General features: G+C 43.6%; 2 protein-coding genes, 1 long non-coding RNA gene, 2 other non-coding genes and 1 pseudogene across 6 annotated transcripts; 4 read left to right on the top strand and 2 right to left on the bottom strand.

The window, feature by feature from the left end:
• The first annotated feature begins 19,955 nt into the window (after nucleotides 1-19,955).
• Nucleotides 19,956-28,881, top strand: GGCT (gamma-glutamylcyclotransferase). The gene is made up of 4 exons (XM_044246314.1): nucleotides 19,956-20,220; nucleotides 24,648-24,793; nucleotides 26,065-26,200; nucleotides 28,047-28,881. The coding sequence occupies exons 1-4, from the start codon at nucleotides 20,080-20,082 to the stop codon at nucleotides 28,188-28,190; spliced, it is 567 nt and encodes a 188-aa protein (XP_044102249.1). The 5' UTR covers nucleotides 19,956-20,079; the 3' UTR covers nucleotides 28,191-28,881.
• A 2,505-nt stretch (nucleotides 28,882-31,386) lies between these two features.
• LOC122905630 lies at nucleotides 31,387-31,492 on the top strand (annotated as a pseudogene).
• Nucleotides 31,493-43,326: 11,834 nt separating this feature from the next.
• Nucleotides 43,327-111,163, top strand: NOD1 (nucleotide binding oligomerization domain containing 1). 2 transcript variants are annotated; one of them, XM_044246311.1, is made up of 13 exons: nucleotides 43,327-43,942; nucleotides 63,858-63,895; nucleotides 65,676-65,986; nucleotides 67,103-67,277; nucleotides 69,986-71,807; nucleotides 74,331-74,414; nucleotides 76,588-76,671; nucleotides 77,547-77,630; nucleotides 86,802-86,885; nucleotides 87,715-87,798; nucleotides 90,584-90,667; nucleotides 94,020-94,103; nucleotides 110,160-111,163. In XM_044246311.1, the coding sequence occupies exons 3-13, from the start codon at nucleotides 65,786-65,788 to the stop codon at nucleotides 110,230-110,232; spliced, it is 2,859 nt and encodes a 952-aa protein (XP_044102246.1). In that variant the 5' UTR covers nucleotides 43,327-43,942; nucleotides 63,858-63,895; nucleotides 65,676-65,785; the 3' UTR covers nucleotides 110,233-111,163. The 2 variants fall into 2 exon arrangements, with proteins under 2 accessions (XP_044102246.1, XP_044102247.1); XM_044246312.1 differs by lacking the exon at nucleotides 43,327-43,942 and adding an exon at nucleotides 63,312-63,330.
• Nucleotides 102,950-103,078, top strand: LOC122905790. Its single transcript, XR_006384463.1, has one exon. It is a non-coding gene; the product is annotated as a small nucleolar RNA SNORA24 (small nucleolar RNA).
• LOC122904954 lies at nucleotides 110,624-117,287 on the bottom strand. The gene is made up of 5 exons (XR_006384289.1): nucleotides 117,272-117,287; nucleotides 113,386-113,535; nucleotides 112,274-112,496; nucleotides 111,477-111,571; nucleotides 110,624-110,697 (listed from the first exon to the last, which is right to left on the bottom strand). It is a non-coding gene; the product is annotated as an uncharacterized LOC122904954 (long non-coding RNA).
• Nucleotides 117,288-121,582: 4,295 nt separating this feature from the next.
• Nucleotides 121,583-121,655, bottom strand: LOC122905811. The gene has a single exon (XR_006384483.1). It is a non-coding gene; the product is annotated as a small nucleolar RNA SNORD2 (small nucleolar RNA).
• Between the last annotated feature and the right edge of the window lie 17,092 nt (nucleotides 121,656-138,747).

The following is a 138,747-nucleotide window of genomic DNA, read 5'->3' as shown; positions in this document are numbered from 1 at the left end:
TTGCAGAATGAATGAATGTGGAATGTGTGTTTACAGTACATAGCCAGGTGTCCTTGTAGAGCGCGGGTCTGCTAAACTACTTGAGTATGGCACAGTGTGCCCAGTTACTTCCCTCCCAGTTTTCTCTGCATCTGAGAGGAACAGAAGTTAGTTTCTTTGGTTAAAAGCTCACAAAATGGGGTGCCTGGGTGGCTCAGGGGATTAAGCCTCTGCCTTTGGCTCAGGTCATGGTCCCAGGGTCCTGGGATCGAGCCCCGCATCAGGCTCTCTGCTTAGCGGGGAGCCTGCCTCCCCCTCTCTCTCTGCCTGCTGCTCTGTCTACTTGTGATCGCTCTCTGTCAAATAAATAAATAAAATCTTTCAAAAAATTTTTTAAAAATAAAACTCATAAAATAAGTACCTAGTATATACCATAGTATTTGCAAAGAGATACAAATATTTAAGGTGATGGGTGTGTTTTATTGGGTTTTCAAGGAAATTGCTATAGTTTTATTATGATGGTAAATTCAAGGAGGTGTATGTTTTATCTTGGAAAGCTATAAATTTATCACTTAACTATATGTGTATGTGTAAACATATATCTAAAGTCATGTGAATTTATAAACAAAGTTTGTGAAGGATAAAAAATAGTTCAGAAAAAGATAATCTGGGCGCCTGGGTGGCTCAGTGGGTTAAGCCACTGCCTTCGGCTCAGGTCATGATCTCAGGGTCCTGGGATCGAGTCCCCCATCGGGCTCTCTCTACTTCCTCCTCTCTCTCTCTCTGCCTGCCTGTCTGCCTACTTGTGATCTCTGTCTGTCAAATAAATAAAATCTTTAAAAAAAGAAAGAAAAAGAAAAAGATGATCTTTGAATATCCTTTATTTCACTTTTACCATGCTTTAGGATCTTTTTTTTTTAAACAAAAGTTCTTCACTTCTGAGAAAGTTAGGATTCTTAGGAATTATCGTTGCTTTTTCCTGTTTTAATTGTAAATTGTCCACCTGACAGAGATTGTTAAAATCTTCCTATTTTTAGATACCTATTATTTGTGCTCTTATCTTTAAGTATGTTCATATCTCATCTGATAACTCTTTTATTTCCCATATCCAAGCTCTAATTCAAGACAGTAAAGCTGTTAAGATATCTGCAATCTTGACACTCTTCGGGTGACTACTGAGTTGCACCATCTTTTGTCTCTTTACCTTTTCAAGGAGAGATACTAGAGAAAATTAGACATGTTTGACTTTTCTATATTTCTCTTAGCCAAGTCACTACAAGAGCTACCTAAAACACATGTTCTAGAGCCCTCCTTTGGGAACCAGATGTTACACAAGCCTTTTCCTTTCCTGAGCAGAACTGTAGCAACTTCTGACTTGAGGCAACCTGACCATGCTAAATCATTTGCATTATGGGTACAGAAAAGGCAAGTGCTACACAAAAGCTAAAAACACGTTGCAAGCCTATGGCCCACCTTGGATAGGTTTCTGTACCTTGTTTCTTGCTGTAGCTAAGACAGTTAAACCTCAGCAGGAATTGTCCTAGCTCTACTTCTCACCCACTGCCCTCATCAAATTTGCCCTTCAAACCTAATTGCTTCAAAATAATGTACAGCAGTTATCTGGATTTTTTTTTAATTATATACATTTTACCTGTGACATTTTTTCATTGCGCACTTCCCATGTAATTGTCAAGTACCGCTTCAACCTCAGTAATCCAGTCTAAGGAAACCCATCTAATAACTCCTCCTCTTAATAAAACTGAATCCCATGACTACTGAACCGCTCTTCAGACTCTTAGCATTCCACCTCCTGACTAATATTCCCTTGGCCAGTGCGGATGTATTATTTTTTCATGGTTCTGATTTTTAAAATGGTCAAAGTACATTCTGTGCTGTATAGATTGTAACTCTCTGCCTCTTAACAAGAACATGCCATCCATTTAAAGATTTAAGAATTCAAAACACCCTGATAGTAGATATGCCTTTGGATCATTCAAGATCTTGGCTTTTTTTTTTTTTTTAAAGATTTATTTATTTATTTGACAGATTGAGAGAGAGAGAGAGAGATCACAAGTAGGCAGAGAGGCAGGCAGAGAGAGAGGAAGGGAAGCAGGCTCCCTGCTAAGCAGAAAGCCCGATGTGGGACCCGATCCCAGGACCCTGAGATCATGACCTGAGCCGAAGGCAGCGGCTTAACCCACTGAGCCACCCAGGCGCCCCAAGATCTTGGCATGGTTTTTTTTTTGTTTTTTTTGTTTTTTTTTTTTAAAGATTTTATTTATTTATTTGACAGAGAGAAATCACAAGTAGACAGAGAGGCAGGCAGAGAGAGAGAGAGGGAAGCAGCCTCCCTGCTGAGCAGAGAGCCCGATGCGGGACTCGATCCCAGGACCCTGAGATCATGACCTGAGCCGAAGGCAGCGGCTTAACCCACTGAGCCACCCAGGCGCCCCGATCTTGGCATGTTTTGAAAGCAAATGGGTATTCTGACTTCCTTGGGCACCTGAATCAAAGATGGAAAATGAATTAATAACTAACTACAGACAAGGCAGCCCCTGAAAGAAATATTATTTTTAAGATCCTATTAAAACTACTGCTTAACTATGACTACAAATACATACTAATAACATATTTGTAGCTAAAGGAAGTGCCTTAGCCATCTTCTATGCAAAACAAACAGCCCTCACTGATTTTTCCCACAATTGTTATTATAGGGAGAGCTACTTCATATGATTTCATCAATCCAGAAGAATTTATTTGAATACAATGATCTGTCTCTAGAGAAGGAAAAAAGATCCTATCAAAACTCTGCTGCAGAGCTTTGGGTGTTGGACTTCCCATGATGGCCACCTGGTGGCTCCCAGGTACACCTGCAAACCTTTATTACATCGGTTACAGGGACACATCTGCAAGGCCAAAGATGAATTCATCTACAGTACAAAAATATGGTTGGGGAAGTTTTACCTGAGCCCCAATAGGTGACTGAAACTTCCTTTGTCTATAAGCATCAAAATCCAGGAAAAACTGTAAAGAAAGGGCAAAGTTCAGAATCCCACGCATGTACAGATTCACTTAAACATTTACAAGTGTATTCATTCTTTTTTTTTTTTCCAGATTTTATTTATGTATTTGAGAGAGAGAGAGAGAACAGGCTGGGGGTGCTGCAGAGGGAGAAGGAGAAGCAGGCTTCCACAGGGAGCCAGACATGGGGCCTGATCCTACAACCTTGGGATCATGACACGAGCCAAAGGCAGACTCCTAGCCAACTGAGCCACCTAGGTGCCCCACAAGTGGATTCATTCTATTCCCCAAGTGATAAAATTTTAAATATGTTTCAGTAATAGACTTTTCTTTCAATTTTTCTTATTGGGACAAACGCTTTATTCTGCTAAAAGGACAATACTATGATTTTAAAAAACACACAGGGTTTCGTTTTTTCTACCTGAAAGGAGGAGCTTACAATTTCTATACTTAAGGATCTATGTACAGTTTTCAAATAAAATCGAAACTTTATTGTCCATTTTATTCCCAAAGTTCTAGAAGGATAAAACTAACTAATGATATTTTAAAATCAAAACTTGAAATTCCTGGAAGAGTTTAACCTTTCTTGACCTTAAAGATTAAGAAATAATCCGATAGTAATGTGATGTACACTACAAAAAACCTGAAACTTTCATCATAGGAAATTCATTTAAGAAGACCCATAACAGGGGCACCTGGCTCAGTCAATAGAGTATGGGACTCTTTTTTTTTTTTTTTTTTTTTTATCTGAGAGAGATGAGAGAGAGAGAGAGAGCATGAGAAGGGGGAGGGTTAGAGGAAGAAGCAGACTCCCTGCTGAGCAGGGAGCCGGATGCAGGACTTGATCCTGGGATTCCAGGATCATAACCTGAGCCAAAGGAAGTTAGTTAACCACCTGAGCCACCCAGGCACCCAGCATATAACTCTTGGTCACAGGGGTTGTGAGTTCAAACCCCACACTGGTCATAGTTTACTTAAAAAGAAAAAGAAGATTGATAAGGCTCAGACTGACTCCTTCTCCAACAGACTTTGCCTTGTTAAAATCCAATCTTGTCAGCTATTGTCAAAACTAATACCATGTACTCAATCACATGCCCAGAAGGTATGAGCTGCACTTGGAAAATGACAACATCAAATACATTCCTACAGGATATAAAACCAGGAAACTGGGTATACTGAGAAGGCCACCAAGCCATCAGCCTTGGAGAGGTCATATCACAGACTTTGAACCGCCAGTTGCTCTTAAACTCTAGGGTATAAACTCATGGATTCATGATTCCCACTGTAAATGTGCTCAGGATTCTACAACCCGGACATCCAGTCCTACTGGAGATATATAGCCCTGAGGCTTGGTAAAAGGCTTTTAGAAGCACGCAGCTCTGGAAATAGATAGCTACTCCAAGATTTACCAATCAAAATGATGATATGAGGTGTAGACAGTTTCTACGCAAGGCTTTCAGATTAAGATCTGTGGTTAGGACTCATATTTTGTTATTTGTCTCCTCCTTTATCATTTATATGCTCTCCTTAGTAGGGGTCAAAGGGTGAGATTATAAAATAACTGCCATAGTCCTGTTTGCTTTTCCTTCAGATAACTTCTTTTCCATAAACTCTTTGAACACCCTAATTCATCTATCTCAAACAATTGCAGTGGCTGCCAATTTTAATAATGGATGGATTTGCCAATGGCTTTAGAGTCCTCTAATAGGACTCCCTAACATATCTCTATATCTTTTTTTTTTTTTAAAGATTTTATTTATTTATTTGACAGAGAGAGATCACAAGCAGGCAGAGAGGCAGGCAGAGAGAGAGGAGGAAGCAGGCTCCCTGCCGAGCAGAGAGCCCGATGCAGGCCTCGATCCCAGGACCCTGAGATCATGACCTGAGCCGAAGGCAGCGTCTCAACCCACTGAGCCACCCAGGCGCCCCCATATCTCTATATCTTAACTGAACCCTTGGCCTCGAACCACTAGCTGCTGTTACTGAAATCTACATAAGCCTCAAAGGAATTCAAGGAACATGAGGGATAATAATAATAATAATAATAGACAAGAGACTCATTTGACTGGTTTAGTCTAAGCCAATTAGGAAACTTGGTTACAAACTGGCTTTTAAATGCTTTTTATTTTATTTGTGATCGTTCTCATACTTCGTGAGCTCCTCCATGTCTGATATCCAGTTACTTAAATATTAGTCTGAACTATTACCTCAAGGCAACATCCAGCGGGTGATACTGCATCAGGAAGACACTGAAGTCTTCATGGTCAGCCATGGTCCTGGGTCTAAGTTTGACCACAAGAAGGGAGTGAGTAATTACAGTGAGAGAAGTGGGACAGTCCCAGCTTAACTATGGTATAGATACCAAAGGAAGGGTATCAGCAGCCAGTACCAAAAATGAATATTCTTCCTACCTAGTCCACAGCTGAACTCTCAGGATTTCTGGGGGTGAGAAAAATCACAAATAACAAATTGTCTATCCTGGTAATAATGCAGTCTGCTTGGGTGCAAACTGCCCCCTTGTTTTAGCCAATTAGCATGCTTAAGTTCAAAACAAAACAAAAAGCTTTCTCATTGTTCCACCAACTAAGGGTTCCTGTTTTGCCTCTTTGGTGACAATCTATATATGACTAGATCTCCCCTGTATGAGTAAAGGTCAGCTGTGCTTTAATCTACATGTCTGTTGGGGGGAAAAAAAGAAAAAGAAAAGAAATTAAACTGCATGTCTGTGAGATATTCTTTGGCAGTGATGATGTCAACATCCGAGATAGGCAATAAAAACAGGACAGATAGTCTGGAAAGGCATTAAGGATCAGCACATGCAGAGTTTGTGGTACTCGTAAAACACACAGGAGATAAGTAATTAATTAAAAGGGAAAATAAGGCTGGAGAAGAAATTAGGAGGGTTTTGTTTTTTTTTTAAGATTTTATTTATTTATTTGACAGACAGAGATCACAAGTAGACAGAGGGGGGCAGGAAGCAGGCTCCCTGCTGAGCAGAGAGCCCAACATGGGGCTTGATCCCAGACCTGAGATCATGACTTGAGCCGAAGGCAGAGGCTTAACCCACTGAGCCACCCAGGCGCCCCAAGAAATTATGAGTTATTAACACAAAAGTGGTATGGGAGATATTTTAAAGTAGATTACCTGCAATGCAGAAGGAAAAAGTTAATCACAACCAAATTATCTATACTGTCATCTAAGGGTTTGTCTGAGGAAGAAGAGTCAATGAAGAAGACTGCATAGAGCTATCAGAGGGGGAGGAGGGAAGCCTGATGTCTGTGGCACAGGAGCAGAGAGTTTCCAGAAGGGAATGGGCATCCTATTATTAGGTCCCCCAATAATGGGTCCATGATTAAAGGAGCAAGATTGATATAAAGCGAAGGTCAAACAAAGCTTTATTCCACGCCAAGCATCAAGAATCAGACCGAACGTTTGGGGCCGCACCTCTTACAGAGAGGGCAACCTCTCTCTGCTTCACAGACTAGCTTTTAAGGGCAAAGGCCATGTGGTTGGGCCTGGCCACGCACAGGTGGCCAATGAGATTGTAACTCACAGAGAAAGCTGCACAGTCATGTTAGGTCACGCATAAGTGACCAATTGAATTACAATTTACCATAGTAGATATTTGAACCAGCCTATCACCTTGGTCAGAATTGGCGCCCAAAAGGTGCCCAAAGGACAGGGCCCATACTCCTTGGCAACTAGGGAGATAGTGTGCACCACCCCCCACCCCCCCACTGATCGGATGTCTCCACCTGGCCTGACCCACCCTTGTATTTGGGCTTTGTTACCTGGGACTGGTTTCTGGGACTTGTTTTTAAGTAAGTCTCCTGGGGGAAGGGGGAGCAGGGACAGTTTAAGTTGTTTTTTTGTTTTGTTTTGTTTTGTTTTTTAATATTTCATTTATTTATTTGACAGAGATCACAAGTAGGCAGAGAGGCAGGCAGAGAGAGAGGTGGAAGCAGGCTCCCCCCGGAGCAGAGAGCCCAATGTGGGGCTCGATCCCAGGACCCCAGGATCATGACCTGAGCCGAAGGCAGAGGCTTTAACCCACTGAGCCACCCAGGCACCCCAACAGTTTAAGTTTTAAACAACAAAATTACTGTTTAACCGGATGGAAGCACTCTGGCTAAATAGGTCCTTACAGTATGAAATGTGAAGAAAGGTGAAGAAATTGAATTTACCAAATACAAAGTACAATTGATTTTAAGATAACCTATCCATAGTGTCATGTGTATTAGAATGAAGAAATATAGCAGAATTTTTTAAAAAGATTTTATTAATTTATTTGACAGACAGAGATCACAAGTAAGCAGAGAGGCAGTCAGAGAGAGAGGAGGAAGCAGGCTCCCCGCTGAGCAGAAAACCCGATTCGGGGCTCCATCCCAGGACCCTGAGATCATGACCTGAGCCGAAGACAGAGGCTTAACCCACTTAGCCACTCAGGCGTCCGAAATACAGCAGAATTTGAACTGAAAAGAAAGCACTGGATTTGGAAATTAGGAAGGCGTTGCTTGCCTTACTTAGAGAAATCCCTTTTGTGAAATTGGTAACTGCAGAACAATGACTGTGAGCTGGCGCAAAAGGGAGGTGTGGAAGTAGGGACAGCACGCTGACCGCTATTTTGAGAAATTTGTGATGGGAAGATGTGATGAAACTGGAGATAAGGCAGAGTTTAGAGGACAGTAATGTTTGTATAAGGAGGAATGGAGCCTGTTTGAAAGCAAAGGAGAAAAAGCTGATGGAGAGGTAGAAATGAAAGGTCCATGCAAGGCAGCGTAGAATAGATTAGTGGAGGGAAGCACGGCTATAGAGTCAGTCTGGGCTGGATTTAAATAGTAACTTCTCTGTTTACTAGCTATCTGACATTGGGCATCTCACTTAAGCCTTTTGAGCTGGGGTCTTCTCATTTGTAAAAATGGAGTAATCATTCCCCTACCTCATGTGGTTGTATGTACTAAGTGAGATTACCCACATACAGTGCTTAGCACAGTAGCCAGGAAATAGCAAATGCTCCATAAATGGGATCTACTATTAACAGATTAAAAGAGAGCATAACTGATTAGTCAAGTCCGGATGGGAAATGACAGAATCACACTTATAGGTGGATGAATTAGCCCTGAAAAGGAAGAGGGATCCCTCTGTGGTGGTTCTAAAAGATGGCCACAAATTCTTTGATACCCCTGCCCTCAAAATATAGAGGCTAATTCCCCTCCTCTTGAGTGTAAGTAGTACTTAGTGACTCTAATAGAATGAGGTGTAAGTGACAATGTGCAACTTTTGAAAGAAAGTATAAAAGGCACTGCCGTGTTTCCCATACTCGTTCTCTTAGATCATTCAGTCTGGTAGAAGCCAGCTGATATTTCATGAAAACATGCAAGCAGGCAACCCTGTGGAAAGGCTCACGTGGCCAGGAACCGAGGTTTCCTGCTAACAGCCACATGAAAGATTCATCTGGGAATTTGGTCCTCCAGACCCAGTCAAGCTTTCAGATGAATGCAGCCCTAGCTGATATTTTGACTGTATGAAAGACCTAAGCCAGACTGTCCCAGCTAAGCTGCTTCTAAATTCCTGGCTCATGGAAACTGAGATAATAAATGTTTATTCTTTTAAGCTATAAATTTTAAGATTGTTACACAGCAATTTGTTACTACCTTTTAGTCTCTGAGTCAGAAGGAAATTGAAGAATGACAAGTGAGGACATGCATGATATGGAAAAGGAGAGAAAGTAGATGCCCAACAGTCTCTCTTTTCTCTGTAAATTAAACTATGAGGGATGTTACTTGCTGAGCATACAGTGGCTTGACAAGACTGGCAGGAGGTTGAAAGGCATGCAGAAAACAGGAAAGGAAACCAACTAGGAACACATATAAGATTGATGGTTTTCTTTTGTGCTTGTCTTCCTTTATGCCAAACCCAAACACAGAATCACACTTGCTACTGGAACTAAATCAGACTCCACGTAATGACCCTTCATCTCAAGTGTGACATTCAGAGGCATTATAGCCTGTCTGGGCCAGCCACAGAGACTGCCGTGTGGGCAAACTGCTGACGAGCAAGTTCAAGGCTCAGAAGGGCTCAGGTTGATCTTGGAAAAATACTCCCTGCTGTCAAGAATTATTTGCAGCAGCTATGTAGGGCTGAGCACATTATTTATGGAGAGAGAGAGAGAGAGAATCAGAGGAAGTATTCTAAGAGAAAAATCAACAAGCGTTATATGTTCTGCAATAAGAATATTGCAGTGTGGGGAAACACAGTCTTTTAAAAAATGTCTCATTTGCATTATTCTTTCCTTCCCACTCCAGTGCCTCCACCTCCCTCTTTCTCTCAACCCTAATTATTAGCAAGGGAGCCCTGGGTATAATCCTCGTTTAGCCAGCCTTCAATCTTGTCTAAAGTTACACCATTTTATAGACCTGCTATCTTTAAAACTCTAAGGTCCACTAGGAATGGAGTCACTGGTCTCCTTGCAGAATGATAGGTCCTGCTCTCTTTGGGAACTTAACTTCTCTCTGCACTGATTCTGTTTGTAAATTGGGATGCTAAAATGTTCCTGCAGAACTGGTGCCTTTTCTATCATACACGATTGAGTCCATTCATTCATTCATTCATTCATCCTTTCACTCACTCGGTAATTTAGTTATTTAACAACTCATTGCTGCAAGCCTCCTCAATAATGGGACAGGCACTCACTACATGTTGGGAGTAAAAAGATGAATGTTGCGGTTTTAAGGAGGACCAAAATGGCCTACTGGCCAATACTAAGCACTCTATAAATAAGTGCTGAATGCGTAATGATTCTCTCGCTCTGTGGGCATCTAGTCTAGTAGGGGAAAGCATGTTGACAAATGATCGATTAAAATAAAATGGTCATAGTCCAAGAGTAAAGGAATCAACCAAATGTTATAAACACTGAAGACTGACTCTAGCTAGAAGTTAAGGATGGCTTGATACAGGAAACAACACTAGCTTGATCTTAAAGAACAAATCAGAGTTTTCCAGGAAAGCAGGAGAAGTCCTTGCAGGCAGACTGAAACTTCACACAGGGCTTATTTTGCAGGTTTCTTTCACTCCAGCCCAATCCTACTTTGCTAATGTAAATATTAACCCATATTTTGCTGGGTTTCAGTCTTTTGACTTTACTTTTGCTTTTGTTCCCTAGTCAGTGATCACTTAGCGAAGTAAGATTCAAAACAGTTCTACAAAAGACACTAATTTTGACAGAGTGAATGAAATTAATTGAAGAAAAGAAGGACGTATTCTAAGTTTCTTTATGAGAAATATTTTCATTTCTAAGCCAGATGGAAGATACTCTTCTTAAAAATGGTCTCCCTGTTATCTCCAAATCTTCCTCTCTGACATCTGGCTGAAGACTCCGAAAGCACCCCTGTTCCATGCCACACCGGTGTTCACTGCCATTTGTTCACTTTGGAGAACATCAGGTATTGTACACACTAAACCAGATTGGCAGATGGACTTGCAGCAGCCAAATGCATTAAATCTAATGTGTCATTATCAATTCATTAGTGATTTTATATATTGAAAAAATCCTTAATTGCATGACAGCTTAGAAAATCATATTACACCAGGGAGTAGAATTTGCTAAGCCAACGGTTTTCTCCAAATGGGAATTTAGAAAGAACTCTTATTTGCAAAAGGAAACATGAATCAGTACTGACACTTACTAAAATGTTTTAATGAGTAAGCTCAAGCATTTTGTTTCAAGTAGCTACTAGCCTAACAAGACCTGCCATTGTTATCAATGGTAATTAGGTACATTTCCATGAAGTTGTCTAACCTGTTTTATTAAGCCTATAAACTTCTTTGACAATCTTAAAGGAACTAAGAAGGAACAAAATAAGAAGGGTGGGAAAGAGAAAGAGCCAAGGAGCCAAATCTTTTTCCAGTCTGAGAATTTTGGACACATCAATTTTGCTTTCGGCCTTGCAATCAAATTCTTATTTTCACCGGCTTACAACCATTATTTGCATTTAACAGAAGTGAATAGTTGATGGGTATTTTTATACATGACTCTGAAGTTTCAGATTATCAGGTATCTTCAGTCTCTGGTTATCAGGTGTCAAGCCAGCTAAGAGATGGACCATTTCCATGAGTCAATCTGTGATAAGTTATCTATCACCCACCAAACCAGGCAGTGGCAAAACAGAACAGTATAAAGATTTAGAATCATCCCTTTCTAGCTCACACCATTGCTTATCTTCAATTTTCTGGATGACTTAGGGTTTTATTTAATATGATTCTTCAAAAACTTAATAGTCATCCTAAACAAATCAAGGTCAGCCTATCAACACAGAGCAGCATTTTCCATACTCTGAGTAATATGCTTTTCACATCCAGGGGGTTCTATGACTCAAGAGGTGTGGGAAAGTCAGGACAAACATGTCACCAGGTTTCTTCACTACAGGCACCGTCAGATTCCTTCATGTGGTAATAGACATCTTGAATCTCTAAGAGGACATACAGAGTATACTGTTCTCCAGCTCATTTGACTACAAAGCTGCTTTTGGACGGAGGGCCATCTAATGGGGCTGATGTCCCAAGCATCATTCTTTAGGAATTATTGCTGTTTAAGTATAACTGTTATTCTTGAACACCCCGTTATTGTTAATGGAGCACCAGACACTACAAGGAGACACCAGGAAAGGGGCAGCATATTAATAATGATTGATTTTCCCTTCCCACAACTTCCACCAAGCACCTACTGGAGGCAAAGTTTCTGCCATCATCCCTTGAAAATAGTAAGGGTATCACATTCCTTCCATGAATGTATATGGGAACAGGAATGACCTGTCAGGAGACACATCAAATCTGTTAAACTCCTCACCCTCACCTCAAATCAGAGGAACTTGATGTCCTAGTTACCCACCAACATTTTTCTTTTGCCCCCCCATCCCTATTCCTTTATCCACCAACATTCTACTGTCACTTCTCATAGTACTGATAAGAAATCCTGGAAAATAAAGGGTTTTTTGTGTTTTTTTTTTTTTTTTTTTGTATTAAGGTGAAATTGACATAACCTAGTATTAACCATCTCAAAGTGAACAACCCAGTGTCATGTAGTACATTCACAATGCTGTGCAACCACCACCTCCTTCCAGTTCCAAGCCATTTTCATCACCAAAATAATACCCTGTACCCATTAAGTAGTTACGCCTGTTCCCCCTAGCCCCTGGCAACCCCCAATCAAATTTCTGTTTCTCTGGGTTCACCAATTCTGGATATTTCATATAAATGGAGTCATACAGTCTGTGACCCTTTAGGTCAGGCTCCTTTCAGTTTCCATAATGGGTTTTTTAGGTTCATCCATGGTAGAGCACGGTATCAGTACTTCATTCCTTTTTTATGGCTGAATAATATTCCATTGTATGGATATACCACCTTTTATTTTTCCATTCATCAGCTGATAGACTTTGGGTTACTTCCATCTTTGGGCTGTCGCAAGTGCTGCTGTGAATATCAGTGCATAAGTATTTGTTTGGGTCCCTGTTTTCAATTTGTTTGGTTATATACCTAAGAGTGGAATTATTAGATCATGGAAATAAAATTCTAAAGCATATGGATTCTTTTTTTAAGATTTTATTTGTTTATATGACAGAGAGAGACACAGCAAGAGAGGGAACCTAAGGGGGGGAGTGAGAGAGAGTGAAGCAGGCTCCCCATTGAGTAGGGAGCTACTTGGGGCTCCATCCCAGGACCCTGGAATCATGTCCTGAGCTGAAGGCAGATGCTTAACAATTAAGCAACCCAGGCACCCTACATATGGATTCTAATAAAATTCATATGACTTAGCTAACTTGAGACAGCTTTTAATGCATCAAAAAAAACCATATAAAATGTACTGTCAGGAAGCTTAGAGGATGGCTTGCTGAAGCAAGTTTCTTGTCCACATAGAACATACCTATTTCTCCCATGAACAACTGTCATTTTCAGTGAGCCATCTGAGTTTCTGTTACTCAGCTATCTAGAGTTTCTGTTGTCTTCTCAGCCAGTAAGCCAGTAAGCATTTAACAAAGACAATAAATAGAGATGCCTTTTGGGACCTCTATTATTGGGATGTGTTGTATTCATGGGAAAGCAGAATATAATGAAGAAGAAAAAAGGTTGACACCAGCACTAGATCAGCTATTCTGGAAAGATTTCCAAACATCCAGAGTTGTTTTATAGTCAAGTAAAATGCTTCATTTGAGTATATGTCTCTGAGAAGGGTTCATTGTTGATTAAATATTGTTGAATAGACTGAAAACATGAAATCGAAGCACATTAATTAAACAGAGAATTCAAGTATAGTTCTCACTTTCCATAAATGTTTCCAAATGCTTAGACTAGGCCTCATTCCAAAGCCATTCTTCCTATGGGGACATGGAGAAAGCCTTGGCTCTCATCTAATTATTATACACAATATTAAGAATTTACTGAGTTTGAATTTCCAGGAAGAAAAGAATGAAGCCTATCACCAAGGGAAATATTAGGATTCTCACTTGAGTAAATCTACACTCTAAAGTGTTATTGCTTATATTACAACTATTATTGGCAGTAGAAACATGACAATATTCTTCCTTTATGTTTTAATTGTAGTTGAACTTAAGGTGTTATAAATAATATGGACATATAAACAGAAGAGATGAATATATTAATTATGATTCTGTTTGTCAGACTTTAACATTAATGGTAGTAAATCTTGAGATTGGTACATCTTGATCTAATAATGTAGCTATGGTAAATGACATAGAGATAGCTGAATTGCTATAGTTCCATAACCTCCTGGAAGGGACTTAGGGTTGGCAGTAGGATCTGGCAGGTCATTGTCCTTGAATATATGTGTGGCCTTCTCCTAAACCAGACTGGGAAAATATTCTGGGTCTTGTATCTACTGGTATCTCACAGGGCAAGGAGGGACTATCCAGATAGACACACTGAGATTCTGCCATTGCAGGCCTCTCAGAATGGGGTTGTACCCTTCCACGGAGCAAGCTGACTTACTCTGGCCTGATTATCTGACGTGTTGAGAGGCAGACCCACTTGGGAATGTGTTTGCCGGGACTGCTTTTATTTTGGACAATGTATTTAGTCATCACCCTCTTTTTACCCTTCTGACATTACATCTCCAGATATTGCTTAAAATTCCATCGGATATGAATTTAATAATATATGTATTTTTAAATACTAAAAGTAATACAAGAATGCATGCTCAAACATGGGGGGAAAACATGAAGAATACAGAATGAAGAAAATGAAAGTTCTTTGTCCAACCTGCTCCCCTATTCCCCACCCCTCCAATTCCCTTTCCCTTCCCATAGTTAGCAGTTTGGTGTCTGCTTTCCAAAGTGTATGGTTATAGATATAAATACATATAGATATAAAGACAAGCACTCTTTTTCTACTAAGCTCTAAAAAAAACTATTGGAACCGTTTCCAGGGTTAATCTCAAAACAAGAAGACAGATTATCTGTCAAATACACTGAGAAATTATTGCCTACCAGAATTTTACTCTCTTTTTTTCCCCCAGAACACATCTGATTTAATATATTCTGGCATACTTCTCAGTCATGCGGCCATGAGCTGGGAGAACATATAAATATAAATACCACTATGGCTAATAAAATGTATGCAGAATCCTGTATGTTAAAGCACTAGTATGAATTTTTAAATCCTAAATCAACGTTAAAGGACAAATGCCTCTCAGTAAGTCAAGGAAAGCTGGGGTGGGGGGTGGGAATCATAGAGAAAAAAAGGGTTTGGGAGTCTCTGTGAAGGGTAGGGGAGATTTTGACTCTGATTGGGTTAATCAGCAAATATTTATTATTCATATATGCTGTGGTAAGCACTGTAGGTGTAAAGAAAGATAAGGTATAGTCCCTGTTTCCAAAGGGCTTAGCATCAGTGGGAAATCAAGACGGGCCAAATAGAATGGAATCAAGTAAGAAAAAGCTTTCACAAGTGCTTGAACTTGATAAAGTAATAGAAACAGCCAGCCTCACTAGGTTTCTGCACAAAGGAGTGATATGATAAAAGGAAATTAAAAGAATATGTCTTTGGGGGCACCTGGGTGGCTTAGTCGGTTAAGTATCTGTCTTCACCTCGGGTCATGATCCTGGGATCCCAAGGTTCTAGGATTGAGCCCTGTTTCAGGCTCCATACTCAGCGGGGGGTCTGCTTCTCCCTCTCTCTCTGCCCCTTCCCCCCTGTTCACGTGTGTGCTCTTGCTCTCTCACTCTCTCTCAATAAATAAATAAATAGGAAAAAAAATGTCTTTGGGGTGCCTAGGTGACTCAGTCGGTTAGGTGTCCAACTCTTGGTTTTGGCTCCGGTCGTGATTTCAGGGTTGTGAGATTGAGCCATGCATCAGGCTCCACACTGAGGAGGAAGTCTGCTTTAGATTCTCTCTCTCTCTTCCCCTGTGACTCTCCCTGCCCCCCCACCACTTTCCATCCCTTCATTTCCATTCTGTAACTACTGCCTTAGCTCTGACTTTTAGGTCCTAGCCTATTGCAATGAACTTGTGTCAGCACTCAACCATCTCCCCATCCTACTTCCTCCCAGGCCATCCTACACACAGCCACAAGAATGTTTCTAAAGGTACAAGAGGGCCCCTTTCTGTTCAGAGGTCAAAAATGTCTCCCCTTTGACCACCAAATAGTCTGAGCTTTTTAGTGCGAAATTCAAGACCCTCCCATAAATTCTGCTGGTCTCCTTCCAGACTTGTCTCCCATTTCCTAATACGAACCTATTACTCCACTGAAATTGGACTACTTACTATTCCCCACACCCGTTTCTGTGCTGTCCTCATATGATCACCCACCCTTACCCCATCTCCAGAGAAAAGCAGAGTCAGAGAAAACAGCTAGGAGGCTGTTGCAATAATCCAGGTGTGGGCTGATGCCACCAGGGAGAGGGTAGTGAGTGTGAGAATGCACAGGAGAGCTGATGGCAGCAGATCTTCCTTGATTGGACATAGGGTTTGAAAGAAAAGAGATGAGTCAAAGGTAACTCATTTTAGGTTTGAGGCAGTAAACACAGTTCCTTCTCCATAACTGTTTATTCCTCACTGTTGCAGTTGTTGGAGGTTCATATTTATTTCATATTGCCTATGTAACCTGGGACCACATGTAATTAATGATTTCTCTATACTTTAGGTCTAATATATATTTATTTAAAATAATACAGGCAGAGGGGCACCTGGGTGGCTCAGTGGTTTAGGCCTCTGCCTTCGGCTCGGGTCATGATCTCAGGGTCCTGGGATCGAGCCCCACATCGGGCTCTCTGCTCAGCGGGGAGCCTGCTTCCCCCTCTCACTCTGCCTGCCTCTCTGCCTACTTGTGATCTCTCTCTGTCTATCAAATAAATAAATAAAAATCTTTTAAAAAATAAAATAAAATAATACAGGCAGAGCAAAGTACTTTGGGAGGTAGAAGTCTTCAAGACACACTCTGAAATACCGTTGTGGGACTAAATATGCCGCATTTCACATAACCTATGTGCATTGAATAGAATCTTTCATTTCGTTATCAGTGTGGTTTGGAATATAAGGCTTATGAGACTATCTCACGAAAACGAAAGTGAGAAATTCAGCCGAATCTGGGTAACGGCTGGAGCCAGGCTCCTCAATGAGCTCAGGCCTTGGATTTCTCTAGCTCCATTTTCTTCCTAGGTGGGGTCTGCTTTCTTCTCAGTCACTCATTCCCATTCCATCTGACACAGCTCTGAGACCACAAGGCTTTACAATTTGAGAAGTTTGGGAGTCAGTACACAGGAATGACTCTAGAATCAGAGGGCTTGACTGTTAAACTAGGTTATGTCATTGCTAGCTACATAACCTGGGGCAAGTGAGTAAACCTACTGCAACTCAAGTTTCTTCAACTGTAAAATGAGAATAATATTAGTACCTGTCTCCATAGGGCTATTTTCAGGATTAAATGAGTTAATATATATGAGTTTAGATTGGTGCCTGGCATTTGATTAAGTGCTCAGTGAATGTTAACTATTAACCAAGCTATGGTTAAATTTGGAAGAACAAAGACCCTTGTTGTCTACTGCCTTAGCCAACAGGGGTCAGTATGCAGCAAGCTACACAGCTAAATAAAATGCTTAATGGGCGTAAAAAGAGATTTTCAGTTGTTTGAGGAAACATCAGGGCTTCAGAAAATTTTTGTGAAATGGTGTTAAGAAAAATGAGTAACCATAAAATTGGGCAATTAGTGAGAAACATAGGAAGAGGAAAAAAAGTCAAAATAATAAAAATAAATATATTTACAATGTCTAAAAGCAATTTAAAATGCAGAAGGACTTTTAAGTGGGAATGCTCAAAAGCGGAGGCCTTGAGAATTCATGATACAAAAGAACACTATCTTGCCAACAAGAGCAGCTTGGTCACTGAAGTAACCAAGTACGTAGTTCAAGTTCTACCTTGATGTCTGAGGGATGGGAGAAGGTATGTAACATCCTATTTTCCGATTACATAACAACAGTGTTATTGCTTATTGAGTGCTCACTGTATGCCAAGTGCTCTACACACATTACCATATTTCTTTGACTTTTTAACTCGAAAATGTTGAAATATCTAGAAGAGGATAGAATAATAAAATGAATATCCATATACACATCAATCAATTGAGCATTGAACACTTTCCATATTTTAATTTTTCTAAATTAATTATCAGGGGCTCCTGGGTGGCTCAGTGGGTTAAAGCCTCTGCCTTCGGCTCAGGTCATGATCCCAGGGTCCTGGAATGGAGCCCTGCATTGGGCTCTCTGCTCAGCAGGGAGCCTGCTTCTCCCTCTCCCTCTCTACCTGCCTCTCTGCCTACTTGTGATCTGTCAAATAAATAAATAAAATCTTCAAGGAAAAAAAAAATCAAACATTTTACCCCAAAATACATTATTATGTACATCTAAAAAGAGACATTTTTCTACATCAGCACAATGCTATTATCATACCTAATAAAAAAGCAATTGTTTAATATTATCTCATGCCCTAGTTCCTATTCAGATTTAATTGTGCTCCAAATATCTTTTATATCTGGTTTACTGAACCAGAACCTAGGACAAGCCATTGCATGTAGTTACTATGTCTCTTCGGTATCTTTTAATCTGGAACAGCCTGCACAGTCCAGTTTTTTTGTTTGTTTCTTTTTGGGTTTTGTTGGTTTTTGTTTTTTGTTTTTTTGTGGTTTTTTTTTGTAACTACACTGACTTAATTTAAGAGACAGCCATTTGTTCTTCATGATGTCCCACCACTTGTTCAGAATTTTTCTGATTGTTTCCTCTTGGTGTCATTTTATTCTATCCTTGTAGTTCCTGCTGAGCTTGATGATACATAAGTGAAAGAGGGTGGGGAACAATACGTCACAGACAATACTGGGGCTTCCTCTTGTATCATATCAGGAGGCACATAATGTCCAATTGGTCCACTTTAGTGATTATAAGCTTGATCTAGTTTAAGATGGGAGGGACCAGATTCCTTCACTGTCATTATATTTTTCTTCTGACTACAGCTAGCAATCCCTGGGGGATAATTTGGCCCTTGGGGAGTCTTCTGTTCCCTGTCACCCTTTCACCACACGGTTTCATTGATGATCCTGGCATGAATCAGTTATTTAACTAGGGGCTACAAGATGGTGATATTTGAATTCTACCATTCATCTTACATTATTTAGCTGGCATACTTTTGTAAAGAGAACCATTTCCTCATCAACTGGGGCTATTTGGTTACCTTGAAATGCAGCTGTAAGTAGGAGGGCAGAATAAATGTTTAATTTATTTTCTTAAATTACAACTTTTCAGGGTAAAGAGTTGCTGTAACAGTCACCATAACAAATGAGGTTTTTAAAAATTGTTTTTTATATATGGTTTACTCTTTTGGTGGGACTTTTATGTTTGACATTTTCAGTCAATTGCAGTCATTATTTTTGGTACTCAAATTGTTCTAAATTTGGGCAGTGGGCATTTCTTCAAGCTGGCTCCCATATCCTTTTGAAAGGACCTCGTTTTTCTTGGATACTTCCAGACTTTACTGCCACAAGATGTTCCAAGCGCTCCTAGTCATTACCAGCTTCTGACCAGGCATAAACCATTTCTCCAAGGAGCCCTGGGACCTTTTAGTGGAGAGTGATATTTGGAGATCAAAATCTAGGTGCCAGGGATAACCACTCCCCTGAGTTCAAATTAATATTTTCATTTGAAAGTTAACAGTATAAGGTTTTATTTCTTGTTTTTATATTTTCATATCTTATTTTACATTGGGAGTTTTTTTTTACCTAATAATATTAACAAAATTATTTAAATACTCAAACCAAACCTATGAGCTAGGGGATCATAAGTTATATGACTGTGATCATAATTTATGTTAAAATCGCTATTTTACAAGGAGGAAAGCGATGAGAGGTGCCCGAACTTACGGGGCCAGTAAATGGCTGCGTCCGGATTTGAAGCCGGCACGCTACTTCCATCCAGAGAGTCCCAGTCATTTCGCAGGGTCGTCACCGAGGTGATCAGGGCTGAGGGTGAGAGAACCAGCATGAGGAGGGAATTGGCCCGTCGTGACCGACCGACTGCTTCAAACCGGGAGGGCAGAGCGGGGGAGCGCTCCCTAACGAGCACACAAACACCTGGAACCACACATGCACCACCCGAAGACGAGAAAACCTGGTCAGGACCCACGCGGCGCAACCCCCAAAACGAGCCCACCGGTCCTGACCCGCCTCCTATGCGTAAGAGCCCGCCCACCCGCCAATCATACGGAGCCTTGAGCATGGGGGCGGGACAACAGAGGAGCATGGCCAATGAGGAATCGACTCATCGTCGCCACACGACGGAGTATTTCCGAGTCCTAACTGGAGAGCGAAGAGGAGGTGGCGGGCTTGGCCAATCATAAGGGGAGACTCAACATTTGGGACCAGCAGCCAATCAGAAGACTGGTCGCAGCCGACTTGTCCGGCCCACGCTTCGCGCCTTTCCGCTAACTCCAGAGACACCCGCTCGTCAGCCACCGGAGTTCGGACGGTCGCAGTCTTCTCAGAGTCGTACGGCCGACCCCGGGGCCGCGCGGGTGTCGGGGGGAACATGGCGAACTCGGGCTGTGAGGACCTCCGAGGCCAGGAGGAGGAGAGTTTTCTGTACTTCGCCTACGGTAGCAATCTGCTGACGGAGCGGATCCACCTCCGAAACCCGTCGGCCGCGTTCTGCTGCGTGGCCCGCCTGCAGGTCAGTGCTGCCCGCGCGCGGCCCCTGCAGCGGCGGGTCCACCCCGCGGACGTGGGGACAGGATTTCGAGAAGTCGCTTTCTCGGGGCCGGGAATGCGCCTCTTGCTGATAGCGGCACGTCGGGACTGTCTTCTCTGTCTGGCTTCTGCCCTCCTGGTCAAGCCCGCCCGGCAGCTGTGCGCCCCCGGGCCGCCCTGAGCCCCCTGCGGACTTTCCCCCGGGAGGCCCGTTCTGCCCAGACCTGGCCACCACTCTTGCCCACCGACTCAGAAGGGAGTCCGTTGCGCTCTCCTCCCTAGCACACCTTCGCTGCAAGGCTTGTCAGCTGGAGTTCTGAAACTCCGTTTCACCTGTTTCTCGCTCCTGATGGGAGAGGTCCTGAAAGCCGGCCCCGTGTCCGAGTCCTAGTAAGGGCCGAGCGCAGTTAGGTCAGACCACTGGATGAACCATAACCCGCCTTGGTAAAAGTCATTGCTCTTCAGGGGCGCCTGGCCGGCTCGGTCGGAGGACCTTGTGACCCTTGGTCTCAGGCCCCGAGTTCGAGCCACACCTTGGGTATAGAGATTACTTAAATAAATAAAAACTACAAAGTAATTGCTCTTCGGTACAATCCATTCATTCCTTTGGTAGATTTTTTTCCCTTGTAGGTACAGAAGTGTTAGAGTTAAGTGGGCTGCCTTGAGGACCTGACCAGATCTATAGGCGGGACAGCCCCCCCCCCAAATGATGTAGAAAACCTTTTGACATTGCTGAATTAGACAGACATGGTCTCTGCTGTCCTTACAGGTTCTTAGTTGCAAGCAACAGAAAGTGGCTGATTTAAGCAGGAAATGAATGTGTTGAAAGGCTGTTAGAAGACTCACAGAATGACCACAGAACTGATAAACAGAGGCATAAGGGTGCCTGGCTGAGTCAGTGGGTGGAGCATCTCAGGGTTGTGAGTTCAAGCCCCACTTTGGATGTGGAACCTACTTCAAAAATAAAACAAAAAACAGGCAGTCATAAAGGGAAGTACAGCAACCACAGCAGCCAATATCACAGACAGAACCAGCCTAGGAGGCCACTGGGGCATCACTGCTGAATTTGGTAAATATGGACACTTAAGTTGTGCATTACTGACCCTCCCTTCTCTGGACCTTGCCTGCTACTGTCAGTACGCCCCTGCAGTTCCTGAAACCGGGATGTAGCCACCACCTACAGGGTAGAGTTTCTGCTCTTCTTGGGCACTAGCTTCTAATTCAGAGTCCCAGGTGGGTGTCCTGGTTGGCTAACTCTTGGTCACATGCCCATGCCCTCACTGCAAGCAAAACGGGGAGAACCAACTGCTGGCATTTGAAGCCTCAGAAATAGGAGTTGGGGTCTAGCACTTTCTACCCCCAGACTCCTAAGGTAGGGAATTGCCCAACTGTAGAAAAGAAGTTCAGATGCTTATAGTTGGGACAAGTGGAAGAGCTATCAAGCAAATGGTTACTGAGGTTCAGATATGGTGAGTTTAAAAAGGAGACATGTTGTTCCTTCCTCTCAGTTTTGCTGTGACCCTAAAACTGCTCTAAAAAAAAAAAGTGAAGTCTTGAGGTGCCTGGGTGACTTGGTTGTTAACCTTCTGCCTTCCGCCCAGGTCATTATCCCAGGATCCTGGGATGGAGCCTCATGTTGGGCTTCCTGCTCAGTGGGGGGCCTGCTTCTCCCTCTCCCACTCCCCCTGCTTGTGCTTGCTCACTGTCTCTCTCTCTCTCTCTCTCTCTCTCTCTGTGTCAGGTAAATAAATAAAATCTTAAAAAAAAAAATGAAGTCTTTACCCCCAAAAAAGAGGAGATCTACAAGGTACTATGGGAATGTATGATTTGGGGTCCCGACTTAAGAGCTTAGTAAAGCTCTTCCTGAAAATAATGACTTTTAAGCTGAGACCTGAATGATTGGGCAGGGGGAGACAAAGAAAAGAGAAAGAGCAGCATGTACAAATGACCTCAGGAAAGAAGCTGGATCATCCAGTTCAGTGTTGAGGAGGATATAGCTTGGCAACTAAAGAGGTAGTGAAGGACTGCATGCTACTGGACCACAGAAGCCAAAAAAGACTGGTCTTTATCTTGAGAGCAATGAAAAGATCCATTGCAGAATTTAAGCAAATGAAAAATTAGATTTACAACTTTGAAAGCTCATTCTGGTTACTATGGAAAATGGATTGGAAGGGAAGACAACAGTGGATGTGTGGAGCCCAGTTAGAAAGGTTTTGTAGTAATCCATGCTAAAGATAATGGCACCTTGAAATGGAGTGGTAGCAGTGGAGGGTAGACAGGTTGGGGAGGTATTTAGGAAATAATAAGGTTAGGCCTTGGTAACTGCTTGTGAAGGGATGATGAGGTAACAGGGGTAACTAAGGTTTTTGGTGCAATAAGGTGGATGATGGTGATATTTGTAAAGAGAAGAGGAGAATCAGTTTTGGAGGGAAAATCAAGCTCAGCTTAAACATACTGAGTTCAGATGCTTGTTACACATCCAAGTGAGCAGAAAAACATTCGTGAGCATTTATTAAGTACTCACTGTGTGGTAGGTCCTATTCTAAGCACTTTTGAAGTTTAGAAGAGAGATCTGGGTTGGATTAAAAGATGATTGGAATATTGGATGGTATTTGTAGTCATCGGAGGGAATAGATTGTCTTGAGCAAATTGCTGATGAACAAGAAAAGGGGCCTGAACTAAGCCCTTAGCAACTCTACCATTTAGACACCAGGTACGGTGGAGGAGTTATCAATGGGAATTGAGATCAGGGGACAGTCTGAAAGTCAGGAAGGCAGATCAAGACAGGGTGGTTAACTATGTCAGACCAGGGTCCTGGGATCAAGCCCCACATTGGGCTCTCTGCTCAACAGGGAGACTGCTTCCCTCACCCCTCCTCTTTCTGCCTGTCTCTCTGCCTACTTCTGATCTCTGTCTGTCGAATAAATAAATAAAATCTTAAAAAAAAAAAAAAAAAGACAGGGTGGTTAACTATGTCAAAAGTAGGTGAAAAGTGGAGCAAGAAGAGGAATGAAAATGGTCTATTGGATTTAGTAGTAGACAACCAGTACCTCATGTGGTTGTGACTTTTTAATCAGCTCTCATGATGTTCTGCCAGGGCTACGTGCTCCTAGAATATCCAATATACCAGTTGAATATACTGGTCACTCAGACCAACCTTTTTCCTGAAATGTCTGACATTTGAAGAAAATAAAGTGACAGGGATAAAATATAAACCTTAGATTTAGTATCTAGTCCAACCTTTTTTATTTTATTATTAAGGAAACTAAGCTCTAGAAAGATGGAAAGAAATTTTCTATACCAAATGGCCAAGTAAGGGTTTTTCATCTTCAGGATTCTCTCCTCTGATTACTCTATAGGGAAGAAGCTAAGCTAGAAATCTGGCTCTGTTACTTATTCATTGAGAGACCTTAGGCAAGTTGCTTAATCTTTATAAGCCACAGTTTTTCTTGTTATTAAATGCGTATAATAAGGTTGACAGGATAAAAATGAGAGTTCACATAAAGCTCATAGTGCAGTTATAGAACCTAGTCATGTACTGGTGTTAGCTGCTTTAATATTTATTGTAGATACAATAGCCTCTGCCTTTGGCTCAGGTCATTGTCCTGGCAGTCCTGGGATCAAGCCCTGCACTGGGCTCTCTGCTCAGCAGGGAGCCTGCTTCCTCTGACTCTCTGCCTACGTGCGATCTCTGTCAAATAAATAAATAAAATCTTAAAAAAAAAAAAAAGATCGTGGTTCCTTGAGGGCAAACATGGTGATATATGCTAGTAAGATACTCTTTACATACACAAAAGTAATTAGGAGTTCCTGGGTGGCTCAGTCGTTAAGAATCTGCCTTCGGCTCATGGGCTCAGGTCATGATCTCAGGACCCTGGGATTGAGCCTGGCATCGGGCTCCTTGCTCCACAGGAAGACTTCTTTTCCCCCTTCCACTCTCCCTGCTTGTGTTCCCTCTCTCACTGACTCTCTGTCAAATAAAATTAATAAAATCTTAAAAAAAAAAAAAAGTAGGTCATAACCCCCTATGAACCCCAGCTTCAACAATTATGTGTATATACTGTGGTTGCCTCTAAGTTAAAATCCATGTGTGTGTAGGTAGACTGCAAAGCAATTTTTAAAAATGAAAATACTTACATTAAGGCATTGGGATTACGGGCTTTTTAAAAACCTGTTTATGGATGCATATTATATATTCAATATACATTTCATTTTTAAAAATATGAAAAAATATAGTCCTTGAGATTTGGGTCAGTGTTTATCTTTGTATTTTTTACAGCTTCTTATTCAGAGAAGGAACTTAAAGTTTATGTCTTAACTGTATGGAGTTCAAGGTAAATTTTTTTATTTTGAAGAGGGAAATTTTGGTTCAAGTAGATATTGATCATATTATTTTGGTTTCCTTTGTAGGATTATAAGCTTGACTTTGGCAATTCCCAAGGCAAAACAAGTGAAACTTGGCATGGAGGTATAGCCACCATTTTTCAAAGTCCTGGCGATGAAGTATGGGGAGTAGTATGGAAAATGAACAAAAGCAATTTGAGTTCTCTGGATAAGTAGGTGGCTTCTAATTACAAGTTAAACAATAACTGATTCAGAAAATGGATCATATTCAAAGATGTGTATATATATGTCTTTCAAAACCATATACTATATTCTTTACACTTCAGAGTTAACATAAAAGGTGCAATGTGCATATCCTGAGGAAAAAAAAAAACCTAGGGGTGCCTGACTGACTCAGTCTGTAGAGCATGCAACTCTTGATCTCAGGGTTGTGAGTTCAAGCCCCACACTGGGCATAGAGCCTACATTAAAAAAAAAAAAAAAAAATGCCTAGCAGGGTCCTATATTCCAGTTGAGATTTGGAGAATGTTTATAATCTCTTCTTTTTGTTCTTTCTTCTTTTTTTTTTTTTAATTAATTAATTAATTAATTAACTTGGCAGAGCTGGGGAGACAGTGAGAGAGGAAATATAAGCAGGGGGAGTGGGAGAGGGAGAAGCAGGCTTCCCACTGAGCAGGGAGCCCAATGCAGGGCTCAAGCCCAGGACCCTGGGATCATGACCTGAGCCGAAGGCAGATGCTTAACAATTGAGCCACCCAGGTGCCCCTATAATCTCTCCTATAAAAAACCAGAGTCTTTATTTTTGTTCTATTTTTATTTAAAAAATCTTTGTAGTTTCATATTGTGAAAAGGCATGAAGACGTTCATAATTGTTGCATCTTTCTGTCGGTTTCAAAAGCAGTTCAAGTTTTATTAGAGTCTGTTTTTAGAAAATAATTCTTTAAGGTAGTAGTTGAAAAACTAATAATTTGTAAAAACTTTGACAACATATTAGAAATGTCTTGATGCTTTTTTTAACAGAACTCTCAAGATCTGTATATAAGAGCATGTATACAAAGAAAGTTGGCAGAATAGAGTAGGGCTTGAGAAGAACACATTATCTGATATGTCCCTGGTGAATGAGAGTGAGCCATTCTCTCTAATTATCTCTGGGTGGATATTTTCTTGTTGTCAGAACATACAGTCAGTTTTTTGTAGCCTAGAGAGCAATGTTGAGGGGTACAAAGATTGAAATAACTATATTCAAGCACGGGTTTAAATAGGATAAATACTGAGATCTATTAGAAGTATACAAATAATACTAAATCTGAGGCTTTCCAATTGAAATGCTAAGTTTACTTTTGACGTGGTAGTATTTATAATATGTTCTGCCATATCCCAGAATAAATAGGAGCAAGTACATCTATATATTGTTAAATTTTTAGCCCAGTAAACTAACTTGACTGAGTCAAATATGGTTAAAATTTGGCTGTTCTGGTTTCAGGCAAGAAGGGGTTAAAAGTGGAACATATGTCCCAATAGAAGTTAATGTTTATACTCAAGAAGGAAAAGAAATAACCTGTCGAAGTTATCAGATGAAAAACTATGAGAGTGCCCCCCCATCGCCCCAGTATAAAAAGGTAAGCAACTTACAAAGAGTATTGGTGGTTCCTTTTTAATTTTCACTGAGCTAAACTAAAAAACACCTTGTTTTAAAAAGAATTAGTGTGCATTAAATTCTACATGAACACTTCAGTCTTTTTTGCCTGCCCTACCCCTTGAACATTCACTTTAATCAAAGTGTTTTTAATGCAAAAATGATAGTTATTTACCTACCATGCAAATTGAAAAATGTTCAGATTTATTTGTAATGATAGCCCCATGTTCCTAAAGCAGATTTATTTAAAAAGACTCTGGAAATCTGAATCATAATTCTAGATATGTGTTTTCTTTCCTCAAGTAGAAAATAACATGTATGCATGCATTTTTAGTGGATTTATTCTATACAGAGGTTTTTGTAATCATTTTTTCTCCACAAGAGAGTATTTCATAACACTAAGGTTCATTTTTATGGGGGAGAAATATATTTCCTATTGCTGAAATGTTTTCCATCCCTAAATAGAGGGAAGAAAGTCATGCTGTCTTTCAAAGTCAGAGATACCACTCCCACAAGCATAGGAAAAGGATGTGGGATAGAAACCCCAACATCCCTTTTTAGAAATCCAAATTTAGGTACTTTGGAAGGCCTAATCAGGACATGGCACGTGGAGTGGATGACCCAGTTCCTGGACCAAATTTGGAATTTTCTAGATGGAGCCTAGAGTAATTAGCCTGGTATGGGTCTGGTAAGCACCACTGAGCACAGCTGCCATGTATTACCTCATTTCCCATCAGAGATAGAGTAGACTCCCAGGTTAAACTAAAACTTCTCCCTATAAATTTTACAGTTTTTTTAAAGAATGGTGTTTTTCTTACTAGATCATGCCAGTTCTCTACAATAAGTTTTTGTCTTACTATAAAAAAATTTTAAATTAGAATGACCAGAATAAAAAACACAAGAAATAACAAATGTTAGCGAGGATGTGGAGAAAAAGGAACCCTGATATGATGCCGGTGGGAATGCAAGCTGGTGCAGCCACTGTGGAAAAGAGTGTGGAGGAGCCTCAAAAAATTAAAAATAGAGCTACCCTATGATGCAATAATCGCACTACTGGGTATTTACGCAAAGAAAACGAACACATTAATTTGAAAAGATGTATGCATCCCTATGTTTACTGCAGCATTATATACAACAGCTAAGATATGGAAGCAGCCTAAGTGTCCATCCATAGTTGTGGCTAAATAAGACATGGTGTGAGCATATTTATATACACATACATACATGCAATGGAATATTATTCAGCCATAAAAAGAGAATGAGATCTTGCTATTGACAGCAACATGGATGGACCTAGAAGGTATCATGGTAAGTGAAATAAATCAGAAAGGCAAATACCATATGATTTCATCCATATGTGGAATCTATGAACAAATAAATGAACAGACAAAAAATACTTGACTCTTAAATACAGAGAAAAACTGGTGGTTATCAGAGGGAAGGTGAGTAGGAGGGATGAAATAGGTGAAGGGGATTAAGACCACACTTACCATGATGAACACTGAGTAATGTAAAGAATTGTTAAATCATTATATTGTACACCTAAAACTAATATAACACTGTTAATTATACTTCAGTTTTTAAAAATATTTTAAACCATATTATTGAGTAAAATTGATACTCCACGAGAATGTATCATTTGATTTGAAGATTCTGCACATTCATGCTCACCATGAGAGGAATGGCTGTCTCTGTTTTGTTCTATAATTGTTTATTCTAGAGTTATCTGAAAGCTAACAGGTCATGCTTTGATACTGCGCATAAAATTGTGGTATACTAATTATGTTCCTAATTAAAAGGTGTTTTTTGTTTATTTTAACCATTTTTAGGTCATTTGCCTGGGTGCAAAAGAAAATGGTTTGCCACTGGAGTATCAGAAGAAGTTAAATGCAATAGAACCAAATGACTACAAAGGAGAAGTCTCAGAAGAAATTGAAAACATTATCAAAAAGGGAGAAACAAAAGCTCATTAGGACATATTTTAGATAGAAATCTAAATTATAATAGAAAATACAGATACTCTCTGTATGTGCTAATATATTTTCAACATTTAGAAAAGAGATCTCAGGTATCTCTATGTTTAATATATTTTCAACAGTGCTCTGAAGGGATATCTTACTTAGGTGACTCCTTGTTTTCAGACTAAAAAGAAACTAGATTAGAAATTAGATAATTGAGGGGTGCCTGGGTGGCTCAGTTAAGCTTCTGTCTTCTGCTCAGGTCATGATCCCAGGGTCCTGGGATGGAGCCCCACATTGGGCTCCTTGCTCAACGGAAAGCCTCCTTCTCCCTCTGCCTGCTGCTCTGCCTACTTGTGCACGCTCTCTCTCTCTCTGTGTGTCAAATAAATAAATAAAATCTTAATTAAAAAGAAAAGATAATTGAAAAGGAGGCCATGAGGCACTAGAATGCATAACAAATGGATGAGGATACTCCTTCCGTGGGCACTTAAAGTTATTTTCAGGAGTGGAGTGTCTTCTTGTTCTGTGACAAAGGAGAGATTTGCAACTTAATGATCGTGCTGGTGAATTGCCCTGCTTTGGGATTTTTTTTTTTAATCAGCATAAGAGCAAGCAAACTACAAAGACAGTTGATAGTAATTTTTTAAATTTAAAAATGGCATACTGTTCTTAGAGAAATAAATGTTTTTGTGGTTTAACCGTATTCCCTACTAAAGTACTGTCTATCACTTTCTTAGAGGCTTCTGAGTCTGGTGTTGACTCTACACAGTCCGTACTAGAGCATTCTTGCACCGATGCTAGAACCAGATAGCCTTGAATCAGTTGTCAGTTCTACTAGAGTCTAGCTGAGAGACCTGGGGTTTCCTGAGTTTGTGCCTCAGTTTGCTCTTCTATAGAGTGAGGGCAGTTGAAACACCTATGTCTTGGGATTATTTTTGAGGAGTAAATACATGTAATAAGCTTAGAACAGAGCCTGGCACATAATAAGTATTAGAAATCACCAATGTTCTTAGTGAAGATTTGAGTTTCTACGGAGCCATTCTTGGAACAGGATCTTGAAGTAGAAGAGTTATGATGGTGAGGGGAAAATGTTTTATGCTTTATGGAAGCTCCAGTTTGACTCTTGGCTTCTTAAATATATTTCCTAAACAAATGAAGGAAAGAAGAGTCATGACTAAAATAGCACCAGTTATCAAAAAATCAGGTCTCTGGAATGCAGGGAGAATGCAGAGAGAAAACTGGACTTTAGAAACAGGTTATTGGAATGAAGTGTGCTAGCTGCAGGAACATAAAGATTTGGTTTGTTCTCTTGGGAAAATAACCAAAGAACTTTTCAGCTACAGCTGTTGAAGTGAGACTGAACCATAGACTTAAGGTTGGATCATGTTTTATAGCTGTTACACCTTACTGTTCTCATGTACACCCTCTAATATCCTAGTTTTCTCCAGTTCCTAACTCCTCCCAAGAAGACCAAATTTGTCAGTACCCAGAACTCAGTTATGGTAAGATAGTGAGCAAAGCCCAGTTTTAATATAAAAATAGAATAATATTCTCATAATCTATCTCACCCACCTAAAATGACAACTTTCATTGAGGAATTTAAAACACTAACAATAAAACCTTCATGTCTGGCCTTTTAATGAAAATCTGGTAGTCATGAGGAATACTGTTTCTCTAGCCATGTTCATGGTAGTACTACCAAATGTCATATGCAAGGAATTTGCATTTCTACTAGGGATTTTAGCCCTATAACCACAATACAACCAACTGGAAAACTATAACAATTTTATGAAAAGCATTTCTGGGCTTGCAAGAAAATAAGGAAAATCTTCAAGTTATACCAGTCCCTTTCCCACAAAAAGAGAAAGATAAATTTCCTAGCACTGGTAGCAAGTGACACCTACATTTTTGGGTACATATGCCAATAATAGCCCTGGAATTTGACTACTCACCCTTGAGCAATCCCACTGCAGGACAGGAAGACAACCTGAAAATTCTGTATGAAACGGACCCTTGAACAGAATTAAAATGGTCTCTTGTAAGCCTTGTAATTTTCAGCAGAGGCAAATGCAAATTCTCTCTGAAGAAAGCAATCCTAATTTAGATCCTCAGAATGTCCACCTAAAAATTCAAAAGCTAATTATAAGGAAAATGGTACATCATAACAGAAAAAAAAATCCCCAAGTTTTTGAGATACTGAAATGATCAAAAACAGTATACAATAAGTACATATGGAGACTTTGACTTCTGGAAAGATGGAGTAGACCTACTCTTCCTTATTCCTTCTGTTAACTACAACTAAAATTCCTGAACATTATGTATAAAACAAGACTCTGAAAAGGGAGAAAAAGCAGACTAGCCAGGGACAAGACACAACATGGTACTGAATTCCCTGGGTTTTCTCTTGCCTCCTACATCTCAGACTTGTAGCTGAGGAAGCCAGCAATCTGAAAGCACCAATCAGCACAGAAGAAAAACCTACTCTGTAGTAAAAGGACTAGGAAATGGACACTAGCCAGACAAAACTTACAGAAAATAAGTGTTCTCCACCCAAATGCCACAAAGAAAAACTATGGACCTTCCCCCCACCCCTACATCTACCCATGCTAGGAAAGGTCAAGAGGGGAGCCTAGACTTCCAGCCTCATGAGTCTGTAGCAGGGCATCCTAACACTGTCCCCTGCCACAACTGTCAGTGCAGTGTCAGAACAGGCTGAGTAAGGAGCCACCCAACAGTAATCGGCCCTGTCTCTCCCCTGCTCCCCACAGTGTCAGTGGAAACCATGCAAGGACCCTGGGTTTAAACTGCCCATCAGTCATTAACTTCCCCCTCTGCTAGGGTGGTGTCAGAGGTCAAGTTGTAAGTCAACTTATATCACCACCCAGTGGTAAAAATGTCACCCTTCCCTCTTATATCAGTGGACACCGTATAGTGGGCAGTGGTAAGGCTTTCCTACTTTTCCTAGGAATGTGGAAAATACCAGGGGAGACTTTCGGGGGTGGGGGGTGGAACTCCCACCTACACCCAAGTCCCTTGGCAGTAGCTGAGTGGAAACCTGAACTTCTACCCCATTTAGTAATATCAAGACAATGACCCTTGTTACCTTCTGCTGGAGTGGTTTCAGGTTAAGCTAAAGTAGATTTTAGTAGGATCCAGAGGCTTGTAATTTCCAGAATGTCCAGGTTTTAATTGAAAATCACTTAATTCCAGCTTTGCGCAGTGGCAGTATCGTAGCCAATGAGGTTTATCCGAGGCGCGATTATTGCTAATTGAAAATCACTTAATTCCAAGATCCAGGAAGATCTCAAATGAGAAAAGATCATCAGTAGATGCCAAAATAATTAGATTATGTTAGAAGAAAGAAGCAGTGAACTGGAAGAAAGAAAAATAGAAATTGTTCTATCTACCCGAGGAAAAAACAGACTGGGGAAAAAAAAAAAATTAACAGCCTCAAGGACCTGTGGGGCTATAATAGAAGATCTTACATTTGTGTCATGGGAGTCTCAGAAGGAGAGAAGAACTAGAGAAAAGGGGGAAAAAGGAGAAAGGGCAGGCTGAAAAAGTACCCAATGAAATAATGGTTTAAATGTTCTAACTTTGGCAAAAGACAAACCTATAGATTCAAGAGGTAGAATGAAGCCATGACAGTTTCATGTGGTTTAACCTAACACACCTAACTCCCAGGTTTGTGGGTGGAATTAGCAATAGAGGACATAAAGTGCCCAGCACAGTGCCTGGTATACAGCTCTTGCCTAGTAAGCTGTAGTTTATGTTAGGACGAGGAGCTGAGTGAACCCCAAACAAGCCCAAAGAAATCCACACCAGACACTTTATAGTCAAACTTGTAAAATACAACGACAAAAGTTCTTGAGAGTAGCGAATGAGAGATGACATTTCACGTGATTGCAGGAGAAACAATTCAAATGACACCAGATTTCTCATCAGAAACCATGAAAGCCAAAAGAAAGTGGCACATTTTTCAAGTGCTTAAAGAAAACTCTCAAATCAAACTCCAGTGAAAATAGCCTATGAGACTAAAGGGGAAAATCAAGACATTCTCAGATGAAAGAAAACTAGAAAAGTTTATTGCTAGCAGACCTACCCTAAAGGAATGGCTGAAGAAAGTTTTCTAGACAGAAAGGAAGAAATAAAGGAACTGGAACATCAGAAAGGAAAGCATAACATGGTAAGCAAATACATGATAAATACAATAGACCCTCCTCCTGAGTTTCTGAAATAATGATTGAAGCAAAAATTATAACATTATGTTTCTAAATATATGTAGAAGTAATATTTAATTATAAAAGGATTGGTAAAAATGATGACACCACTAGACTAAAAAATTTTATGTATATATTATAATAGCTAAAGAAACAGCTTAGGAAAGCTATATGAAAAAATACACTTAAAAAAACTATTGAGGGGTGCCTGGGTGGCTCAGTCAGTTAAGCATCCAACTCTTGATTTCAGCTCAGGTCATGATCTCAGGATTGTGAGATCAAGGCCCACTTTGGGCTCCATGCTAGGTAGAAGGGAGGGGGTTAGAGGGTCGGGTGAGCCCTGTGATAGGTATTAAGGAGGGCACATATTGCATGGAGCACTGGGTGTTATACATAATGAATCATGAAATGCTACATCAAAAACTAATGATGTATGGGGCACCTGGGTGGTTCAGTGGGTTAAGCCTCTGCCTTCGGCTCAGGTCATGATCTCGGGGTCCTGGGATTGAGCCCCGCATAGGGCTCTCTGCTCAGCAGGGAGCCTGCTCCCCCCACCACCTGCCTGCCTTTCTGCCTACTTGTGATCTCTCTCTGTCAAATAAATTAAAACAAAGCAAAACTAATGATATACTATATGGTGACTAATAACATAATAAAAAATAAAAATAAATACTAACACTCTAAAAAAAAGAAGTTACAATTATAGAAATATACATATATTTTAGGTATACACATTTAGAGTAACTGCAGAATTTTCAAGATGATACAAATGATAAATATACAAATGTACATTTGCTCAGTGGTACATGATTCTGTCTTTGCTGCCCATCATCATCAGGTTATTAAAATCAGTTAAACCGGGCGCCTGGGTGGCTCAGTGGGTTAAAGCCTCTGCCTTCGGCTCAGGTCATGATCCCAGGGTCGTGGGATCGAGCACCGCATCGGGCTCTCTGCTCAGCAGGGAGCCTGCTTCCTCCTCTCTCTCTGCCTGCCTCTCTGCCTACTTGTGATCTCTGTCTGTCAAATAAATAAATAAAAATCTTTAAAAAAAAAAATCAGTTAAACCTTAAAAAAATCTCTCTCTTCCTCTACCCCTCCCCACTTCTAAAAAACAAACCCACTACAGATAAATAAAAATGGAATTCAAAAAAATGTTCAAGTAACCTATAGAAACTAATTTTAAAAAACAGAAATGAAAACCAGACAAAACAAAAAATAACATGGCACACTTAAATCTTAATATATCAATAATTACACTCAATGTAAATTATCTCAATAGACCGATTAAAAACAGAAATTGGCAGAGTGGATTAAGAATATGATCCAACCTTATTGGATCATATTGATCAGGCATCCACTCAGGGTGCCTGAGTGGCACAGTCGGTTAAGCATCTGACTCTTGGTCATGATCTCAGGATCCTGAGATTGAGGCTTGTGTCAAACTCCACACTCAGCATGGAGTCCGCTTAAAACTTTCCCTCTGTCCCTCCCCGCCTGCACACTCTTTCTCTCAAAATAAATAAATCTTTAAAAAAACATTTTTTTTATAATATGATCCAACTTTATGCTGTCTACAAGAAACTCACTTCAACTAAAATAATATAAGCACTTTGAAAGTAAAGGGATAGAGAAATCTGTATGCTGCAAATGTTAAGAGAAAGAATGAGTGATTGTATTAATACCAGATAAAGTAGATTTCAAAGCAAATCAAAGTATCAGGAGGGAGGGGCATTTTGGTAACCCTTACCAATTCACTTTATGAAGATAGTATTACCCTGGTACGAAAACCAAAGACAGGTCGCCTGTGTGGCTCAGTGGGTTAAAGCCTCTGCCTTCAGCTCAGGTCATGATCCCAGAGTCCTGGGATGGAGCCCTGCATCGGGCTCTCTGCTCGGCAGGGAGCCTGCTTCCCCCTTTCTCTCTGCCTGTCTCTCTGCCTACTTGTGATCTGTCTGTCAAATATTAAAAACAAACAAACAAACCAAAAAAAAAAAAAAAAGACAACAGGAAAAAAAGCAAACCTACAGACAATATCCCTCATGAGTATAGATTAAACATTATAAACTAAATACTCATAATTAGAATTCAGTACTACATAAAAAGAATCATACATCATGACCAAGGAAGGTTTTATTCCAGAGATGTAAGTCTAGCTTGATACTTGAAATCAAAGTAATCCGTTGTATTAACAAGCAAAAAAGTAAAGTCACATGATCATGTCAGTTGTTGCAGAAAAAAGCATTTGGCACAATTCAACACCCGTTCATGATTTAAAAAAAAAAAAATTTTTCTTTCTCAGGGCCATTGGATGGCTCAGTCAGTTAAACATCTGACTCTTGGGACACCTGGGTGGCTCAGTGGGTTAAAGCCTCTGCCTTCAGCTCAGGTCATGATCTTGGGGTCCTGGAATCAAGCCCCAAGTCAGGCTCTCTGCTCGGCAGGGAGCCTGCCTCCCTTCCTCTCTCTGCCTGTCTCTCTGCCTACTTGTGATCTCTCACTCTGTCAAATAAATATATAAAATCTTTAAAACAAACAAAAACATCTGACTCTTAGTTTCAGTTCAGGTCATAATCTCATGGGTTGTGTAATGGAGCCCCCCATTTGGGCTCTCTGCTCAGCGAGGAGTCTGCTTAGAGATTCTATCCCTCTGCCACTCCTCCATCTTGCACATGTGCATGCTCTCTCTCTCTCTCTCTCTCTCTCTGTTTCTCTGAAACAAACAAATAAATCTTTAAACAAATCCTCAGAAAAATAGGAACACAGGAAACTTCAACAATATGATAAAGAGCGTAAATACTTATCACTAACTTATGTGGGACTTGATCCCAGGACCCTGAGATCATGACCTGAGCCGAAGGCAGAGGCTTAACCCACTGAGCCACACAGGCATCTTCATGCTTTTTTTTCTATTGCTTTTCCTCTAAGATCAGAAACAAGACAAGGATGTCCAGTCTCACCACTTTAATTCAACTTAGTAATAGAAGTCAAAGCCACAATAATCAGACAAGAAAAATAAATAAGAGGGATCCAAATTGGTGAGCAAGAAGTAAAACTTTCACTATTTATAGATGGCATGACGCTATATGTAAAACCCCAAAGACTCCAGCAAAAATACTGCTTGAACTGATAAGTGAATTCAGTAGTTGTAGGATAAAAAATAAATATACAGAAATCTGTTGCATTTCTATACACTGATAATGAAGCAACAGAAAGTGAAATTAAGAGAACAATCCCATTTACAATTGCACCAAAAATGTTAAAATACCTAAGAATAAACCTAACTGAAGAGGTGAAAGACCTGTACTCTGAAAACTAGAAAACTTTTGATGAAAGAAATTGAAGATGACCCCAAAAAATGGAAAGACATTCCATGCTCATGGATTGGAAGAACAAGTATTGTTAACATGTCTATACTACCCAAAGCAATCTACACATTGAATGCAATCCCTATAAAAATATCAACAGCATTTTGAGGCACCTGGGTGACTCCATTGGTTAAGTGGGACTGAGCCCTGCATTAGGATCCACACTTAGCAGAGAATTGGTTTGAGGATTCTCTCTCTCCCTTTGCCCCTTCCCCTGCTCATGCCCTCTCTTTCTCTTTCTAAAATAAATAAATCTTTAAAATAAATATCAATAGCATTCTTCACAAAAATAGAATAATCAATTCTAAAATTTGTATGGAACCACAAAAGACTCTGAATAGCCAAAACAACCTTGAAAAGGAAAGCCAAAGCTGGAGGCCTCATAATTCCAGACTTCAAGTTATATTACAAAGCGGTAGTAATCAAAACAGTATGGTACTGGCACAAAAATAAACACATAGATTCAAGAAACAGAATAGAAAACCCAGAAATAAACCCACAATTATATGGTCAATTAATCTTTGATGAAGCAGAAAAAGATATCCTATGGGAAAAAGACAGTCTCTTCAACAAATGGTGTCTGAGCCTTTGGTTCAGTTTATGATCTCAGGGTCCTGGGATTAAGCTCCTGCATCACATCAGGCTCTCTGCTCTGCAGGGGGTCTGCTTCCCGCGCTCTCTCTCTCTCTCTCTCTGCCTGCCTCTCTGCCTACTTGTGGTCCCTCTCTCTCTCTGTCTGTCAAATAAATAAATAAAATCTTTTAAAAAATTAAATTAAATTAAAAATGACCTATTCTGAAAAATGTTACATCTACACTTAAAAAGAATGTGTATTCTGCTGTTTTCATACCCTTTGCGTGATAAATATTTCTCCATCCCTTCATTTTCAATCTGCATGTATCGTTAGGTCTGAAGTGAGTCTCTTGTAGGCAGCATATAGATGGTCCTTGCTTTTTTATCCATTTTGTTACCCGATGTCTTTTGATTGGAGCATTTAATCCATTTATATTCAGAATAATTATTGATGGGTATGTACTTGTTGCCATTTTGTTATTTGTTTTACGGTTGTTTTCATAGTTCTCTGTTCCTTTCTTCTCTTGCTCTATTTCCTTGTGGTTTGATGGCTTTCTTTAGTGATGTGCTTGGATTCCTTTCTCTTTATTTTTTGTGTATCTTTTGCAGGTTTTTGATTTGGGTTACCATCACAATACATATATAACATCTTATGTATATAGCAATCAATATTAAATTGATGGTCACTTAAATTCAAACCTATTCTAAAAGCATGAAATTTTTACTCCCATCACCCACATTTGATGTATGTGATATCATACTTGCTATGCTTTTATTGAATCCCTTGACTAATTTTCATAGATATTATTGATTTTACTGATTTTGTCCTTTTACCTCTGTACTGGTTGTATAAGTGATTTATCTACTACATTTATTATGTTCACAGTTACCTCTGAAATTTTTCCCTTTCATAATTTTCTTATTCCTGATTATGGCCTTTTCTTTCCACTCAAAGAATTCCATTTAGGGGCACCTTGCTGACTCAGTTGGTAGAATATGCAACTCTTGTTCTTGGGGTAGTGCGCTGAGCCTTGTTTGCCTTCAGTGCAACAAAGTGGCTCACTTGGTCTGTTGTGGGCCGGGTTTGATCACTGTGCTGTTAAAGGACCAGTCTGAGACTTGTTGTAGGTGTCAGCAATTAGACCAGATGCCTGTCTTCAGCCCATTTGCTGGGGCTACAGTAACACTAACTTGGAAGTTGCTCTTCTTTCCTCATCCCCTGAGAGCCTTTTGCTGGTGGGTGGGCCTGACATCAGGCCAGATGCCTGCTGGGGCTGCAGAGGCACTGATCATCAGGGCACTGTCTCTGCACTGCCACTTAAAAGTTTGGGCTGCTTGGGCTGTGAGTGTACTGGTGTGTGTTGTTATCTTTCCTTCTCCCTAGGGCAGGATTTACTCTGGAGTGCCAGGGGTCTTGCAGGGGCTGCTTGCAGGTTGAACCACTGGCAGGAGCGCTTTTGGAAGCATTCCTTCCTAGGAGAAGTGGGTTGAATGGGGCAGATCTGCAGGAGAATGTGGGGATGGGTCACATGGTGTTAGCAAGTAGGTCTGGCTAGCTAGCCTGGGGTAGTTGAGGGGGAGAGAAAATGGCTCCTGCCAGATCTTTGGTTCTTAGAGAAGTCTCCTGAAGATCCCTGCCCCTCCAGCACACATCCCAGGATTAGTAAATCAACCTCCTTTGCCCATACCCTAGGCGCTTTTCGAACTCCTGCTTCTATGCTGTGTCTCAGTGGGGTTCCTTGTTATACTGTCTCTTTAAGAGTGAGGACTCCATTTTCTATCACTCTCCAGGCTGTTGATCTTTAAAGTATGTGGAGTTAAGGCCCACTGGTTAGGAAACTTCATGAGGTTAAGCACCACTGGTTTTCAAAGCCAAATGTTATGGGGACCCATTTTCCCAGTGCAGATTGCTCATGTCTAGGGTGCCTGATGTGGGCCTCCTAACTCCCTTCTTTTGTGCTTCTTTCCTTCTTTCCCTTCTCCATGCTTATGGTGTCCCTCCTGTTTGTGGTTAGTCTCCCTAGGAGTTTGGTTCCCAACACCATCTCTGCCCCTCCTACACTTTATAATGAATCCTCCTCTCTGTGATCAACTGTGGAATGTCTGCTTTGCCAGTCTTCAGGTCATTTTCTGGGTTAGATGCTCTGATGTGGCTGTTATCTAGGTATGCCCATGAGACAAGGTGAGCTTAGGACCCCACTAGCCCTGTCTTCCCAGAACTAGAGCATCTCTTTTCTTTCTAAAAAAAAAAAAAAAAAAGATTTTATTTATTTATTTATTTGACAGAAAGAGAGACAGTGAAAGAGGGAACACAAGAGGGGGAGTAGGAGAGGGAAAAGAAGGCTTCCCGCTGAGCAGGGAGCCCGATGAGGGGCTCAATCCCAGGACCCTGGGATCATGACCTGAGTGGAAGGCAGACGCTTAATGGACTGAGCCACTGTTAAAGCACCTCTTTTCAATTATTTTGGGTTTATTCCTGAGAGTGGAATTGCTGGATCATATGGTAATTCTATGTTTAAACTTTTGAGAAAAAAACTATTTCCACATTGGCTGAGCCATTTCACATTCTTACCTATGATATATACAACTGCTTTTTTAAGAAAATGCAATACTTAAATGTAACTCTTACAAAGCATGTGTAAGTCTTATATGCTGGAAACTATAAAACACTGATATAAGAAACCAAAGATCTAAATAAATAGGCATACCATGTTTGTGGGTTGCAAAGCTCAATACAGTAAAGATGTTAATTCTCCCCAGTACAGGTTTAAAATAATTCCTATCAAAATTCCAGCAAGGGGAGCCTGGCTGCCTCAGTCCATTAAGTGCCTGCCTTTGGCTCAGGTCATGATCCCAGAGTCCTGGGATCTAGCCCCAGATTGGGCTCCCTGCTCAGCGGGAAACCTGCTTCTCTGTTTCCTTCCACCTGCTGCTCTGCCCCTCTCTGTCTGTCAAATAAATAATTAAATAAATCGATCTTAAAAAAAATTTCAGCAAGATTATTTTTCCAAAATTTATGTTGAAAGTCAAAGGAACTAGAATAGACAAAGCAATTTTAAAAAATGTTTTAAAGATTTTTATTCATTTATTTATTTATTAGAGGGTGAGGGAAGAACGCAAGAGGGACAAGCAGACTGAGGGCTGAGCACAGAGCCTGATGCGGGACTTGATCTGACAACCCTGACCTGAGCTGAAATCAAGAGTCGGACACTCAACTAACAGCCACCCAGACACCCTAGGTAAAGCAACTTTAAAAAAGAAGAATATGGGAAGAATCTTTCCAATTTCAAGACTATGTGGTATTGGCAACGGGATATATACATAGACAAGTGGAACAGAACAGAGAACCCAGAAATAGACCCACACAAAGGTGCAAAGGTAATTTAATGGAGTAATGAAGGGAAAATAACCTTTAACAGGTGGTGCTGGAGAAGCAGCAGGACACCCACAGGCCAACAACGAAGAAAGAAAGAAAGAAAGAAAGAAAAATTAACCTTAACGCAAGTCTCCTACAAAATCTAACTTGAAATGGATCATGGACTTAAATGTCTGACATAAAACTGTAAAACTTTTAGGGAGAAAAATCTTTGAAATATAGGGCTCGTCAAAGAGTTCTTAGATTTAATGCAAAAGCATGATTCATATAAGGAAAATCTGATAAACTGGATTTCATCAAAATTAAACCCTCTGTTCTGTGAAAGATCCTATTAATAGAAGCAAAGACAAGCTAGGAGTGGGAGAAAATATTTGCAAATCACATATCTGACAAAGGACTAGAATCTAGAATACATAAAGAATTCTCAAAACTAGATAGTAGAAAAGCAAACAATCCTTTTAGAAAATGGACAGAAGATGTGAAGAGACATTTCACCCGAGAAGAGATAACAGATAGCAAATAAAGCACATGGAAAGACGTCCAACATCATTAGCAGATTATAACCACAATGATATATCGCTATCACGACCCACCTATCAGTGTGGCTAAAATAAGACATTGTGACAACATCAAATGCTGATAAGGGTGCTATGAAGGGGGATCATTCACACATTGTTGCCAGGAATGTAAAATGATACATCTACTCTGGAAAACAATTTGGAAGTTTCTTAAGAAACTAAACTTGTGGGGGCATCAGGGGGACTCCTCTTTGGAGCATTGGACTCTTGGTTTTGGGTTAGGTCATGATCACATGGTCATGAGATGGAACCCTGCATTAGGCGGAGGGAGGTCCTGTACTCTGTGGGGAGTCTGCTTGAGGAGCAGAGGGAGAATCAGACTTTCCATTGAGCAGGGAGCCCAACATAGGGATCAATCCCAGGACTCTGGGATCATGACCTGAGCCAATGTCAGTCATTAAGCAACTGAGCCACCCAGGGGTCCTTGATTTTTTATTTTGGCTCGGGTCCTGATCTCACTGTTGGAAGCCTGAGCTCTGTGGGACTGGGCACTGGGCATGGAGTCTGCTTAAGATTCTTCTCTCGCTCTCCCTCTGCCCCTCCCCCACCTCTCTCCCTGTCTTAAAAAAGAGAAAAAAAGAAGCAGCTAAACATGTAATTACAGTAAGACCCAGCAGTTGCCCTCCTGGACATTGTTATGTTCACATATCAATCTGTATGTGAATATCTACAAGAGATTTCTTCATAATAGCCCCAAACTGGAAAAACTCAGATGTCCTTCAGCATGTGAATGGTTAAATAAATCATGGTGATCTGTGTGGTAATGCAATGAAATACTACTCAACAGTAAAAGGGAAAGGACTATTGATATATGTCATGACCTTGAATATCCAGGGAATTATGCTGAGTATATAAAACCAATCCCCAAATGTTACATACATACATCCTGTATGCTTCTATTTATATAACATTCTTCAAATGACAAATTATAGAAATGGGGAACAGATTAGTGGTTGCCAGTGACTAAAGGGGAAGCACTGTGGTATAAAAGGGCGACATGAGGGATCTTGGTGATAATGGAAATGTTCTGTATCTTGACTGTATCAGGGCCAACAGCCTGGTTGTGATCTTACGCTATGGTTCTGGAATATGTTCCCACTGGGAGAAATCTTGTTAAGGGTGAATGGATCCCTCTGCATTATTTCTACCAGCTGCATGTGAATTTGTAATTATTGCAGAGTTGAAGGAAAAACAAAAAATAACTGTGTATTTTTTTAAAGTGATGGAAATAGCAAAGAACAGGAGACTGGTACAAATGACCAAGAAACCTAGAAATAGAACCAAAATTCTTAGAAAGGAAAAACATTGTTAAAATTAAGAACTTGAGTGGATGCTGTATTGTTTCCTAGTGCCACTGGAACAAGTTACCACAAATTTAGTGGCTGAAAACAATAAGAATTTATTTTCTGACATTTCTGTAGGTCAGGAATCTGAAATGTCTCACTGTGCTAAAATCAAAGTGTCAATAAGACTGTTCCTTTGGAGGCTCTATGGAAGAATCCATTTTGTTGCCTTTTCATCTTCTAGAAACGCCCTTAGTCCTTGGCTCAGAACCCTGTTCCTCCCTCTTCGAAGCCAGCAACATCAGGCCAAATTCTTCTCTGCTTACCATCTTTTTTTTTTTTTTTTTAAAGATTTTATTTATTCATTTGACAGAGAGAGATCACAAGTAGATGGAAAGGCAGGCAGAGAGAGAGAGGGAAGCAGGCTCCCTGCTGAGCAGAGCGAGAACCTTGAGATCATGACCTGAGCCGAAGGCAGCGGCTTAACCCACAGAGCCACCCAGGCGCCTTGCTTACCATCTTTTTGATTCTTCTTTTTCTGCCTCCCTCTTCCATGTATAAGGACCCCTCTGACTACATTGGACTCACCTGATTAATCCACCATAATTTTCCCTTTTAAGGTTAGCTGATTAGCACCCTTAGTTCCATCTGCCACCTCCATTCTGCTTTTGCCATATTCACAGTTTCCAAGTATAGGCCATGGACATGGAAGGTGGTGGGGCTGGGGGTGGGATGGGGTGTAGTATTACTCTGCCTACCACAGATGGGTTAAAGAGCTGATTCAAATACTTGCAAAATAATTGCTGAATGGAAAGACAGGAATGAGGAGGTTACTTGGAATGCAGCCAGAGAAACAGGATATGGAAAATAGGAGAGTTTAAAAGCCATGAAAGATAAAATTCAGAATCCTAGGAGGAAAGAGAATTTTAAAAATATATTATTTATTTATTTATTTAACAGAGAGATCATAAGTGGGGGGAGTGTGGGGGGGGCTGGGAAACAGGCTCCCTGCTGAGCAGGGGAGGGTGGAGTGGGGGGCTCAATCCCAGGACCCTGAGACCATGACCTGAGCTGAAGGCAGAGGCTTAACCCACTGAGCCACCCAGGCGCCCTGGAAAGAGAATTTTTGTAATTTTTCTGTCAGAGGTTAATATAAGGGTTAAACAGAATTAGCGTCTTTATTGTCTTCATTTTGGTGTTTACAAGTTGCCCTTTGTATCCCATCAATTTTACATTTGCAAAGTTTTACTTTTGAGTTAATAACGTACTTTTTCAGAAGGCAGCCTTTGGTAGGAACTTAAATATTCAAGAGCATTTGTGGTTACAAGACTGAACGCATTTTAGTGTGAATGACATCTTATAGAATCAGTAAGCCTTGTGCAGACCTTCCCTTTTTAAACGTTAAAAATTAAAACGTTTAAAAATATTTTATTGGGGAAATTTATTAAAATTTATTTCATTGGGGAAATCACTGATTAATTATACAGTATAAAATGTACACTGCCAAGAACAGATTTAAGAACAGGAAGAAAGCCTTAGATTTTTAAAAATATAAATCGAAGTAAAAGCTCTGTTGTAAAGTTCGATTACTTTGAGCTCCTTTTTAATCAGGCGCAAGTGTCCCACTTTAACAAGTTGCACCGTGACGCCCACGCTCCGCCTCTGGTTGCAGGATCGGGGGTGGTACTTTTAAGGGGCCTGGCTGGCCTACTGGGCTTCTGGCCACCATGGCTCAACCGGCGCCTTGAGTTCCCAGGCGTGTCACCCCTGCACGAAGGCTCCCGCCCGCTCCCTGAGCCCTGCGCGGTGGTCGGCTGCTCGTGCTCCCGCGGGGAGCGCCCCTTGGGGCTCCCGGCCACTTTCCGAGCGCCGCGTCTCCCGACTGCCCGCGAGTCGGCGGCCTCAGCGCCGACCCCGCCTCGTCCGCCCGCACCGCCTCCGCCCCTTGCCGCTGCCAGCCCAGGCGAGAGGGCACGACAGGCAATGCCCTCCCGGCCAGTTCCCGTTCCGGGCCGGGGCGCGGCCGCTCCTGCTCCCAGCCTCCCGCAGCTGCCAGTGCCGTGAGCTTTCTCGGCTTCGGCGCTGCCCCGGGCCTCGGTACTCCTCGGTTCCCGCTCTCTCGGGCCTTAGTGCTCCTCGGTTCTCGCGCTCCCGGGCCTCAGTGCTCCTCGGTCCCCGCGCTCCCGGGCCTCAGTGCTCCTCGGTCCCCGCGCTCCCGGGCCTCAGTGCTCCTCGGTCCCCGCGCTCTCGGGCCTCAGTGTTCCTCGGTCCCCGCGCTCTCGGGCCTCAGTGTTCCTCGGTCCCCACGCTCCGAGCCTCCGCTCGCTCTGGTTCCCTGCTGCTGCGAGGTCTGCACACGTGGAGCCCAAGTAAGTTCCAGCGACTGGGGATGGTCGCACCGGGAAGTTTCCTGGGGTCCTGGGCGCTGCTAGCGGGGAGGCGCAGAGAGGAGGGATCCTGTTTGTGGGCGGAATGCAATATTCCACTTGGAAGAGCTCCGGGTGGGACAAGGAGGAGAAATGCAGTTTGAGGAATGCAGAAAAAGTTCAAACGGATCAACTTCGATGTCTGCGGAATCACTGATCCCTCTTTAGGGGATTTCTAAATCGGGCCTGCAACTTAGAATGCCCCTTCCGTATCCCAGACCAATTACATAAGAATTCCTTGTGGTAGGACCCAGGCCTCTAGAGCGTTTAAACTCCCCAGGTGATTCCAGTGTGCAGCCAGGGTTGGGAAAAACCAATCTCCAAATAGAGGATGGCTGCCAAGGAAGGTGGAAAGACCGCCGGCAGGGACGTTGATGGAGTCCAGCTGCAGACGGATCCGCTGCACCCCTGTCCTTCGTGGTCTTGGGGACCTGGCAGCGGGCTTCCGTCCGGCTTTCTGAGCCGCAGAAAGGGGAATGAGACTGTTTGGCAGGGTGAATAGCGTGTTCAAAAGAACCTCGTGTATTCGCACGGTCTTTTGGCGCATTGTGAAAAACAAGGATTGCCGGATCCTTATGATTTCCCCCTGGTTCTGCATTCCAGAAGATGACACCATTGTTGCATTGACATGAAATTGGGGGAAACCGTACACCCATGGCCTCGACAGCTTCTGGGTAATCTGCTTTAAGGGGGAGGCCAGGTGTGTTTGCCACAGGGTTTCCTTCTGAAAGCCTTCCTTGTGGGTTATACCATATCCAGCGAAGGGTAATCCTACTGTGAATCTGAGAGGATTGAATTTCCTAGGATGGACCCTTCCTCATCCGGGGGAGGGGGAGATAGTTGGGACCAAGTAGCTATAACCCCAGAAGCAAGGCCATTGGACAAGACACAGACTTCTACCGTGTGTGCAGAGCAGATTAAAAAAAAAAAAATGTATGTGCAACACACAACAGCCCAGAGGTAGAAGAAAGGACTTTTAAATGTTTTAAGAAGAGTACTTTTAATTTTTGTGGAGTGGAGACAGAAGTTCAGTGCTTTGGAGTCCATCCAACCTGGACCCAAATTCAGATTCTGTCACTTCTGTGATATGTGCCCCTAGGTAAATTACCTGAAAACTGGGGATAAAAATAGTAACTCTGTCCTGGGAATAATATAGTTAAATGAGATAATGTGTAGCAAATGGCAGGTGCTCTGTGTGCTGTGGTTATTTGTGTCTGACACCTGTTTTCTTAATACAGCCATGAAGGGTGGGGAGATATTTGTCCAGAAATTGTCTCCCTCAACATTCCGCAGTTCTTCTCCTGCCCTGCTAAGGGGGAAGTTCTTTCTTCCCCCTTGGACCTCAAGCTGCTTTGAGGTCTGGAATCTCAAGCCAGCAGTTCCCCCTACCCTTTGCCCCCAGGGCTAATTGAGGGCTTTACTCCCTGCAAATGGAATGAGTTTCTTGACAAAAGAAAGCAGTCCTTAATCTTGAGACTTTTCCACTTGGCGGCTGCAGGGACAAAAAAATGGGCTCCTGAGGAAGCTGGGCTGTCTGTAGGGTTTCAGACACACTCTGGGCACATACATGTGGCTCTCCTGCTGGCAGCATCCCCATACAACACGCAGGCTGCTCCTGTTTTTCCTCTTGATTCTTGGCCTAGGGACAGTGAATTGTTCTTCAATGACCAAGAACAGTAGGAATTTTGGGAAGGGGAACCCAGATCCTACAGTGGTCATTGCCAACATCCCAGCTGGACTTTCACCCTGGGACCTGCTCTGTGTGTCCCCATCAGGATCACTCACAGTAACAGAAGCACTGTTTAGACGTCAGTAATATAAACAGTGATGTCATGTAAAAATTAAGTGTTTTCGCAGTATATGTGCAATCGCTGATTTTTGCTTAAACATGCATATCAAATTCTTGTCTCTTTTTATCTGAAGAAAAGAGTTCAATATTTCTTCAAACTCTAAGTCTACGATTTGAGGTCTAAGTTACCAATTTATTTTACGATTCTCTTTTGGAAGGATTTTAGGCAAGATGAAATTAGAAAAGCTAAACTTTTCCTTGTGCTGAATTTTTGTCATGCAGAAGCTGTAGATATTTGGCTCGTTTCTAGAAGTCCTGGCCAAGGTCAAGGTCAAGTTGGTGGGGCAAAGTCCCACACAAAGGGTCTCCTTTCATCCATCCACAAAGTCTGAATTTGTTTGGAGGAAATGTCTTTGATGCATCAAATGCTCATTGAGAGCAAGTGTTTTTTCCAAACTTGCCTCTTCTAGTAAGCAGTGAACAGTCACTGCCATTTCAATTAACTTCTGGTTTTCACCCAGTGCTGTAAAGTGTGTCAAAACAAAACTTCCTGGCTGGAATTCTTTTTTTTTTAAGATTTTTTTTTTTTAATTATTATCTGAGGGGTGGGGGGAGAGCGAGCACAGGCAGACAGAATGGCAGGCAGAGGGAGAAGCAGGCTCCCTGCCGAGCAAGGAGCCCCATGTGGGACTCTATCCCAGGACGCTGGGATCATGACCTGAGCCGAAGGCAGCTGCTTAACCAACTGAGCCACCCAGGCGTCCCCTGGCTGCAATTCTTATTCTTGTGTTTTATCTAGAATGGCCACAGACCAAACTGTGGGCAGAGCTTATGTCACAGAGATGGTCAAGCTAGTCTTGCCACCACTCCTGCCTTTGCCCTGCCCCGGCGTCTGATGCCAGCCACATCTGGGGGAATGACCATCCGAGGGCATCCTGGTGCTCTAGTGCTGTCGCAGAGACCAGCTGCTGTAAAGTGAGCAAAGAAATTTTGTGCCGCACTTCATTAAAATCCGAAGGATAGTCTAGTAAACTGCCATTTTGGACTTTGTTAGGCCGGGTAGTCCTTTTCCTCTAAATTAGAGAAAACTGTAGTTTAAAGGACTAATAAAGAGATCATCCTAAGGACCCTGGTAATTGCACCAGATTAGCTTCAGGTTTTAGTAGGTCCATATTTAATTTATTCATTCATTCAGTCCTTCATTTAAAGTAGGCTCTGTGCCCAGCATGGAGCCTGGCATAGGGGCTTGAACACCAACTCCCAAGATCAAGACCTGAGCTAATATAAAGAGTGAGACTTTTTTTTTTTTTTAAGATCTTACTAGAATAAGAGAGAAAACACAAGCAGGGGGGAGGTAGAGGAAAAAGCAAACTCCCTGATGAGTAGGGAGCCCTACATGGGACTGGATCCCGGGATCATGACCTGAGCCGAAGGCAGATGCTTAACTGACTGAGCCACCCAGGCGCCCTAGTATGTTGGTATTCTAATAAAACATGAAAAATCACTATATTCTGTTTCGGGATGTTGGTAGTTGCCCTCTTTCTGTGTCTTTGTCACCAGGCAGGCGAGGGGCAGAATACTGTTGAGAGGATTGTAGTATTTAAAGGATATCCCGTTGAAAGTGCAGGGCCCATTCCCAGTAGACTGCCTTTTCAGACGTTTCTTGTCTTCCCTCTTCTGTACCCTCTTCTGGCAATCTTCCAGATTCCCCAAATCTGGCCTGAGCCAGCACAGCATGGGCCGGGATAAGCAGGTTCTCTGGCATTGTGGATGCATTGGCCTTTCAGAGAATGAGGCGGCAGCTGTTTCTCTGGCTTTCCTCTGGGTGTGAAGTGCTTTGCTGGCCCGCCAGCCTGGTGTTGAGGGCTGTTAGAAAGCTCTTTTTACCTTCTGGTTCCTTCTGACTCATGGGGCCTTCAATTCTTCAACACATTAATTCAACAGATATTATCACAAGACCTTGCCAGTGCCAGGAGTCTCTGAAAATGTTTGGGAGACAGCAGTGAATGAAACAGACCCAGTGCCTGGCCAAAGGGAGTTCACAGGCTAGCAGAGGAGGAAGGGGTGGGACATCCGTACATAGTTCGGGAACTGGGCTAAGTGCTGTAAGTGAAAACAACAGCATGTCAGGAGACAGAATATCAGAGCTGGACTAGGATTCAGGAAGTCTGGGATATGCCTTTCCAAGAAAAAGCCTTTACGACCAGGACTTGGGATGAGAAGAAGTTAGAGCATCCCAGACACAGGGAATGGCATGTTTGAAGGCTCAGAGGCTGGAAAGCATCAGGTGTGCTGGTGAATGTGCAGAGAGAGCTAAAGAATGAACCGAACTTAGGTCAACCAGAGCCTTCTGGGCTGGAAAGGATTTGGGATTTTATTCTAAAAGATAGAGGCCTCGAGGAGATCATCTCTCCCCCTGCCTTTTCTGTTTGTAATCTACAAGAAAAAGATAATTAGCAACCCCTATTTGTTAAGCTTTATGAACCTTGTCTTAATGTGTGAGACAATTCTGGAGACAGAAATGATGGTTTTCAATATCTAGATGAATCAACGAAAACTCAGTATAAAGTCAAAGAGGGCTGAGCCAGGAATCGGAGCACCATCTCTGGTGCTCTGGTACTCTGGGGCCGATGTGTAAATGCATGTGGACCTCCTAGGTCCCAGCATCCTTCAGCAGGAGCCTCTGTGGGTGGGTGCTGGTGGATTCCAGTCCTTTCTAGCTCCTTAGAAACAGGAACAAAAGGCCTCGAAGAGCAGAGGCTCTTCAGGTGGATGGTTGTCCGAGCATCCACATCGGCAGCAGCAAAATGCTGGGAATCCCATCCCCCCACCAAGGGCAGTTTTTCTTGCTGGTCTGCTGTCCCTCTGGCTTTTGCCCAAAAGTCCTGAAAGAGGTACCTTCTCCACCCTGTTCATCAAACCAGGAAAATGGCATACTTATAAGGCACAGGGTTTGGGAAAAAAAATTCTTCCCTTGGAGCTTTCAGGTCACAGAAAAAGCCTCCAAACCAGAAGGGGCCGAGACCTCACCATGGCATGCCAGCTTGTTTTGCGGGGTCCGCACTGTCCCCTTTCTCCATACTCCTGTGACGCTGTCATGAGGTCACAGAGTGAGGGACCGTGGCAGGTCAGGTCTCTTTCGGCTGGTGGGTTGGCCTGTTCCCTAAGATAGGACACACTGGGTGAGGTCTCTGGAGGTCCCAGGCCCTGAGTGTTGCTGCCTCTTGGGGTGAACTTGGCATCTTCCCAACCTCTCAGCACCCCTCAGGGCCACCATGCACACATCCCAGACACCCCGCGTCTGGGCTTCAGGTAGATTTGTGTCCCAGATGGTTCTGACTGTGGCTGCACGTTCAAGTGGGGTGAGTAAGAGTCTCGAGCTAAGTGTTTTGGCCAGCAGTCAACAGTGTTTATTTACACAAGGTCAAGTTTCAACTCAAGCCTCTGAGGTGACGAACATATTCTGTTCTGACAGAGTGCCTTTCCTTTGAGAAGCCCCAGACACCTTCTGTGTGGCCTCTCAATGCCATCTCCAGATGTCCTGGGGTTTCCGGACTGGACACCTTCTTCTGCCTATAGACTGAAATCCACTTAGAGTTCCAGATCTGCATCTCTGATTTGAGGCTCTGTTGGCTTTCTTTATTGAGATATTTCTGTTCACTGACCCTCAGAGATGAATACCAAGCAGGGGGGTGGGGGTTGGGGGTTGGAACTTTGGTGTTCAAAACCTGGATAACACTAGGAAAATATCCACCAACACTTGCACATCAGCCCCATAAGGCATCGTGGGGGACATTGTCACAAAGCATAGGTGATTTTGTGCCGAGATTATGCATAGACAATGCCCTGCAGTTGCAAGCTGAGCTCTGATTGAAGTTTTTAAGGCAGCAGCTCATATAAATGCCTTCAAGCAAGAGAAAGTACTGGTGCCTGCAAATCTGAGTTTATCCGCTAATAAACTTAGCAAGTGGCCTTCCCCTAAGTGAGAGTGTGGACTCTGGAAATCCATAGTCTTTCAGTGCATGTTAACAAAGCCCCAGATCTAAACTGGGCTTTGTGCCTGATTCATTCATTCCATTCTGTACTCTGGCAGCCTCTGTTCTAGAGCTTCGGTGATGAACCAGATAGGCACCATCCCTCAGTCAGATGCTGGGCCTCGAGGGTGAGCCAGACTGAAGTCCTAGCCTAGTCTCCCTTCTTGGCCGTGATAAGTGCTTACGGTGGGACCAGTGCTATTCTTTTTTTTTTTTTAAGATTTTATTTATTTGACAGAGAGAAATCACACGTAGACGGAGAGGCAGGCAGAGAGAGAGAGAGAGAGGGAAGCAGGCTCCCTGCTGAGCAGAGAGCCCGATGCGGGACTCGATCCCAGGACCCTGAGATCATGACCCGAGCCGAAGGCAGCGGCTTAACCCACTGAGCCACCCAGGCGCCCCGGGACCAGTGCTATTCTGAACACCGTGTGTATGTTCGCTCATTGAACCCTCTCAGTGATCTTAGGCCGTGGGAACTATTACTATCTGCACCTTGCAGATAAGAACACTGAAGCTCAGAAGGGTGGTGTGGTGTCCTTTGTCCAAATCACACAGTTGGTGATGCGAATCAGATAAGCTGGGTTTAGAGTCTTGGCCCTTCCCTGTCACCATCAATCACTGTGAAGGGAGAAGTCAGGAAAGGGAAAACACCTGTGCTCCCAGAGAAATGGGAATGAAGTCCTGTAGGAGTTCCCAGCAGGAACTGCTTGGGGGCGAACAGGGTGAAGGGGCCTTACCCTTCCCCATTTGGACAGGTGTCCGTCCCTGCTGGAGAGTGTGGTGGGGGAGGGGAGGAACTGCTGCAGCCTAGGCAGCTCTTCTGACCAGAAGTACACGGAAGAAGCATTTGCCTCCTTGCCAGGAGATCTGGGTTCTGGTTCTGGTTGATCCACCCTGCCCTGGGCCTCAGTTTCCTCATCTCTAAAATGGGGACATTGACCAACATTATGGTCCAGTTTGGAAGTCCATGGTTCCAGCAGAGAAGGGAGAGGCTGGCTCTGCGTGCATTCCCCACAGGGTTTCTTGACCAGAAGGCTTGACTCTGAGGCATGTGTGTCAGACATTTGACTTCCCAGAAGGTCCGGACAGTGTGATGGGGATGTCTGCATTTCATCAGCGTCCCTCCCATCCCAAGTGCTTACATCAGCTGGGGCTGCATTCCTTTCTTTGTAGGCAGCGATTCGTGTCTGTATCTGGAATCCTGTGGCGCTTTCACAAGAAAGGAAGATAGAGAAACAATCTGAGGAGTTTGAAGTGGGGGGCGGGGGACCAGGTGGTGGGTATTAGAGAGGGCTCGGATTGCATGGAGCACTGGGTATGGTGCAAAAATAATGAATACTGTTATGCTGAAAATAAATTAAAAAAAAAAAAGAAAAAAGAAAGGAAGATAGAAACCCGGATAGATGCAAGGAAAGGAGGAGGGGGAGGAAGAGACGGGAGATTAGGAGACACTGACTGACTTCTGCATCTGCTTTGAAATTTTGAGGGATTAAGGGCTTTCAGATACTTACAGTAAATGAGTGTTAATGGAGCTCAATCACTTCATAGAACTGTAGCCTCACCCATCTGCTTCATTTTTCTCCAGAGACAACTGTCAGTAGTTTCCTGGTATGACAGAAGCAAACAGGAGTCGGCCTGTTTTCTAGGATTAGAAATTAAAAATAAAGAAGAAAAATGAAAAGAAACAGTAAACTCGAGAGAGAGAGAGAGAGACGTAGACCCATTAAAGAACGGCATCTTGTGCTTCTCTCCTGTCAGAAGCCTGGGAGCGTAGCTGAACTCGTGTTTTTTGGATCATGCAGCAGAGAAAGTGGGAGTCAATTTGAGCTGACCCATTGCGTGTGTTCTCTGCACCGCTCTACCGATGTTGTGTGGAAGTATGCCGGGCACTCGCTTTCCGTGAGATTGCCATTGGGGTGGGCGAGTCCTCCCACTTGTCGTGCACCTTGAGTATCCAGATGCTTCAAGCCAACACACACAGTATAATGATCTTCACCATTTTAAAACTGGTCTGAGGAGGCTGTGGATCCTAGTCACCCAAATGAATCTCAATCCAAGAGAGGAGAGATTTCCTTGAGGAAATCCAGATCTGACCCTCCCTGCTCTTGGGCGTGGGGGGCGGGGTTCAGGCTTTGCTGGGGCTTACCATCAGGTTGTCGGGGTCTATTCTGATTGATGTTTTATAATCCGGGTAGTATCTCTGGAGTAGGCAGGGAATGGTGACTTCACTGAACTCCTCTTAAATCTGAATTCAATAAATAACTCAGTTGTCTGTTACCTGACGTCAGTGACTGACCTCTGTCATCCAGGTCTGTGGCAGTGAGAGTTTTGGACACCCATATGGTGCATGGCAGCCTGGGGCTCTGCCGGAGCTGGTGTTTGCTGGTTAGACCTTCATGGTCAGAAAGAATCTAAAATGATTTCGTTGGTAATGATACCTTTCGGGTGGGAAGCACATATTGGGTGGGAAAATGTGAGGTCCTCATGGCAGCGTCCATCAAAGTGAAAGTATCACTTGGAGTCAAAGCACTCCCCAGAAGGGACTTGAGCTGGCATTTTAAACTGTGCAGAGGTTTGTGCTGCATGAAAGGAAGGGAAAAAGACTAAAGGAAATGAAGTATTTAGTAATCATGGAGCATTTCTTCAATAAGGTATTGCTTGAGGTCCTAAGACTGAAAAAAATCTACCTGAAAGTCAGTTTTGCTGATTGTTTTGCTCTGTAATTTTTGTGTGAAGATTATTGATATTTTCACTTTAGATTCCTTCTTTCAAACCAGACTTAGTGGCAATACCGTGAGTGGACAGCCTCCTACCTAATGGAAGGCAAAATAAAACTGTTTCCACCCACAGACCTGTCAGCTTGACTGTGATATTTCGCCAAACTAAAAGGAGCATTTCATTTATTCACAGGTGTGCAGAAAGAGTTGTACTGTCCCATCTGAATTCGTTTGGTTTCAGTGAAGTGTCATTTCATTTCATGGGGACGGGGCCTTTCTGTCTAGGGGGATGGGCTTTTTGAGTTGAAAGTCAAAGTTCCTTTCAGACAAAGTGATTGCTGAGAATGTTTCACTGACCTGTCTCAAAACAGCCCGAGATGCTCTGATGAGTCACAAGGCTCTAAAGTGGGGCTCCTGGGTGGCTTAGTCAGTTTAGCATCTGACTCTTGGTTTCAGTTCTGGTTGTGATCTCAGGGTCATGGGATCAAGCCCCACATCAGGCCCCATGCTCAGCCCAGAGTTACCTTGGGTTTCTCCCTCTCCCTTTGCCCCTCCCCACCACATGCATGCATGCGTGTGCACTCTCTCTCTAAAATAAGTCTTTAAAAAAACAAGATGAAAAGGCTCTAATGTAACTTTAAATTATGCAAGTGTATATTCTTTTTCTGAAAAGTTAAAACATTACAAATAAAGTACTATGAAATCCTTCCCTGTCCAGAAGTAATCTCTATTCTCGTAGAGTGTGTCCTCTCCGAGGTAGTTTTCTTTGCATTTATGTTTATAGATGTATGCTCGTAAAAAAATATAGTGTTTTGTGTGTCTGTAGGGCAGGGGATGTGAGCGAGTTATATAAATGTCACATCTCTATTTCTGTCAGCAACTTGCATTTTTCAAGGAATACTATGTCTTGAAGATCATCCTGGGTTAGTACATATAGCTCCGTCATACTCTCTTTCATCACAGATGACGATTCATACCCGACCGTCCTGACCGTCGGGGTGACGGTGGCCGGGCTGAGGTGCAGTGGTTCTGGGGCTGGTAGGATGACAGGGTGTGGGACTGCAGGAAGCAGATGCGGCCGCCTTAGCCCCAATCAAGAGTATGCGTGACTTCCTTGTGTGTCTTTTCCCCCTTTTAATACATTAGTATTTTTTTAGATTTTTTTTTAAAGATTATTTATTTATTTATTTGACAGAGAGAGAGAGAGAGAGATCACAAGTAGGCAGAGAGGCAGGCAGAGAGAGAGGAAGGGAAGCAGGCCCCCTGCTGAGCAGAGAGCCCGATGTGGGACTCGATCCCAGGATCCTGAGATCGTGACCTGAGCCGAAGGCAGTGGCTTAACCCACTGAGCCACCCAGGCGCCCCCCAATACATTAGTATTTTATAAATAAGTGGCTGTGAGCCAGAGGCAAGCAGAGAATGGTGTGTTATTTTAACTAAACTCTCAACTCAATAACTGGAGTCGATGTTCTGGTTCCCCAAAAATGACTATAGCGGTTTATCTTGGCTTATCTTTACTAGAGGTGGTCTTTAATGTCACGGGATTTTGTCTTAGAGAAACTGGTGTCTCGTGAAGGGAGGGCAAGGGCCGTGGTGCGCCTCCTCTCCACCTCCAGCCAGCTGTCTGGCCTGTGACAACTCACTGCACCCCTCTAGACCTCAGTTTCCTAACGTGCTGTATCCTTTTCTTGCCCAAAAGCATGGTATCTGTCAGGCTGGGCTCGGTTACAGGTAATCCCCAGATCTCAGCAGCTCAGACCATAGAGGTCTGTGTCTTGCTCGCACTGTGCCCATCCTCCCTGCTGTGACTTCCGGGCCCAGGCGGACGGAGCGGCTGCCATCTTGAAGGAGCTGGTCAGAGCGTCAGAGGAAGACGAGTGCCAGGCTGACACCCGCTGCCCCAAGGCGGGGAGCTTCCTGCCCGGAGTAACTCCTTCTACTTCAGTTCACATTTCGAGAGTCCAAGCAAGGGACTTCAAGGGGGAACAGAAGTGTAACCCTGCCTGGTACCTAGGAAGAGAGTCCAAACTGTTTGGTTTTTAAAGATTTTATTTATTTATTTATAAAAAATTTTTATTTATAGGGGCACCTGAGTGGCTCAGTGGGTTAAAGCCTCTGCCTTTGGCTTGGGTCATGATCCCAGGGTCCTGGGATCGAGCCCTACATCGGGCTCTCTGCTCCGTGGGGAACCTGCTTCCTCCTCTCTCTGTCTGCCTCTCTGCCTACTTGTGATCTCTGCCTGTCAAATAAATAAATCTTTTTAAAAAATTTTATATTTGTGTGAGAGAGCGAGTGAGCACGAGCAGGGGTGAAGGGCAGAGGGAGACGCAGACTCCTCCCAGAGCAGGGAGCAGGACACTGGGATCATGACCTGAGTGGAAGGTGGATGCTTAACTGACTGAGCCACCCAGGTGCCCTAAAGATTTCATTTTTAATTAATCTCTACACCCAACGTGGGGCTTGAACTCACGAACCCGACATTAGGAGTCACATGTTCTGCTGACAGAACCAGCCAGGCGCCCATGAGTCCAAACTATTTAGTGAGCCACCTACTTCTGTCACTGTGCTGTTTTGCGAGGCAGCAGGAGGCGAGTCTGAAACTGTTCCATGATCCGTGAAATCCTATCCCACACGCTGATCCTCTCTATCTATGTACAAAACCATTGACCTTTTTGTTCCGGTAGCCTCCCAGGTTTCCAGAGAGCAGCAGCCTGTTTGGGAAACTCACATTTTGAGAAATGAACAGAACTTGGCAGTAGGGGGACAGGGGAGGGCGAGCGGTGGCAGGTGGTGAGGGGGGTCAGCCTAAGTGCAGAGGCTCGGAGCCCTGGCCGGATTCCAGAGCACCTGGTGCCAGCCAAGCTGGCTTTGGTTTTGCTCGTGTTTGTATTTGTTTCCGGTCTCCATGTGGCAAGTGTCCGCAGCAGAAAGGCTTGCAGAATGTCAGAATGGCCTGACTCCACAGAGCTGACCCTTGAGAACACTCTGGACTATCATGCTAAGTTAGCCTCTGCTGCATTGTTCAAGAATGCTTGAGGGACTAGGCCTCAGATCTGTTAAGGATCTTGTATTGCAACACCAATTTGTGGAAAGCTGTGTCCTTTACTCTGAAATTGCTCTCTTTCAGGCCCAGGATGAATGATGATTCCCAGCAACTGGGGGTCTAAGAGAGAAATCATGAGGTCATTATAGAGGACGGGAAATGATTTTCTTGAGGTTTTTGTTCTTGATCTAGGCCATGTCAGTAGGGATGGAGGCCAGATTCTCTTTGCTCATCCTGGGGGTTGACATTCATAGCTATACTCTGGGCTGGGTGACGTCTACACCCCGGCTTTGCTGGGTGATTCTGCACAGAGCAGAGCTGCTGCTGAGCGGACTTGTTAACCAGCATTTAACTCAGTGTCTCAGAGATAACACTGAGGCTCTCTCTGTTCAGAGAGGTTTATTATAAAGATGTACGGGAAAGGGGTGGCACCCCTGGGTGGCCGAGGAGACTGGGTCCCTCAGCAGTGGGCTACCTGGACCAAGCACTTGTGTGCTGGGGGTTATTGGGACTCAGCGCGTCTCACATTCCAGGCAAATGATGCTGAGGTCTCCACTCTCGGGCAGGCCCGCTCACGAGACAGGGGCTCTGAGCACTTATTCTGGTCACCTCAGCCACAGAGGGCTCCGGCTGGGCAGAAGGAAGCCCGGTGTGGAGATGCAGCCCGGTGTTCTGGCTTCGTTGCTCTCTTGGTGCGCTCACCACACTTGAAATCTCTTGCTCTGTCCATCTGTCCTGCCAAGATTATAAACTCTGTGACTTTGGGAAGGTCGTTAACCTCGTGTGCCTCCATTTCCTCATTTTTAAGTCAGCAGTAACAATGACCTCTGCCACCTAGTGTTGTCCCTAAGAACTGAGTGAGGTAATAGAGAAGATTAAATCAGATGATCATTACTGATATTTACTTGATGCCCCGTCCAGGCACTTTGAATATGAACTAAGACTTTCCAGCAACACTTTGGGACAGGGACTGTCCCTATGAAGAAACTGAGAAACAGAGAGGCTGGCTAACTTGCTGAGGAGCACTGGGCCCCTCAGCCTGGCTGGCTCCAGAGACCACCTCTAGCCCTGCGTTACTGTTTCTCTCGCAGGGAGTGGAAAACATTAGCTGTCTGCAGGGCCCCCAGTAAAGGGCTCACTCAGTGTTAGTGACAATCCTTCTGGATCCTGCTGGGGCCACCTCGCAGAGGAGGTCTTGACACCAGACCTCTGCAGAAGGACGCAGGAGGCCAGCCTCCTGGAGTCTGCCCAGTGCCCCCCCCCTCCCTGTTCCCCGTGGTCTTCCCGTGGGTCCTGTTGGCGATAGCATATTGTCCTGCTGACTGGACTGGCCTCAGAAGGGGGCAGCTGGATTTGCAGAGGGGGTTCAGGCAGCCAGGCTGACCCAGGCCAGGGATGGTGTTGCCACTGGGCGTCATCCTTGATCCTCCAGTTTGGCAAGTAGAATTTCTCAGAGGGCTTTAAAAGATCAAAGAGTGGCAGGTGGTTCTTACTCTCCTTTATAAAATAAAAATCCAGTACAAAAAGTGTCTGTCAGGAACTAGCTTCTGCAACTCCAAAGAGGACCTTGCCAGTTACCTAGAAACAAGGGAATGGTAAGGGTACAGCAGATGTATATGGTGTGATTGCCAGCAAGCAAAAGATCGGTGTAGGCATAACTGTACATAGAGAAAAACAGAAAGGGAATACTCCAGAATGGTAACAGCATTTCCTGACATTTCCACAGTAAACCGATAAATTGCTTTTATACTTGAGGGAAGTTATTGAAACATAAAAAGGCACATCTATGGAGATGAACATCTTTATAAAGTGCTTTTTATCTTAGCATCTCCATTACAAAGAATGAACATTTACTTTCAGGGTCCCTGGGGGTAGTGGAGAAGGAAGAAAGCAGCAGCACGGGGCCAAATCCTTTAGAAAGTGAAACTGAGTGTGGGGGAAGGGCCCTGCCAAGGTGCTGGGACTGAAAGGGGAACAGGAGTCAGTCAGTCTCTGCATGGGCGCCCCGGTTGCTCTGTTCCCAGATGGGACTCCTTTCTAAGTGAATCCTTTGCCCCATGTGTCCCTGTGAGCTCTTCACAAGCATGCTGACCATGGGTCAACCACAGCGCCCCACTCAGCTCCACGCCCCCCCAACCCCGGCCACCTCCATACTTCTGGCTAATGCAGACCTCCCACCATTCTTGGGTTCCAAGTTCACCTTAGGCAGAAGTCTTTGCTTGGTCTCCTCCATTTCCCAGTTGTTTTGTTCTCCTTGCATTTGGTATTCTGCTAGGTTTCTGTTGATGTTATCTGCCTTGTCCATGTGCCCCCTGGTGGCAGGGGGACAGAGGCCTTTATGCACAAGGGGTATAAATGAACAAACAAATGATGCTCAGGTCTCGGCTCTCGGGCAGGCCTACTCCCCTTCACCATGCTCTTCAGCTGGGAGGGCGCCCGTAAGACTGTCTTGCAGTGGGGCTCCCTGGAAGGGGTGGCTTCATACTACAGCTCACCTACTTCCCCTCCAACTTCTCCTGGCAGCTGGCCAGCGAAGGAGAGAGTGGGGGCAGCCAGAGGATACAGGGACCTGCACTGACCATGTGCTTGTTCTAAATAAATTCCTGATCTGAGAGGAAAAGCTCTCAGTTTTGCACCATGGAGTACGATGTTCGCTGCGGGGTTTTCATATATGGCCTTTATTATGTTGACATATGTTCCCTCCAAACCTACTTTGTGGAGAGAAATTTTTTTTGGAGGGGGAAGAGAACGGGTGGGGGAAGGGCAGAGGGAGAGAGAGAGAGAGACAGAGACAGAGAGTCTTAAGCAGACTTAAGCAGGCTCCACGCTGAGTGTGGAGCCAGATGCAGGTCTTGATCGTGACCTGAGCTGAAATCAAGAGTTGGACCCTTAACTGATTGAGCCACCCAGGCACACCTGTTTTTCTTTTCTTTTTGCCTTAAGGATTTTATTTATTTATTTGAGAGAGCACAAGCAGGGGGAGCAGCAGACAGTGGGAGAAGCAGATTCCCCACTGAGCAGGGAGCCTGATTTGGATCTCAATTCCAGGACCCTGGGATCCTGACCCGAGCAGAAGGCAGATGCTTAACTGACTGAGCCACCCAGGTGCCCCTATTTTTCTTTTCTAATGTATGCATATAAATCTATAAATTTCTATGGTTTCTTTAACTATGTCCCACAAATGTTGATACATTGTATTTTCATTATTGTACAGTTCAAAATATTTTCTAATTTCTATTTCCTCTTTGACCAGTTGTTTGGGGATTTCTAGGTATCCTTTTTTTTTTTTATTAAAGATTTTATTTATTTGACAGAGATCACAAGTAGGCAGAGAGGCAGGGAGAGAGAGAGGAGAAACCAGGCTCCCTGCTGAGCAGAGAGCCTGATGCGGGACTCTATCCCAGGACCCTGGGATCATGACCTGAGCTAAAGGCAGAGGCTTTAACCCACTGAGCCACCCAGGTGCCCCCCTTTTATTTTTTATTCTGCTTGAGTCTACTATGGTCAGAGAATATATTCTGAATTCTTTCAGTCCTTTAAAATGTGTTAAGAGGGACACCTGGGTGGCTCAGTTGTTAAGAGTCTGCCTTCAGCTCAGATCACCATCCCCGGATTTTGGAATCAAGCCCCACATTGGGCTCCCTGCTCAGCGGGAGGCCTGCTTCTCCCTCTCCTACTCCCCCTGCTTGTGTTCCCTCTCTCACTATCTCTCTCTGTCAAATTAATAAATAAAATGTTTTTAAAAATGTGTTAAGAGCTTATGTTATTTCAGTTTGGACTAATATTACACGTGCACTTAAAATGCTAGGCATTCTGTTGCGGTTGGGTTTGTGTTCTATAGATGTCATTTGGGAAAATTGTTATTCTGTTCAGATTCTCCATATCGTTACTGTTTACTAATTCTTTGTTCTTTTTGTTCTTTTAGTTACTCTGAGTCATGTATTAAACCCTCCCCATTGTGACTGTGGATATGTCTAGTTCTCTTATGACTGTCAATTTTTGCTTTGTTTTGACAATGTTACTAGGTGTATACAAACTAAAATATTGTATCCTCTTATAGGATTGATCATTTTATCATTCTGAAATGTTTTTCTCTCTACTGACATTTCTTCCCTTAAATTCTTTATTTTTAATATAGCTATGCCAGCTTTGCTTTTTTTGGTGAGGGCATACCTTATATTTCTTTTCCTTTTGGGGGAAATGAATGAATGAATTAAACCCCATCATTTTACTTAAGATATGTCTCTCTAGGCAACATGTAGTATTTTTCTATCATATCTGCCAAGCTACGTTTTATAATTGGAGTATTTAGTACATTTACATGTAATGGAATTATTAATACATTTGGATTTATATCTGTTGTCTGGTTTCTATTTGTCTGGCTTTTTTTTTTTTTACCTTTTTATCTCCCTATCTTTTTTAGAATTAAGTGTATTTATTATTCCATTTCCTTCTTCTATTGTCTTGTATATGTTTCTTTTACTGTTTTTTTAGTGGCAATCTTAGAGATAATAATCTGACCTTTGAATTATTACTGTCTAAAACAAAGTAATACTGGGTCATCTGGCTGGCTCAGTTACTGGAACATGTGACTCAATCTCAGGGTCATGGGTTCAAGTCCCATGCTGGGCATAGAGCTTACTTAAAAGAACAAATAAAATAAAGTCATATTTTTGCCTAGAACCAGAAAGTGCTTTGAGCTCAGAACACTTTAAGCCCATTTATTCCCCTCCACCTTTTGAGTTATTACTGTTACACATGCTAATTCTACATATATTTTAGATTCGGCAAGATATCAGTATTGTTTTGTTCAGTCAATACACATTTCTATTTACTCACATTAAACTTTCTGTTGCTCTCATTTTGTTTTTGTCTTAGGATCATTTTTCTTCTACCTGAAAAACTCATTTCTATATACATACACACTATATGTGACCTATATATGGCACTTCAGTCAAGATAAAGAGTATTTCTATCTCCCCAGAAATTTCTTTTATCTCCCTATGGAGTCTGTTTCTCCTGTCTTCTCCCTCCCCAATCCCAGGACACCACTGTTCTGATTTCAGGGTCAGATTTCTAGAATTCTATGAATGAAATCATATATTATGTACTCTCTTGAGTCTTGTTTCTCTTTATGCAGCATAATATCTGTGATATTCATGTTGTATTTCCTTCATATTTATCAAAGAGTGCTCTACTGTATGAATGAACCCAATTTGTTGATCAGTTCACCTATCATTGGCCTCTGTCGAAGTCATGAACTACTGTATCACAACTAGAAGTAGAAGAAACTTGTTTAAAAAAAAAACAACACAAAATTGTCAGAACCTCTGAGTCTTTTCAGAAGGCAGATTTCTAGAATTGGAAATATTTGCAGAAGGCAGATTTCTAGAATGGGAAATTACAAAATAGAACTTTTCCACAGGTTCTTGATACATACTGTTAAATGGGGTCCCAGATGGTCTTCTCCAGGATATAGCCCTACCCACGGTGTATGAAAGTCCTTGTCTCACAATACCATCAATGGCATTTTTGACAAAGATGCTTTGACAAGAAATTGTTCTTTTTAATCTTTTCAAGTGTGCAAAGCTTGAATTTGTTATCTAATAGTTGAAAGTAATTATATGCTGACTATAAACCAGTAGGTGCCATACTTCTTTCCTTCCTGAGTTCACAGAATAGTCTGTGATCTCCCCTCTTTAACTGCCTGCCTCATTGACTTTCTGAGAAACTAATCTGAAAAGCTAATTCAGAGTCCTTCCTGGCGTTGGTCTGCTAGATGGTGGTGGGGACAGGGCAGGAGCTCCGATGTCTTCCTGCCCCAGCTTCCAGTGGTGGCTCAGGAGCTACACGCTCCAACACAGTAGCCACTGGCCACAGGTGGCTTTTGAGCCCTTAATGTCTGGTTGGTCCAAACTGAGATGTGCTGTTAAGTATAAAATGCACACCAGATTTCAGAGCCTTAGTATGAAAAAAAAATGAATATAAGATGTTTCACTTAGTTCTATACTCCTTACATATTGAAGTAAGATACTTAATTTATGGGTTAAATGAAACATGAAAAAAAATTTCATTTCTTTTTACTTTTACTAATGTGGCTTCTAGGAAATCTTGGATTACACACATAGCTTGCATTTTCTTTTTTTTTTTAAGATTTTATTTATTTATTTGAGAGGGAGCAAGCATGAGCCGGGAGAGGAGGAAAGGGAGGGAGAGAGAGAAGCAGACTCTCCACTGAGCAGGGAGCCCCATGTGGGGTTCAATCCCACAACCCTGGGATCATGACCTAAGTTGAAGGCAGATGCTTAACGACTGAGCCACCCAGGTGCTCCTTGCATTTTACTTCTATTCAACAATGTGTTCTATAGTCTTACAGAGACTCTCTCTCTCCTGTCTCTACTTCTTTTTTCCTTGGAATGCCTGCCCTCTGGCTTTCTTTTCTTCAGAGATGCTTCCCAGAGCCTTTTTTGGAGGCTCTGCAGACTTTATATTCAGTTCAGAGGATCGAATTGCAAGATGGAACCTGGGCACAGATCTCCATAACGAGCTTAAGGTGGTGGATTGACCCTGAGATTTGTTACCTGGGAACTAAACCTCTCTGAGGGCAGATTAGAAAGCCGGGAAGAAGAGGAGGGGTTGGGGGTGCCATCTAACCCCTCAGCTCCCAATGGGCTCTTTGACCTGAACACCAGTAGGCTGTACCCTCACTTGGCTTTGTCTCAAGGGAAGGCTTTAAGTGGTAGACCAGCCCACCCCTGACCTTTTCTGCTTCATTTCTCTGCTTTATCTTCTTTCATTCTGTGATGGGTCTTGTTTTCTGACCATCTTCATTGGCTTAATGGGGATTTTTTTGTTGTTTCCTGGCCCTTCCTCACCAGGATCTCCACCTTCAGTCCTCTCCACTCTACACCACTGCCCTGGGAGAGCCCCCGTCACTGGAGCAGGTCCAGCTCACCAAACCTGATTTCGGCCCAGCATTGGCCTTCAGTTTGCCTGGACATGACAACTTGACTGTCTTCACTAGCTAGACCTACCTTTTACCAGGCGAAGACTGTAATGGAGCCCCTGTCAGGGCCAGGAGATCCCTGGTTCTGTTTGGTATTGTGGTAACCAGATGTCTATGAAGTGAATTTCTCTACAGTGCCCCAGGATGTAGATTTGATCTACCCTAGGATTTTGTTTACTGAGCCAGGTTCAGCTTTCTGTTTCCTCTTTCATCATCCATACCTTAAGTTCCTGCTGAATTGAGTGAATTCTGCAAATATGATTAAATCTCAAACTGGGACTTTGGAAACTATAGAGCAACAGTCTCCTTGCCAGTAGGCTGATGTGTGATTTGTTGCTCTGTTTAGGTAACTGTAAGTCGGGAGACTGAGGTTTCTGCCTTGGATGGCAAGAGCTGAAGGTGTCTGCAAGGTTACCATGGGCAGGCAGAGGGGCAAATTCACTGATTTTTGTTGGAGTCACAGGCTCGGAAGAGACGAGCTGTGAGTAAAACAGGATGGACGTGGATTAGGTTTGAACAGATGAAACATAACACCAATTCCAAGCTTTCTCCTGGCTCGGCAGCCATGCCTGCAAGACATGGACTCATGCAGTAGATGGGCAGTTCCCTTTCTAGTTCTTGCGTATGAAGGATCAGTGCAAAGAAAGTCTCGGTTTTGTGCTACTATGTCTTTAACACCCTCACATGCTTCTGTGAACAAATAGGTCTCAGACCTTGGATCTTCCCAGGCAGTGCTGTTGAGGTGGGATAAAATAGCAGGGTTTTATTTCCAGTGAATTAACTTTGGTGTTGCTTTCTATTTATTAAAAATGATGGGCAAAATAATATTTCCTTAAAAATTAGTCTGAGTTTTAAAAATAGTCCATTTATGGGGACTAAGGGAGTATAGTTGCTGTGATGGGCATGGGTAACATACAGAATTGCTGAATCACTGTAGTGTCTCCCTGAAACAAATATAACATTGTGTCCTAACTATACTGCAACTGAAAAAAATGAAAAAACAAAAATAAATAAAACAGTCCACCTAAAGCACAAAGTAAAGCAAATAAAGCACAGGTAGGACTCAATTATGGACAAAAAATATATGTGAACATGTTGCCCAAATGACATTTAGAAAACATTGTCCTAAAGGAGGAAGGTACAGAGAAGACCAAGATCCTAGAGTTCTGGATTTAAAACTATGCCGTCATCAATTTCTTTTGTTCATTTACTATAAATTACAATAGTATTTTCAGAGAAAACTCTTTTTTTTTCCTTTCAATTTTGCAGATTCCAGAAAGAAATTGGAAATTGAAGATTTCAGAAGAGTAAGTTGTTTTAAAATATTTTGATTTACTTCAAAGAATAACACTGAAAAGTTAAAAAGGTATCATTAACCTTAATTTAAATTTAATATTCACTGGTAGCCCTTCAGGGAACCAGTTTTCTAAAGCTTTGGATTCTAAAATAGGTCATATAATTGACCCCAGTGGAAAAGGCTGAATTCACATCTAAGAGGCAAACATATGTCTAGTAGTAGTAACTAACCAGTCATTTCCATCCTTGAAAGTTCTTTCCAGTAAGGATGTCTTGCCTTCTTCTTGCTTAGAATGTTAAATTGTATTGTCTCTTGCTCGGTCACTCAGGTTATAAAAGGAAAGTAATTGTGTGGGGTCCCACTGAGAAATTTCTGTAAGGCTTGCAATGTTTAGCAATGGATAGATTTAAAAAAGGGGGAAATGGATGTGTGCAAAAGACCAGGAGACCCATGTGTGACTTGGGGGGAAAATTCCAGAACCTGTGGACTTGACTATTAACAGATGTGGGCTTGTAAGAGTTAATGGCAGTAATGACACTGACAGGGTTTAGAAGTCTATCATTTTGGGGGCATTGGGGCTCAACAAAAAAGTTTAAAAACTATCTCTCTGGGGTGTGTGAATTTTCCTACCAAAATGAGGGACAAAGTGGTCAGTTCAAGGCCTTTCTACTTCCAAGATAATGACCCATTTTATATACATAAGGATGAGTGGAGAAGTGGCTGAAGGATCTTAATGGTACAAGAAAGGAAATCAGTGCGATTTGGGGCTACTGCAGATGAACTCAAGTTAGTTTTTAATACCCAAATAAAATGGCTTGGGTCCCCGTTTCTACCTAGACAGGGAAGTTCAGCAGGTGCATGAGGTTTTCAAGGATTTCCAGGGGATGGCTTTTCCTGATCATCTGCCACTTGGAAGCCCACGTCCACTTCCCTCCTGTCCTGCTTCACTCCACATGTGGCATTGTTCCTCCTAAATTCCCCAGGGTGTAAGTATATGGCAGACTTTGCTGGAGGTGTGAGGATAGTTGTGAGGGGTATAGGACAGCTCCAGCACAACCCGGAACGGGCAAGAGTGACAGAAACGTCCCTGTTCCCAGGTTCCTGGGCTCTGGCTACCACAGGAGACTTCTTGCTGAACTGTCCCCCCTCCTCAGGCCATTTTGGACTCAGACCCTCTCTCCCACCAAGCCTCAATTCCCCCACAACCAACCGTAGTTTTCTCTGCTCCCAATTTTGGATGCGCCCAATTTCTTTTTATGGAAGATAGTATACCATTATCTCTATCCCACGCTGGGATTAAGGCATAGGATATTATTTTTTATTATTTAAAAGATAATAAGTTTTGCTGTATGAAAGGGTTGTTTACCTCTGGCCACCCTCCACTGTCCCTTGGCATGTAACCCACAAGCAGAAACAATTCAATTATGATCTTTTCTTTACTATGTTTCAATTCTCCATCTTTTTAAATATTTTTAATATTTATTTTTAAAATTTTTTGTTTTAGAATGAAAAAAGTGCACATGAGTGGGGGAGGGGAGAGGGAGAGTCTCAAGCAAACTCCATTGTAAGCGCAGAGCCCAAAGTAGGGCTCGATCTCATAATCGTGAGATCATAATCTGAGCTAAAGTCAAGAGTCTCATGCTTAACTGACTGAGCGATGGCAGCACTCCTCAGATCACCATCTTAAGCATGACTCCTCCTGCTTGAAGTACAGAAATTCCAGGACCAAAGTGGGTGAGGGAGCTTTCCCATGGCGTTTGCTTCCTTGGTGATTTTGTTTGTCTCTTCAGGGGCAGCACTGAGAGCGAGGAGGGCGTCCTGGCTCCTGATTGGCCTCTGCCAGGAAGACACCTGTAGCCAAAGATGAGTTTGGGCAAAGTAGTCGCTTGCTCCTTCAGCCATGGAAAAGCAGGGCCACAGTGAGGCGGGAATAATCTCATCTGAGTCTCACTCCCATGTTAAATTATTGAAAATCCACCGGGAACTTCTGGTCACCCACATCCGCAACACCCAGTGTCTGGTGGACAACTTGCTGAAGAATGACTACTTCTCTTCTGAAGATGCAGAGATCGTGGGTGCCTGCCCCACGCAGCCCGACAAGGTGCCGATGACGGAGGCTGGCCTTGGCAGGCTGTGGGTCTTGGTTGCTGGAAGGGGCTTCTCCCGGGGGGCCTGAGTGAAAACCTCTGGGTATTTAACACATTGGCGGGATTTCCCACTGGGGTCATTTATAGGACAGACACCTGAGTCATCAACTTATGACACAATTACATATTCTCCTTCTGCGTTCGCGTGAACAGCAGACTCTGCTTACCTCGCTGCTCTCCTTGCTATGTGTATCGCTTCCCAAGCCACTTGTTTTCAGTCCACTTTTGATTGGGAGGAGGGAAAAATTAAATGACCTTCGAACACTAGCAGTGATGTTCATGCAGTGCCTTTAATCTCCAGGAAGCTGTTCAAGGCTGGGTGAGACTCTGAGAACAGTTTGCCTCTGGCTTGGGAGTGAACACCTCCCAGGCTGGGTCCACAGTAAAGACTTTTGCACCCCCCACTGTGGAACCCCCTAACAGCCCTTAGTTTCCTTTTAGCTTTGTGTCCTCTCCTGAAAAATAGAATTGGCAAGACCCAAATGTCTTTGGCTGGAGGGGTGACAGAACTTGTCTGTAATGTGATCTGCCAGCCTCCGGGGAAACTAGAGGGTTTCTGGGGTGTGGGGGGAGCACAGTAGCTGACTTGTGTGATTTTTTTTTTTCCCCTGCATTTTTAATAATACAAAAAGTCCTTTTTAGGGTCTAACTTACATCATGGGGGCCTGTTAGTCCCTTGCTGTGTGGCCCAGCACACTCCCCCACCTCATTCCACCTGTGTAGTAACTGTCTCAGCAGCACTCATTTTCAGCCAGTGGTAGTGTTGGCTCAAGAGGGACAGGAGACCAGAGAATTCCAGGGGTGGACACAGCTCTCATTTGTGAGTCTGACCTTATTACTTGGAGGTTCATGGAAGCCTCCAGCTTCTTAGAGCTGTGTGGTTTAATTTCCTACTATGGGGGGAGTCTCCTTCACAGATTCTAGGCCCTTCAACAGGTAGCATCTCACACCTCTAGGGGGGCAGTCAAGCTTGAGGATGTTGTAGGAACTTGGAGCCCTGCATGTGAGCCTTTCGGGTAGGGGGACTCCCCAGGCACTTGCTCACCCCCTCATGCTTTTGTCACCGCTAGGTCCGCAAAATTCTGGACCTGGCACAGAGCAAGGGCGAGGAGGTGTCTGAGTTCCTCCTCTATGTGCTCCAGCAACTCACAGATGCTTACGTGGATCTCAGGCCTTGGCTGTCGGAGACTGGCTTTTCCCCCTCGGAGCTCATTCAGAGCAAAGTTGTCATCAACACCGACCCAGGTATGAGTCCGCTCCCCCAGGGTAGGACTGCAGACACCAGGCCAGCAAAGCCCTGGGGTTTGGAAATGCTGTGGTGTGTGGGCTCAGCAGGACATGAAGGCATGGTCGACCGTGGTTGGCTCTGCCCCCCATGTTGCGCAGTGGGCCCAGGTGCTATGTTCCCTGTCATCCAAGTGCCGCCAGGGGACTGTGCTGAACTGACCACAAGTAGTTGGTCTTAGAGGCCTGTGGAAGTGTGGGAATGGCCTTTCTTCTGACTTTCTTTCCCTTTTAGACACATAGAGACTTTTAAAATATATATATATTTAATTAATTTATTTATTTGACACAGATCACAAGGAGGCAGAGAGGCAGGCAGAGAGGAGGAAGTAGGCTCCCTGCTGAGCAGAGAACCCGATGCGGGACTTGATCCCAGGACCCTGAGATCGTGACCTAAGCCGAAGGCAGAGGCTTAACCTACTGAGCCACCCAGGCGCCCACATAGAGACATTTTAATGGTGGCACGAATTCCTTTCAAAAATCTTTCCAGGGGCATCTGGGTGGCTCAGTGGGTTAAAGCCTCTGCCTTCGGCTCAGGTCATGATCCCAGGGTCCTAGGATCGAGCCCCGCATCGGGCTCTCTGCTCGGCGGGGAGCCTGCTTCCTCCTCTCTCTCTCTGCCTGCCTCTCTGCCTACTTGTGATCTCTGTCTGTCAATTAAATAAATAAAATCTTTAAAAAAAAAAAAAGATTAATTACTCAGCTTTAAAAAAAAAAAAAAAATCTTTCCAGGGGCACCTGGGTGGCTCAGTGGGTTAAAGCCTCTGCTCAGGTCATGATCTCAGGGTCCTGGGATTGAGCCCCACATCGGGATCTCTGCTCAGCAGGGAGCCTGCTCCCCCTACCCCCTGTCTGCCTCTCTGCCTACATGTGATCTCTGTGAAATAAATAAATAAAATCTTTAAAAAAAATCTTTCCAAAATTTATCCTAGGCAAAGTATTCTTCTCTCACCCCTAGTGGCCAGTCCAAGAGCCAGCGAAAAACCAGTATGAAGCCAGTCCCAAAACCAGTAACCAAAAGTGGCCATTTCCAAAGCACAGTGGGACTGCATCAGCTAATTGATTCATTCAACAAGTATTGATCGTATCCCCACCACGTGCCAAGACACTGTGCTAGATGCCTCCAGCTTCTTAGGGAAGGAAGAAGCTTCCCTGGTCTGATGGGGAACAGACCAGATATGGTTCCAGCTCTCAGGGAGCTCGGAGGCTGGTGCAGGAGGCCCAGCTGTAGGCAGTCATACAAATGTGTGATTACACACAGTGACAAGGACAAAAGCAGTTCAGGCTGCCGTGAGCACATGCAGTTGGGGCCATGATCTGGTCTGGGGACTGGGGAGCCTTCTTTGCATGTCTCTGTGCTCACTAGTTTGAGACATTTGTTGGCTGTATAATACCCAGCACCAAGGACCCCAACTCCAGTGTTTAAAGAATCCAGTGTGACCTTGAACACAGAAACAGAGGACAGTGTCCCAGACTATCAGGGGCATGTTTGGGGGAAACCAGGCCAACAAGCAGGTCAGGGCCCAGCCCTTCTGCGGCCGGGCTGTGGATACCTGTGGTACCGTTGCCACTGTTAGCGTCTTACTCTTCCTGCCCCTTCCCACTTCCTTCTGCTTCCTTCCCCAGGAGCAAAGGAAAATGCTTCTGCCTGTGATCATTCTTTCAAAAGATCTCTCCACTGCTTCCTTTAGCCAACCACTCTGGTAGCTTTTAAAGTAGAAGTCACTCTACAGAGCTAGATGTGAGCTACATCTTGTGTGATTCTATTTATACAAAACAGCAGAAAGGCAAATTAATAGAGCTAGAAAGCAGATTGGCCATTGCCTAGGGCCAGGGGCAGAGATTCGCTAGAAGTGGGCTTAGGATGGAGGGGTTTTAGAACTGGAGCGTAGTGATGTTTGCATAACTTCGTAAATTTACTAAAAACCATTGAGCAGTACACAATGCCTATTGTAAAATATGTGCATTTATGGTATGTAAATTATGTCTTACTAAAGATGTAAAAGATAAAATTCACAAATCTTAAGCAGACCACCAAGTTGGACTGAGTTGATGGAAAGAGGTTATAGATGAATTTGGAAATGGGCATGTGTGTCTCATTTTTGTTAACTGGATGATAATCCAAATCCCAGAAGTACTCTAAAGGAATTTATGGAACAGCCTTTGGTCTGGGGAAGGATGGCCTCCATCTAGTATAAGCCCAGACTCTAGCTCAGGTTTGCTGAGCTCCCTGCCCATGTGAGCGTGTCACCTGTCTGCTCCCCTGTGAGCAGGTGCTAAGTCAGTGACCCCCAGGTGTCAGCTGGGGACCTGGGGCTGACGTGCTCTGCGTCGTTGAACAACAGGGCAGTTTTTCTCTTGGTTTACTCTCTTTGTGCTTTGGCCCGTCTCCTTTGTAATCCAGATTGACGTGGACCATTGCGTCTTCTCACTCAAAGTTTTGGCATTTAGTGTGGAGACTTCCCCTTGTTTTCAGAGCAGTGTGATGAGCAAAAGAAAGCGAGAGCAATTTCTTCCTCAGCCACAGGAGTTTGCAGCGCCTGGCCGCCTCAGTCTCCGGAGCCTGTGGCTCTTGATCTGGGGGTGGTGAGTTCCAGCTCCATGCTGGGTGTACAGATAACCAAGAAGTCTCCCTGAGAACTGGCTGTCTTCCCTCCCCCACCGCCCAGTGAGCAGGTACACGGAGAAGCTGCGACAGCAACTGGCCCGTGATTCCAAGTTCGTCCTGTGCTACGCCCAGAAGGAGGAACTGCTGCTGGACGAGACATACAGCGACACCATCGTGGAGCTGGTGGGCTTCAGCAACGAGAGCCTGGGCCCGCTGGAGAGCCTGAGCTGCCTGCTGGACCACCGCACCGGGGTCCTCAGCGAGCAGGGCGAGACCATCTTCATCTGCGGGGACGCGGGCGTGGGCAAGTCCATGCTGCTGCAGCGCCTGCAGAGCCTGTGGGCTGCGGGGCGGCTGGACACCGAGTTCAAGTTCTTCTTCCACTTCCGCTGCCGCATGTTCAGCCGCTTCAAGGAGGGTGACACGCTGTGCCTGCAGGACCTGCTCTTCAAGCATTACTGCTACCCGGAGCAGGACCCCGAGGAGGTGTTCGCTTTCCTGCTGCGTTTCCCCCAGACGGCCCTCTTCACCTTCGACGGCCTGGACGAGCTGCACTCAGACTTTGATCTGAGCAGCGCATTGGACACCTGCTCCCCCTGGGAGCCCGCCCACCCCCTGGTCCTGCTGACCAACCTGCTCAGCGGGAAGCTGCTCAAGGGGGCTGGCAAGCTGCTCACAGCCCGCACAGGCGTGGAGATCCCACGCCAGCTTCTCCGCAAGAAGGTGCTCCTGCGGGGCTTCTCCCCTAGCCACCTGCGCGCCTACACGAAGAGGATGTTCCCCGAACGCGCTGTGCAGGAGCACCTGCTGGCCCAGCTGGAGGCCAACCCCAACCTCTGCAGCCTGTGTGCCGTGCCCCTCTTCTGCTGGATCATCTTCCGCTGTTTCCAGCACTTCCACAGCATTTGGGAGGGCTCTGCGCAGCTGCCCGACTGCACGGTGACCCTCACCGACGTTTTCCTGCTGGTCACTGAGGTGCACCTGAACAGGACGCAGCCCACCAGTCTGGTGCAGCGGAACACGCGCAGCCAGACCGAGACCTTCCACGCCGGCCGGGGCACCTTGCGCTCGCTTGGGCAGGTGGCCCATGGTGGCATGGAGAAGAGCCTCTTTGTGTTCCGCCAGGAGGAGGTGCAGGCAGCTGGGATGCAGGAGGGGGAGCTGCAGCTGGGCTTCCTGCGGGCCGTACCGGAGCAGGGCCTGGGCGGGGACCAGCAGTCCTACGAGTTTTTCCACATCACCCTCCAGGCCTTTTTTACTGCCTTCTTTCTCGTGGTGGATGACAAGGTGGACACTGGGCAACTGCTCAGGTTTTTCCAGGAGTGGGCTCCTGGGGGGGCAGGAGCCGAATCCTGCTATCCCCCCTGTCTCCCCTTCCCGTGCCTGAAGGGCAGTGGCCTGGCAGGGGAGGACCCCTTCAAGAATAAGGATCACTTTCAGTTCACTAACCTCTTCCTGTGCGGGCTGTTGTCTAAGGCCAAACAGAAACTCCTGCAGCACCTGGTGCCCGCCGCTGCCTTGCAGAGAAAGCGCAAGGCCCTGTGGGCACACCTGTTTGCCAGCCTGCGGGCTCACCTGCAGAACCTGCCCCGCGTGAAGTCTGGGGCCTTCAACCAGGTGCAGGCCATGCCCACCTTTGTCTGGATGCTGCGTTGCATCTACGAGACGCAGAGCGAGAAGGTGGGGCAACTGGCGGCCAAGGGCATCTGCGCCAACTACCTCAAGCTGACCTTCTGCAACGTGTGCTCGGCAGACTGCAGCGCCCTCTCCTTCGTCCTGCACCATCTCCGCAAGCGGCTTGCCCTTGACCTGGACAACAACAATCTCAACGACTACGGCGTGCAGGAGCTGCAGCCTTGCTTCAGCCGCCTCACGGTCATCAGGTGAGAACAAGGGGGCCCAGGGAGCAGCTGGTGGGGCCAGGGTGGACCAGACTCCGGAGACGCCAGAACCAGCCTTTAAGGGGTAGGAGCTCCTGATTTACCCTGGCATTCATAACCACGGGTCTTGGAACACCCAGACCTCTTCTGTTTCAGCATGACAGAGGGCAAAGAGCACAACTTCCATGGCAGGCAACCCTGTCTGGGTATCCTTGAGTGAGTTGCTTAACCTCTCTGATTTCCTCATCTGGAAAAGGGAGATGCTGGTAGCCTAGCAGTTACAGTGATAGCAACCAGCATTTATTGAGAATGGGTGAAGTACATTACAAATTTTACATGATTGACTCTTCCACACTATAAGGTGGGAGGTACTCTTCTCTTCATTCTGGCAAATGAGGAAGTGGAGGGACAGAGATGGTCTCAAGGTCACACATCAGGGCCACGATGGAGCCAGATTCATAAAGATTTATGAGATTTATTGAGATTCATGAGAGGCTCAGAGACAGCCTGTGGATGGTTTTTGACACTTGGGAGCTTTTGTGATTGCAGAAAAAGCAGACTGTGTGCTTATCAGCCTCGGTTACTTTCCATGATCAAAGCCAGCAGCTTGCCAGGGATCTTAGCACAGAAAGCTGACTCATGAGTGGTTTCCTGTGTGATGGTTTAGAGGAAAGTTAGGTCAGTCTGCTTTCTTCCATTAGCATTTCTTCTATAAAATACACCTTATAAATCTCTATGAGGGTTTCAGATCTTGTAACTTGGCTCATGCATTCCTGAGGAGCGGAGGGGATTTGGAACTCGTCATGGATACCTGTTACCACCAGTGCCACAGTGTACTTTATGTGGGGACACTGGGGTGCAGGGGGTGTGAGGCTGCCCTGTCCTGTGCTCTGTGCTCTCAGCCTGGGCATGCTCACACTCCAGGCGCTCCACCCCCACCCCCCAAGATGGGACACACCAGACTGGTACTTCTGCCCCAGGCAGCTGTCTTGGGGTGAAGTTTTCCTCCATACCAGTAAAGGAGAGAGCAGGAGGAAATGGGCAACTCCAGGGAAGCATTTTGAGCTCCCCGAGACCATCACTGAGGGTTAACTTTGAGAGTTAATGAATGCTTAGATAGGTCACAAGCTTGTTTCTCATGGAAAAGTCCAGAGGAGGGCAGTTCAGGGCTGCTGTGGTGCCTCCACGATCCTCAGGAGCCCAGGCTCTCTTCTGTGTTGCTATGGCCCTAATGGCCTCACTGCTTGATTTCCACCTCTTGGCCCAAGATGGCTGCTCCATTTCTGGCTGTTCAGTCGAGTCGACATTCTAGCCACCAGGAAGAAGAAAGGGCAAAGAAGGATGCACCTCGTTCTTTTAAGAAGACCTCTCAACAATTGCTAATGAGACTTCTGCTTAGATTTTCATTTGGTACCCCACCACCAAAGTGGGCACCATGGGAGGAGAGGTCCTGAGAATGTGACCTGATCATTTTGATGTGGCCTGAAAATCAAACTTTTACTTGTTCAGCCTTTCACTTACTACATAGAGGTCAGGTTGTGGGCCCAGTTTGGCCCAGGGCTTGTGTTTGTAAATCAAGTTTTATTGGAACACAGCCATACCCATTTGTTTACATATCGGCTGCTTCACACTGCAGAGTGGAGTAGTTGCCACAGAAACCACACAGCCCGCATACCTTAAAATATTTGCACTCCGGCCCTTTAGAGAGGAAGTTTGCTGACCCTTGGATTATCATCTTCCCCCACCCCTGATACCTCACTGTCATCCAGCCCTAAGCCTTCCTCTATCCTTCAGCCTCACTTAAATGGTGGGGTGGAAGATTGAAAAAATCACGATAGTTTGTTCCATAGATTATTTGGTAGCTAAAAAAGTTAGTATTTCACATTTTAGCCACATCAACATATCCTGTTAGTATAGGGATCGTGCAGAACAATTCCAGTGAGTGGCTGTTCATTGCACAGGAAACAGCTGTCATCCTGAAGGCTCTCTTTTCCTGGCCCCTTCTGTGAAGAGGCCTTCCAGATGGGGAGGCTGTCGGCATAGAGGGTGAGACCGTTCTGTGTTCCACCTTTTGAAGGGCACTGACTATCTCTGGCCGCACCTGCAAGATGGGGGAAGTGTTCCCTCATCTTTAGAACAGCTCCATGGGGTTCCAAATGCCATGGCCCCTGCTGTACATTGAGAACCACAAAGAGGGCCTGGCTGACACAGAGGCCACCCACAAATGATGGGTGTTAGAGCTGGCTGGCCTCACGCGTCCTTTATGTGTCCCTCGTGGCCCTTCTATTGGGTCGGGGCTGTGCTGTAGCCTTGATGACCGGCAGGTTCTGGGCGGGTTTGTCGGCCCTATGACGGTAGGGCTTTTTAGGAGCTATTTGGCTGAGTGCTCTGGCCACCTTATCGGGGTGCTTATAGTTGGGAAAACTCCAGGACCTACAGGCTTCTACATCCTTGTGACATTTTTGCTACTACTTAGTGAGCAGCTGCCGTGATTTCTAACTTTCTTTGCTATTTTTTTTCCCCCAGACTCAGTGTAAACCAGATCACAGACAGTGGGGTGAAGGTGTTGTATGAAGAGCTAACCAAATACAAAATCCTGACCTTCTTAGGGTACGTATTCCTGGACAGTGCCAGGCCAGGGATGTAGCAGTAATACAGAGGAGCGGGGAACCGCCATTCGTGGACGGTTGGGATGATGGCTGAGACATCAGGAAGCTCCCCGATGGGGAGCCGAGAGTCCTGGGTCCTGCTCTGGGCTCGGCTGGCAGCCCACTCTTTGAGCAAATCAGGAAATGGGGCAGAACTACAGCCTTTTCACTTGTGTATTGGGATCCTAATATAGGCAAGCGCTTTATGAGTGGTGATTGGGGGTTGCTGAGGGAATAGCTGGGGATATGGTGGTGGTGTTTAAGGTTTATTTATTTTAGACAGAGAGTGAGCTGAGTAGAGGGAGGGGCAGAGGGAAGGAGAGACTCTTGAGCAGACTCCCTGCAGAGCATAGAGCTGGACTCTTGGGGCTTGATCCTGAGATCAAGGACCCTGAGATCATGAGCTCAGCCAAAATCAGGAGTCAGATGCTTAACCAAAGGGCCACCCAGGTGCCCCTGGGGATAGGTTTTATAAATGTTAGGTACAGGTTATGCATTAGATTATGGGCCCATGATCCCTCACCCAGAACCCGGAGGGCAAAACCATCAGAGTTCAGTGTACATGCTGTGGGGTAGTGATGTGACCAGTGAGGTCCAGGGCACTATCCTGGTTTCAAATACTTTAATATTTCTGCAGCGAAAGTTCTGAGTATTCAAAGCAGCTAGGATAAAGACCACAAATGGTGCCAGAATGGTTGTGAAAAGCTTGGGGTTTTCAGAGCCTCTGGGATTTGGAGTGGAAGCGCTGGCGGGCCAGTCCAGCCAGCCTCTGGCCAGTCCTGGCAGAGATGCAGCCTGTCGGCTGCCCCACAGGGCTTCCCTTCCTCCTTGGAGGAGTGGGGCCCCCGGCATCACACACTCCCAGGCTGCCTTTCGGCTCAGGAGCTTTGTGGGGCTGTGGCACACTGGAAACGCATCTAGTTACCACTTTCAGTTTCTCTCTGCCTTCTTGTTAATTGTCGGGTGGCAAACTGACTAAGAGGGAGCAGTGAGATTCCAGCATTCAAACGCCTTCCCCTCACGATGCTGCTTGTCGTCTTGATGGAACACCATCCACCACCTGCCGCCGGTTGCACCCTCGGGCACACGGGCTTGGAGGGATCTCGGGCTTGGAGGGATCGCAAGCTGTGATCCTAAGGCCCCTGTGAGGGAGGATTGAGTCCTGCTCCTTATTACAGATGCAGGAGCAGAGGCTGGGCCATGGCAGAGCTGGTCTGAACCCCGCCTGCGAGACCCCAGGGCCCTGAACTGCTCTCTGGGTGTCCCTCTCTCCTTTTAGCCCAGACCAGAAATCAGCAGCCAGCACGTGCCCACTTTAGAAATGGGCTCATTACGATGACACTGACATACGGGAATAAAAGGCACAGTATAAAGAATATAGTCAGTGATATTTCTTTTGTTTTAGTTTTTATTTCAATGAAAATATTTTAAAACTTGAATTCAGTTAATTAACATATATTATTGGTTTCAGAGGTAGAGGTCAGTGATTCACCAATCTTATGTAACACTCAGTGCTCGTTACAGAATGTGCCCTCCTTAATGCCCATCACCCAGTTACCCATACCCCCACCTCCCTCCACCCCAACAGCCCTCATTTTATTTCCTCCACCCCAGCAGCAGGATTTTCTTTTGATGGCTGCATAGTATTCCATTGTGTATATATACCACTTCTTCTTTATCCATTCATCTGTCAATGGACATCTAGGTTCTTTCCATAGTTTGGCTATTGTGGACATTGTTGCTACAAACATTCGGGTGCATGTGCCCCTTCGGATCACTACGTTTGTACCTTTGGGGTAAATACCCAGTAGTGTGATTGCTGGGTTGTAAGGTAGCTCCATTTTCAACTTTTTGAGGAAGCTCCATACTGTTTTCCAGAGTTGCTGCTCCAGCTTGCATTCCCACCAACAGTGTAGGAGGGTTCCCCGTAGTCGGTGACATTGAGAGAGCCTCGTCTGGTGACAGATGGTGGCTACACTTGTGGTGAACGTAGTATAACTTATTAACTTGTGGGATTCACTATGTTGTATACCTGAAATTAATGTAATGCTGTGTCAACTATACTAAAAAAAAAGAAAAAAAAAAAAAAGCCAAGATTGGGGTCCTGAAGTCTCACGCGATGCTTTCTCTCGAAGCCTGTACAACAACCAGATCACTGATGTGGGAGCCAGGTACATTGCCAGGATCCTGGACGAGTGCAAAGGCCTCACGCACCTCAAGTAAGTGGGGTGTGCAGCAGGTTATTCAGTAGCCCGTGTGTCACTCCTTTATTATCCAAAGTGTGCATGTCCCTGTAAAGAGCGCTCGCCCTAATGCTTGCCCAGAGCCACACCAGTCAGATGAAGAGGCCGGCGTGTGGAAGGTCAGCTGCATGCATGGAGGAATCCTGGCTTGACGGGGAGGCTCGGGTTTCCACAGGGCCAGGTGAGAGTCTGGCTTCTGGTTCATGGAGGGGGCCTTTCGGCTGTGTCCTCACACAGTGAAAAGGGAGGCATGAGAGCTCTGTGGGGCCTCTTATAAATCCCTCATCCCATTCACGACAGCCCTGTCCTCGTGACTTCATCGCCTCCAAGAGCCCTGCCTCCTATTACCATCTCCTGAAGGCTTAGGGTTTCAGCATATGGATTTTGGGAGGACACAAACATTCAGACACAGCACCCACCTAGTTGCTAGTATGAGTTTGGTCCTTGGCCCTATCACACACATGCTCTGCCAGAGGTGACCGGGCACCGGGCTCAGAGGAACCCCTGGTGGTCCCCTGGTGAGGGGGACGCATACCTGGCCACTTGTAGCTGAGATGGGACCCTCCTCGCTCTGCTGATGGAAATGAGTGACACTCTGAAGGCCATTTAAAGAACCACCCCAGGAAAGCTAGGGCCCCTAAGTTTTGGCAGAGATAGCGACCACCTTCTGGAGAGGAGTCCGATGGCTCTCTCTAGGGCAGTGGGTCGCTCCTCGAGAATAAGCCGGGGGCATGGGCACTGTGGGTCCTAGGAGAATGGGGGCAGAAAGGGCCCTGTGTGGGAGACGAGGGTGCTGATGGTGGAGTCCCCCCCACCACTGGGTGCTGACCCGTGCATGGCTCTCTCTGCAGACTGGGGGAGAACAAAATAACGAGTGAAGGAGGAAAGTGCCTGGCTGTGGCTGTGAAGAACAGCAAATCAATCTTCGAAATCGGGTGAGTGGAGGCAAACGTGCACACGTGTGTGCATGCGTGTGTGTGTGTGTTACACATGCTGTTCTATGTATGAGTGTGCCAGCTGCTGTTCACGGACATAAATATACCAAAAGTCCAAGGACAGACTGCACCTTCCCTTGCACATGCTTTTATTGCATTAATGTGGAAGTCCGTTATTCTCACCGCCAGCAAACAGAGGGAGCCATCTGGTCCTATGTGGGAACTTTCCACAGGCACACGATCTTCTATTTGGCAATGTTCTATAGTCCCTGAAGGCTTTCTTTTTTTTTTAAGATTATTTATTTGAGGGACGCCTGGGTGGCTCAGTTGGTTAGGCAGCTGCCTTCGGCTCAGGTCATGATCCCGGCGTCCTGGGATCGAGTCCCACATCGGGCTCCTTGCTCGGCGGGGAGCCTGCTTCTCCCTCTGCCTCTGCCTGCCATTCTGTCTGCCTGTGCTCACTCTCTCTCCCTCTCTCTGATAAATAAATAAAATCTTTAAAAAAAAAAAAAGATTATTTATTTGATGGAGAGAGCACAAACAGGGAGGGGGGCAGAGGCAGAGGGAGAAGCAGACTCCCTGCTAAGCAGGGAGCCTAATGTGAGTTTTGATTCCAGAACCTAGGGATCATGACCTGCACCGAACAAAAGTAGATGCTTAACTGACGGAGCAACCCAGGTGCTGAGGTCTTTTTTTTTTTTTTTTAATTTAGTTTTTTATGGTGGTAAAATACATGTAACAGTTACCGTCTTAACCATTTGTAGGGGTTCAGTTCAGGGACATTACGTAGCCTCATCGTTGTGTGACCTTCACCTCCGTTCATCCCAAAGCTCTTTTCATCTTGCAAAAAAGCTCTCCACCCATTACACCCTCACACCCTCCTCCCCTCCCTCCAACCCCCTCCTGCCTCCCTCCGAGGTTCTGTCCCGGTGGCTTTGACTTCCACGGGTACCTCACAGAAGTGGGGCTGTACAGTATTTGTGTCTCTGTGACTGGCTTACTTCGCTCGACCCAGGGTTCTCAAGACTCATCCACATGGTCGCTTGTGTTGGAATTTCCTTTCTTCTTAAGTCTGAGTAGCAGTCCACTGTATGGACGTGCCACATTTTGTCCGTCCGTCTGTCAGTGGACACTTGGGTGGCTTCTGCATTTTGGCTGTCATGAGCCATGTTAGGAACATGGGTGTACAGAGGTCTCTTTGATTTCTTTGGCTATATACCCAGAAGTGGAGTTGGATCAGCCGGTAATTCTGTTTTGAGGTTTTTGAGGACGTGCCACCCTGTTTCCCACAGCCATGCACAAGGGTTCCAGATTGCCCCCATCCTGGCCAACACTTGTTATTCTCTGTTCATTTGATAGTAGCCATCCTAACAGATCTGGGGTGGTATCTCACTGTGGTTGGATCCTGGAGCCTTCTTAAACCTTTTTATATTGTTATAATTTTTTATGATTATAAAAGAAATGCAGATAATTTTATCTGTAAACTATGAAAAATATGCTAAAAATCATCTCAGAAATATTGTCAACTTTTGAGGTCAGCTAAACTTTCTTGCTCTCACATGCAGGTGTGTGCTCCTTTTTTTTTTTAATATAGTGAAGGTCAAAGAATACAGAATTTTACTTTTCCTTTTATTAATTATTTTTATTAACATATAATGTATTATTTGCAGGGGTACAGGTCTGTGAATTGTCAGGCTTAAATGTTTCACAGCACTCACCATAGCACATACCTTCCCCAATGCCCATAACCCAACCACCCTCTCCATACCCGCCTCCCCCCAGCAACCCTTGGTCTGTTTTGTAAGATTAAGAGTCTCTTATGGTTTGTCTCCCTCCCGATCCCATCCTGTTTCATTTTTTCTTTCCCTACCACCAAGCCCCCCCTTTGCCTCTCAAATTCCTTATATCAGGGAGATCAAATGATAATTGTTTTTCTCTGATTGACTTACTTCACTCAGCATAATACCCTCTAGTTCCATTCATGTCGTTGCAAATGGCAAGATTTTATTTCTTTTGATGGCTGCATAGTATTCCAGTGTGTGTGTGTGTGTGTGTGTGTGTGTGTGTGTGTATCTCACATCTTTATCCATTCATCTGTTGATGGACATCTAGGCTCTTTCCACAGTCTGGCTATTATGGACATTGCTGCTATAAGCATTTGGGTGCACATGCCCCTTTGGATCACTACATTTGTATCTTTAGGGTAAATACCCAGTAGTGGGACTGCCTGATCGTAGGGTAGCTCTATTCTCAACTTTTTGAGGAACCTTCATGCTGTTTTCCAGAGTGGCTGTACCAGCTCTCATTCCCACCAACAGTGTAGGAGGGTTCCCCTTTCTCCATATCCTTTCCAACATCTGTCGTTTCCTGACTAATTTTAGCCATTCTGACTGGTGTGAGGTGGTATGTCACTGTGGTTTCGATTTGTATGTCCCTGATGCCAAGTGATGTTGAGCACTTTTTCATGTTTCTGTGGGCCATTTGGATGTCTTCTTTGCAGAAATGTCTGTTCATATCCTCTGCCCATTTCTTGACTGGATTATTTGTTCCTTGGGTGTTGAGTTTGATAAGTTCTTTATAGATTTTGGATACTAGCCCTTTATATGATATATTGTTTGCAAATATCTTCTCCCATTCTGTTGGTTGTCTTTTGGTTTTGTTGACTGTTTCCTTTGCTGTGCAAAAGCTTTTGATCTTGATGATGTCCCAATAGTTCATTTTTGCACTTGCTTCCCTTGCCTTTGGTGATGTTTCTAGGAAGAAGTTGCTACTGCTGAGGTCGAAGAGGTTACTATCTGTGTTCTCTTCAAGGATTTTGATGTATTCCTGTCTCACATTGAGTTTTCATCTATTCAGAGTCTATCTTTGTGTGTGGTGTAAGGAAATGTTTCATTCTTCTGCATGTGGATGTCCAATTTTCCCAACACTATTTGTTGAAGAGACAACATTCTTTTTTCCATCAGACATTTTTCCTGCCTTTTTCTTTTTATTTTTTTCCATTGGACATTCTTTCCTGCTTTGTTGAAGATTAGTTGACCATAGAGTTGAAGATCTATTTCTGGGCTCTCTATTCTGTTCCACTGATCTATTTGTCTGTTTTTGTGCCAGTACCATACTGTCTTGATGACAGCTTTGTAATAGAGCTTGAAGTCTGGAATTGGATGCCAGGCTTTCTTTTTCAACATTCTTCTGCCTATTTGGGGTCTTTTCTAGTACCAAATAAATTTTAAAATTATTTGTTCTATTTCTTGGAAAAAAATTGATGGTATTTTGATAGGGATTGCTTTAAATGTGTAGATTGCTTTAGGTAGCATACACATTTTCCACAATATTTGTTCTTCCAATACATGAGAATGGAACATTTTCCCATTTCTTTGTGTCTTCCTCAATTTCTTTCTTTATAGAAAGTACTTTAAAGCTTTCTGAGTACAGATTCTTTGCCTCTTTTGTTAGGTTTATTCCTAGGTATCTTATGGTTTTGGGTGCAATTGTAAATGGGATTGACTCCTTAATTTCTCTTTCTTCTGTCTTGCTATTGGTGTATAGTAATGCAACTGATTTCTGTGCATTGATTTTATATCCTGACACTTTACTGAATTCCTATATTAGTTCTAGCAGTTTTGGAGTGGAGTCTTCTGGGTTTTCCACATATAGAATCATATCATCTGCAAAGAGTGATAGTTTGATTTCCTCTTTGCTGATTTGGATGCCTTTAATTTCTTTTTGTTGTTTGATTGCTGAGGCTAGGATTTCCAGTACTATGTTGAATAGCAGTGGTGATAGTGGACATCCATACTGTGTTCCTGACCTTAGGGGAAAATCTCTCAGTTTTTCCCCATTGAAAATGATACTTGCTGTGGGTTTTCATAGCTGGCTTTGATGATATTGAGGTATGTACCCTCTATCCCTACACTTTGAAGAGTTTTGATCAAGAAAGGATGCTGCACTTTGTCAAATGCTTTTTTAGCATCTATTAAGAGTATCATATGGGGGCGCCTGGGTGGCTCAGTGGGTTAAAGCCTCTGCTTTTGGCTCGGGTCGTGATCCCAGGGTTCTGGGATCGAGCCCCGCATCCGCATCGGGCTCTCTGCTCAGCGGGGAGCCTGCTACCTCCTCTCTCTCTGCCTGCCTCTCTGCCTACTTGTGATCTTTGTCAAATAAATAAATAAAATCTTTAAAAAAAAAGTATCATATGGCTCTTGTTCTTTCTTTTATTAATGTATTGTATCACATTGATTTGCGGATGTTGAACCAAACTTGTAGCCCAGGAATAAATCCCACTTGGTCATGGTGAATAATTCTTTTAATGTACTGTTGGATCCTATTGGCTAGTATTTTGGTGAGAATTTTCACATCTGTGTTAATCAAGGATATTAGTCTGTAATTCTCTTTTTTGATGGGATCCTTGTCTGGTTTTGGGATCAAGGTGATGCTGGCCTCATAAAATGAGTTTGGAAGTTTTCCTTCCATTTGTATTTTTTGGAACAGTTTCAAGAGGATAAGTATTAATTCTTCTTCAGATGTTTGGTAGAATTCCCCTGGGAAGCCGTCTGGCCCTGGGATCTTGTTGGGAAATTTTTTTTTTTTAAAGATTTTATTTATTTATTTGAGAGAGAGAGAGAGTATGAGAAGGGGGAGGGTCAGAGGGAGAAGCAGACTCCCTGTCAAGCAGGGAGCCCGATGCAGGACTCGATCCTGGGACTCCAGGATCATGACCTGAGCCACCCAGGAGCCCCTTGTTGGGAAATTTTTGATGACTGCTTCAATCTCTGACTGGTTATAGGTATGTTCAGGTTTTCTATTTCATCTGGCTCAGTTTTGGTAGTTTATATGTCTCTAGGAATGCATCCATTTCTTCCAGATTGTCAAATTTGCTGGCATATAGTTGCTCATAAATGTTCTTCTGTTTATATTTCTTTGCTGTTGGTTGTGATCTCTCTTCTTTCATTCATGATTTTATTTATTTGGGTCTTTTCTCTTTTCTTTTTGATAAGTCTAGCCAGGGGTTTATCAGTCTTATTAATTCTTTTGAAGAACCAGTTCCTAGTTTCATTGATCTGTTCTACTGTTCTTTTGGTTTCTATTTCTTTGATTTCTGCTCTGATCTTTATTATTTCTCTTCTCCTGCTGGGTTTAGGCTTTCCTTGGTATTCTCTCTCCAGCTCCTTTAGGTGTAGGGTCAGGTTGTGTACTGGATACCTTTCTTGTTTCTTGAGAAAGGCTTGTATTGCTATATACTTTCCTCTCAGGGCCAACTTTGCTGTGTCCCACAGATTTTCAACATTTGTGTTTTCATTTTCATGTGTTTCCATGAATTTTTTCAATTCTTTAATTTCCTTGTTGACCCATTCATTCTTTAGTAGGATGCTCATTAGCCTCCATGATTTGAGTTCTTTCCAACTTTCCTCTTGTGATTGAGTTCTAGCTTCAGAGCATTGTGGTCTGAAAATATGCAGGGAATGATCCCAATCTTTTGTTACCAGTTGAGACCCGATTTGTGACCCAGGATGTGATCTTTTCTGGAGAATGTTCCATGTGCACTAGAGAAGAATTTGTATTCTGTTGCTTTGGGATGGAATGTTCTGTATATATTTGTGATGTCCATCTGGTCCAGTCATTTAAGGCCTTTATTTCCTTTATGATTTTTTGCTTGGATGAAATGTCCATTTCAGTGAGGGGGGAGTTAAAGTTCCCTACTATTATTGTATTATTGTCGATGTGTTTCTTTGATTTTGTTGTTAGTTGGTTTATATAGTTGGCTGCTCACATGTTAGGGGCATAGATATTTAAAATTGTTAGATCTTTTTGTTGGACAGACCCTTTAAGTATGATATAGTCTCCTTCCTCATCTCTTATTATAGTCTTTGGTTTAAAATCTAATTTATCTGATAAAAGGGTTGCCACCCCAGTTTTCTTTTGATGTCCATTAGCATGGGAAATTGTTTTCCACCCCCTCATTTTAAGTCTAGAGATGTCTTTGGGTCTAAAATGAGTTTCTTGTAGACAGCATATTGATGTTTTTTAAAATCCATTCTGATACTCTGTCTTTTGATTGGTGCATTTAGCCCATTTACATTCAGGATAACTACTGAAAGATACTAATTTAGTGCCATTTTACTGCCTGTATAGTGACTGTTACTCTACATTGTCTCTGTTCCTTTCTGGTCTATGACTTTTAGGCTCTCTCTTTGTTTAGAGGACCCCTTTCAATATTTCCTATAGGGCTGGTTTGGTGTTTGCAAATTCTTTTAATTTTTGTTTGTCCTGGAAGCTTTTTATCTCTCCTCCTATTTTCAATGATAGCCTAGCTGGATATAGTACTTTTGGCTGCATATTTTTCTCATTTAGTGCTCTGAATGTATCATGCCAGTTCTTTCTGGCCTGCCAGGTCTCTGTGGATAAGTTTGCTGCCAATCTAATATTTCTACCACTGTATGTTAACAGATCTCTTCTCCTGAGCCGCGCTCAGGATTTTCTCTTTGTTTTATTATTGGAGGATGGGGTGTGGACCTATTTTTATTGATTTTGAGGAGGGTTCTCTGTGCCTCCTAGATTTTGATGCTTGTTCCCTTTGCCATATTAGGGAAATTCTCTATAATAATTCTCTCCAATATACCTTTTGCCCCTATCTCTCTTTCTTCTTCTTCTGGAATCCCAGTTATTCTAATATTGTTTCATCTTATGGTATCACTTACATCTTGAATTGTCCCTTCATGGTCCAGTAGCTGTTCGTCTCGTTCTGCTCAGCTTCTTTATTCTCTGCATTTGGTCTTCTATATCACTAATTATCTCTTCTGCCTCTTTTATCCTAGCAGTAAGAGACTCCATTTTTTATTGCACCTCATTAATAGTTTTTGTTTGTTTGTTTGTTTCAAGTGGGTTAGATTTTAGTTCTTCTATTTCTCCAGAAAGGGGTCCTCTAATAATTTTACCCTTTTGCATTCAGTCTCTTATCACAAGTAGTTTTCCACTCTTAAAATTTGATACCATTCAGTTGTATAATACACATACTTTTCTTTTTTAATTTAAATTCCAATTAACATATAGTATATTATTAGTTTCAGGAATAGAATTTAGTGGGTCATCACTTACATCCAATACCCAGTACTCATCACAAGTGCCCTCCTTAATGCCTATCACCGATCCAGCCCACCTGCCCCAACTTCCTCCTATCCACCTCCTTCCAGCGAACAGAGGTTTGTTCTCTGTAGTTAAAAGACTGTTTCATGGCTTGCCTCTTTCCCCCTGCCCCTGTTCATTTGTTTTGTTTATTAAATTCCACATGAGTGAAATCATACAGTATTTGTCTTTCTCTGACTTATTTCATCTAGCATTATAGTCATTAGCTCCATCCACATTGTTGCAAATGACTAAGTTTCATTCTTTCTGATGGCTGAGTAATATTCTTGTGTGTGTGTGTGTGTGTGTGTGTGTGTAAACACCACATTTTCTTTATCCATTCTTCAGTTGATGGACATTTGGGCTCTCTCCATAGTTTGGCCATTGTTGATAATGCTGCTATAAACATCGGGACACATGTATCCCTTTGAATCAGTATTTTGTATCCTTTGGATAAAAACCTAGTAGTGCAACTGCTGGATCAGAGGGTAGTTCTACTTCTAACTTTTTTTTTTTTTAAAGATTTTATTTATTTAATGGGGCACCTGGGTGGCTCAGTGGGTTAAAGCCTCTGCCTTCAGCTCAGGTCATGTTCCCAGGGTCCTGGGATCGAGCCCCGCATCGGGTTCTCTGCTCAGCAGGGAGCCTGCTTCCTCCTCTCTCTCTCTGCCTGCCTCTCTGCCTACTTGTGATCTCTGTCAAATAAATAAATAAAATCTTTTAAAAAAAAGATTTTATTTATTTAAAAAAATATATTTTATTTATTTATCTGACAGAGCACAAGCAGAGGGAGTGGCAGGCAAAGGGAGAGGGAGAAGCAGGCTCCCTGCAGAGCAGGGAGAGCCTGATATGGCCCTTGATCCCAGGATCCTGGGGTCATGACCTGAGCCAAAGGCAGTGGCTTAACCAACTGAGCCACCCAGGCGCCCCTATTTTTAACTTTTTGAGGAACCTCTACCCTGTTCTCCAGAGTAGCTGTACCCAGCCTGCATTGCCACCAAGAGTTCAAGAGGGTTCCCCTTTCTCCACATCCTCCTCAAATACACATGCTTTTTATGCAAAACACTGAGAACTCATTGCAGGGCTCTAGTGTCTCCAGTCTCCTGTTACCCAGGAGGGATGGTAGGGATGGTGGTGGGTGGCTGATGCAGTGACAGCCTGTTGCCTAGGCAGCCCCAGGTCTGCTGTGCGTGGGCCTGGTGCACAGTGCTCTCAGACTAATAAGCTCTCAGCTGTCCCTTGCTATAGGGCAGGCGCTCTTCTGAGTGTTTTGCATACAGTCACTAACTTAATCCCCACAACAGCTCTAGGAGGAAATGTTCTTATGAGCCCCATTTTACAGATGTAGGAGACAAAGTTCCAAGAGATAATGTAATTCACATAATATTAAATCCAGATAAAATCCAGTTAAAATGGGAGCCCAGCATCCTGCCTCACAGAACCTTGCAGGTAGGTTATCTGCACTGGGGAGGGAGGGCATGGGGCTTCATCACTGCAGTTCCCCGCCCAGACCCCCAGACCACAACAGCCCACTAGCATGCTGGAGCAGGGGCCTCTTCACCTAAAAGCAGGATTGGTAGTGAGGGTTCTGAGGGTGCTTCTTGATCTTTGCTTCTTGGAAGACTGACCGTGTCCTCACAAATGTCTCGGACCCCTGCAGAGGATCAAATGGATGCTGGCAATCGGCACCCCTACAAGCTCCCTTTTAGGCTGCCGCCAACCCATATCCGCTGTGGGGGCGTTTCTGGGACAGTCATGTGCTCAGGCCCTTTGACGGCTCTCCAAAAGCCCACGGGGATCTTAGTCTTCTAATTGGGCAACTACCTGATGGGCTTCTTTCCCAAGGCTTCTGCTTCTCTTATCCCTACATTTCCCTTCGCATTTGAAACCTACAGCAGCTTCGGTAAGGGTCTTCTGTGGGAATCTTCTCCAGGCCAGAGCTCCCGGGACAGAGCAAAGACCTCTGCCTGGGACTATACAGCAAGTGTGGCGACCGGCAGAAAGTCAGGGGTGTGCACGAGCTCACATTCACGGTCTTGCCTCTTCCCTCAGGATGTGGGGCAACAGAATCGGTGATGAAGGAGCAAAGGCCTTCGCAGAGGCTCTGAGGAACCACCCCAGTCTGACTAACCTCAGGTAACTCTGCTTTCTGAGACCCGCTGGCCCCGGGGTCCAACCTGGGCAGTCCGCGTGCCTCCTGCTTTGCCAGCAGGAGGGACCAAGGGGAGGAAGATGGTTGGCTTTCTGAATGAAGAAGGTATTTATGTCTGTGATTTTTCTTGTAAGAGATGTAGCACATTATTATTCAGCTCGGCCACTTGTCATGTGTACACAGCAATGTAACCGCCACTTGGATCGAGACCAAGGACTTTGCCAGCCTCTCAGTGGTCTCTCCAGGCTCCTTGGCCGTGGGGAAGTGGGGATGGATTCTCAAGTCCACATAACCTTCCTCATTCCCAAGATGGTGCTGAGACACAGGGAAACCTTCATCTCTGTGAAGACCTACTCCTCCCTGGCCTCCTTTCAGTCCTCTGGCCAAGTCTCAGAGCCTTGGGTGTCTCCCTATTGCCCGGGTTCTTCCTAACACCGAGAAAGAAATCCCAGATAGTGGGGGCAATAGCAGTTTCTTCTTCACGAGAACAGAGGACGCTTCTCCAGGTCTCACTCATCAGAAGAAGAGTCAGCCGCCTGAAGCAGAGCCCTCCCAGCCCCTGCTGTGCTTGGGACCCACTGGTTTCACTTCCTGTCTGACCTCTCCTTGAGCGGTCTTTGCCAGTCCTCATGCTCAGAGTGTGGGCTCTGGAGCAACAAAGCTGAAGCCACTGCTGGCCAGGCTGAGCACTTCTGCTTCCTTCGTGGGCAGGGGCCACCTCCAGGCAGCATCTTCCGCGTGTTTCCGTTGCTGAAGCCAAAGCCATATGTAGACATGTCTGTAATGATTGACCCCATATGTTTTCCTTCCTAGTCTTGCATTCAACGGCATCTCCAGAGAAGGAGGAAAGAGCCTTGCACAGGCCCTGGAGCAGAACACCTCTCTGAGAATATTCTGGTAATAACCAGAGTCCTCTTGAAAGGTTGGGTCTCAGGGATTATTCCAAAGCTTGGAATCTTAACTAAAAAGCTGCCTTTTAATTAAAAAGGTTCTAGGTCTTTCCTCAGTGTTGCATCAATAATTTAATTTCCTCCTAGAAGAAAGAAAAAAAAAAGCCATTCCTAGCAGCACAGACAAGTACAGAGGGGGAAGTGGGCCCCAGGAGCTTGGGTTTGACCTTAGCCTTCTTTGCCAACCTAGACCTCAGGAAAACCCGAAGTCTGGTCATTCTGACAGGATGATCCTCAGAGCACCTTCAGATAGCATTTGCAGAGTCCAGCTTTGATGCACTTGGCTCAGACTCTTCTCCCTTCCTCCCCATGCAGCCCCATCACAGTCTGGCCCTTCATGGTCCAGCTCTCCAGTCACCAGAAGCCCACATTCCTCACTCCTTCTCTGTCCTCCAGGGGTAATAATTTAGAATATGTTGCCTTCTGACAAGGCTTTTTAAATTTTGTGTTTGTCTTTCCTTTTGTCATTTACTCTTTTATTTATCTGAACTTTTATTTACTTGCCAGTATCATAAATTCCTTATGGGTGAGGGAATTGTATTAGGACTCAGGGCACCTGAGGTAATCAGCTTTCATTAATATTGACAATATCATTTTGAGAGTTCTACTAGACCTGCTGGCCAATAAATACATTTTCAGTTCTTTTCCTCTAAAAATAAAATCTTTAAAAAATACTTTGAAATATTTTTAAAAACACTGTAAGGAAGTCAAAAAGTATGAAGTGAAAGAACTACCTCCCTCGTGTTTTCCAGATATAATCTTTTCCTTCTAGCCTTTGAATGTATATTCTAGCCTTCTAGCATTTGAATGAATATTCATATTCATATATATATATATATATTTTTTTTTTTCTTACAAAATAGAGTAGCATTTAGCAAGTGGCTTTTACAAAATATCTTATGGGGCATTTGGGTGGCTCAGTCAGTTAAGCCCAACTCTTGATTTTGGCTCAGGTCACGATCCCAGGGTTGTGAGATCGAGCCCTGTGTGAGGCTCCGTATTTAGTGTGGAGTCTGCTCGAGACCCTCTCCCTGCCTCTGCCCCTCCCTCGTACATGTGATCTCTCTTTCTCAAATAAATAAATCTTTAAAAAAAATCTTAGCGATATATTGTCCGCATTTTACATGTCCTTTCTTGTCAGGATCTCTCAGTCTCAACACTGCTGACATTTTGGTCCAAATCCCTCTTGTGAGGGGCTGTCCTGTTCATTACAGGATGTTTAGCAGAATCCTGGGCACCCACCCTTTAGATACCTGCAGTACCTTCCATCTGTGGTGATCAAAAATGTCTCCAGATGTTGACAAAGTTCCGCTAGACAAAAGTACCCTGTTGAGAACCACTGCTCTGCGTGGACAGTAGTAATGTTAGAACCAAGCATCTCTTGAGTGCTGAAGTACCGACTGTATGCCATGCATTTTTCTCACCCTTTTATTATTTGTTTGCGTGTTTGTTTTTTGAGAGAGAGTAGGGGAGAGAGAGTGTGTGAGTAGGGTGGGGGGGTGGGGGGGGAGAGAGAGAATCTTAAGCAGGTTCCACGCTCAGTGCACAGCCCGACATGGGGCTCAACATCATAACCCTGGGATCCTGACCTGAGCCAAAATCGAGTCAGACGCTTAACCAACTGAGCCACCCAGGCACCCCTATTCTCAGCCTCTTATGTGTGTTCCCTCACCCTCACAAACCCCCATCATGTCTACACTGTGACTCTTCACCCTTATTTCTCTGGTGAGAAAACTCTGATGCAGAGAAGTTCAGCCACCAGTCTGAGGTTGTCCTGCTAGTGTGTGACACACATGGGACACGTCTGGCTCCAGAGGACTCTTAAATATGTTCTTCTGTCTCATTCTCTCTACCTCATTCCCTCGAAAGGCTGCAGGACATCCCACTGAATGGATGTTTGCCACTTAGCTGCCCAGCAGCCTCGGCTGATGTTGGCCGGTGCTCACACTTCACGTTCTGACCAGTCCCGCTGTGGGCGACACTGCGTGCACAGGTTCTCGTGTGCACCTCTTTGCACACTGCAGGGTCAGTGTCCAGAAGTGCCACGATGGGCTCAAAGTATGACACACTTAAAATTCAGACAGACACGGCCAAATTGCCCTTTGAGGGATGATTTTTTTTTAAAGTTCTGTTTCATTCTTCTTTATTATTCTTCCATCCTCTGGCACAACAGGGTCCAACCCCGTTTACATCCAGGAGCTTCTAGTCCTCCGTGCTTTGTCCAGACCAATTCTGGTTTTAAGAGGAGCTGAGAGACTTCCTGAACTTTGAGTTCCTAAATTTGGGTCCTTCACAGCGGTGTCAGAACAGAGCTGTGGAGCACCTTTTAATGTGTAGATGGCAGGTTTTTCTGAGTCTTCCTGTGACTTGCCTTGGGAACAGGCTCTCAGTGGTGTCTGCGGCTGGAAGAAGCCTGGGAAGCGGGCACTGGCCCCCCGTCTTCTGTGGGATCTGAGGCCCCCAGAAAAGGTGGAGAGAGGGAGCATGCATTCCGTAGAGCAGCAGAGCGAAGAAGTAGGAGCTTGGGTACAGGATTTGCACAAGAAATGAATCCCCCTTTATTGTCTATGGGGCTCAGAGGCTGGGATTGAGACCTGGCTGTTTGCTCAGTTCAGCAAGTGATGAGCAGCCTAAGCTAGAGAGATCTGGGCTGGGATCCCACTTCTGAGAACTCATTTTACAAATGTGTGCCAGATAGGGCTCTCCTGAGTAAATGCTTCTTTCTTTTCTAGGCTCACCAAAAATGAACTGGATGACGAAGTGGCAGAGAGCCTGGCAGAGATGTTGAAAGTCAACCAGACATTGAAACATTTATGGTAACTCAGCAAACCTCAGAATTTCAGGCTGTGCTACTTTTAGAGCCTGTTTTTTGAGATGAGGCGCCTGACTGGCACAGTCAGTAAAGCATGAAACTCCTGTCCTGGGGTTGTGAGTTCAGGCCCCGTGTTAGGTGTAGAGCTTACTTATAAAATCTTAAAAAAAAAAAAAAAAAAAAAAAAATACAGGTCAGTGGTTTTTGGTGTAGTCACGGGTTGCGCAACCAACATGAAGATCTAATTCTAGGACAGTTTTGCCCCAAGACGGTGTACACCCCCGTTCATTAAGCATCACCTCCCCGTCCTTGACTGTCCTTGACAAGGACTGGAGGACTTGCCTGTTCTAGGCATTTCATGGAAATGGAGTCCTACATGTGACTTTCTGTCTGCCTGCCTTCACTGGCATGAGTTTTCAAGATTTGTTGACATTCTAGCACGTGTCAGAACCTCATGGCTCTGTGTGGCCAATATTCCTCTGTGTGGATCGTCCATAATCTGTCCATTCATCGGTTGGTAGGCATTGGGGTTGTTTCTACTTTTTGACTGTTGTGAATGTGTGTGGACATGTGTTTTCATTTCTCCTGGGTATACACTTAGGAGTAGAATTGCTGGGTCATGTGGCCACTCTGTTAACTTTTTTTTTTTTTTTAAGATTTTATTTATTTATTAGCACGAGCAGAAGGGAGAGGGGGAAGGGGAAAGAGGCTCCCCACTGAGCACAGAGCCCAATGTAGGACTCAATCCCAGGACCCTGAGATCATGACCTGAGCCAAAAGCAGAGGCTTAACTGACTGAGCCACCCAGGTGCCCCTCTATGTGACTTTCTGAGGAGCCACCGAAGTATTTTCTGAAGTGGCTGCTTTACTCTACCTTCTTACCAGCAATGTGGGAAGGCTCCCAGTTCTCACATCCTCACCAACAACACTGGTTGTCCATCTTTTTGAATCTTGTCACTCTGGTGGGTGGGAAGTGTTTTCTCATTGTGGTCTTGATCCGTATTTCCCTGATGACTAAGACTGGGCATCCTTTCCTGGGCTTGTTGGCCTTTGTGTATCTTTGAAGAAATGTCTCTACATCCTTCCCCCAAATTTAATTTAAAATGTTAATAAATTTAATTTATTTGCCTTTTTATTGCTGAGTTATTAGAGTTCTTTATATATTCAGGGTACTAGACACTAGGTGGACAGTCTGTAACTATTTCCTCTGTGGGTTTTTTTTAACTTTCTTGTTAGTGATCTTTGAAGCACAAAGTGTTTAATTTTGATGGAAGTTCAGTTTCTTTCTTTGGTGGTTCGTGCTTTAGGTGGCTTGCTAAGAAACTGTTGTGTAATCCAAGGTCATGAAGATTTACGCCCAAGTTTTCCTTTAAGTGTTAAGAGTTTGGTTCTTGCATTGAGGTCTGTGATCCTAAATGCTAATTTCTGGAGTTAATTATTGTGTGTGGTCTGAGGCACGGGGCCCAAATTCATTCTATGGCATGTGGCTATCCAGCTGTCCCAGCATCTCCTGTTGAAAAGACTATCTTACCCTTTTAGATGGCTCTGACGCTTTTGCCAAAAATCAATTGACCGTAAATGTATGGGTGTATTTCTGGACTTTCTATTCTAGTTCATTGATCTGTTTATCCTTACGTCAGGATCACACTGTCCTGATTATTCTAACTCTGTAGTATGTTTTGAAATCAGGCAGTGTGAGTCTTCCAACTTTGTTCTTCCTTCTCAAGACAGTTTGGGCTCTTCTGGGTCCCTTGTATTTCCATATGAATTTCAGCTCACCTTGTCAGTTTCTGTAAAGCAGCCAATCTGTGCTTTTACATCTGTTTTGTTGTTGTTGTTTTTCTGGCCTGTAGACTTTCTTCTCTCCCGCTCCTGGTGCCAGGCCGGCCCCTACAGGGAGCTTCAAGCTGGACTGAGGCTAGAGAGCAAGTCTTGGCGGCTTAATGGGTGCGCAGACCACACTGGCCCTTGTGAAGAAGGCCCCGGGGAGCATGTGGCCCTGAGTGCTGCCACACTTTTTGGCTCTCTCACTACCTGGTGTCTTGCCAGCTCTTGGCTGGAAGGAGCTCTCCTGGCAAAGTAGAGGTGATGAAGCAGCAGCAATTTAACCCGATGTATGGTTCTGGGTCCACTTCCAGGTTCTGTCTTTGCTCCTTTTGCCAAAATGTCCAAGTTGTGGTCGTCCTTACCAGTGGGTCATCACCTCTGCCACTGAGCCCAGGGGTCCCACTTTGGGAGATGTGATTGGGAGACTGGGACATGGTCCTATGAGCTGGGGGAGCGAGCGCGCCCAGCCCCTGGACTCTCTTGCTCCCATTTTACAGATCAGGCCACTGAGGCATAGAAAAGTGTGAGCTTATTTCTTCAAGCCTCTGAGGCTGAGAAGTGGGGAGTGGGTGTGTGTGTGTGGAGGAGGGGAGCTTTGAATGCTGTGTTGTCCTGCCTCTTCAGGGGGTTGGCCCCTTCTTGCTTAATCTCTATAATCCCATCAATCATGAAGATGAAGCCCTCATCTTGGTAGGGCTGCCTTCTTGGGTCAGGGTCCAGGATTTCTTAGGGTCAAGTTCAGTAGTAGCCTTATTCTACAAAGAGCCAAAGGAGTAGGTCTGTGATGAGGCATGGACACATCGGTGCCTTGTGCGGTGTGAAGCTCTTGGTTGGGTTGGAAGCCCAGCTGTCCGGGGGAGCACTGAGAAATTGTTCAGGCTCCCGGCTGTATCAGAAGCCTTTGTTTCATTTGGATCACTGCTACCGACCTAAAGGGCACACTCCTCAAAGCCCCATTATTGATGCTTTCCTACTGGGACCCATGAGCAGTGGCAGGAGAATCTCTCTTCCCTACCTCCCCTCACCGGAGGACCTCACCACGGAGAGGACATGGTGCATTCTTAGAAGCCTTTGTTTCCCCAAAGTGGTGAACAGCCATTTGGCAGCTACTAAACTTTAAAAACTGCCTTCCCCAGCCAGCTGGAAAGCCACCAGACTGTCGCTCCCCTGGGTGTTTCTTAGAATTTGTTGTTCAGATTGCTAGCTGCCAAACATTTTTGACTGGGCACCCCTGCCACGAGAAATGCCGACACACACATAAATGTATTCATGTATTAAATAATCTATGTATGAATACACAGATATATTATGCTCACTCTAAGATAAATTCCAAAAAATGGAACATTTTAAAGGATTCCTTTATTCTGGTAGATCTGATCAAGATAATCTTAGCCAGTTTAGAAGACACAGGGACACAGTTCTTCCTCTGACCCTGCCTCATTTTCCACCACACTCTTACAACTCCCTAATGGAAGGGGCAGTGTTACTCCAGTATTAAGAATCTACTACAAGATACATTCTTCTTTCAGGCTTATCCAGAACCAGATCACAGCCAAGGGGATTGCCCAGCTGGCAGATGCCTTACAGAGGAACACTGGCATCATGGAGATCTGGTAAGACATATCTGCTGCTGGTCGTAGCAATGGTAACAGTGCTTACTGACTCAGCACCACCGACTGGGTGCCCGGCACAATGGGGAGCCCTTTGCAATTACCTCTCATCGTTCCTATTATCTAGTAAAGTAGCTGGTATTATTTCCACTTCACAGATGTAGAAACCGAGGCCCAGTGACGTAAAGCTTGCCCAAGGTGCCACCTAAGAGGAGAAGCTGGATCTGGTGGTTCCAGATTGCCTGACTGCGGTCAGCATGCTCCTCCCAGGCCCCCTGTCCTCCTCTACCTTCCTGGGGTTGCATGGGGCAAATAGCCCCAGAGAGGGATCCCTGCTGGAAGTGAATCACTCAGGGACTCAGGAGGCTGAGAGACGAATGTTCTAGCCAGAGTTTGGGGCCGATTCTTCTCCTCTTCGGGGATTCCTGGCTTTGAGGAAATACTTCCATGCTGGATTTGAGCTGACTTGTGCTCTCCCTCAACCTCCTATTTCTGTTTGGAGGAGTTGTTTATGCGGCTAGTGGGACAGAGCCAAATTATTTGCTTTCCACGACACTGAGCCCTGTTCCGCTCCGTTATTGCCTCACAAGACACATTCCCCCACCCCCACCTCCCACACATTTGAGGCATTTGGGTCTGGGCCTGTAGAATGTGCCAGGCCATAAGCAGGGTTGGGGGAGTTCCCATTAGGAACGGCTGCAGCCATGGTTTGGGTGCTGGGGAAATGGCAGTTAGCCAGACTGAAAGAACCCTGATTGCTTAAGAGTCTGGGCTTCCCGGAGCTGAGAGCAGGGGGCTGAACTCCTAAGTACTGAGTTTGTCCTGCACCTCGGCCTGGGGGGGTGGGGAGGGCACAGCCCTGCAGAGCAACCATGTGGAGGAGCCAGCAGGGGGCAGAGCCAGACCTCCCTTGAGGACACAGATGGGGAGAAGAGTTCCCACTCTCATTGTGGCTTCTGTGAGATCGAAGGAGCAGCCTCACTGAGAACTCAAATCCTCCGCTCAGAGGGCAGTTACTCATTAACGACTTGACTTCTTCATGACTGGGGAGAATTTCCCAGCCAAAAAAAGTGCATCGGGGTATAGCCCCTTGACCGTGGTTCTGAGTACAGTGCTTATTAAACTTTGCCTTGGAACTTGTCAGAGGATCATAAAATGAGTTTGGTTGGGTTGTGGCCAGCATTATTTTAAAAATGAACTTGAGGGGCGCCTGGGTGGCTCAGTGGGTTAAGCCGCTGCCTTCGGCTCAGGTCATGATCCCAGGGTCCTGGGATCGAGTCCCGCATCAGGCTCTCTGCTCAGCGGGGAGCCTGCTTCCCTCTCTCTCTCTCTGCCTGCCTCTCCATCTACTTGTGATTTCTGTCTGTCAAATAAATAAATAAAATCTTTAAAAAAAAAGAACTTGAGCAGAGTAAGGGAAAGCGCTGTCCATAGTATGAAGCATGATTTTATACTTGTTTCAGGTATGTATAGGTGTGTATGGACAGATGCTGGTTCGCAATGGAAAAATGTAATTCTTGGTTGGGTCATGGTTGAAAAAAGTGCAGAAAACACTGTCCGAGAGAAGAGAAGAGAGCCCAACTCCGGCCGGACTGACCAAGGCGCTGTGGTCTGCGCGGCTACGCCCACTCCTCCGTCCGGAAGGCCTGTGACAGCCCCTGGGACTTGAGTTTGTGCCCCTCTCCATGTGTGATGTCATGATTTGGGTTCTGCAAAGTCCTGTTCAGGGCTGGGAGTGGGGAGGGAGCCACTCTGTTGCAGTCATCAGCGACTCAATGGCTCGCCGTTTGGACTGACAACTAGTTCTCCCTTGCGCTGGCCCTGAAGAGCTTGCAGCCCCAGCTCCCGCCCCGGGTTCTGCTGCTAAGACAGGAAGCTGCGTGTTCTGGGACTTGACATTGGACGGGTTGGAGCACACACGTTGGTCTCGCGAGGCGGTGTACTCTAGACCGTGAGCTCTTTGGGGTGTGGGACCTGGGTCATGGTGTTAAGAAAACAAGGTTCAACTGAGTGGATTGGAAGGTCTAATTGGCTTTATTAAACAATTCAGGAGTTGGGCAGCATCCCACCTGACGGCGGAGGGGGGCCGGCGGGGAGCTCTGCTGAGCCAAAGGAGAGAAAGGTTCTTAAAGGCAGAGGGCATGAACAAAGACGAATGCCCTAGCAGGGAATGCATTGTTCTAGCCAAGACTGCCCCTCTTAAGGGGAGCTGAAGGAGCCTCTCAGTCAATTTCCTGGGATTGACCAGGAAATTCTATGTTGACTGACTAAAGGTTACCTTCTTTCCTCTCAGCTGCTCCCCTGTAGTTCTCCAAGCCTCTGTTGATCTTCGGCATTCTCGGGTCATGATGTTTCCACAGGTTATGAGTTCAGATTTATATTCCTTTAAATCGGTTGTCCTCTTTGTACCTTTGTGTTGGTCCAGTCTGGGGAGACCGTTTGCTTGGTGGGTAGCAGCTGCAAACAGGTATTTAAAATTTTTGAAAGAAGGTAATGCACCAGGGAGATATGATGATTATGGTAAGATAATGTGCCACGTTTACAGGGTACTTTAAAGCCAGGGTCTCCAATCCAGTCAAAATCAAATAAATCAATGACCCCATGGAAGGAGTCATCTTTTTAAGACAAGCAGCTTGTTTTGTGAGTTGACCTGAGTTTCCACTTTCCCAGAAGGGTGAATCCGGGTGTAGCAGGTGGTACTGGGTCCACCAGGCAGCTCCTTGCTCAATAATCAAGGGCTCTTCTGTTAACGGGAACAACTCTGGACAGAGGGTCTAGGGACCTGTGTGGGCAGTTCTTGCTTTAGTGGCAATTTGGCAAACATTTCAAGAATTAAGGAGAAGTGCCTGATTATAGCCTCATTTATATTTATCCCTGGAAGTAAGGATCTGCCAAAAGGAGAGTCCTGAATCATGAAAGCCTCCCTGTAGTTCCCTTCTAACTCCTGTTGTAAGTTCACCGGAGTCAGCCAGTGATAAAAGTGCGATTTTTCTCCTAGCCTGAGATAGAAGGTGGCTCTGAATTCCCGAGGTTGCCCCCTGAGCGGTGGCCCAGAAGGGAAAGACAAGGGCATTATCTCGCCAAGCCAATACCAGAGGGGAGGGAAGGAAAAGGGCCAATGCTCAGTCCCAGGGTGAAGTCTCCAGCCCACGTCGTGAGCAGAGGCAGTCTGTGGGGGCGGCTGTTTCTCTCCGTGGTTGGGGTGATGGTAGCTCTCCAGCATCTGTCCAGGCCCAGGCCTCGGGTGGAGCCTCCGTCGGCTGTGCCATGGGGTCTCCAGGCTCCGTGTCTCCTAGCTGTGCAGTGGTATCGGTAGTCAGGAGCATTCCGTAAAGTCCCAAAAGCTGTTCTCCTCTGGTGATGTTTCCAGAATCCCTAATCAGCACCTGGCTCTAGACTGTGACTAACAGGACCCTTTGAATTGGGATCCCGGATGGTTTCTTGAAGCTGTTCCTAACAGGCTGGAGTGTAAGACAACAAAAGACTCACAGTGACTGGTCACATGGCATGAAACAAGGAATCAGCTGAAGGTTGTACACAGACAGAGTTCCAGGAAATCTGCAAGGTTCTTGTTGAGTGAAGAGGGTGCCTCGATCACCGGAGATTATACAAGGTATACCCCACGTGGGAAACACTTTTTTTTTTTTTTTTATTTCCCACTGTGAGGACAACAGTCTTGTGGGATAGAAAGGCTTCAATTCTCCCAGAAAACACACATGCACTACTGGTGACCTGGACCAAGAGGCGGTTGAATTCAGTGCCTCTACAGGTGTTCAGAGGAGTAGGTCTGAGACCTCTGGGGACAAGAACCATTTTTTCAGGATTGTGGACCTGACCAGTCACACATTGCTGCAAGCCTGTTTTTGCAATTTTAGAGACGTTTCCCCACTAATGTCTATTTATGATTTGAGTCATCTTGAATGTACTGTGATGGGTGCAGGAGGGCAAAAACCAAAAATGGGGTTTGTCAGGGAGTGAGGAAGAATCAAGCAGCTGTCCTGGGTTTCCCATAGCCTGACTGTTAGTTTAATTTCTCTGATTCTGGAGCAGACATTTGCCATGTTGTAAGGCCATCAGGATGGCAAAAATGTGGCTCTGAGGGGCCATTTTCTGCAGAAAGAGAATGGAGTTAGTCGATATCTTTATAGATTCTACTGCTGCTGTCTTGCACAAAAAGTCACCTTGAGCCCCACATCACCATTTCTTTCCAAAGATTTCTTTTCCACAAACCTTCCAGAACTTTTTTTTTTTTTTTTACATTAAAATTTTGTCCTAAGTTTCCCCTTGTTAAATAACTAGTCTCGCTTTAGGAAAAAATTACTTTTCCATCAAAGACCTAGTTCTCTTTTTCATTTTTTTCTTACCAAAAACACACATCCTTCTTTCCTTACATAGTTATTTCTGTTATTTCCAGTAGCCTTAATTACATTAGAGTTTTTTTTTAAAAGATTTTATTTATTTATTTGACAGATCACAAGTAGGCAGAGAGGCAGGCAGAGAGAGGAGGAAGCAGGCTCCCTGCTGAGCAGAGATCCCGATGTGGGGCTCAATCCCAGGACCTTGGAATCATGACCTGAGCCGAAAGCAGAGGCTTTAACCCACTGAGCCACCCAGGCGCCCCACATTAGAATTTTTTTTAAGTTTTATTAATTTAAGTAATCCCTAAACACAACATGGGGCTCTCCAACGTATGACCCTGAGAGTAAGAGCTGCACGCTCTTCTGACTAAGCCAGCCTGGTGCCCCGTTATGAGAATTCTTAGCTCTAAAAACACTTAATTTTCAGTGAACACTAATAAGTAAGCAATTGTGAACTGCTTTGCCAGCATTCTTTAGATTTCCAGATTTATGAGTATGTTTCATAATTTCTAGAAGTATGTGCCTTTTTCAGTTTTCCCAAGTATCAAAATATCTTTTAGTTTCTCTGTAATAAGTAATCAAACACAGATAAACCTGTGTTTGGTTATTGTTTTAGTATTTTAAGAGACAACGTTTTCTTAAATCTGGAAAAAACAGAACATTTTTTAAGTCAGCGATGCTTTAAACAAAAAGTTACAAAAATTCTCTTCCTTAGTTAATTTAATCACATGTTTTTCTTGTTCTGCTTGAATTTAGTTCTTCCATTCATTCTGGAAATTCCTACCCAGTTTAGTTTTATGAGCTGAAGATGATCAGAGACCTGTACTGAGAAGTCTTTCCATGAGTCTCACAGAAGACAAAAATACATTTGCAGAAGGCTTTCGTAAAAGCATCTCAGTAAAAAAGAGTAACTGTATGATAAAAGTTTCTAAAATGGCCATGGTTAAAGATGTGATTAGAGTTTATTACAATGCAAGTGGCAGGAAATTTGGTTATTTCTGTGACCTAGAACACTTTAATAACATGCCAGGACATATCAGATTGTTTGTGGAGTTTTATGTAATTTTTAGAATCCTTACTTTGCTAACGGACATCTACACAAATCTCAAGTTTGGTAGCACTTATTTGACAGTGTTGTCCGTGGGATTAAACACAACACACAAACCTAAGGAGTTTAATTACTCATGAGATCTTTGAAATGTGCAAGGGGTCCTCTGGAAAATTTCAGTTAGATTGTGGTTGTGAAGACTTCATTTTAGAAATTTGATTGTGGGAAGTATGTGAAAAAATATGGAAAGGTTTGGACATTTGGTTAAATAGGATCATGAATCATCATGAAACAATAATTATCCATCTAACTGAAGTGTTAATAAAAGATTATAAAGGCCAATACAGAAGGTTACACAGTTGTAAGCAAAATTTAGTCCTTTTAATATTAAGACTTGGGTTTTTTTAAGTAATCAAAGACCTAATAAACATAGGAAATTATTTTGGCAAAACACAGAATCCTTGTTTTTTAGACAGATATCTTTAATTTTTTTTTAAGATTTTATTTATTTGACAGAGATCACAAGTGGGCAGAGACGCAGGCAAAGAGAGAGGAGGAAGCAGGTTCCTTGCTGAGCAGAGACCCCCCCCCTTCCATGCGCGGCTTGATCTGAGGACCCTGAGATCATGACCTGAGCTGAAGGCAGAGGCTTTAACCCCCTGAGCCACCCAGGCACCCCTACTTTTATTTTTTAAAAAGATTTTATTAGAGAGCACAAGCTGGGGGAGAGGCAGAGGGAGAGAGAGAAGCAGGCTCCCTGTGCAGAGCTTGATCCCAGAAGCCCCATAAGGCAGATGCTTAACCAACCGAGCCGCCCAGGCACCCCTGGGAAGATAACTTTAAAGGTAAAGAAAAACTTTTGTTTATAATTTCTTAGTAAGAGCAGACCAAGAAAACTTTGACCTTTTAACAAGGAGAAAACAACTCTTAACTGTACACCAGTATACTTTTACTCATTTACTTAAATTTATCCTCATCTTACCCATACTGGCCACACAGAAAATTTCTTTTCAAAGATTTCTGTAAACCTTCTACAATTTTTTTTTTTTAAACTTCTGGACAAACTTACTTTTTCTTCAACAAAAATGTTTTCTGGGGCACCTGGGTGGCTCAGTGGGTTAGAGCCTCTGCCTTCGGCTCAGGTCATGATCCCAGGGTCCTGGGATCGAGTCCCGCATCAGACTCTCTGCTCAGCAGGGAGCCTGCTTTCCCTCTCACTCTCTGCCTGCCTCTCTGCCTACTTGTGTTCTCTCTCTGTGCCAAATAAATGAATGAAATCTTTAAAAAAAAAAAAAAAAAGGTATTTCTGTTCCTCATATTTTTTTCTAACCCAAAACACATACCTTAGTCTTGTCTTTTCAGTAGGCTTAATTTATTAGAATTTGTTACTCTTAGAAACCTTAATTTCTAGTGAAAACTAAGTAGTAAACAGCTGTGAACCATTACACCAGAATTCTTTAGATTGGCAAATTAGAAATACAGCTCATAATTTAGAAACATGCATTTCTTCATAGTGTAACAGCACAAAAGAGGTTTTGCTAACAGACCCAAATTTGTCTTCTACAGAGAAACTAAAGGTAGAAGTAGATAAATCTATATTAATATGTAACGTTGTATTACTTTTTCTTGCTTGGAAATAATTTAGATACTCAATGCATTTTTTTGAAGATTTTATTTATTTGAGAGCGAGCGAGCAAGTGAGAGAGAGGCAGAGGGAGAAGCAGATTCCCTGCTGAGCAGGGAGCCAGACTCGGCACTTTATCCTGGGACCCTGGGATCAGGACCTGAGCTGATGGCAGATGCTTGACTACCTGAGCCACCCAGGTGCCTCTAAATACTCAGTGAATTTAACAACTCATTTAATTTTGCAAAACTTTAAAGCTGTTGTGCTTAAAAACAAAGCTTTAAAGTTTTTAAATTTCTGGGTTACCACCAGAAATATTTTGGAAGCTATTTAGAAGTTTACCTGGAGGGGCACCTGGGTGGCTCAGTCAGTTAAGCATCTGTCTTTGGCTCGGATCATGATCCCAGGGTCCTGGGATTGAACCCCACATCGGGCTCCAGCCCTACATCGGGCTTCCTGCTCAGTGAGAAGTCTGCTTCTCCATCTATCTCTGCCCCCAACTCGTGCTCACTCAAATAAATGAAATCTTTAAAAAAAAGAGTTTAGCTAGAAACCTTTTAATCTTATTTACATCTATTTAATTTACTTATTCTTAATTATATTTGGACTACCCATAAAACTGGATGAGACATTAGACAGACTCAACCATTATTCTGTTTTGGTTTTTCTCTGACAGATTTTACAACAGAGAAAACATGAAGCTCATTTGTCTTTCAGTAAACACAGGCAGGATAAAAGTTTTATATTTAACGCTGATAACTCTAAAGACAGGTCTGTTTTAATTAAACCAATAATCTCAAATAAGCTTTAATACCAAGTATTTTCCCGGATCATATGAACTTAATTTTAGAGAGAACTGGGGCTGGCGGTTGGCAGGGACAGAGGAAAGAGAGAGAATCTCAAGCAGACTCCCCTGTGCGCATGGAGCCCAACCCAGAGCTCCCTCTCACAACTCCAAGAACATGACCTGAGCTGAAATCAAGAGTCGGATGCTTACCCGACTGAGCCACCCAGGCATGCCCTGAGCTTTGAGTTTTAGAATGCCTAATTCTTACCAGTGCCTGCCTTCAGATAAACCAAATCAAGCTGTTACAAATTAATTTTAGCCATACCATCCAGAAGTACAGAAAATACCTCACATTTACAACATACATGGATACTCATACAAACAAACAGACCAGAGGCAAACAAAATCTTCCAGCTTCTGGTTCTACTTGTGTCTGTAGAGCTACTACAGACCCAATTTCAAGTATCTCCCTCTTTTTTTTTTTAAGATTTTTTTTTTTTTTAAATTTGACAGAGATCACAAGTAGGCAGAGAGGCAGGCAGAGGCGGGGTGGGGAGGAGGGAGCAGGCTCCCCGTCAAACAGAGAGCCCGATGTGGAGCTTGATCCCAGGACCCTGAAATCATGACCTAAGCCAAAGGCAGAGGCTTTAACCCACTGAGCCACTCAGGCACCCCCCTCTCTCTTTTTCTAATGAAAAATTTCCCTCTCAAGTTTGCATTTCAAAGAATGGTTCTTACCTAGGTTCTAGAGAAGATGGGGGTAGAAAATGTACAGGGAAGGTATGAAGTTTTGTCCAGGGTGGCGATTTGGAGCATATCTGCTCATTATCAGAGGTGCTCCAGTGGGCCCAAGAGGTCTGTTACTGGGTTATATTTTGAAAAGGTCTCTTCCCTTCCCATTTTCCTTCAGCCTCAGGCAATGGTGGGCTCTGTTCATATTTCAAAGACATGACCAGATTTATGATTTAAAGGGACAAGCATGCAATAAGTCTTTTTTCCTAAGAGTTTTGGGGTAGTTAAAATTGACTTAAAATTGACGTTTTTTTTGACCTGTCGGCCGTGGCAGTCTTCCTTCCTAGCCATGGAAGAGCACATTCTTATTTACTGGCAAAGCTGTCACCACTTAACGGGCATTAGATTCTGACTTGCACAGGTAACCTCTTCGCTTTTGGAAACATGGAGGGTGCTGGGATTCTGGGTACATATCTAGCTATTGTTCAAATACTTCTAGGAAACTCAGTTGTTCTGCTGGGTAGCGGAACATGGGACAAGATATTCAGAAATTCAGAGTAATGTGGGTGGAGGCTTATTTATTTAGTGCCCTGTGGTACACTGCCAAACATGATTTTAAATCTCAGTGGCTTGGGTCCTAAATGGTGAATAATGTTCTGGAAATTAGTAGGGGAGTATTTTCAAAAGAGGCCTGAATATTATTTCTGCTTAAATATGGCATTCAAGGAGAGAATAAGTGAGTGCTTCCTTGTTATAATTAAATAAAATGCTTGATTCCTCTGGGGGAAAAGAAATGACCTTTTCTTCCCTCAAGTGCAGGGCAATTTTGTTCCAATATACTGACCTTTGATAATATCCACAAATATTTTGAGATGAATGGCTGAGGTTTGGAGATTGGTAAAGATAAGTAGATTTTTTTTACTTAATTCCCCCTAAGAACTGGATTCCAGCCTGAATGTCAAGGGACTGGCTTACCTTTTTAACTAAATTTGCTTCTTTGTATCAAGGGGAATTTTATCTTTTGTAGAGTCTGTATAAAGCTTTTTAACAAAAGCCTTCCCCCTCTGTTAGCCCCTCAGCGTCAGGCTTGCTCTGACCACTGAGGAGGGCCTAGGAGACATTTTATTGGTTATCTCTTTCCCCTGTGAAGGGGAGGTTGTGAATAGTCCAATCTTTTTAATGTTTCTCTAAGCTTGGTAGGATCTTCTGAAAATGGAGGGAAAAGGGCTTTATAAAAGATTTGCAGTTGTCTGGGGGACATGAATTTTTGGCAGGAGGGGGCGTGGTCCAGGATATACCTGGCAAAGGTGAGTCTATAGAAATGGCTGAGGCGGACAGAGGTTGATTACGGTAAACCAAGCCATCCTGTTTGTCCTGGGTGCTTCTATTAAATTCACTTTCTGGCTTCCAGCATTTATAAGAGTAGTCTGTATACTTTGAACCTAGAGGTTGGGCTGGATTTTAAGAAGGGGAATTTCCATGGGACGTAGACATTCATCTGTCTTAAGTCTAATGTTTGTTCTTTTACCTTGTCAAGGAAATCCCCAAGACTAGCCATTATACCAATAAGACAACCAAGAGCTCTTCATAGGTAATTCTTCTCTTTCAAGTAGCCAATTTAAAGGATCTAATGTCTGGACATTGAGCAAATGGATCCTATTAATTTCAACTGTGACTCAAAGTCATAAGTCTTTTAATGGCTTAATCCAAGACTTAAGAGGTGTCCCTAGAGAAAGCATAGATGATGCAGCCCCTGTGATCCAAAAACCTACTCCCAGGAATAGTCTGGGAAAGCAACCACCCTCTTGTACAGGCCATGAGAATAGTCTCTGGACTATTCTCTGTGCCTCTGGTCTCCCAGAGGATGCCTGGGATGCATCTAGTACAGACCTGCTATCTGTGACATGAGGCAGGTGCTACTGGAAGATTTCTCCAGCACTAAGGAGCAACAGAGGTCTCTCCCTTATGGGCTGGGACCTCTTATGACAAACTTCCCGGAAAGCTGGCATGGCCAGACAGAGCACGCTGCTTGTAACTGTGTATCTCGGGTCCCCCGCCTATTAGACTGGCCAGCAAGATGCTCCCCAGTAAGCGTGCTCTTCCAAGTGGCGGAGACCAGCGAAAATATGCCCATGGGTCACAAAGCCAAGCTCTTAGGACACAGAACTAGACGAAAGGAAGAATTTTATATTCGCATTAATAGCCCTGCCTAAGCCTTGGGTCTCTGGGGGCCAAGCCAATACCTAGAAGGGCCCTGCCTTGAGTTTGGGGACTGTGTAGTGTTTATCGCATACCCTGGCGCATGGACATTTTCTTGAGGCTGGCGGGGGACTGAGCGCCCATCTAACCCATTCCCTGACCAGCTTATCCTGACTGGGGGTCTTTGAGTTAGAGGACAAGCACTGTAACAGCTTCTAAGTGTTGACGCGTGACCACCAGTTTTGCAGCCTGGGCTTCCAAGATGTTTCTTTAGCAACAGCCTTTACCTCACGTGCATATTAACCTACAGCAAAGTTTGTCTAAAGAGACCCTGGTTTGAGGGGAACTGTGACCTCACCGGTCCATGAGGCCAGCTACACAGTAGGCTTATAGGACTGAAGCCTGCATTCTGTCCTGTGAGAATTCCTTCCTGTGACCCTCAACACAAAAGAAAGAAAACCATGACCATCTCTGGGAGGAAATGATCAGTCACCCAAGAGTACCACCAGACCCTGCAGACAGAGAAGCTGGGAGGCTGGTGTGGTCAGAAACCTTACCTTCTGCTGGCTGTGTGTGTGTCAGCTGTCCCAGATCTCTGTGCAACAACAGCTCCAGGGCGAGCATGAGTATTCACCAACTACACCAGCCAGAGGGAAGGAAGAATTCTTCCTCTACCTTTCAGTTTCTTCCAGTGGGACGAAGAGCTACATTTACAAAAATCAGATTAACCAGAGGAAAAAAACACAAAGCTTGAGACCTAAAGAAACGACCAGTTTTTAGAGGCAAGGAGTAAATTCATGAGGAATTGACAGAACAAAGAAAATTTAACTTTGGGAGCTCCAATTTGTAAGGAATTCTAGGCAGAATTTGGGGTGTGATATTAAATTAGTAGACATTAACAAGTGTTGTCTATACATTTTTCTTGGCTCTAAATTTCCTATGTCTGGTGATAAGAATGTCTGTACCTCCCTGGCACAGGAAGGGTGCCTTTCACATGGGAGATACTACTTCTGCTTTCAGGGGGACAGAGGAGGGTCTGAGGGTCCTTCTTGTACAGGCTGTCTCTTATATATTGTATTTAAAATAATCAGTAAGGCACAGTGGAGCAGCCTGCCCTTAGCCCCTACAAAACCAATTCACTAGAGCTCTTTTATAAATTGATTTTAGTAATATCTCACATTTACGACATACACACCTATATACAAGCACACAGAGGCGGTTGGTTAAGCATCTGCCCTCCGTTCAGGTCATGATCTTTGGGTCCTGGGATGGAGCCTGACATCTATCAGGTTCTGTGCTCAGCAGGGAGCCTGTTCCTCCCTCTCCGTCTGTGTTCTCTCTCTCTAATAAAATCTTAAAAATACACACAGAGGCAAAGACCCTATGGTTACTAAAATTTGTGGATTTTTTTAAGTAAGACTTTTATTTGTCCCTGGAATCAAGCTTAAGGAGACTGTACTGGACTTTGAGCACAAGAGCCCTTTTTAGCAGTCTGTACTATAAAAAGGCCTCTTTTCCCTCCATCTCAGTTGATTGTGGGCTGTGTTTACATTTCAAAGACATGATGAATGTATAACTTCAAGGGACAGAGAAAGGATGTAAGTTCCTCCAAGGAGGACTGGGGTTTCCCAAGTCTTTGAGATAAATGAGGGAAGATTCCGAATAGGTACATGAATAGGTGAATTTTGAGTTGTGCCTAGAACGGACTTTCATTTTGGGGGGGGGGAGTAAGGTAAGGACAGTTGCTCCCAATTTCTCAAACTGCGCTATAACTTTAATGACATCCTAGATCAGCCCACCGATCCCAGCTACATTATCTCCAATTCATTTCTTTCCCTCTGGGTACACAGTTGAACTTCAGAGATTTCTGGCAGTACTGAATAACCCTTGGGTTATTGGGTGTTAAGATGGGTTCCCAAAACAGGGTATGAAGGATATTATCTTCCCCAAATCCAGAGTCCCTCCCACAGACAACTAAAAGAATAACCTGCACATCCCAGGCCAGGAGAAAGCCAAGCCTGTTACACAAAATGAGACAAGGAAGAGGGTGACAGCTGGCCCCCTGGGAGAGAGGGCATCAGTGAACGATGGGTTTGGATTTAGGAAGAAAAGGGCAACGTACGGTTTTCTTTTCCCTTCTCTACTGGGCACTGCAGGCACCTTCAGAAGCGATTCTGATAAGCATTTTCCCCCAGTTCTTCCAGGGTCCCCTGTGCAGGCTCTGCTGTCTGCTGGAGGTTCCCGTTAGCTATTTGTTTTTTAAGCTATTACTTATTTGAGAGAGAGGGAGAATGAGCACTAGCGGAGGGAGCATCAGAGGGAGCAGGACAAGCAGGCTCCCTGTTGAGCAGAGCACAATCCCAGGACATGCCCCCAAACCTGTCACCAATCCCAGATCGTGACCCGAGCCAGTGAAGGCAGATGCTTAACTGACTTGAGCCACCCAGGCGCCAACAGTTTACCAAAAAATTCCTCTTCCATTAACTCAGAGGGGCCAGGATGGGGGGCAGGGGTGGTACCTGTAAGGCCTGTACCTTGCCAGTTTTGTTTCTGGTGGTGGTTTCAGAGGAGGAAAGGCAACGCAGACAGAATTAGCAGCACACGTGCTCAGAGGACAAAGGGGGCAACAGATATTTCTTCTGACTTCCTTTAGGTCCTCATACCTTTAATTTTCGGGAGGCTTTTGTTAAATCTTTTAATTCATTTTTTAATGACACTAGTTTGAAATTTTGAAGCCTTCTGGAGTTTCTGCTTGCCCATGTAAACACGCACCCTGTTTGCTTTGGGAACCGGGGCCTTCCATGGCGCTTCTCAAATGACTTTGTCTACTGGGAACGCTCCCCATTGTGGCTGGTATACTGCTAGGGTGTTTTTAGTACAGTTTTGCCATTTCTGCAGATATTCCCAGCTCCCAGCACCATGGGTTTTAGACTTAAATGAGCAGGTGTGCTGGAAGGCGGTATGTTTGACTCTTTAGAATTTAGGGATCCTCTTAGCTAAGCCTTGGTTTATACAAAACAAGACAAAGATGCGCACTTTAACACACCAGCAGTAACCAACCACAGAGTGCTTCCCCAGACTGGCAGAGGGAAGGCCGTGCCCAGCACAGGCAGTTCCCTGCGTGGACTGACCCAGTGGCCTCCATGGTAGGGACTGTGGACTGGAAATGGGGAATGGACTTAAGCAGCAAAAGCCCAGTAAATGAGGACCGTGGGTGGGACCTGGGAAGTGATTCCAGCGTGGACTGGTGGGCTGAACCCAGGGCTAAGGATGGGTGCTCCCTGAAAGCCCCCTCAACCCCCCTCACCTTGGACTAGAAAGCCAATTAGATTGGTATCTTGAAGGCAAAAAGGGGAGGAGAAACCAAGAGGACTTACCAGTGGTGGCACCCGGGCAAGAGCAAGAAAGACAGGAACGCGGAAGGGCTCGCGGGACACAGTGCCTGTGATTCTCCCTGTCCCTGCAGGGTCGTCAGGAGCTCGCTGTAGATCCCAGGGCTGCCACCACGGCTGTGAAACAAAATTCAACCATGTAAATTGGAAGGTCTGATGGGCTTTAGTTAAATAATTCACACATCAGGTGGCATGTGTCTAGCAAGCAGATAGAGCTCTGTTGAGCCCAACAAGAGAAAGGTTTTGGAAAGGCAGAGAAGGCATTCAAAAAGGGGCATTTACTAGCCAGAAATGCACTGTGTAGGCCAGGTTGCACTCCTAAGGAGCAGAAAGGGCTCAGAAAGTTTCCTGGTCAGGTTGCCTGGCTAAAGGCTGTATTCCTGGGGTGGCCGAACTGCAGTTTGATTAGGTAGTGAGTTCCATTGACTGACCTGGGGCCTTTACCTCAGTGACAACACTTGGGGTCTGCGGGTTGTTTCTTAACAGCAAAAACCCACACAATCAGTGGTCACTGCTGTGTCCCTAAGCCTCTTAGTGTTGCATCTTCATTTGCTGACTAACAAGGCTGGAGTGCCAGGCACGGTGCTAGCACCATCCAGGGTGACCCCAACAGACCTGCCCTCATCCATGGCTTTACCCCAGTGAGAGAGACGCACCATAACGGGAAAAATCATTCAAGCAATTCATTACGAGTGCTGTACAGGAGAGAGCTAGGAAGGGAACCAAACACAGATGAGGTTTCAGGGCACTTCTCCCTAAGGAAGTGGCATTTAAGCTGAGCCAGGAAGAATGAGTAGGAGTCAGTCAGCTGTGGGCAGGGTAGAGTGTTCCAGGGAGAGGGAACAGCATATGCAAAGGCTGTGAGGCAGGAAGGAGAAGCATAGTATCCTTGAAGAACAGCAACATGTCGCTGTGCTCCTGGGGTTCAGATAGTATAGAAGGGACAACGGGAGGCAGAGGACTTGGGGCGTACTAGACCATAAGAGATCTGTGGGTCATATTACATATTCTGGTCTTTATCCTAAAAGCAATGGAAAGTCCTAGAGGGGTTTGAGGCAGAGGGGGATATGATCAGATTTACTTTATAAAAAGACCACTCTGGCTCCTCCAGGAAAATGGGTATGAAGAGGCCAGACGGTACTGCCGTGATCCAGAAAAGCGATGGTGGAGCTCAGACCACCATGGTGGCGGTGAAGATATGGAGAAGTTTCAGGGAGGCATGCTGGGGGTGTTTAGAGAGTAAGACACAACTCTGGGATAGACCGAGTATGAAGATGAGGAGGAGGGAAGGGGTCAAGGCTGATCCCCAGGTCACTGGCTTACACAGCTGGACAAAGAGTGGTTCGACACTGAGCCAGGGGCGCTGGGCCAACGTGGCCCCCTTGAGGTGCCTGGGAGGCATCGAAGGGCACGTGTTCAGCAGGTGGAGGCACACAGGAGAGGTCTGGGCTGCAAGCCCACTGAGGTAGGGATGAGATCGCCGGGGGGCGCTGATAGGCCCTTCCCCCAGCCTGAAGGAAAGCCAGTATTTAGAGACGACATGCAGGAGAACAGGGGAGGGGAGACTGAGACGGAGTGGCAGACACAGGAGAAAGCCAGAGAGCCTAATATCAAGTCAAGTGAGCGTGGTGTTTCACGGAGGCCAAGGGCAAGACAGCCAAACGCCTGTGAAGGAGAAGATGACCAAGCCTGAGCGATGTCTTTAAGTTCGGGTTCCTAAAGGCTACTGGTGACCTTAGTGAGAGCCAGTTTGGGGAGTGACAATAGCTGGAAAGGAGTAGTATTATCACACGGGTGTCCGAACGGAGCACGTCCCCTAACTTCAGGGCCACTTGAACAGTCGAGTGTCAGAACACGTACTGGCGAGGCCCCCACAAGTTCCTACTGTTTGACTTATGTTGTTTGTTTTTCTCCAACAGCCTAAATGGAAATCTGATAAAGCCAGAGGAGGCCAAAGTCTTTGAAGACGAGAAGCGGATCATCTGCTTCTGAGGCCGCCTCCACGTGTGGGGTCCACGCCCCGGGGAGGAGACAGGGCACGAGTGTGCCTGCTGAGCCGTTTAAGTGACTGTAACTACGCCACGAAGAGACATGACGCATATCCAGGATCTTTTTATCGGACATGGAATAAGACTGAGTTCAGAACTGGTCCTCAGGACCAGGGAAGCGAGTTAGTCATACTGTCCCCATGGAAGAGTTGAGGACATGGTAGAGAGTTAGTGCCAAACTTCTGGCAGAAAAGGTGCTCAACAAACATGTGGGGTTTTTTTGTTTTGTTTTTTGTTTTTTTACCTGGAACCTTCTCTTGCTCCTCAGTACCTCCCCACAGGTTGACGGCCGGCCCACCTTTCACAGCTACAGATTAACTGACATACACACAGGGTTGGGATATGACACGTCCAAGGTTTTGTCGAAGGCTCCTTGTAGGCTTCTGTTTTAGTCCTTGGGTCTCAGTATCTGTTGGCAGAGATCATGGGGTGCTCTCTTAGCAGGTCTAAGCGAAAGGGTGGGGTCTTCGTGACGCTGAGTTTCTGCTTGGGGCTTTCTCATGCTGGGCTGACCTCCTCAGGAAGGCTGATAAGGGTGGGCCCAAGTGCTCTGCACCAGGAGGAAGAACCTGTGCCCATCCTCCAAAAGGAGTAAGGCCTGGCTTGTCTTTGTGGCCCTGGGATCCAAACAGAAGCTTCTCTGTCTCTTGCCCTCCTGAGGAAGGGGAAGTGTCTCTCTCCCTGCCTCAGAGCAGTTGTGAGGATGACTGAACTGGACTTAAGGCTGAGGGGGTTGCTGAGAACCCTGTTAGGAGACCGTGTCACAGGGACCATCGTGGCAGGCACGTGCTGGATGTTACATGGGGGAGAGGGTGGTCATATTACCAGATAAATTGTTCTTTTGCCAAGTCATTTAATAAAGTACTGAAAAGGGACGCCTGGGTGGCTCAGTTGGTTAAGCAGCTGCCTTCGGCTCAGGTCATGATCCCAGCGTCCTGGGATCGAGTCCCACATCGGGCTCCTTGCTCAGCAGGGAGCCTGCTTCTCCCTCTGCCTCTGCCTGCCTCTCTGTCTGCCTGTGCTCGCTCTCTCTCCCTCTCTGACAAAAAAATAAATAAAATCTTTAAAAAAAATAAAGTACTGAAAACACTTCTAATTAGAATTTTCTAATTTCTAAAGGAAATTTTGCCTGAGAAGCATGGTAGGATCCCTGCCCTCCCTGCCTTGACTCCTTTCAGAGATACTTACTCTGCTGGGTGGCACCCTGGTGTGGGGTGCTGTGCGGAGCCTGCTGAAGGCAGGCCAGAGGTGTCATCATTATGGTCCTTTGCAGGCCTCTCCACCTACCAAGGGATCAAAAAAAGTCAAGGACGCAACTGAGGCCTTTTCTTCTACCTGACCTCTGAACCCATACTGCTGGCTTCTCAGAGGAGCAAACAGTCAGTGTTGCCTGGGGCCAGGATATACTGCATGGGCCAAATTCCACAGTCCCTCACCACCATGCCATGGTAGGCCCTGGTGGCCAGGCTCGATGTCCACTACCTTCTGTGGCAATTACAGCTGAGTGGACCTGTCACCCACTGTGGCAAGAGGCACCAAGCCAATAAGGACCAAACATGAGACGGAAAGGGATGGGGAGGAGCCTTCCAACAGTCCTTTGAGTTCTCAGAGGTCCAGTCTGGTTTTGTGCAGCAGCCCCTGTCAGAAAATGGCAACTGAGGAAGTTAGCTCTGAAAATCCTGTACAGTCATTCAGCCACATGGTGGCTGCTCCCCTAATGGGCCGCTTTGATAGCTCTGAGCCAATCCTCCCCTCACCCCAGATCTGAGTATTTACCTAAGAGTCACCCCCTAAGGCAGCAACTCCCTCCCTACAGAGACTCTAGGCAGTAGGTCTGGAATGAACGTGGTGAGCTGAAGGCTAGGGGAGCTTAGGGCAGACTTCAGACTTCCTCAGTAGAACAATACTTCTCAGTGGACAGATTCAGACTTCATTAAACCACTAAAGCTAAACTTTTGGGAGACTAATGTTTACTTAGAACCTACCAAATGTACTGCTTTTACAGATTATCAAGATTAAAACTGCTGCCTCTAAGGATATTAGAATTTGAGCGGTGTTGGCTTAAGTTCTGTTTGGAAATACTTCTGGTCTTCTAGATGGTGAATGACAGAGTTTCTATTTCTTCCAAATTTGTTGGAAGGGCTCTCCATTATTCACTGGTGAGCTTCTGTGCAGAGAGGTGGAGACTTTTCCTCATCAAGAAGACCACTGAAAGTTGGAAAAAAAGAAATTACAAATTCCACAACGTAGGACAGGACTCTTTCTTTCCACAGGACACCCTGGTTGGTTTTGGGAGAAACGACAGCTCCTCTTTTTCAGACCTGCAACCACGGCATGTCTGGGCTGATTTGGAACCTGCCCAAACAAAACAAAACAAAAAACAACAACGTGGAGTCACCAGGTGGCTTTGGGCCAGGTGCTAAGACTCGGAATCTCAATCTGTGTCTTGAAAGCTGGGCCTCCTAGGGATGTCCCTCCACCCCCCAGGGCAAATGTAAGCATCAGACACACGGATGCTGGAAAGCGGGGTTGCCGCCCAGTACAGGTCACTAGCCACCGTGAAACCAACGCTGCTCATTTCCGCTCACGGGGACACCCAGGTGGTTCTCTTCTCAGCTCCAAGGCTTAGGGAACTTCCTGACAAGGTCACCTATGGGCCCGAAGTTCTCAGAGTCAGGTTCAAGAATACTCCACTTCAAGCAGCTTGGGAACAGTCTAGCTTCGCCAGCGAAAGGCACAGCTGTCAGCCTTCACCATTGTCACCCAAGAGCCCTACCGCTGCCCTGGGACTCACACAACAGAGGGACGCGAGGCCGCGTTGTCGGCGGTAGGACAGAGCAAGAGCCCGCGAGCCTCCGCCGGGTGCCCCCTCTGCTCCCCCACTGGAGGCAGGGGCTCACGGATCTTTCGGTCCACTTCCAGGTGTGCCACGTCTATTTCCGGGAACTAATTTTCCCTTACAGGAAAAAAAAAAAAAAAAAAAAAAAGACCCTCACCCTGGAGCTGAAAGGCAAAACCACGATCATTAGCCCAGGTCCAGAAAGGGCGATGTTAATGAAAACGGAATGTGCGGGCGAGGTGGCGGAGGTCGCGTTACCATAGAGATGTGCTTGTAGCAGCACCGCTGTGTCCCCGGGGCCATCCCTGCCCGATTCTCTCAGCCTTAAAACGCAACCGACTGCACGCAAGAGGAGCTTAAAACTTTTCCAGGCACTGAACACTGAAAAGGTTATGGGCCCCCGATGATCTGTAACAAGAAATTTTTTAAACAACAGTGAATGATAAAGCAAGTGCAAGGATGTTAGGCAAGTTTTTCTCATGACTACGTGGCTGGTTGTTTGGGTTTTTTGGTTTTTTTTTTTGTTGTTTTTTTTTAAATAACAAAATATCAGAAGATTTCAACGTTTTTTCCTTGACTTTTTCTGCCAGTGCTTTTGTTATAGAAACAGTAATCACAATATTAGAGGAAATTTTTTAAAATAATGCTTATAAATGACACAGTACTAAGTTACTTTAATTTTTACGTGTCATCTTCCCATGTTCTGCCTACTTTGTGACATCTTCCCCAACTTTTTTTTATTGTGGTGAAATACACAAAAAATTTACCATCTTAACTATGTTTAAGTATACAGATCAATGGTATTAAATATATCCATAATGTTGTGCCAACACCACCATCCAGCTCCAGAATTCTCTTAGAACTCTAAAACTCTAGGTTCATTAAGGAACTCCCCATTCTCCTCCCTCCCCAGCCCTTGGCAACCACCCTTTCTGTCTCTAGCATTTTAACTATTCTAAGTACCTCATTAAGTAGAATCACATGGTATTTGTGTTTGTGGTTTTGTTTTGTAACTAACTTATTTCATCTACCATGGTGTCCTCACGTTCACTTTCTACATTGTTACATAGGCTTTATAAGGATCCTCTGTATTCTGTTGGTTTGCTTAATTATGCACCAAATATTAGAAATCCAGTTTTCCAGATTGGTTGTGGTGGTGATTATTTCATAAAACGTTTCTGTGGAAGTAGAAAAATTTTTAGGACTATTTCTTTGGAGTAGGATTATTAAGTCAAAGATTCTTGCTATGAAATTTTTTTTTTCAACTTATGTCAGCGCATAAAGTCTAGGTGTGTACCAAATGATTTAGAAGCAGATGAAAGTTACAGGACAATGTAATGTGAAGCCAGCATTGTCTCCTATGACCCTGTCCTGGACCCCGACCCTCAACAGTGTTTAGGCACTGCCAGCTACAGACTGGCACCGATGACCGCTACAACTTCCGGGAAGAATGAATCATCCACAAATCATCTGTTTGCAACTGGTACTGTGCAAGAAAATAATTCATTAGTGTAGGTATCACTATCTTCAAAATCAGTTTTCCTTACTTTAAAAAAAATATTATGTATGTGTATACATGTCCTTGCTTTGCTAAACAGACCTAGTGTGACTATACCCATTACACTGACTCAAATGGAAACCACCTCTTCCCAACAATCCTACGAAACAGGAATTACTTCATGAATGAGGGAAACTGAGAACCCATGACTATGGGTGTAGGTCTTCGTCCTAATCAAGATGTGTATAAAAATGTGTGCGTGGTGGGTGGAGGGAGCAAAACCCTTCAGGAAAGGGATTTTGGCAAATGTAGAAAGCCACACCTGGCAACACCTGAGAATCTGAGCTCAGATCAATTCTCCTACTCTACTATCCCGGAGACTGGTGTTGGAGCAAAAGAGACTTGCCTAAGGTCGCACAGTGTTTTACTGGTAGAGCACAGCTAGAACACAGGCCTGTCTGGTTGTTTTCCTTCTGTTCTGGTAGTTTGTGCCATTCAGTTCATTCTGCAACTGACCTTCTTCCTGCTAAGTCTGGTAAATCTGGTCCCAATCCACTAGGGCAACTTAACAAAACGCTCACCCTAAGAACACAGATGGGGTCTCTTTAGTGTCCCTGGTGCTAAGAATTACAGGACGCTGGAGTCACATTTTCAAACCTCACTGAGAGTCACAAAGCTAGGAAGACCCTGGAGAAGTTTCGGTGACATGAGTCTGACTCTATAGTGCCAACAACTTCCTCATTGGCCACTCATCCCCCATCCCCCAACCACGGATCTGGGCCAAAGGAAGTAAGTGGGGGCATTCCCGAGAGTTTGAATAGCTCCTGTTTGGATGGTTTTCATCACAAGAGGGCAGCATGTATCCAGCAAATAATTACTCCATTGTGCCAGTGGCTCCCAAGGATCCAGAGAGCTAGGGGCCTGTGACATTGTTCTTTAAGACCCCATACCAAATACATAATGTTAAAAGCAAGTTCATTTTAAGCCCATTCACCCTTGTGTCCAAAGACACTGGAAGGCAGAGAGTCGGCCCCACAGCTCGGTGAAGAACAGTACAGCAAGTCTCTGGGTGGTGAGGATTTCGGTTCACATTTCAGTGCTATCAGGAGTTGTGTGACTCTGGACAAGCAACTTAGCTTTTCTGTGCTTGGGCTTCCTATTGTAATACTAGTACTCCCCTCAGAGGGGGTGTGGGGTTAGAGGAGTAAATTAATTTATGTAAAGCACTTAAGATAGTACCTGACAAGTAGGATGGGCTCCAGAAGCAGTAACTCTTATTGTCTGATCAGAACCTTTTCCTATGGCCTTAATGAGCACCAGGGATAAGGCAAGAGAGAAGAGGGGCCTCTGCTGGGCCATCCTTCCTGTCCCTCAGAGCCCCTTGAAAACAGTATCTCCATATTCAGACCGACTGCAAGCTCTTGACTTTTAAGCAGCCTAGGGCCAGAAGCCATTTCCAAGGCTGAACACCTATGGGATCAGAACCGTTTCTTATACTTGACACTGTCTTTTTACTTTGTTCAAGGACCCCGTATCCCTATCATATCCGGAAACATGGATTAGAGAGGCCAAAAGTCTGTTTACATTATGATTTGAGTGTCTTCTCTGGCCTTCCCCACTACAGTCATTAAGTCTGAAGGTCATTTTTTTGAGGTCAGCACGTGGTTCTCTGTCTCTAGCATTCTTTACTTTTGCTCGTTAACATTGCTACTGTTGAAGAAATGAATGAGGGAGGAGAGTAGCAGGGGAGGTAGAGAAGGGAATAAACCAAATCGAATCGGTGAACTCCTGACTTGAACTCCTGACTCCTGGGTGGGTGAATTCATGACTCCTGACTTGCACCAGCTTTGGCCACTCCTATCACCTTGCCCGGGAACCAGCCCAGTGTGTCTCAGGGCATCAGCCTGGCGTCCTGGCCGCTGAGGTCTATGGTGGCAGCAGCTCATCATCTAGTGAGCAGCTGTGGGGAATATACCGGCCGCCCACTGCTGCTTTCGTATTTCCCAGTGGGTTTGATTTTCTATTCCCCACATTCCTAGGCAATGTGTAAGGTCTTTTTCCTTCCGTCAAGATAATGCACTCATTTCTAATTCATTTTCCCAGGAGGACCCACTGGTGATCAACAACATTCTTCCATTTGAATCATCTAGACCAGTGTTTCTCAACTTTTGTTCATCATTGCCCCTTCAAGGAGACTTTTTAGACTTTTTTCCCCCCCTAATCCCTCTTCCCACCATGAAATTCTAATACCACAGTTATACTGTATTTCTCTTTGTGGCCCCTTGGGCACACACCATTGAATACCCAAGTTCTTTTTGGTCCCACATGAACCAATTTTCACCCTCTTAGGGGTGACATCCTCCCAGTTGAGAATGCTTGATCCAGTCAAATCCTAGATAATTCTTATGACCCTTGCCATCCCCAAGAACTCCACTGTCACCCTAAAGACCATTTGCCTTTATACACATTATTCAGCTTCCAATCCAATAAATTTTAGTAGTTACAACATTTTTATTCTTTCCTCCACTCTTATAACTGTCTTGAACCAAGTTTAATCATTGTGCAAAAACACTGCTCGTGTTGTTTAAAAGAGTGCCAAGTGTCAAAGGGGAACGAACAGACTGTCCTCACAGGAACCTTTCCTACCTGAAGCATTCTGGTACCAGCAGCTTCAGAGCTGGATTTCGGAGACTGCCACCAGGCCTTCGGGCAGAACCTAAGGCTGACCAAATCTGCCTTTGCTGTTGTCCCACTTCCCTTTCTCACTTCCTAATTCCCTTACCCTCACAGCCCATCCAAGAGATCCAGAGAACCCAAGCCTCTGCCCACCCCAGCGTGCTTACTTTTTACATTAGCTCCTCCTACTCAGCCATCTCCTTCACAACCCCAGAAAAATTCCAGAACACATCTGGCTCTTTTGAAAGCGTATGATCCCTGCAACATCTTAAGCAGAGCTGAGAAAGCTCATCCATCTATCCATCCCTTCCTTTCCTCCCTCCCTCCCCCAATCCTCCCTCTCACAGATAAATACTGAACACCAGACTTTATCCCAGGCATTCTGGGGGATGGTAAGAATACAATGGCTATGTCTAGTCTTTGATTTTACCCTATTTACAAGTTAACCAATTAGACTGCTTCACGGATGCTGGCATGCCACAAGAAGACTCCAGGGTCAGAGACACAAGACTTTACCATCCACAGAACAGCAGAGAGCTGATGGCCAATAAAATGGTTTCAATAAGGATATCAGTCAACACGGAATGTTTCTGTAAGGTCGAAGTGAGATTAGTCCTGAAAAATGCTCATGGATTTGGTGACATGGAGGTTAAAGGTCACCTTGGTAACAGCCATCTTGGTAAGCGACAGCAGGGAAGCCAGACTGCAATGGGGCGAGAAGTAACTGGATTAAGGGTATCTTTCAAGAAATATATGAAAGAGAGAAGACCGGACAGTGCTCAAAGGGGATATGGAATCTAGGGAGGGTTACTTCATCCGAAGTAAAACCAGTTAAGTAAGTGTTAACTGGGAGGGAGAGACAGGTATATATATACACGCATAGAGAGAGGTGGTGACTGAGAACTGGAGACTCCCGAGCTGAGGTGAGCTGGACCAGGGCCTGCAGCACAGAAGAGACACAGAGGCTCTCATGCGAAGCAGGGCTTGGCCAGGGTGAGGTGCAGAGTGATGGGTGTGTGAGGCTAGGAGGAGGATGCTGGCACACTGCCAACATCCAAGGTGAACGCTGGACTTTGTGAAACAATCATCTCTACGGAAGGAAGGGAACCAAAAACAGTAGAGTAGAATGTATTTCTTCTAAATGTGGAAACGTTTCTCGGGACAATTTTTGCCCCTTTTGATTCTTTTTGTTTCTGAAAGACAAAAAGAAAGATATTAAGTAAGCAGCACTTAACAGTCTTTCCCTCACTGTCCCTCCTCAGCAGAAGACTCCAGGGCCCACCATCACTGAACATCACTGAAGGAAGGAGGTCAAGGATACCAAGAGTTTACTGGAATTGTGGCAGACTCCCTTCTTTGGATCTCACAATATGTCAGACCCTGTTCTAATCACTTATATTTACTCTCCCCGCCCCCCCACAGTAACCCTGTGAAGTCAAGGAAACTGAGCTACGGAGAGATGAAAGTAACTCACCCAGAGATCGCAGTGAGATGGCAGACCTTCCAACGTAGGCGGTCTAGCTCCAGTTGGTGTGTTCACCCACATACACCAAACTGCTATTACTGAGGACCCAGTAGAGTAATCCAGAGAGGAACAGAGGTAAGACGATCCAGAGGGAGAGATGAGGAGACAGTGACCCATTAAACCTCAGGTACAATGGGCCCCCTTAATTTGGACCGTAAGCTAAAATGTCGTCACTATAGTGGTTTAAACAAATGACTAAGACTCATTTATTTAAATGCCAATTCTACTCAACTACATTTATCATGTATCAGTAAATACTTCATTTTTATAGGCCTGAAATGTAATTGTGAAACAAAATCAGTATGATTTTTATTCTAACCAACAGTGATATCAGAACTTGATTCAGTATGAAAACAGCCTCACAGTGGACTAGATAATCAAGTAAGTGAACAGGGTGTTACAGATATCTGAATGATTTGCCCAACTTGTGCACTATTACTATGATATGTATGGTAGACTTGGCGCAAATGCTCTCCAATAAACCACATTTCCCTCTACTTATGTGACTTGCAGTGGGTCACGAAATGATACACCGGCAAACACATGCAAGCAGGAGCCTGAAAGGGGCTTGCAGATCGGAGCTTGTCCTCCCTTGCTGCTAGGAAGCCTTCCATTGCCACGTGAATAATCTCAAGCAAAGCTGCCAGAGACACGTGGGCCAGCCAGCAGCCAGCCAGCACTTACCTCCAGACATGCGCAACTGAGGCAATGCTGCCAGCTGCCCCAGCTGCTGGCTGGAGCCCTGTGAACAAGTCTAGGCGACAGCCTGCATTTCTGAATCTCAGGACAGGGAGTTTAATAAGGCTGTGCTTTTAAGCTACCAAATGTTGGGGAAGTTTGTTACTCAGTGAAGGATCATTGAAACAATACATAAAAATTAAGGAAGGCGAGCTTAAATGCACAATGGCTTAAATACAATAGAAATTTACCATTCCTAGAAACAGTTCAAGAAGGTTTCAGATGGGTGGGAGGGGGGCTCTGCTAAACACAGTCACTCAGGGATCCAGGCTGGCAGTTTTTGCCATCTTCGGTGTGTAGCTGCCAAGGTCACCTAGGCACCATAATCCAAAGAGCAGACACAGAGAGAGCATGGAGGACAGCACATGGGAAGCTTTATGGATCCATTCAAGAAACAGGGCGTATCTCTTCTATTCGCATTTCAAAGGTAGAGCCCAATCACATGGCCAACCCTAACTGCAATGAAGGAGTCTACTTCATTGGGAAGTAGAGGAAGGTGAGGAACAGCCTGATGAACTCATAGTTTGATGCTACAGACTTTTATTAGCTTTCAAGGCACAACAAGAACACAGGGAACCTAATCCACGTAAATCTTCATTTCTTAATCTACAACACAGGGAATAATTGTTTTTGTTAGGTTGTTATAAAGATTAAATGTAAAGCACTCAGTAAGAGTGTCTGGTACATGATAAGCATTCAATAAATGGTAGCTATTAGTTTTATTACTGTTACTAAGTTGGATGGTGTGAGAAATCAGAATATGACGAGAAGGAGTTACACTAAGCTATCCAGAGAGCAGTACCATTAGTCATGACAAGTCCAAGTGCAATCACGAAAGTCTAACTCAAACCAGTGTTAACCAAAAAAGGAGGGGACTTATTAGGACAGAAAGACAGGGTCTAGCTCTTCATGTCAAAGAAGACCTGCCAAACTAGAACCTTCTCCAAGACTTCAGAGGTTAGAACTCTTTTCCCTTCTCATGTTATATGGCACATACATAGATAGATCTTTGCTTCATTCCCTCCAATGCCATACCCTTAGCATGTTTTAACAAGCTCCAGAATTTTTCTGATTTTCAAATATATGATAATACTGTTGTAGTTGTATTTTTCAAGAGTGTCTTTTGGCCATGAGTTGGTAACTGCTGAAGTTAGGAGATGGGGACACGGGAGGTCACTACACTGTTCTCTCTACTTTTGTATACATTTGAAAGTTTCCACTCAACAAACAAACAAAACAAAAGCACAAGACTGATCTAATCTTGACAGAGATTCAAGAAGAAGGGATGCACTTGATGGCCTATCTCACATCACATTTGAAACAGTGATTTTCTGCTTTGATGCAAACTGTGTACTACCAGGGAAATGCTGCCACCATGTCAGCATTATCATCTGTTTGGTTGTGGTTTCTCTGGATTTTGAGGGAAATGGCTAAAGTGATCTATAGACCACAGGGTTTGACAGGGTTGGATGAACTCAACTACGACCTTGTCTTGAACTGACTCCTAGAACATGTTCGCCACTCTCCTCACATCTTATCACCTTAAGAAAGGTAGAGATGGGGCGCCTGGGTGGCTCAGTGGGTTAAGCCTCTACCCTCGGCTCAGGTCATGATCTCAGGGTCCTGGGATTGAGCTTCGCATTGGGCTCTCTGCTCAGCAGGGAGCGTTTCCCCACCCCCCTCTCTGCCTGCCTCTCTGCGTACTTGTGATCTCTGTCAAATAAAAAATCTTTTTAAAAAAATTTAAAAATTAAAAGAAATGTAGAGCTATCTTGGTAGCACTTTCCTTAAGCACCTTCATATTTAACAGTCTCAGGAAAGAATAGAGCAGAGAAAAAACACAAGAATAATAAAAACTACAGATCTACTTTCTAGTGATGAGGACAACAAACTCAGGGTAGTCAAGTATGTATTAAAGGTAACTAATCAGAATAGCCAATACTCTAGTCAGCAGCAGAAAATTTAAAAAATACTAGCTACTACTCTTTCTAGTAAGAATTCCCCCCCCCCAAGTAGCCAAGTGATCAGGAATGAGTATTTATTCTCTTCATTTCAGGCCAGTCCTGAAAGGTAACTGCCATCATTTTATTACAGGATGTATTTTCTGAGGGGAAAAAAAAAAATCAATTTCTCTGTCTTCCATTCTTCGTAATCATGTCCTACGAACTGGTTGATCTCATCTATTACACTGACCACATAAAAAATAAGGGCTGAGAGTAAAGATGCTGATAATCTTAGAAAAAATTCTAAGGATATAGGAAGCCTCTGTCCAAAAAGAAAGAGCATATTGGAATATAAGTTTTACAATTAAAATCTTTGCTAATCAGTCTTGATATTCAAATCATTTTGTATCCAAGTCAGATTTCCTTATTTTTACAAAGGTGGTAGACTCCTTTCCAAAGATAGAGTATCACATCATATTCTATCCCATTTTTTTTTTAACTATGTACTGTTAACATTCCTTCCATTGGGTGGTAGATGTCTTCTCCCTGTGAACCTGAGAAGAACTTGTGTCCCCAACCAATAGAGTACAATGGAAGTGACTCTATGTGCCTTCGAGACAAACTCACAAGGAAGTCATGCACTTCTGCCTTGCCCTCTTGAGGCAACTGTTCTTGGAATTGAACCACTGCACTATGAGGAAGTCATGCAACTACAAGGACATGTCACGTGTAGGTGTGCCGGCAAATGTCCCCCACTGAGGCCCCAACCAACCCATAACATAAAGTGGAGACTCTGGAGATCTGGTTTGGACCCTTCCCCACCCAAACTGTGACCCCCTAAATTGGAAATGGTGTATATACCTCAAATTCCTTGAATCTCCATATTCTTAAGGCTGCCTTTTCTGAGACAACAGCAGCTGAGTACAAGCTCCAAATAATCTATAAACCTCTTCAGTATTCTGAAACCTTCCCTTCCCAGTGTTTCCTGGGACTTTTTTTTTTTTTTTAAAGATTTTATTTGTTTATTTGACAGAAATCACAAGTAGACAGAGAGGCAGGCAGAGAGAGAGAGAGAGGGAAGCAGGCTCCCTGCTGAGCAGAGAGCCCGACACGGGACTCGATCCCAGGACCCTGAGATCATGACCTGAGCCGAAGGCAGCGGCCTAACCCACTGAGCCACCCAATTCTGATCAGTTTGTACTGTTCTTCGGTGAAATTTTGCTTCTAAGCATTTAACTCAGCATTCCTATTATCTGTCTGGTTGTCCACAGTTTTATCTGTCACTCGTCTGTAAGAGAAAAGCCTATAGGGAGGGACACAGACCAGATAAACTCAGTGAGGCTGGTCCTGATGGCTGATGAGTTCAGGATATCTCATCTCATCAGCCCTGCCATCTTTGGAACAGACTTTGCCTTGGGTCATTGTTAGTTTGCTAGGATTGTCACAACAAATTCAACAAACTAGGGGCTTAAAACTGTAGATACTGGGGTGCCTGGGTGGCTTAGTCAGTTAAGTGTCTGCCTTCAGCTCAAGTCACCATCCCAGGGTCTTAGGATCGAATCCCACATACAGAGCAGGGAGTCTGCTTCTCCTTTTGCCCCTCTGTCTCTCATGAATAAATAAATAAAATCTTTTTTTTTTTAAGATTTTTAAATTTATTATTCGACAGAGAGACACAGCAAGAGAGGGAACACAAGCAGGGTGACTGGGAAAGAGAAAAGCAGGCTTCTCTGCTGAGCAGAGAGCCTGATGCACGGCTGGATCCCAGGACTCTGGAATCATTACCTGAGTCAAAGGCAGACACTTAACAACTGAGCCACCCAGGCACCCCTAAATAAATAAAAATCTTAAAAAAAAAAAAAAAGATACCGATTCTCTTATAATTCTGGAGATGAGAAGTCCAAAATAAAAGTGGCAGCACGGCCATGCCCACTTTAAGGCTGCAGGGAAAAATCTTTGCTGGCTTCTGGTGGTCACTGTAATCTGTGGCCCTCTTTGGCTTATACCAGCAGTGCTCCAATCTCTGCTGCTGTCATTACATGGCCCACTTCCCTCCTTGTGTGTCCCTGCATCTCCAAACCTCCCTCTCCTGATAAAGACATCAGTCACTGGACTTAGCGTCCACCATGACCCAGTAGGCCCTCATCTTAACTTGACCCTATTTCCAAATAATGTCACATTCCCAGGTAGCTGGGGTTTAGACTTCAACATGACATTTTGAAAAAACCATTCAACCCAGAACAATCACCTTTCAAGATATTTTAAGAATTAAACTCTTTTTAGTTTAAAAAAAAAAAAAAAGCTTTAAAAAAGCTCTGTTTTCTTTATACATAAGTTCTCTGATGGCAAGAGCTGGTCCCCAGCCAGATGCTGGAGACACATAGTTGCACAAGCACATTAATCAGTGCAGTAATGCTCATGAGGTCTTTGTAGTCGAAGTCTGCATTCAACTTCAGATCAAATACCTTTTCCTTCATGATATCCTATTATATTGATAAATCATGGATACAACTTTCCAAGTTGCCCAACTGCATCAAGGATAATCAGGTATTGCTGTGGTCACTTGGGGGAAATCTGACATGAGCCAATTGTTCACTTGGCATCTTGGTACAAAAAGGAAACAAAATCCCAACTATAAAATGGTATGCTTCAGATTCTATCTGAAATGGTATCATGTTGATAATGGTAAACTGTGACTAAGTTACTTATGCAAATGTAACCACTATCAAAATTATACAAAGAAACAGACTTAAAATACCATAAATAAATTTAAATGAAATACTAAAAAATGTTCAGGTGAACCACAGAAGACAGCAAAGATCAAAGAGGAACAGAAGAAAGAAACAGAAAAATAAAACAGACTTAAATCCTAACATACCAGTAACTGCATTAAAAGTAAACAGTTTACATACATGAATTAAGAGAGATGGACACAATGGATAAAAAAGCATTTTAGTACCTATAAGGAAGAGAAGAGAATTGTCAACATGAGGAATGAGAAAGGAGATATCAGCAGACATTACAAACTCAGTGGACAGTAAAAGGATAATAAGAGAATATTACAAACAACTCTAAACACATAAATTCAACAGCTTAGATGAAACTGACCAATTCCTCAAAAGCTACAAGCTAACAAAACTTACCCCAAAGGAAAGATAACTTGAATAGTCTTACAACTACTAAAGAAATTGAATCAACAGTTTAGAACCTTTTGTTAAGGTATCTCTAGGCTAAATGATTTTAGTCCTGAATTGTACCAAACATTAAAAGAGTAAGTAACAGCAATTTTACCCAATTTCTTCCAGGAAACAGAATAGAAGGAAACACTTATAATTGAGTTTTGAAGGGTCACAAGATAGAAGATTCACATACAAAAACCAATGATATTTCTGTATTCCAGCAACAAACCTATCAAAACTGAAATTAAGATCCACAAAACCGTTTATAATTGCTCCCCCTAAAAGAGAAGTACTTCAGTCTAAATCTTTTTTTCTTTTAAATTCAGTTAGCCAACATATAGTACATCATTAGTTTTTGGCATAGTGTTCAATGATTCATTAGTTGCATTTAACACCTTGTGCATCGTTATCATGTGCCCTCCTTAATGCCCATCACCCAGTTACCCCATCTCCCCACCTCTTCCCACAACCCTCAGTTTGTTTCCCGGAGCCAAGAGTCTCCCATGGTCTGGCTCCCTCTCTGGTACCCAAGATCTATAAGGAACTTACCCAACTCAACACTCAAAAAACAAATAATCCAGTCAAGAAATGGGCAGAAAACATGAATAGACACACTTCTCCAAAGACATACAAATGGCCAACAGAAATATAGAAAAAATGTTCCACATCACTTGCCATCAGGGCAGTACAAATCAAAACCACAATGAGATACCGCCTTACACCGGTTAGAATGGCTAAAATTAACAAGACAGGAAACTTCAGTCTAAATCTAACAAAATATGTACAGGACTTATATGGAGAAAGCTGCAAAACTCTGATAAAAACATTTTTAGAAGACCTTAATAAATAGAGAAACTTACTATGTTTAAGTTTTGGAATTCAACAAACTAAAGACACCAACAATCCCCAAACTAAATTATAGGCTTACTGCAACTTCATGAAATCTCAGGGTTTTTGTTTTTGTTTTTGGTAGTTCCAGAGAAACTGTTTCTCAATACAAAAACAGAAAATAAAAAAAGGAAAGAAAGAAAAGTTGGTAGAGTCACACTACCCAATTTTCAAACAGTTACTATATAGCTACAATAATCAAGGCAGTGTGCTCATGTGGATTACACAGATCAACAGAAGAAAGTGCCATAAATAACCTACCCAACAATATAGCCAACTGATGTGGACAAAAAGGCAAAGGCAAGTAAGTCGAAGGGGAAAGGATGCTTTTTTCCTAACAAATGCTGTTAACTGTACATTCCTAGATATAAATAGGAAACCTTAGACCCACACCTGATACAAAACTTAACCCCAGATGGATCATAAGCCTACATGTAAAAGTGAAACCACGAATCTTTTAGAAAACAACATAGAAGAAAATCTTATGAATTAAGTGGAGTTCTTAGACATGACATCAAAATCATGACCCATAAAAGAAAAATACCAATAAACTGGACTTTATCAAAACCAGATTCTTTTGTTCTGAACAAGACCCTGTTAAGAGAAAGATAGAGACGTGGAGAAATATTTGCAATTCACAATTCTGACATGAGATCTATATTCAGAATATATAAAGAACCCTCTAAGTGCAACAGTAAGAAAATAAAGAATTCAATTAGAAAATGAACAAAAGACTTACCCAAAGAGGGTATTTAAGTGGTAAGTGGTATTTAATGGTATATAAGCACATGTAAAGATATTTAACATCATTACTCACTACAAAAATGCAAATTAAAGGCATAATGATACACCACTAAATACACCTACTAGAATGGCATAAAGAAAATTCCACAGGGACGCCTGGGTGGCTCAGTTGGTTGGACGACTGCCTTTGGCTCAGGTCATGATCCCGTTCGGGATCAAGTCCCGCATGGGGCTCCCAGCTCCACAGGGAGTCTGCTTCTCTCTCTGACCTCCTCACTCAGCTCTCTCTGTCTTTCTCTCAAATAAATAAATAAAATCTTAAAAAAAAAAATTCCAAAATACCAGCTGCTAGTGAGAATATAGAGCAACTACATCTCCCATACACAGTTGGTAGGAATATCAAGTGGTACAGCTACTTGATATTGGATATATGGAAAAGGGTGTGGCAGTTCCTTATTAAGTTAAGCATACAGACTTACCGTGAGACTTGGCAATCATACTTCTGAGTATTTATCCTAGAGAAATGAAAACACACATCCACATAAAAATCTGTACATGAATGTTTATAGCAGCTTTATTTGCAATAGCTGAAAACTGAAAACAATAAAAATGTCCTATAAAAAGTGAATGGGTGGGGCGCCTGGGTGGCTCAGTGGGTTAAGCCTCTGCCTTCAGCTCAGGTCATGATCTCAGGGTCCTGGGATTGAACCCCACATTGGGCTGCTCTGCAGGGATCCTGCTTCCCCCTCTCTCTCTGCCTACTTGTGATCTCTGTCAAATAAATAAAACCTTAAAAAAATAAAAATTTTTAAAAAAGTGAATGGATAACCTTTAGTACATCCATACAATGGAATACTACTCAGCAATAAAAAGTAACATGATACATGCCACACACTACTGATACATGAAGGGATCTCAAGGTCATTATGCTCAGTTTAAAAAAAAAAAAGCCAACTTCAAAAGGTTATATACTATGTAATTCCACCCATATAACATTCTTGAAATGTCAAAATTATACAGATGAAGAACAGATCAATGGTTACCAGTGGCTACCAATATAGAGGTTATATTATATAATATATATATATTATATATGTATATTATATATTATATATATAATATATATATTATATATGTATATTATATATTATATATATAATATATAGTATATGTGTATATGTATTATATATAATCATATATATATTATATTATGATTATAAAAAGGTTAGAATCAGAAAGCTTCTTTGCAGTGATGAACAATTCTGTATCCTGATTGTTGTAGTAGTTATAAGAGTCTATACATGAGAGTAGGGGTGCCTGGCTGGCTCTGTTGGTGGAGCACAGGACTCCTGATGTCAGAGTCATGACTGAGCTCCGTGTTGGGTATAGAAATTACCTGGGTGGCTCAGTTGGTTGGACGACTGCCTTTGGCTCAGGTCATGATCCGGGAGTCCTGGGATCGAGTCCTGCATCAGGCTCCCAGCTCCACGGGGAGTCTGCTTCTCCCTCTGACCTTCTCCTCACTCATGCTCTCTCTCACTGTCTCTCTCTCAAATAAATAAATAAAATCTTTAAAAAAAATAAAAAAATAAAAATCTTGAAAAAAATCTATATGATAAAATTTCATAAAACTACAAAAATTCACTGTGAAATCTCTATACTTGTGGATACTTATAAATTATTTTAACACAAAGTTTTTTTTTTCCCCCTACAGATTTTATTTACTTGAGAGTGAGACAGCACACAAGCAGGAGTAGGGGGCAGAGGGAGAGGGAGAAGCAGACTGCCTGCTCAGCAGGGAGTCCAACGCAGGGCTTGATCCTAGAACCCTGAGATCATGACCTGAACCAAAAGCTGTCAAAGTTTCTAAATTTTGAAAAAAAAATTTCTTATAATCATCATTTATTGCTGCTTTCTACATTTTCAACTTGTAAAAATGTCCTACATTTGAACTGGTGAAGCTGCTCTGGCAAACAGTATGGAGGTTCCTCAAAAAGTTAAAAATAGGGGCGCCTGGGTGGCTCAGTGGGTTAAAGCCTCTGCCTTCGGCTCAGGTCATGATCCCAGGGTCCTGGAATCGAGCCCTGCATCAGGTTCTCTGCTCAGCAGGGAGCCTGCTTCCTCCTCTCCCTCTGCCTGCTTCTCTGCCTACTTCTGATCTCTGTCTCTCAAATAAATAAATAAAATCTTAAAAAAAAAAAAAAGTTAAAAATAAGGGCCACTGGGTGGCTCAGTTGGATGGGTGTCTGTCTCTTGGTTTCAGCTCAGGCCATGGTCTTGGGGTCCCAAGAGTGAACCCTATATTGGGTTCTGCACTCAGCAGGGGATCTGCTTGAGATTTTCTTTCCCTCTGCCTCTTTCCCAGATTACTCCTTCTCCCTCCAATAAATCGTAAAAAAAAAGTTACAAATAGTAGTGCAATTGCACCACTACTAGGTATTTACACAAGGGATTAGAAAAAGAAAAATACAGGGGCACCTGGGTGGCTCAGCGGGTTAGGCCTCTGCCTTCGGCTCAAGTCACAATCTCAGGTTCCTGGGATGGCGGCCCTGCGTCAGGCTTTCTGCTTACTGGGAGCCTGCTTTCCCCGCCTCTCTGCATGCCTCTCTGCCTACTCGTGATCTCTGTCAAATAAACAAGTAAAATCTTAAAAAAAAAAAAAAAAAAAAATTCAAAGGGGTACCTGCACCCTGATGTTTACAGCAGCATTATCTACAACAGTCACACTATGAAAATAGCCCAAGTTTCCCTCACCTGATGTGTAAATTAGACGTGCTAAATATACGTGGGAGCACTGCCATTTGCAACCATGTGGATAGAACTAGAGTATTATGCTAAGTGAAATGTCAGTCAGAAAATGACAAATACTACGTGATCTAATTTATTTGTGGAATTTAAGAAACAAAACAAAAGAACACAGGTGGCGGGGGCGGTGGAGGCAAACCAAGAAATAAGACTCTTCATTGCAGAAACAAACTGATGGCTGCCAGACGGGTGGGGGGTGAGGGATGGGCTAGATGGGTGACAGGCAGAAAACAGGGCACTTGTTGTGTTGAGCATTGGGTGTTGACTCTAAGTGATGGATCACTAAATTCTACACCTGAAACCAGCTATTACACTGTATGTTAGCTAGCGGGAATTTATTTTTTTAGAGATTCCAGAGAGATCGCGTGTATGAGGTAAGGGAGGTGAACACACTGTCCCTGTGTGCCTTTTAGAACTACATGTCCTGGGGCACCAGGGTGGCTCAGTCACTTGAGCTACCAATTCTTGATTTTGGCTTAGGTTATTATCTTGGGGTCCTGGGATCAAGCCCCACACACTGGGCTCTACACTCAGCACGGTATCTGCTTGTCTTTCTTCCTCTGTTCCCCCCCTCTCTAAAATGAATGAATGAAATCTTCTTAAAAATAAATAAATAAATGTTCTTTGGATATCCTGGAACTGCTGCAAGGTAACCTGTAATCTGCTTCTTTACCTTATAGAAGAATTGATAATAGAATGAACTGTTTAGTACTTCAAATTTTAACTCACTTGAAACTATCTCAAGAGTTCCTTTAAGTTTTCTAAATATAGGCTAAAAGAACAAAACCTGAAAAATCCTAATAGAAATTTTAAACAGTGTTACATAACAGTGCCCGGATGGCTCAGTTGGTTAGGGGTCTTCAGCTCAGGTCATGATCCCAGGGTCCTGAGATCCAGCCCCACCTTGTGCTCCCTGCTCAGTGGGGAGCCTGCTTCTGCTTCTCCCTCTCTGCCTGCTGCTCCCCCTGCTCATGCTCCCTCAAATAAATGAAATCTTTAAAAAAAAAAAAAAGTGATATATTATCAGAGAAAAAGTACCTTTGAATTCTCATGAAATAGGTCTTTCCAGAAGATCTTGAGCTCTTCAATCTCAAAAATCCTCAAGAAGCAGATAATCTTCAGATGAACTCTGCCAACTTAAGACCCTCAAACCCAAGCAATGATGACACAAAGCAGAGAACTTCCACCCAACATGGCTGAACAAGATGAATTTTCTGGTATCTCAGGTTTTTTTTTTTTTTTTTTGGCTTTACTGCAAATCATACTTACTACTGTACTTTGGTGCCCTCTAGCAATCGCCTAATGGTTTCACAGAATGCTTTTATATATTCTGTTAAGAGTACTTTCCTTACCCCATCTTCCTTGTGACATAAGAAAAGGCAACATTCGTGTTTTTCCATAGCTACTGCTCTAAATCTAATGGACTGCCAGATTATTTTCATTCCTTGACCTGAACCCACTGATGAAAAATGAAGTTGTTACTTTTTATAAACCTCAGGTCCCTTCTGGTATTTTAATTTTTCTCACATTAACCCCAACCTCCAGTATTTTAAAAACAGGAACCTTAGAGTGCCTGAGTGGCTGAGTACCAACTGGGTGGCTCAGTAATTCAGTCTGCCTTCAACTCTGGTCATGATCCCAGAGTCCTGGGATCAAGCCCTCCATCGGGCTCTCTGCTCAGCGGGGAGACTGCAAATACAAAAATTAAAAAATACATACATACAGGCACCTAATCTCAAGTCAACAAAATGCTTCTGCTGAAATTACTCCAGTACAGACATTATAAGCTCATTAAAAGTGGGAACAAATCCTGACACTGTCTTTGGGGCAATAGTCAGTATGTTCTCCCCAGAGACTTTCCAGCTTGATGGAAAGCTTGATGGAATTTGGAAAAACTATTTTCAGGGAATCTGCCTGCCTTAGGGGACAAGCAGTTGCCCCTAATGTGATAAATTTACCTAACTTGATAAATTTTATTTATACTCCCAACTACGATATACCCTCAATCTTTAAGCCAATTTTGTTTTCACCATTCTTTTCAACCAACATATCACAAGTTGTTGGATACAGCTAAAGCAGGGCACAGAGGAAAATTTATAGCCTTTTATACAGTCTTTCAGGAAATAAAAAAGGACCACTTCCCAACTCTTTTTTTAAAGATTTTATTTGACAGAGATCACAAGTAGGCAGAGAGGCAGGCAGAGAGGAGAGAGAGAGAGGAGGAAGCAGGCTCCCTGCCGAGCAGAGAGCCCAGTGTAGGGCTTAATCCCAGGGTCCTGGGATCATGGCCTGAGCTGAAGGCAGAGGCTTTAACCCACTGAGCCACCCAGGCATTCCCCACTTCCCAACTCTTCATTGAGCCCTCCGCTACCTGAAACCAAAACCAAAGATACTGTAAGAAAACTACAGACCAATATCCTTCATGAATTTGGATGCAAACAAATCCTTAGCTAAACACTAGTGAATAAAATCCAGAAATATATAAAAAGTGTAGTTTTAACATTCAAAAATCAATGAATTTCATTACATAAATAGATTTAAAAAAGAAAACCCGTATGATCATTTCAATAGATAAAAAGCATTTGACAAAATTCAATATACATTCATGATAAATGCTCTTGGGAAACTGAAACAGAATGCAACTTCCCCATTATCATAAAGGGTATCTATGAAAACCCTACAGCGAACATAAACTTAATAATGAAAGACTGAATACTTTTCCTTTAAATTCAAGAACAAGCAAGGTTCTCAGCTTTTAGGGCTTCCATTCAATAATACTGGAGATCCTGGCCAAAGTAGTAAGAGAAAAGCAAAGAAGGGAGGAGGAAGGGAGAGAAGAGCAAACAATAAATCAGGAAGTAAGACACATAGGTTAGAAAGGAAGAAATAAATATTTTCTATTTTTGGATAGTATGTGTATACAGAAAATGACAAAGTATACAAAAAGCTAGTGGAGTGGAGTTTAAGATCTTAAGATATAGAGTCAATGTACAAAAATTGTTTTTACATAACAGCAGTAAACAACTGGAAATTAAACTTTAAGACAGTGTCATTTTGGGTAACATTAAAAAAAAATGAAATACTTAGGTATAAATCTTTAAAATATATACAAGAGCTATATGCTGGAAACTATAAATTACTGAAGACATCTTAATAAACTGAACTAAGATACTCTGTTTAGTTGCTAGAAAAGTCAATACTATTGAAGATATTAACAAATGATGTACAGATTCAATGCAATCTCAATGAAAACAGCAGGAAGACTTTTTGTGTAACTAACAGGATGATTCTGAAATTTGTATGAAATAGCAAAGGAACTAGAAACACTAAAATCGGGGGCGGGGGGCCACAGGGAGTTGGGAGGCCTTGCACTACCCAACCTCAGGACTTACTACAAAGCAGTAACCAGCACGTAGTGTTAGAGAAGAGCAGAAACAGAGAGAACAGACAATCCAGAAATAAACCTACCCATGAAGGGATAATGGATATTGACAAAGTATAAAGACAATTAGAGTAAGAATAGTCTTTGTAACTGAGCAGAGCTAGAGTAACTGGACGTACACAGGCAAAAAAAAAGGGGGGGGGGGAAGGACCTCAACCCATACTTGGCACATTAAAAATTGGAAATGGATTAGACTAAGTAACACCTAAATATTCTATAACAGTGGTCAGCAAACTAAGGCTCATGGGTTTTACTGCATCACCCATTCATGCATGCATTGTTCACGGCTGCTTTCAAGCTACAACACAGACTCCATGGCCTCCAAAGCCTAAAATAATTACTATCTAGCTCTTTATGGGAAAAGTTTGCTCACATCTGTTCTAGAAGAGATAGAAGAAAATGTTCGTTACTCTGAGTTAGCCAAGATTTCTTAGATTCACCAAAACCATGATCTGTAAAAGAAAAAAAAACCCCAAACTGGACTGCTGTCAAAATATGTCTGCTCTTTGGAAGATATTTAAAAATAAAAAGACAAGCCATAGAACTGGAAGAAAATATTTGCAAGTCAAATTTTTGATAAATGATTTGTGTTTAGAATATAAAAAGAATTCTCAAGATTCAATAACTAAAAAAACAAAACCCAGTTTAAAAAAAATATGAGTTTAACACTTCGCTTTTAAAGATAGACAAGACTGTGAAAAAATATCATGTTATTAGGGAAATAGAAATAAAAAACAATGAGATAAACCATACGCCAAGTGTAACAAAAATAAACAAAAAAAGCAACAGCAAAACTGTAATCATCACTCCCACCTCCCCTCCCCCATCAATACTGAGTTCCAATGAGGCTGTGAACCCCCTCTGGAATTTCCATACATCATGGTGGGAAGACAAAATGGTACTGATGCTTCAAAAAAACCGGCAGTTTCCTATAAACATGGAATTACCATAAAACCCAGCAATCCCACTCCTAGAAGGGCACTCAAGAGAAATGAAATCTGTTCACACACAAAAACCCATAGGTGAATGTTAAGAGCAGCTTTATTTGTCATCAGCATAAATTGTTAACACCCCAAATCTCCTTCAACTAGTAACTGGATGAACAGAACATGGTACACTGACAATGGATTACTGCTCAGCAATTTAAAAAAGCAAAATACTGATACATACAACAGGGATGAAATCCCAAGTGATTCAGCTGAAATAAATAGGCTCAGCATCTACTATACACTGTGGGTGATAACAGGCCATTGTTTAAAACAAAAAACTATAGGAAGAAAATAGACTAGTAGTTGCCAGAGGCTTGAACTGGGGGGAGGAAGGGGAGCACAGGACACTTTCTGGGTGGTAATGAACTGATTTCTATCTTGTGTTGATGGGTGTGTGAACACACACATTTACCAAAATTCATACAATGGCACACTAAAAGTGTGAGTTTTACCTTACGTAAATTACATCTTAATAAACTTTTAAAAATGACAAATAACCAGTCTATGTAATCTCTAATTTCTGTGGATTCTCATTCACATTCAGGTTGTTTGTGTAACTTGCAAGGATCTCTATTGCTTGCTGCTTCTTAATATTGAAACACCATTAAAGACTTGGGATGAGCCTTTGTCCAGACTGTTGTGCTTCTGTCAAGTTCAGATTCTGTGAATCTTGGCCCATCCAACCACGCGTACTCCAGAAACTAATCCTCAGGAAAGCAAATCTGCACCAAACTCCCAGGAAAATTACCTTTTCTATTTTTTTTTTCCTCAGATGCTCCAAAAGCACCAACATAGCCCTCTTTTCCAGGTCACAAGTCTTGTAGCTTTGTTGTTCCAGTGTTCCATTTCCCTCCTTGGTTAGATTTTCACCCAAAAACTGACCTGGAGTTTCCATTTTTTTCATTTCTTTGTTCTTTTTTTTTTAAATCAACATTTTATTATTTTTAGTAGTCAGCCATTACCAGAACTGAAGTCCAAAAATGCTTTTATTACTTAAGTAACTGATGTAGTATATGATAAAAATTCAAATCTTAGGAGTACAACAAAAAAGGAAGCCCTTCCAATGCCCCATCCACCCAACTCCAGTCCCACCCAATCTACTCCTTAGAAGTCCTAAAACTCAACAAACGAGCTTATTTGAGTTCTTCTAACAGTCCTACCCTCCATCCCTCCCATCAATAGCCTTCCATCTCTGCTTGTTTCATAAACTCCAATGTAAAAAGGTAATATTCCTTACACTAGACTTGCTTCCTTATCACACTTCAAGTATGTTAGTTTTATTACTTAGCTTACTGAGAGCCAACTATATGCCAGGTACAGACTAATCTGACATTGCAGCATTTACATCCTAGAAGGAGAAAGAGGGACAGTAACAATTTGTCAGATACCTGTTCTAGAAAAAAAAATAAAAGCAGGGTAAGGAAAATAGGGAACGTGGGGATGAGGGCAGATCAGTGAGCTTTGCCTTTATAAACTGCTGGTATACTTAAGGAATTTCTGGAGCCAGGAATCCTGTACTCGGATAAGTAATTTCAAGTTCAGTTGCCTACCACTGGTTTGTTGGCGGGGTGTGTATGCGCAAATAATTTAGCCTCCTCAAGCTTTCTCATCTGTGAAGATGAGAAACCCTTTCTGATAGGGTTGTTGTGAGGATTAAATGAGAGAGTTGTGCTGAGTACAATGGCTGGTGCTCAAAGAACACTCTAAATATAAGCGATCACTTTTATTAGCATAATATCGTAACACAAAACCTTGAACAAGATCAAAAGGCTGATGTGACTAGCTTAACTAAAATAGATTTACACATCCCAACAGAAGTTAACACATCAAAAAATTACAATGATATACTTTAAAATAGGCACTGACTTAAAAATATCGAGTGGCTATTATGCACCTGAATCAGTTCTAGGTTCTGGGGATATAGCAATGAACAAAACAGAGAAGATCCCTGCTTTCATGGAATCCACATTCCAGTGGGAGAGATAATAACCCAAATATGATGAGGTCAGATAGTGCTAAGTGCTATGAAGAAAATTAAACAGTGATGAGGATACAGAACAGGGAGTGTGGTCTTCATTAGAGTAATCAGAGTACTCTACAGGGTAGGCAGAGGCAACGTATCTGAGTGACATTTATGCAGAGTCAGGATATTAAGAGCATAAATATTATATATAAATACCGGATCTCACCATTCATTCTTATTCCAGCACCAGCATAATGGGACTTGAAAAGCTCAAGTAGGTGATCTTCCAAAAATAAAGCAAAATCTACCTACCAAGACACTTACTCAAATATATTGTGCCAAAGAAAAAGTTCTATAATTTTTAAAAGTATAATAGATGGATTATATATTTAAATGTAACAAAAATAAATTATATATAGAAATACCAGGAGAGGAATGCCCGGGCGGCTCAGTTAGCCGAGCATCATGATCCCTAGGTCCTGGGATCAAGTCCCACGTTGGGCTCCTTGCTCAGTGGGGAGCCTGCTTCTCCCTCTGCCTGTAGCTCCCTCTGCTTATGTGCTCTCTGTCCCTCTGTCAAACAAATAAAATCTTAAAAAAAAAAAAAAAAAGGTACCAAGAGGAGATACAAGCAAGTATCTATGTAAACTTAAGATGGGTAAAATCCTTTTAAGTATGATCACAAAAGAGAGAAACAAAGGTAAAAATTGATAAGTGTGATTATTTTTATAAAAAGGTAAACATGTTGAAAAAAGCAAAACAAAAAAACCATAGGAAAAGAACACTATCATAAGACCCAAAGTGAAATGACATACTGAAAAACACATTTGAAATGTGTATTAAAAATATTTTAAACCATTAAGGGAAAAAACCAAACAGGTAATGGCCATAAATGAATAAGTTGAAAGGAAATACAAATGGCCAGGACACTAGTGAAAAGATATTCAACTATAGTCAAAATTAAAGAAATGTAACAAAAACTGGTTTTACACTTACAGAATAGCAAAGATGGAAAAATAATGAGAAAATTCAGTTTTTTCCAGAGAAACTTGAAATCCTACGTCAAGTGTAACACACAAACAGCTTAGAATTTCAACAATAGCACTGTAAATGAAATCATAAATATTTCAGCAGTTCTGTTACCAGCAAATATGTAAGATTTATATTTAATGACAAAACATTTATGATATACTGTTGAATGCAGAGGCTGAAAGAGTACTTGGTGTGACACCATGCATGTAAAACTATGTTTACACAGATTGATCAGCAAAAGTATAGTTACCAGATACTAAGGGTGATTATCTATCTACAATGGGATTTGAGGTAATACTACCTTTCCTTTGACTGTGTGAGTACTGACATACTTACTTTCAGAACCATCCCAAAGAAGGATTTCTGTAAAGCTATATACTAACTTGACAGTTGGCTAACAATTCAAATACTTAATAGAAACCATCAACGTGGTTTGAGTTTTCACCCCACTACACCAAGGGAAAGGGCAGTAGGGTATTTGTAAAGCTACTGTAAAGCCAAGATTATGGTCAATTTGATTGAGTAAGGGAAAAAAGCCCAGTCGAGAACCTTCCCATCATTTGTATGACACCATCATTTACTTTATGCAAAAATGTAAAACTACCCTAATATTTTACAAACTGGCATTCCCTATTTTTTTAGTTCAAGTGACATGAAAAATTTCCATTCCTAAGCCATTCTACAACATATTACAAATGTACAGTTATCAAGATTATAGTTTGGTACTGGCATTAAGGACAGACATGGATCAATGGAAGAAATCCAAGAGTTGTGAAATAAATCCATACATTTAGAGTCAATTAATTTTCAACAAGAGCAAGATACATCAATGTGGGAAAGAATAGTCTTTTCAACAAATGGTGCTGGAACAACTAGAACAGCATGTTAAAGAATGAAGTCGGACCCCTACACCTCGTAGTTTACACAAAAATTAATTCCAAATGGATCAAAGACCTAATATAAGGGCTAACACTGTAAAACTCTCAGAAGAAAACACAGGTGTAAACCTTCATGACTTTGGATAATGAGGCGATGGTTTCTTAGATGACACCTAAAGCACAAGCAGTCAAAGAAAAAAATTTGGATAAACTGGACTTCAGTGAAAACTTCTGTGTTGCAAAGGTCCCTATCAAAAAAAGTGAAAAGACAATGCATAGCATGGGAGAAAATATTTGCAAACGATATTATGACAAAGTCTAGAGTCCAGAACACATTAAAAGAATTCTTAAGGAGCGCCTGTATGGCTCAGCAGGTTGAGCATCTGACTCTTAGCTTCCGCTCAGGTCATGATCTCCAGGGTCATGAGATTAGGCCCCAAGGTCAGGCTCTGTGCTTAGTGGGGATTCTGCCTCTCTCTCCCTCCCCCCCTTCCCTCTGCCCCCTCCCCTCTCCCCACTCCCATGCACTTGAGCACAAGCACACTCTCTCTCTGGAATAAATAAGTGTTTAAAACAATTCTTAAAACTCTGTAATAAAATAATTTAAGTGGGGAAAGAATCTGAACCAACATTTCTTCAAAGATAGACTAATACGCACATGAAAAGATGATGGAAATGAAAATCAAAGCCATGATGAAATACCACTTCATAGCCACTAGGATGGCTATGTTAAAAAAGACAATACCAAATGTCAGGTGAGGATGGGGGGAAATTAAAACCTTTACACACGCAGTGCAAGTGTAAAATGGTGCAGCCACTTTGGAAAAAGTTAGTCAGTTTCCATGATGTTAAACACCAAGTTGCCATACATACGACCCAGCAATACTACTACTAGGTACATGCCCAAGGTAACTGAAGTATGTTCAAAAAAAGACTTGTGCACAAATACACACAGCAGCATTATTCAAGATAGCCAAAAGTATTAACAACTCAAATGTCCATCAACAAAATGAGATGTATCCATAGAATGGGATAGTATTCAGCCACTGAAAAAAAATGAAGTACCAATACGAGGTACAACATGGATGAACCTTGAGAATATTACACTAAGTGAAAGAAACCGACACAAAAGGACACATACTGTGTAATTCCTTTTAATGACATGTCCAAAATAGGCAGATCCAAAGAGAGACAAAGTAGATTAATTATTACCAAGAGCAAGGGAGATGGGGAGAACGGTGCAGGACTACTGATGGGTACAGGGTTTCTTTATGGAGTGATGTAAATGTCCTAAAATAAGACAGTGATGACTGCACAGCC

The sequence above is a fragment of the Neovison vison genome, chromosome 4, assembly GCF_020171115.1.
Source record: "Neovison vison isolate M4711 chromosome 4, ASM_NN_V1, whole genome shotgun sequence".
Taxonomy (NCBI): Eukaryota; Metazoa; Chordata; class Mammalia; order Carnivora; family Mustelidae; genus Neogale; species Neogale vison.
The sequence above is the reverse complement of the archived record's forward strand: the minus strand, read 5'-3'. Positions and strand labels throughout refer to the sequence as shown.

Coding starts and splice junctions, on each gene's coding strand:
- GGCT (XM_044246314.1), top strand. CDS start 20,080: ATGGCGAACTCGGGCTGTGAGGACCTCCGAGGCCAGGAGGAGGAGAGT. Junction 20,221..24,647: donor GCTGCGTGGCCCGCCTGCAG/GTCAGTGCTGCC, acceptor TTTCCTTTGTAG/GATTATAAGCTTGACTTTGG. Junction 24,794..26,064: donor AATTTGAGTTCTCTGGATAA/GTAGGTGGCTTC, acceptor TTCTGGTTTCAG/GCAAGAAGGGGTTAAAAGTG.
- NOD1 (XM_044246311.1), top strand. CDS start 65,786: ATGGAAAAGCAGGGCCACAGTGAGGCGGGAATAATCTCATCTGAGTCT. Junction 67,278..69,985: donor TGTCATCAACACCGACCCAG/GTATGAGTCCGC, acceptor CCCACCGCCCAG/TGAGCAGGTACACGGAGAAG. Junction 74,415..76,587: donor AAAATCCTGACCTTCTTAGG/GTACGTATTCCT, acceptor TTTCTCTCGAAG/CCTGTACAACAACCAGATCA.